At 37.0% G+C, this 144179-nt stretch overlaps 2 protein-coding genes, 1 non-coding gene and 2 pseudogenes across 3 annotated transcripts; 3 read left to right on the forward strand and 2 right to left on the reverse strand.

The window, feature by feature from the left end:
- Nucleotides 1-1627: 1627 nt before the first annotated feature.
- Yae1 (YAE1 maturation factor of ABCE1) lies at nt 1628-8598 on the forward strand. Its single transcript, XM_047561162.1, has 3 exons — nt 1628-1813; nt 3231-3352; nt 5055-8598. Exons 1-3 carry the CDS (start codon nt 1685-1687, stop codon nt 5482-5484), a joined length of 681 nt encoding a protein of 226 aa, XP_047417118.1. The 5' UTR covers nt 1628-1684; the 3' UTR covers nt 5485-8598.
- Nucleotides 8599-17213: 8615 nt separating this feature from the next.
- On the reverse strand, nt 17214-18035 carry LOC124991364 (putative monooxygenase p33MONOX; annotated as a pseudogene).
- A 29033-nt stretch (nt 18036-47068) lies between these two features.
- Nucleotides 47069-111634, forward strand: Rala (RAS like proto-oncogene A). Its single transcript, XM_047562029.1, has 5 exons — nt 47069-47202; nt 95124-95281; nt 97335-97543; nt 102766-102940; nt 109634-111634. Exons 2-5 carry the CDS (start codon nt 95168-95170, stop codon nt 109754-109756), a joined length of 621 nt encoding a protein of 206 aa, XP_047417985.1. The 5' UTR covers nt 47069-47202; nt 95124-95167; the 3' UTR covers nt 109757-111634.
- LOC124992001 (small nucleolar RNA SNORA70) lies at nt 71020-71158 on the forward strand. Its single transcript, XR_007110014.1, has one exon. It is a non-coding gene; the product is annotated as a small nucleolar RNA SNORA70 (small nucleolar RNA).
- A 5943-nt stretch (nt 111635-117577) lies between the features above and the next one.
- On the reverse strand, nt 117578-117783 carry LOC124992007 (uncharacterized; annotated as a pseudogene).
- Between the last annotated feature and the right edge of the window lie 26396 nt (nt 117784-144179).

Here is a 144179-nt window from a genome sequence, read left to right on the forward strand (position 1 = left end):
AATAGTAGTGATCATCAGATGCCCTGTATTTTCTACACTTTAAAAGGAAATATCTTAATATCCATTGTACCACCTCCAACTTTTCTATGGTAATTAATCTCTTCAAGTTTTCTACTTCACAGGTCAATATTTTAATTCAATTTTTTGGTTACTCTCCTAACAGTTATTTTTAGGAAGTCACTGACATTTCCTAGATTTTCAATTGTATTACTTGAGTTTTAATTAGCAACTTATAATATTTTAATATTCTTCTGCATCAGTGGTTACCTCCTTTCTAATTCCTATTTTGTACAATTTCGCTCTTTCTTTTTTAATCAGAGACATGGTATTTTCAAAGAACCAGCTTTTAGGTTTATTTATGCAAGTTTGTATTAATCCATTTCAATTGTTATCCTTATTGCTTCCTTTACTACAATTTTGTTTCTGATTAACATGCCTGTATCTTTATATGTTTTATATTAACATATACATATTTTATATTTGGTATATATCTATGTATTTATGTTTATGGGTTACAAAATTCTTTTTGAAGATTTATAATTGTGACCTTGAAGCCTGGGGTGTAATTCAGTGATGGAACATGTGCTTTGCATCCACAAGGTCCTGGGTTCAATTCCCAGCAAAAAACAAAAGTAAAATTGTAACCTGCACCAACCACCCACTTCCCCACACACTTTGTTACTTTGCTTAAAATTCTTTTTGTTCCATTTATCATTCGTGATCTTCAAACAACCTGCATGAGTTATTTACATATTGCTTATTGTTTATTCTGTTAATTAGACACTAAAACAACGTCCTGGGAATTTTTACCTGTATTGTTCACTGATGTATCTTAAAAGCCTTAAATGGTGCCTGGCACAAAGTAAGTGTTGAAGAAAATGTTTAGATGAATAAATGATTATTATCACATGACTCATTTTATTCACACAAAGGGCAAAGCAGACATACTACTGACACCCATTCATTCACCAACACCTGGTTCAACATCTTGTATATGAGAACCTGCTGGCGCTTGAGTGTACATTAACAAGCTCCTACCTCACCATGCCAACAGTCTACGTTTAGGATATATGAGCAGGAATGGAGGCAGGTTCGGATACTGCAAATCAATGAAAAATGTATTGGTTTTACGAAAGTACTCTTAATATTTCTTAATGACCTCAAATTGGCCGCCGAGGCAACTTTTTTAATTCAATTGTTTTGGTTACTCTCCTAACAGTTAAAAGATGCCGTGTCGTCAAATTCCTCCAACGTACCGAGGGGAATTCTAAAAGACAGTCTCTGGACGACAGGCGACCATCACCTTAAGCGCCCGGGATGGTTCCCCCAACCCGCGGGTCTGCAGAACCCAGGAACCCCCGTGGAGGCTGAGGTGGGAACATAAAGCGTTACACCGAGGGTCTGGGCTGCTTTCCTCGGAGATCAAGGTCGCACAGGCCCGGTGAGGGAGAAGGCGCCTCGCCTACAACAGGAGCACGTCGACGCTTGGCACCAACCGCAGGATGCCCCAAAACCCCAGGAAGGAAGAGAACCTGCAGCAGCCAAGGCACACGCGCGACGCCGGACGGTACCCACGCGCGCGCAGCCGCATCCGAGCCAGGCCCGCCCACTTCGCCCCGCCCCTCGGGCCGGAAGAACATGACGGCGCTTCCGTTGGTCTGCCGCCCCAGCGGTTGCCTCGGTGATGTCGTGGGTTCAAGCTGCGTCCTCCTCCCGGAGCCCTACAGACGAGGGGGACGTGTTTGACGAGGAAGCGGACGAGTCGCTCCTGGTGCAGCGGGAATGGCGGAATCACATGCAGAGACGAGTCAAAGTAAACTTGGGTAGAGGCCGTGGGCACTCGCTGGGGTCGCGGGTAGAGGGGAGGAGTGCGCGGAGTTGTGCAAAAGCTCTGTCCAGCGTTTTCCCAGCCTGGCCTGCTGTCCTTATGGCTTGACTGCCAGTCTGGCCCGCTTCCTGCTGGGATTTCCCAATGGGTTATTTGACAGCGTGTGTAACAACGCATTATCGCCTGACTCATTCTACTCACGCAAAGGGCAAAGCAGGAGTATGAGACCCATTCATTCACCAATATCTAGTTCAACATCTAGTATGTGTCTGAACCTGCTGATGATTGAGCGTGTATATTAACAAGTCCCTACCTTCACCACTCCAACAGCCTACAGTTAGGGTATTCAAGCAGGAATGGGAGGCAGGGAAAGTTACTGCGCATTCTTTGTGAACCTGAGGGCTGCATTGCAAGCTGTGGATCGACTAAAGCTTTATCCAGACTTTGAAGAATTTGCACGTTGATGAGGATCACAGGGAAAGAGGTGGGGGAGCAATGTACAGTGACTGTACTCATTATGGCTGTCACAGGACACAGTTTACAGGTGTTGCTTGAATGGGTGGGGAACCCAAAGTTAGGAGTGAATAAGGGATATTGAAAAGGTTGAGCGTAAGAATGTTGCCTAAGGGCAGTAGGAGAAAGCTAGTATGAAACACTGGTGGGTAGGTGAGGGAATATTAAAACTTGGTTTCTGTTTATTTGGTAAATGCAAAATATTCTTTCCTTGTCTCACTGTTCATTGAGAATAAGCTTAATTTTCAGGTGACGCACTCACAACTTAATTCTGGATAAGAACTAAATGGTAAGATGTGCATCCACATAATATTTTTGCCAACCTTATTATGCCCTTAGAACTGTAGTTAGGAATCTGCCCTAATTTAGTGTTTCAGTAATAGAATATTTATTTGGTCCAACAGCCATGTTGTCCATTTCAGAAATGCTTTATTTGAGACCAGGGCTAGTCCAGTAAATACTGAGTGCTGTGACACCCTTGGGAGACGCCAGACAAAATCTCTATCCACAGAGAATTTGCAGTCAAATTTAGTTATCAAGCAAAATTTCTAAAGCCAAACTTATCATCTTCCTGTTTCTAAAACAGTTTACTCTTTCACTACTTAACTGGCCTTCTTACCCACCTATACCATTCCAATCCCCATTACCAAAGGGCCAGACGTGTAATTTTCCATATTTCCTTTCTGTGAAGACATTGTTTAAAATTGTGTGAGAGTCAAGTGTTTAAAATTTGCTTCAGTCTGGACTTCAAAAGTGGGATGCCATAGTATGTCTAATGACACAGTAAAACCCTATTTCATCAATTTTCTAAATTAGTACTGTGCCTTTCTAGAAAATCCTACATATGTTTCACTTGTTGTTAGTTACAACTACAATGTTTTATTTTTAGGAAGGTTATAGAGATGGAATAGATGCTGGCAAAGCAGTTACTCTCCAACAGGGCTTCAATCAAGGTTATAAGGAAGGTGCAGAAGTCATTATAAATTATGGACAACTCAGAGGAACATTGAGGTAATTTTAAAAACTTAAGACGCTGAATTATTTTAATGTCACTACTACAGAATTTTTATGAAAGTAATATATAAAAAGTAAAAATAAAATATTTAAACTAAAGTGCTTTCCCTGGTGTTGAATGCACAAAATTAAATAACACTGCCTTCAAAAAGTAAAAATTAGCTGGACCAACTGGTGCACACCTGTAATCCCAGCAACTCAGGAGGCTGAGGCAGGAGGATCACAAGTTCAAGGTCAGCCTCAGAATTTAGAAGGTCCTAAACAAGAGCAAGACCCTGTCTCAAAATTTTTTTAATTTTTAAAAAGAGCTGGGGATGTAGTTCAGTGGTAGAGCGCTGCTGGGTTCATTCTCCAGCACCAAAAAAAAAAAATAAAAGCAAACAAAAAGTAAAAATCATTATTAGTTCATCACTTTAATATGTAAACCAGAAGTTATCTATTTTTACAAACAAATGGTAGGAAGATATATATTTTTTTGCCACCCAAACTACCACCAATCTCTAAAAGAAGTTCAGGTTTTGAATAAAGCTTTAATAGTTGCACATATGGCAGAGCACAGTATGATGGACCTCTCAACCAAAAGTACATTATGAAAAGTATAGTTAGTAAATGAAAAGTTATTTCATTTGTTTTTGTCCTGAGCACTGAGTACCTGTCAGGATTTCATAGCAATAATGGCATATAACAAAGCCAAATGATCAGATGACACATGGAGCTAAGAACATGAGAGGCTTGTCCTCTTTGATGCTTTATACCTTTTAAACTCAACTCTGTAGAGAAAAGCATAAAATACTTCAAAGTATTACTAATTTTATAACAGGATAGAAGATGAAAGAAAGATAGCAAAACAAAAAAAAAAAATATTCTCTTCATAGTTTTAGAAAATTCAACTGTGAAAGACCAGGATTTATAGTTTACTACAATAGGAAAATGATTACTTGTTCATCTTCACATCAAGTTAAATTAATCTTTTATAAGCTTAGAAAGCTTACTGCTGAATCTTTTATGTCTGTTGATTCCATCATTAAAACATTAGTTTTCAATTGGGGATGTAACTGAGCATTAGAGTGCTTAGCATGCTCAAGGCCCTGGGTTCAATCCTCAGCACCAAAACAAAAAACAAACAAAAAAAATTACTTTTCACAAAAACCATTGTTTTGTTTCTGAAATGTAAAAAAAAAACTAAATAAAACAGTATTGTCCATATTAGAAAAGTTATATATATGTATAAAATCTATTAAGACTAGAAGAATTCTTACCTTTTTCAAGGAAATTGTTTGTAGCTCCTTAGATTATTCTAATGGGTGATCAAGATTAAGAATCACTAGTTCAGAAACTGTTTGATGTCCTTAAAGGAGAAACTTGTTTTTCTGATCTTTCTCCAAATTGTGTCCCTCTGTAGGAGAAGTTACATAGTTATTAGAGAAAGTCTAAACTCGTGAAAAGTAAATATAGACTATGAAAGAGGGAGTATGAATTATAAACATGATTAAGTCTAATTTGTTTTAAAAAATAATGTCCTTATTTTTAAATCCTTTTTTACCATTATTACCTTCTGCTTTTGACTTGTATTATTATCATTAATACATTTTTGCATGGTGTTATTTGAAAGAGGTTTGTAGGACTTAGCATCAAACATTCTAAAAACCTGTCACTTTAATTTTTCTCTTATTTAACTCTTGTTTGTATTTTCATCCAGTGCTTTGCTCTCCTGGTGTCACCTTCATGATAATAGTTCAACTTTGATCAGCAAAATAAATAATCTTCTGGATGCAGTTGGCCAATGTGAAGAATATGTGCTCAAACATCTGAAATCAATCACTTCACAGCCCCGTGTTGTAGATTTATTGGACTCCATTGAGGATATGGACCTTTGTCATGTAGTTCCAGACGAGAAAAAGATTGATGGAACTGAAGATGAAAGACTCTGTGAAAATAATGCTGAGTTTAACAAAAACTGTGGCAAGAGTCCTAGTGGGATAGATTGTTCCTATTTAGAATGTTCTACAACACAAGAGCATTCATATTCTGAAAACCCAAACCTTGCTTGGATTTTAGAAGAGACAGCCAGTTTAGTTAAACAGTTGGGAATATCAATAGATGTTTTACAGCACCTCAAACAACTGTAAAAACTATCTTCCTTCTCTAAGGAATGTCTCAGAGCATTTTGTTTCCTAATAAGGTGACCAAAATTAATACCATTTCTGCACTGAACACTTCAGGTATTATCCTCCATGGAAATTTGCAATGACTTCAACATTAGCACTGTTATAAGCTTTTTTTGTGTCACAGGTAATTGTTTTGTAGTTTAAGATGTGCTCAGAAATTCATTGTCATCATTTTCAAATATCGAAATCGAACATTTTTAGATTCATTAGCAAAAACTAACAAATATTTTGTAAGAATCTAACACTATTATCTTCTTCCATCACCATCAGGTGGTTCAGGACCTCATCACCAGCTAATCAGACTTAAGTTACCAAAAGTAACCTAATGGCTAACATTATAGACACACAAAAATAAGTATATGTGTAGATCTATGGTTTTATATTGAAAGCAAAAAGACTAGTGTAAGAAACTGAAGCAGTCTTAATACTGTTGATTAAACATGCAAAATGTCAAAATTCACTTTAGTTACATATTGATTAAAAATAAGGACATTGAATTCCATAAAAATCCAGAAAATAACATTTCATGCTTAAGTCTGAAGAAAAGTACCTACTTAGTTTTTCCAAATAGTAAGATGTTATTAGTGTTGCTAACAATGTTTCAGATTATTTCTAAACTGTCATTTTGCTTAATATGCACATAAGAAACAACTGACTTTTGTATTACCTTCAAGTGAAATTTTTAGTCTTATCAGACAAAATTAGATTCAGGTTTTTGCTCCAGGATCTAAGCATGTACTAAACTTGGGAAAGAATTACTTCATCACTTTTTTCCACCTGAAACAAATTCATATGAGGTACCCAGCTTGAGAGGCACCCAGGTAATTGACCCTTGTTGGTAGCCTTAGCTGCTATTTCATTAGTATTTATATCTACCATATATGCTGAAAGACATACCACTATAATGAGAGAATCTGATAAAATGTCTTCTCAAGGGACAAAGAAAATGTACTATGATCTTAGAACCCTCCTCAAAGTTCACAAAACATTGAAATTTTGAGGTAACAAAATTTGAAATAAGAGTTCCATAAATTTTAGGTTTTACTAAAACCTGCTGAAGCTATCCAAGTGACATTTGGTACCAGTTAAAAAAAAAAGTGCTTATATCCAGATATGAACACCATTTTAGAGATTTACTAATTCATCTTGTTATATATATTTTTTCCATATTTTTGAATGCAATCAAAATCTCAAATCCACACAATATTAAAAGCAGTCTCAGGGCTGGGGATGTGGTTCAGTAGTAGAGCACTTCACTTGCCTGGCATGTGTGAGGCAATGGGTTCAATTCTCAGCACTAAATATAAATAAATGATTAAAAGGTCCACCAACATCTAAAAAAAAAATTTTTTAAGCAGTCTCACATCTTGCTTTTGCTCTGTCCTGCATATTACTTGTGAAGTATCCATATCAAATAATGTATCTCAAGGTCACCCTGAGTAAAGATTTTACGAATGTTGTTGAGATTTTATCTGGGCTTCCCCAAGGAGAGTCCCAAAAGATAATACCCTTGCCACCATTGATTACATAGAGCCTGCTTGTAGAGATACTTACAGAAAATGAAGTCAAAAAAATTAGCTGAGTTGATGATAAGCCTCTGCACTAGAACCAACAAGAGTGAAGGAAGTCTTGCTCGACTTTTTTTCATGTGCAACAAATGTATTTTTATTAATTTTTTTATGTTTTAATTAGTTGTACATGACAGTAGAATGCATTTAAACATTTTGATAGATCGCACATAAATGGAGTATAATTTCTCATTTTTCTGATTGTACATATTGTAGGATCACATAGGTCATGCAGTCATATATGTACATGATGTAATAATGTCTGTTGCTTGACTTTTGATTTTTTTTCTTTTGCCTTGGTTTATATGTTGTAGGCTTGCCAAGTCTTCCCATGAAAAGACTTTAGATGAATACAATACAATTGCTAAGGCATGATTGCCCCAGAACTGGCACAGCTAGAGGATCAAGGCCAAGGACATAGACATTAGGCTGAGTGATGTGTTTTTTTAGAAATTGCATCTAAAATAAGTTATATCTAAGTGTTGACATATCTCGGTATATTTTTTAACAAATCAAGGGGAGCTCAATTTTCTGACATTTCAATTGCTGGAACCGCTGAGGACATCACATTTTTTGTGATACATCAACAGGAAAGTAGGCAGCTGGATTCACCTACTTGCATCCTTATCTCATTTACAATCACTTCACTTCATGGGATACATTCTGAGAAATGTGTCATCAGGTGATTTTATTGTGTGAATATTTGAATGTGCTTCAACTAAGATGATTATAATGTCACTAGGTGATACAAGCTTATGGGACCAACATTGTTTCTCTGTGACCCATTGTTAGCCAAAATATTGCTAAGCTGCACAAGAATCTGTTGTCACCATTTATATCGTTTACTCCCCATTCATACTTCAACTTCAAACTGCTTTTTGCTAGGTCACACATCTGTTCTCAGTCCTGCCACTTGTCTCTTCATCACTGGCCATAATGAACCATACAATTCCTTCTGCTTGTCTTCTGCAGCAGTGCTTTTTCTTTTTGTCCTAGTTATTACCTATCATTTGCTAACTCTCCCCTTTTCTGTCTGTCCCTTAAATGTGAGGATTCCCCAGAGTTTCATTCTTGGACCTTTTTGTTTTTTTGTTTTCGTGCTCAAAGCAGAGAACCTCACTCCTCCCATGGTTTTCAATTATACTGATTATCCCGAAGCTAACATTTCAACCTCCATCCTCCCAAGCTCCAAAGGTAAATTTGCAACTGCTAATTTCTTATTCCTATTTCGGTGGCTTGGCATAAATAGCATTTCTAAATGGACCTGCTATACCCTTTCCCGCTCCTTTCCATCCCAATTTATTTTGTGTGCCTGCACATGTGTGAAACGAGATTGAACCCAGGGCTAGGCAAGTGCTCTACTACCGAGCTACATTCCTAGTCCTTTACCTTTTGTATTTTCAATCTATTAATGTCATCTCTGTTCACACAAAGATAGAAATATTTGTCTTCCTCTGCTTTTTCTTTGCCACCACCCCCTACTTGTCAATTGAGTATTTTATGTCTTCAGAACATATTTTGAATCTGACCTTTCATTTAAATCATCATATTTCAATTAAGTTTTTGCCTTATCACTGTTAATACTTTCAATTTAGCCCATTCCTGTCTTCCTTGTCACTCTTATCCTCCTGAAACAGGTTACTTCCCTGATTTAAAACCTCGATTTAGGACTGGGGCTGTAGCTCAGTGGTAACTCTTGCCTGGCGCATTTGAGGCACTGGGTTCGATCCTCAGCACTACATATAAATAAATAACATAAAAGTATTGTGTTCATCTACAACTAAAAATAAAAAATAAAACCTTGATTTATTTCCCTTTTTTCCTACCACGTTAATTATAAACATGAATTTCAGTTCTGAACCCAAGCAGCATTGTCAGTCTTATTTCTCATCCTGCCAGCTTCTGTACCACCATGCACTCTAACTTATTACACAATACTACAATTCTTTATGGACATAACTAGAGCTACTCCCAACCTCTGATTTTGCTCATTGCTGACTCTTCTGCTGAGAATACTTTATTCTCTAACCTTCTTTCCCAGAAAATGCCTATTTATCCTTCAATACTAGCTTAAATTTCACCTTCACCAGAGTTACTTTTCCCAGTGTTCCCTTGCCTCACTTTGAGTGTCTCCTAACTTCAGAATTCTCCAAGAAAAAGTAACATCAAAAGCACTGAGCATCATATCCTATAACAGATGCATAAGTAGTGTTCAATGAGGAGACAAATGAGTCTGCTAGCCAAAATGAAAATATAACAAGAAATATAATATTCCAAAATACATCATACATCATTTTGTTTTTAGAAGGCAAAGTGAACCTTTACGTTTGCCTTATTTTAAAAAAGAAATATGTATGTTGTTTCTCTTCATTTTTCATATTAATCATAAAAATCCATGTATCCAGATTGTGTTATTATACAGGCTAAATAGTAACATTAAGACAACAGCATTTATCAGTCATTAAAACTATACTACTGAGTTGGGCACAGTGGTGCATGCCTGTAATTCCAGCAAGTTGTGAGGCTGAGGCATGAAAATCATAAGTTTGAAGCCAGCTTCAACAACCTAGCAAAACTGTCTAAAAATTTTAAAAAGGCCTTGGAATGTAGCTCAGTGGTAGAGCACCCCTAGGTTCAATCCCCAGTACTGCAAAAGAAAATTATACTACAATTTAATGTTAAGACCTAAAACCCATAAAATTATATTTTAGTAAGTCTCATCTATTAAAGTACAAAAAGAACTACACAAAAAAACCTGGATGGAAATGGTTTAATAAATTATTAGTTTCTAGCAGGATGCCTTGTGCATAGTTTTAATGATACTAAGAAGGAGCTGAAGAAAGGAGAAAATAGGAAAAGTAATAACTAATAGTGCTTACTGTATACAGGCACTGTTCTAAAAACTTTACATATTGAATTTGTTTAATTCTCATAACAACCCTATGCCACAGAGCTATTATTATCCCATTCTATGATTGAAAAAACCAAGGCATGAAGAAGGCTGAACAATTTGTCCAATTCACAGCTATAAAATGACCCAGTTAAGATTTAAACAATGTAAGTCTGGCCCCAGGATTTGTGCCCAAAGAAAATGCTCACCAAATAGTAACAAAGTACCAGTGATGGTGTTTAATGGGGGAACTATGAACTATATTTTCCCCTTGCTATTTCTCCTTGATATTTCTACTTCATTTTTCAAGTCTTCCCCACTCTGAAAGTATTATTTTTATGAGAAAATATGAATAATAATGAATGAAAGTTTATCAGAAATTTGTTCCTCATCTAAAACAGGAAAAGTACAATTCCCTGCCTACTGGGGGGAGAGAATCTTGATCATTTAGAAAGTAGTATAGGAAGATATGTTTAATATATACAGAAACTAAATTCTTCCTGGACTCTTTAGACTTCATACCTTCTCACAGGAAAATAATCTGAGTCATTCATTTTGTGATAATGTGTCTTAACCATTCATATATTCCTACTTAAAAAAAAAAAAAAAAGTTAGCTCACTACTTATATATACTGCTACAGATTTGCCAAAAAAAAAATCAAGAGTCCTCAACATGAAAAACACTCCATTTTCTTGTCCCAATTAATAGTCTGATCTTTCCAGAAAGAAGGGCAGCAAAGCCCAAATCAGAACTACCTCCAGATTCAGTTCTAGAGAATTTGAATCCTGGTCCTTTCATGTGTTAATATGCAGTTCAGCTTTAGAGAGGCCCTGAACCTTTAGATCCCTGTGTCTTTCCCAAAAGCTGGTGAATTAGTTCAAGGCCGCTGGGTGGTGCTCATGCACCCTGATATGTTAGTACAGCATGTGTTTCTTTCCTTGGTAACTGCCCTTTAGACCTTAGACTTCACTTTTCAGAATTATGAGAAGCTAACAATTATCCTAGAATTATGCCAGAGAGATTGAATCACTTGTTAGATTGGGTAGGTGGGAAGGGTTTTCTGGGTATGTCAACAAACAAGAAATTAGGGTGCCACCTGTTTTTAATTCTAAGCTGAGAATTTTTCTAAATCAAAATAACCAATCATAAAGAAGTCAATTTGTAAGAACATTTTAAAAATCACCTTCTGTACTCCAAAACTCTGAGACCTGAAAGAACCAAGTACCCAAAGCATATAGAATTCAGTAAGAGACCATGTAAAATTATAATTTCACAGGCATGAGACATCTCTATTTTCCAGGTAAGACTATGCCTCAACTATTAGAAACAATTCTGATGCATCTCTTCATCTCTCACTGTCTAGCTCTCTCTTTTTCATTCCCACACAATACAACTTTTCAGGATTTACAGTAGAGGTATATAAAAAACTTTTTAACCCAATCAAATATATCACAATTCATTTTTTTAAGTGAAGAAATCTACAACCAGATAGGTTTTCCTCATAACAGATACAATTCATTCCAACTAATAATTAAGCTATTTCTAATGAATTACATAATCACCATTATCTATGACCATTCAGTATATGGTTCTAATATGGAATTTTTAAGCATAAAACATAAATATTTGCAAATCCCTTATAAATAATGAGAGTGTTTTGATAATGATAGTAGTCCTTGCCAATAAAGCAAAACTGGACTGATAAAATAAGGATATAATGTAAATACAACAAAATATTTTCTTTTTTATTGGAGACATTGCAAAACACCTTTCTCCCATAATCAGATCCTGATATAACCAGGGACTCTCTAACTTGTAATTATAAATTATACCATGAAACACCAAATTATTTGCTTATTAAAAACTAACCATAAATTTCTAATCTATCAACTATATTAGAAATTATTGCTATGGAGTTGATTATGGAAGGAAAACTCATTTGCATTCAAATCCCACGTGGAAACTAATCAAACACTTTCATTTGAAATCACTGTTCTACTATTCAAGATACCAAATGATATATTATCAGTCTGATTTTAATCTTCTCATAGGGCTTTATGAGGTTCCTATGATGTCTGAAATCTGGCAATTCATTATGACCAACACCATTTGTTAGCTTAGAGAGCATTTTTACTTCTGTCAGTGCTGGAACAAAGTTGTACCCTCTGTGAAAGGTAGTAGCAGCACTGAGATCAGAGATGTGATCCATTTTCACTAGGCTGCTCTGAGAGCCCTCTGCCTTTCCAGTGTGAACATTAACTCCTGACCTCATCGCAAGTTAATTTTATCCCCAAGGAAGTAACCAGGGGACAACTTGAGAAAGGCAGGCAGTAAGTTGTTGATGACAGATGGTGTTCAGTTGATGGAAAGGGTGACTAAAGAAGGTGACAAAGAAACTTACTAAGAAATCAGTGTAGCTTTTGAATTTTTAGAATGGAATATGTATCAAATCAAAGATATTTTAACCCATTTGCCTTGAAATCCCAGATTTAGAAATTTAATCTAAGAAATAAAAGAAACTTTCAGCACAAAGATAATCCACATTCTATGTAGAGTAAAATTAGAAACACACTAAATGATCAACAATTTAAAATTTGTTAATTATGCTAGCTTATATTTGACATACCCTTTATAAGTTATTATTATGAGAACTAGAGAAATAAGCAAAGTGTTTATTGTATGTATTTAACTGAAAGTCACTATTAAATGTTGAAATGTGTGGATACATTATATTTAAAATCATAAGCCAAAATAAATCTTTCTTCCTTTTAAGTTGATTATTTCCTGTGTTTTGTAATAGTAACAGAAAACTAACATACTCATGATAGAAAACTAACATACTTAATCAACTTTAAACCCCAATGGAAGAAAAAATGGGTATGGATATGCTAAAACTATTCATATTTTTGTTTAGCTAATTTTCTAACAGACTGTAAGATTGTACTTCAGCCAATACCAACCAACAGCGTGGTATCTGATTATGTTCTCAGTAGTGTAAACGAATTCGCTTTCTTAAAAGTACCTGGAACTACCTTCTCTTACCAAATAAAAATAAAACTCTTCACTGAATTTGTTACAATGTTGCTTCTGTTTTCAGAAAATTGGGACTATTATTAGCCCAGTTGAGTCATTTTTAGTAACAGGAGAAAACCAATATCCAACATACGTCACTGCTCCACAGTACAGCTATCCAATCAAATAATCAGGCAGAACCTCCGTAAATTCTATGAGAAGTGACTGACCCACTATAAACTTAAACAGATTTGAAAGAGAATGTGGTATTCATATTTGGGGTTTTTTTGTTGTTATTGTTGTCCACATTGATTTCACTGTAGAAACAACTTGGGTCATGTTTGCTATTGTTCTGTACAAGTTAATTTTTAAAAGCTTATAATAAATAAGAAAGCATATAAATCATCTATTTATCAGAGATATGAGCCTCTTAATTTCCAAATCTGTAAAATCTGTAAACGGAAGTAGTGGTAGTAATGTCATTATTTCTGTAAGGATTGCATGTAATAACATATAAAATGCTTGCTTGGTGTTAGGCACTTAGTAAACGCTTACTAAGGGAGACAAGTATCCTGTGGTGGCTAAAAATGGTAGTTCTAAAGCCAGATTGTCTGCTTGGAAGCACAGCTCCAATCACAAGTCAGTTCTCCTTCCTGTTCCATTTCTTCATCTCCTCAAATTGCTATCTCATAAGATGGTTAAAAGAAATAAATCTAATTAATTGATCATTTTGCTTGTGCTGGGATTCAAACCTTGTAGGTGCATACCTGCAATGTACTCTATCACTGAGCTCTATCCCATGCCACCACCCTCCCAATAAATGAATCTGAATATACAGAATGCTTAGGAAGGTGCCTGGAAAGTATTCAGTGCTCACTAAACATTGGCTATTATTGTCATATTTTCTCCTGAGCCTGCAATTTAGCAAGTGGGTTAACCATCTTTAGACAACTTTAACTATCATGAAATTGCCATGACTCAGACAGCCAAGCTTCCTACTGGCATAGCGAAAGGTAATTAGCATGATTTTTTTTTCTCCATTGTTATCTTAAAAGAAAAGGAGAAGGAAGGAAAAGAAGAAAATGTTTCCAACATTTGCAAATGTTAGCATAAAATTATACTTTAAGCCAGGCACAGTGGTGCATATCTGTATTCCCAGTGACTAGGGTTTGGATGTGGTTTGTCCTCCAGTTGTTCATGAGTTGGAGGCTTAGTCCCCACTGTGGTGGTGTTGAGATGGCAGGACCCTTAAAGAGGTAGAACCAATAGGTAGGTTACTGCAGTCGGTGGATTAAGGTAGTTCTCTTGAGACCCTGGAGTTAGTTCTTATAAGAGTCACCTGTTATAAGTGATCAGGCCTGGCCTCTCCCTACCACACGGCTTCCAGTCCTGCCACGTGATCTGTCCTTGCATGACTCCTGCCATCGTGCCACCCACCATGCTGTGATGCAGCTAAGGGGCCCTCACATAGAGCTGGCACTTCTTGGACTTTCAGCCTTCAAAATGTTAAGCTAAGTAAACTTTTCTTAACGAGTTACATAGTCTCAGATATTTCATTATAATAACAGAAAAAGCACAATTACACGAAGTATTAGTTTGTTAGGATCTCGTTAAGAGATACCACAGACTGGGTGACTTTTCACAGACATTTATTTGCTCACAGTTCTGGAGCCTAGCAGTTCAAGATCAAGGTGTTAGACTGGTTTGGTTCTCCTGCCGCCTCTCATCTTGACCTGCAAATGGCAACCTTTTCTGTGTACTCACATGATCTTCTCTGTGTACACATACACACATCCCTGGTGTCTCTTTATGTGCCCAAATTTCCTCTTCTTATAAGGATACCAGTCAGATTGGATTAGTGCCCATTCTAATGACCTCATTTTGTCATTTCTTTAAAGGTCCTAACTCAAAATACAGTCACATTCTGAGATTCTGAAGTACTGGGGGTAGGGATTCAACTTGAATTATGGGGAAACAAAATTCAGTTCAAAAAAGGTGAGAACGTGGAAGATTTAATTTTTTTTTTTTTTTTGGTGGTGGTGCTGGGGATTGAACTCAGAGCCTTGTATATGTTAGGCAAGTGCTCTACCACTGAGCTATACCCCCAGCCAAGATTTGCTTTTCTTAAGTAATATTTTCTACAATATTTAGTATTCTATGAGGAGCATAATTATTTTATAATCTGGAAAAGTAATAAATTAAGACAAAACAAAAATGGTATGTTTATATTTAAGATAGAGTTAGATTGTAGGCTTAGATAATTATAAATAGATTTTTCGTTTACACGAATTTCTCCTGGAGCATTTGAAAGTCACTCTGCTTTTAGAATTTACTTTAAAAATTATAAAATTTAGTTTTAGCTTAAAACACAGTCCTTTTTTATTATAAAATAAGTCATGTAGTTTCAGGAGTGATAGAAACTAATTTAACTTATAAATTAGTGAGTTATTTGTCTTTGAGAAAGTAGTAAGAATTTTTATTGTCAAAACAAAAAATCATAACAGAAGACACAAATTATTTGTTTTGACAATTTTAGACTCCAGGGCTTCTCTATGAGAAAGTCAGCTCCTTAAATAAACAAAATACTACCCAAAACAAAACCAGCAAGTATCTGAGACAGTGTTCAAGACAATGAACATGTACACGGTGAGGAGAAATAAAAATGCAGTCTATTTCTTCGCTGCAATAAAACATGTTGCATAAATGTATGAGGCTTGTTTTGGTGAAAAATGCTTTCATTATAGAAAAATTTTGAATTCTTCCACCTCCCTGCCGAAAAAGTTTCAGTGCCTAACCTGGAAAAAGAAATCAAAATAAGATGACACTGATTGACACTAATTTCACATGAACCTCAAGTCTATAATCTAACTGTACTTACCATCTTCTTTACAAGCCCTAGGTTCAATCCCCAGCACTGCAAAAAATAAAATAAGCTTAACATACATTTATCAATATCAAATCAGTAGACTTAACTTTCTCCCTTTGGGAAATTTCCAACCAATTTGGAGTCAAGCTAATCTTACTTTAAAGTACAAGAAAGGATATGCAAGGCTAGTGTCTGTTTTGTGACAAAAGAGAAGTATATATCCAATATATCAATTGGTACCAGGAGAGAGGATGAAATGACTGCAGGATAGTGGTTCCTTAAGTTGACAAAAAAAGAAGCAGACTCCAGCTTACTCCTAGAAAGAGGGGTCCCTGCCAAGTCTAAACATTAATGTAACCCCAAACCTCAAATAGGTCCCCCTAACTGACAAGGCTGCAGCATAGTGCTACCAGAGTCAAGAAGGCCAAGGTCACCCAAACTTATCAGTAGGCACTTCTATGCCATGATGAGTCAATGCTCACACTGATGATAGTAAAAAGAATCAAGAAACCTAGGTTTTGGGAAAGTATAAACATTATTTACCTAATAAGCAATGATCAAAATCTATGGTAAATGATACGAAAATGGATAATGAGTTTCCCCACACATCACCAATAAGATATTTTTTTCAGTCTGATTTTAAAGCAGCTCAAAATGGTTTCTTCCATACAAGCATAAGCTTTGTATCAATATTTCTTAGAATGAATTATGTCTCTAACTCTAGCCTCATTTTGAGAGTTCTTAAAAAATATATAATATGATATAAATTTTCTGTGAGAAGGTCAGTTCCTTATATAAATAAAATGCTCATAGGAATATAATATATTATTATGTCAGAGACAGGTAAAAGGGGAATGAAGAACAAGAAAACTTCCATTCGGAGTTCCTGGAATAAAAAGCACTCTAGAAATGTGTGGGTGTGAGCACATTCAAGTGGTGGGGGTATTATGGCTTGGATATGGGGTGTCCCCAAAAAGCTCCTTGGGTTAATGCAGGAATATTCATAGGTTAAATGATTGGATTGTGAGAGCTGTGACCTAATCAGTCTATCCTAGTTTGAATGCACTGACTGGGTGGTAACTATAGGCAGGTGGGGCATGGCTGGAAGAGGTGGGTCTTTGGAGGTGTGTCCTGGAAATGTGCTTCTTCCTGGTGGCCCCTTCCCCCAACTCCTTGCTTCCTGACCCCTCCATAAACTGAGCAGTTTCTCTCTGATGGGCCTTTCCTTCATGAAGTGCTGCCTCACCTTGGACCCAGAGCAATGGACTCCTCTGTCTATGGACTAAGACCTCTAAAACTATAAGTCCCAAATAAACTTTTTCTCCTCTGAGTTGTTCTTGTTGGGTATTTTGGTCACAACCATGAAAAAGCTAACTGAAACAAAAGGTTTAATATTAGGGTCCATGACAGTTCTTTCTTCCCTTCTATCTCTGGGACATCCATCTTGGGTGGCTTGAAGTTTGCTGAATCTTCAGTCATTCGGGTGACCAGTGCACAGATCAGTTCCATGGGAGAGGACTTCTGGGATCTTTTGAAGGCCTGGGTAACAAACTCCAGAATCAGACTTCTCAAAAGGTCATGGTCCAAAAAAACTCCTTTCTGATAAATTTCTGTCCTTATTTTCACTTCCAGAATCCATAGTGGTAGGATTTGTCCAAGAAAGGCTGTAGAGGAACAAGAAATAAACCAACTTCTAGGTCTTTGCTTAGAGGAACAGTGAGAGGTGCTGCTTGGGATAGATTGGGCTAATGTAGGCTGCTTCTCTTCTTTTGTTCTCTCTTTGCTCTGCAGTTTGCGGAATACTTTTGCCACTTACAGGTACTTGGTCTTCTCCATGGTGGGGTGTGTAGCCAGCATGTCTCAGCCCTGTCTGTTGCTCAAAATGCTGAATGTTCTCATAGGTCTGTTTGTTTTTTTAAAAATTTTTTTAGTTTTAGATGGACACAATATTTTTATTTATTTATCTTTATGTGGTGCTGAGGATCGAACCCAGTGCCTCACGCGTGCTAGGCAAGTACTCTACCATTGAGCCACAACCTCAGCCCCCTGGGTCTGTTTTGTGATCAGAGAATTCATAGTGATGTGAGTGGCTCTAGCCTTCACCACTGGGACCTTGTCCATACTGTCAGTGACCATTGACAGGATCATGGCAGGAGGGGTTACACTGGCCTCTCCCTCATCTGCCTACTATAGTATTTAAGAAACAGCCTGGTTTAAATTTTTGCCCATTATCACTTCCAAATTCCTAGGGTATACTGGTATAAACAAAGGTCTCAGTTTCCTACTACCTGGTTAGGTAATTATTAGACTTTGACATATAATAAACAGTATTAATAATATTGATATTATTATAGTCTACTCCCTCTTAAAATCTTAGCCTCCCAAATCACAGGGATTACATGATGGCACATGCCTGTAATCCCACTGCTCAGAGGCTAAGGCAGGAGGATTACAAATTCAAAGCCAGCCTCAGCAACTTAGTGAGGCCCTAAGTGACTTAGCAAAAATCTGTCTCAAAACAAAAAGTAAAAAGGGTTGTGGATGAGACTCAGTGGTTAAGCACCCCTGGGTTTAATTCCTAGTACAAAACAAACAAAAAAAAAAACAAAAAAACAAAAAAAATCCTTGTTAGTGATTTAGGTTATCTTGTGAACTTCGTCAGGAAGACAGAAATCTAATGTCTAATAAGAGAGTGTTTGCTAATTGAATAGATTTGAGAAAAAAGAATAATCAGGGCTAGAGATGTAGCTCAATGGTAGAACACTTGCCTAGTGTGTGCAATGCCCTGTGTTCAATTCCCAGTACTGTAAATTTTTTTTAAAAAGATCAAAGCATAAATATTTGTTGGTGTGTATCCAACATAGTCCTAATAAAAGAAGTTTTAATTGAATGCTCATTCACAGGGTCAGTTGTAACTCCTATTGCTTTAATTCAGTCCTTTACCAATTTTTGCCTGGCCTCTTGGCATAATCCTCCTAGCTTCCCTCCTTTACTTCCCACAGGTTCCCTGTGCTCCACAAGATTACCAGAAGTGTTGTGGAGGAGACCTGCCAGCAGAGCTGAAGTGGCTATGGGTGTCTATAGCCACAAGTTCTTGCAATTCCACAGGAAGACTTTCAAATGAGCCAGCAAACAATATAGACAGGAGTCAATTATTAAAGGGAGAAATGAGGATAACAAGATAGGCACCATAGAGATCGCCTCTGGAGAGAACGGTGTGGCTCTTAGAGTCTGGGGTTTTTGAGAATTTTTCTTCATCATTGCCTTAGTTTTGCATTTCCCTCCTTTGTAGAAACCTCATCAAATTTCCTCTGGGAGGGTCCTGATGACCTAGTAACAAGGTATGGGTGTGACTTATGCAGTTATAATTAACTACGGCTGGGGGAGGTTTGACATACCAGTTCCCATTTTCCTGATGTTTGTCTGTTTTTTTAAGGTTCCTTATGATTCCCAGTTCTGTGCCCTATGTCTTGTCATTGATGCATATATCTGATGTCCTCCCTATAAGTTACCACCCTTTATTGTCCTTCCCCCACCCACTTTCTCGTGGCTGACTAGTTATCTAACAGAAGAATCTTTCTAAAATTTAAGTTTGATCATACTATTCACTTACTTGTTTCTCCATGACTGTGAAATAACCAATACCAGCCGTCCTTTGCAATGTGATCTCCAATCAGCACAACCAAAGATCCTCGCACGAAAGTGATAGAGACACATGCTGTTTCCTAAATACTCTGTCCTTTTAAGTATCGGTTAACTTTTTATTGCTAGAGGAAGAAAAGTTTATTTTGGCTCACAGTTTCAGAGGTCCGTTCCACAGTCAGGTGACTCACAGCAGTTGACTGTAGCTCCATGGTATGAGGACATGGCAGAGGAAAACAGCAACCAGGAAGCAGAGAGTGCTCCACTCCCCAAGGACAAAATATAAACCCCGAAGTCACAACCCCAAAGACCTGCTTCCTCCAGCTACACCCTACCTACCACCCAGTTTATTCTTATCGGTGGATTAATCCACTGTTTGAGTTACACCTCTCATAATCTAATTTTCACCTCTGAAAATTATTTTTACCTGGAGAAGGGTGTCTTGAATGTCTGTGAGGATTTTGTCCATGGTAAAGTTGTTAGGTAGGAGTTCAGGGACTCCAAGATGGTGGAGGCAGGGTACAAGAAAAATTTTGCTGGAGGACAAGGAAGGGAGATGAGTTATCATATCCCTGTTTATGACAAGTCCCATTACCATGACTGCTCCCGCCACTGAGGACTCATGGTCAATGATAACTCCTTTCACAAGTTTGGTGTTCTAAAATGACCAATGTGGGTAAAGTGGATGGTATTTTAATTAGGTTTTCCAAAGTAACCAATGGGGGAAAACTGGACACTATTTTAATCAACTATTAGAAGGTAACCAATGGGAACAAATATGATAAGATCTTTAATCTGGTCCATACAGGGAAGAGAATGCCTCACAGTTCAGCATTTAAGACACTAATTTCCAGACATTTGGGGCCTTAACCTCTCTTACTTGGTCCAGTCCTCTCTACATTATGGAGTACTACTTCCACCTTCACGTTCAATAAATCTATATTTTGTTACTTCTGTGTATCTTGCTCAATTCTTTGTTTAGGACACCAAGGACCTAACTCCAACTAGACACCCTGACGATAACAAAAATATAAATGAATAAAGTGACATAATCATTCTGGCTTATTTAGGGCATTTTTTTTTTTTTTTTAATGGTACCAGGGGACTAAACTCAGGGGTATTCTACCACTAAGCTTACATCCCCAACCCTTTTATCATTTCAAGACAGGTTCTCCCTGAATTGCTGACTGTGGCCTGGAAATTGCAATTCTCCTGCCTCAGCCTCTTGAGTCACTGGGATTACAGGGTGTACCACTGTGCCCGATTAGTCTTTTTTTGTTTTTATGATTCAATCTGCCAGAACATGATTGCTCTGACTGAACAAAATAAATAATATTCCTGAACACAGAGTAAGGATCTATCATGCTTCCAAGAGAACCCATCAAGGCACAGACCTTATCAAGGTGTTCAGGTGACTGTTAGATTTTTCTCCTACCTCAAATTTACTTTATCCTAGCCCAAGAATCTTATCTCATTGGATCTGATGAATTTATAAATCAGTTTGGGATTGGTTGTTGAGGCATGAGTTTACATTTTTAAGTGATTGGCATTCTTCGATGTTTCTGTTTAGTTATTGCCTTAGCCATTTTTGTGGTAGTTTTCTTAGTTATCTATAATGTGTATTTGTTTCTATTTTTATTTTTATTTTGTTTCTGGTAATTCTTTTCCAGATTGGAAATTATTTTGATATCCCTGACTTATTATTTGGGATTTAATTGATTGTTTCTATGCCATTTTCTGCATTTAAGGATTTGTTTTCACTCATCATTCTTACACACTTTTCCCTAAAATTGTATTGAACTGTTTCTTAAAATATGAAGGTAGTAATTCTTTTTCTATTTAATTCACAGCTAGACAATAGCTCCAGGTCACAGCTTGGTAATATTTCATGCTTTATAAATATCCTATTCAACTTATGTGTACATAAATCAGATCCCTTATTTTTAATCTCCCAATTTTTAGTATGTATAATAATACACACCCAAACTGATTTTTGCTTTTATTAAAACTAATACAGTGCTTATATTAGTTTTAATAAAATAAAAACTAACATGTTCTATAAAATTTTATAAAAAGTAAATTGGGCTCTTTCAGATTTAGTGTGTGATTAGTAAATGGGTTTTGGGGTTTTTTTTTTTTTGGTTTTGTTTTTTTTAATGTGAAGATAAGACTTTTGTGTTTAAATCTGTATTTCTCTTAACTGCTGCTAATAAAAGGATAATTCATGTTGATCACTTTTCTGTTTTAAGCCTTTATATTTTCCATAATTAAAGGTAATTTACTTAAGTACCTGACATTACAAAATATACTCCTGTTTCCCATGAGGCCTATCAAGGTTAATTCCCAGGAATAGCAGCAGCAGTCACAACGGTACCAAAGCAGCTGCAAGCTGTCAGCCTTTAAGGAACTGCAGCCTTATTTCAGGAAGCAATGCTAGAAGCAGTAGACAGACATACGGTCACACATCACCACAGAGACCAAGACAATGACTCACCAAAAGTCCCTTTCGAAACCTGAGGATGTAGAAGAAAACACCTGACATCTGTCACTAATAAAATATGTATGTGTTGTACTTTACAGCATGTGATTGTAGAAGCAGAGAAATTCAGAACACAAAGGAATGTAATTTCAGTACAGACAGGTCCCATACAAGAAAATCATGTGTATATGAATCAATTATTATTGTATATATAATATAAATTTAAGTACTTGGTATATTAAGTAATTACTAAAGCACTACACTAGTCACTATATACCACAATAATCCAATTAAGATTCCCAACATAACTTGAACTTTGAATTATTTTAACAGTTTCAGAGTTGGCTTTGGAAGACACAAATTAAGAGAAAAATCATGAAGGATACTATTTGACACATAGTACTAAATAATTCTTTTTTGTGGTGTTAGTTCACTGTCAGTGAATTCTCTTAGTTTTCATTTCTCTTGAAGTACCTTTATTTCACTTTATTTTTGAAGGATTTTTGAACAGAATTTACTTTTTAAAGCAGTTTAGATTCATAGCAGAATTGAGCAGAAGGTACAAAAAGTTTCTATATACTTCTTGTCCCTAAATATGCATAGACTCCCTGGTTATCAACATCCCCAGATTGGCATATAAATTACTCTTGTTGAACCTGAACTGACACATCACCCAGAGTCCATGGTTTCACTAAGGTTCACTTCATGTTGTGTATTCTATGGGTTTGGACAAATATATAAGGACATGTAATCCACCATTATAGTATTGTAAGAGTAGTTTCACTGCCCTAAAAACATCCCCTTCGCCCCACTTAGTCATGCTTCCTTCTCCACCTAACTCCTGGCAACCATTAATCTATATACATTTCCCATGGTTTTTACCTTTTTCAGAATGTCATGTATTTGGAATCATACAGTATAGCATTTTAGATTGTCTACCTCTGCTTAGCAATATGCATTGACGTTTTCTTCCGTATCTTTTAATGGTTTGATAGCTCACTTCTTGTTAGCACTGAATAACATTCCATTGCTGTTGTACCACAGTTGTTTTGTCCATTCACCTACTGAAGGACAACAGAGATTTTCTCCAGTTTTTGGCAATTATGATGATCTATAAACATCTACATACATGTTCTTGTGTGGATATAAATTTTTAATTCCTCTGGGTAAATACCAAGAAGTACATTTGCTAGATCAGACAATGAGCTTGTTTAATTTTGTAAGAAACTGCCAAAAAGTCACTTCCATTTTCACTCCCACCATCAAAAAGCAAGAGTCCCTGTAGCTCACTAGGTGTGGTGGCACATGCCTGTAATCCCAGGATTCAGGAGGCTAAGGGAGGAGGATCACAGAATTCGAAGTCAGTCTCTGCAATCCATAGCAAGATCCTGTCTCAAAAAATTAAAAGGATTGGGACTATAATTCAGTGGTAGAGCACTCCTAGGTTCAATTCCCAGTACAAAAACAAAACCAGAAGAATGGTTCGGTGGCTTCCATATTTTCACTAGCATTTTGTGTCAGGGTTCTGGATTTTGGCCATTGTAATAATAGGTGTGCAGTGATGTCTCATTGTTTTAATTTGCATTTCCATGGGGATATTTTCCTCTCGATGTAGAAGCCTGCACACTTTAGATATGAAATAGATAAATTCTAAGGTTTATTTCCACCCCCTGATTTCTTTCAGCAACTTTCATTGCCTTCTGGCTTCTGGTAAAAAGTCAGGTGTTATATGTATCATCACTGCCCCATTTACAATGTAATGATTTTCTCCTTAAAGGTGTTATCTTTGATTTTGGTTTCCAGTAATTCAATTATGATATGCCTGTGTGTGGTTCTCTTTGTACTTATCCTACAAAGAATTTGCAAATATCTTATATATTTCATCAAGTTTGGAAACACTGGCCATTTTCTTCAAGTTTTCAGTCATACCATATTCATTTTCTCCATCTCTATTCATTCTCTCCATCCCTCTCTCTTTCTCCCTCCTTCCCCTTCTGTAATTTTAATTACACATGTTAGAACTCTCAATATTGTTTATGGAGTCACTTGGGGCTCTTCTCATTTTTCCCAGGTTTTACTCTGTCTTCCTTTTTTTCCAGATTGGATAATTTCTATTGATCTATCGTCAAGGATACTGATTATTTCTTCTGCTATCTCTAATCTGTAGTTAAGCCTACCAGAGATTTTTTTAAAAATATTAGATGTTTTGATATCCAGTTCTAGAACTTCTATTTGGTTATTTATAGTTTTTGTTTCTCTGCTGCAAATTCTATATGTTCATTCATTAAAATTATATTTCCTCTAACATTCTCGAGTACAGTTGTAACTGCCTTGGAATCCTTGTCTGCTTATTATAACACAGAAAGCACCCTGTACTTGGTCTTGTGACTTTTTTTTTTTGGGGGGGGGTGCTGGGGATCAAACCCAGGGCCTTGTGCTTACAAGGCAAGCACTCTACTGACTGAGCTATCTCCCCAGTCCCAGTCTTGTCTTGTGACTTCTTTTTCCTTTGAGCACTAGTCACATAATCCTGTTTCTTCTTACCTCTAGGAATTTGGGGTTTTACTCTAGTCATGGTAAATGAATGATATGTTATATAAATTCTGATCTTTCTTGTGTTCTTCTCAAGAATTTGATTTTTTTTAATAGTAGAACATTAACTTGGAAGAATTTAAACCCCAAACTCTATCTCGTCTGTTTCTATGGTGAACAGTAGCTGAAATGTGTAGTTGGGGTTTTGATTGTTTATTTGTTTTGGTTCTCTCCTTTGTGGAATATTCTTCACATTCTGGCTATGCTTGCCCCAGACTCTGACTCTGAATACTTAATCTACAAGATTACAAGTTTCTGGGTTTTAGGTATCCTGTCTGTTGCAGACTTAAGCCTGTCCCGGACAGTCTTAAAAAATGAAAAACTCACCCCATCTTTCCTTTCTTCCAGTGTTGACTTCCCTCCATTTTTAACCTGATTTGGTCACTTTCCAATGCCTCAATATCATTGTTTTTCATATTCCAGAGTCTACAAGGTTGCTTGTGGGAGACTGGACTAATGAACTTCACCACTAATGGAAACCAAACCTCATTTTTTTTCTTCAATTAGAAAAAAATCTGCTCCAAATCTGGACATCTGTATTTTATGTTTGCTTATTTATTTATGTCAACCCTGTTGTTCCCTATCAAAACATGCTTAATTTCATTTCCCTCTACCCCCTTCTTTTAGAGATAGAACTTTATTTAGGAGGGTTCCTATCTACCTTTCTGTTGATAAGAATCCACGAGACTACTTTTTTCTTTAGAACCTACATACCAATAAGTCCTTCACTTATCTTAACTTACCCTTAAATTTTATTCCTGTGAATAGGTAAGTAGAAATATTGTAGACCAGTGTTTTTTGGTTTTTTTTTCTTTTTTACTTTTTTAACATTGAGGACATTTCTGGGAATATTTCCAGGCCTTCCATTCTATTATTCTTTTTGTTGATGAAGATTTTATATAGGGTTTTTATGGAGGTTCATGTAGCAAGTTTCTGAATAAAGGGATTTGAATTCACATCCAGCAGCATAACTCCAGAGGAGAAAGGATAAGGATCCTGGGACACTTCCCAGAGAAAATGAAAAATACTGCCAAAGAACCCAACCCATGACGTCAGCTCAATTCAAAAAACCTCTATGTGGCAAACTATGCTGGCCTAGGGGAAAAGACTTTGAGATATACTGTAAATAACTTTTTATAAACAGCTTAAGATACACAGGTTGAGTTTGCCTAATCTAAAGTCCAAAACTTTTAGAGTGCTGACATGACACTACAAATGTCATGACTTTATGTGACAGATGGCAGTTACAACCCAAGTGTGCTAAAATATAGTATAAAATTACCTTTGAACTATGTGTGTTAGATGTATGTGAAACATAAATGAATTTTGTGTTGAGATTTGGGTTCGATTCCTATGATATCTCATTATATATATGCAAATATTCCAAAATCCAAAGCACTTCTGATCCCAAACATTTTGGACAAAGATTTCTCAACCTGTAATTTACATTTCATACTATAATCTTTTTAAAGAGTAAATCTGAGTGAATGAATGAAGAGTTCCTAAACAACCTTCTCAGTAACTACTCTATTACAGATGAAGAGGGAAATGGTGCCCTTGCCTTCAGCTCTCAAGTACAATTATTAGAGATACCATTGTGTCTATTCCAAGTTGTTGATGGTGGCGATGAACAGTTACATTGGTGAGTTTCAAGCCTGGAATGATTGAATTTAAAGATGAAAAGAACAGAGATTCAGCATTCAAGGAATTCATCTGAAAACTCTCTGTCCTCATCCTGAGATGACAAGAAATCAGACTTGCTTCTTTTGTTTGTTGATTGGTTGGTTTGTTTGTTTGTTTTTGTTTTTCTTGGTCAAGTCTATACACAGAGAATTTCTTTCTCTAATTCAACCAGCTAAGTCCCTGACCCAAACATTAACTTTCTCCATTGGCTGCATAATTTTCTTAATGTCTGGTTTTGATGGTTGTGCTAGAAAAGACAAAGGCAGTCACATGTGGCTCAATATTCCATCATCAAAATAATGATTCTTGCCTGGCCAGTGGTGCATACCTATAATCCCAGTGATTTGAGAGGCTGACGCAGGAAGATCACAAGTTAAAGGTCAGTCTCAGCAATTTAGCAAGACCCTGTCTCAAAGATAAAATAAAAGGGGGGCTGGGTATATAGCTCAGTGGTAAAATACCCTGTATTCATTCCCAGTACTGCTAAAAAAAAAAAAAAAAAAAAAAAAAAAAAAAAAAAAAAAAGAAAGAAAGAAAGAAAAAAAAAAAAGACCCTTCTTTTCAAGTTTGCAAAACAGATGCACTAGTCACTTGAAACATTTGGGAACTGACAAAATCAAATCTTACCAGATCTAGAAATCTGTAAGTCACTTTTAACAACAGTTATTCATTGTGTAGTGTCAATGTTTCCTTCTCCTGGATGACTTTCCTGACCCTGCTCACCTCACCAGCTGACTATCTTATTGCTCCCTGTGCATATTTGTATCATATATTATTCACCATGTTGTACTGAAATTTACCTACCTATCTTCCCCATCAGACAATCTCCTTCTTGAGGATATACTTCATCTCTCACTGAACTCTGTATCCTGACCCTTCAGTTAGTAACCTAGAGTAAAATACTCAATACATGTTTTCTAAACACATGTACCCAAGACACAACTAGTGTGGGGTCATTAGCATGTTAAGAGAACATGACTAAAGATATTTCAAGGGAAAGATTCTAGAAGCAAGTATGATTCTACATTACTGAAATTGACTTTTTAAAAAAATCTGTGCTTCCAGAATGGAGGAACTTTGGATTGTGTAGATGGAAATGGGAGTGAAGAGTGGGGGAAGGAAAGATAGTGGACTGAGACAGACGTCATAACCCTATGTACATGTATGATTGCACAAATGGTGCGACGCTACATCATGTACAACCATAGAAATGAAAAGTTGTACTCCATTTGTGTACAAAGATCAAAAAGTAGTCTGTAAAAATTTTAAAAATAATAATAATAATAAATCTGTGCTTCAAAGACAATTTGTACCTAGACTTTTAAAAGGCATTTCTGTAATAAGCCATGATACAGTGGCACTTGCCATCATTTAACAGAATGGAAATGCAAAGCTTGTCCCTAAAATGGAATCATTTTTTAACTATGACTTCTTCACAGTAAAAAGGATCATATTAAAGTCTTTAGAACTGTAAAAGACATTGTAAAATACATTTACTCTAAATACCCTTTCTGTAATTACTCTTGATGTACCAAATAATCAAATATATTAGTGTCTCTCTCAGAATCTTGTCATTTATTAAAACAGAAAGAGAAATTGGAATGTATAATTGGGAACATATTTAATTTACCATGAGGTTAATTTGGGAGAATTATCAAATCTAAGAACCAGCTTACCTAAGTTTAATATATCTCACTTTTCTTCACAAAAATAGCATTACTGAGTTATACTTTGTTTCAGGTCATAAGCAAAAACGTTGCTGAGTTTTCTTTTTTCTTTAGATCATGAGGGGATAAAATGTCTCTGATCACTCAGCAAACCCTTATCTATTGTCACCATACCAGTGGAAACCGGTGTCAGTGAAGATGCTGGGTTTTTGCTAGTAGTGGCAGGGCAGGATCAATAGATATGACCTGGAAAAACAGGATTGCAGAATTGTTTTGTTTTCCTGAAAATAACTTAACTCCATCTCTCCACATTTCAAAAGGTTTACCTCTAAAAGGTAAGATGCTTTCTGTTCTTCATCTTAGAATAGTAGGTCAACCATTTCCCAATTCACCAGTATAGAACCCTGTTCTGTGGAGTCAATTTCTGGTTACTAAGACGGTCCCTCTCAGGAAAGGAGCAGGAGGAGTAAGATGAGAAAAGTTTTTCTTTAGGACGAAAGGTTGATGGAAGAAACAAATGAACTTCTGAATGTTGGTGAGTAAAAAAAGAAAGTAACAGAGAAGGAAAAAAAATTAGATGATATTACTTTATGTCACTGTTCAAAGATAAAGTCATTTTTTTCTAGTCTTCCCACTATTAGAAGATTTATACTATAGGGGTTATTGAGCAGTGTGGTTCAGGGGAAGACCATCCTAGTTTTAAATCCTCACTCTGCCACTTGCTAGGCTTCCCAGTGCTTGAGTTTCCTCATCTGTAAACAGGGACAATGATAATACTTACTGTCCTTCTGTATTGTTGTAAGGATTAAATGAGATAATTTGCATGCTGATGTTTGCACAGTGTTCAACAAATATCTGTCACTATCATTGTTTTTAGTTATGCTGCCATAGTCTTTAATCATTTATAGTCCTCTTTTTATTTCATGTCCTTAGAAGTCAAAAGACTATAAACAAAAAGGCACAAATCCATGAAGTGATGTTTCTTGAAGGAAAATAACTGTTATTTATTATTGTATTCCCAGTGCCTAGTATAGTGCCTGGCGCACGGACAGTAAATATTTTTTGAAGAAATGTAAGGCCCAGCTGGCAGGCCAGGAGCGTGGACAGCCGGTGTCCTGCAGACAGAGTGGGCCGGTGGCTATGGGGCCGGGCGGTAGGCGATATCCTAGCCTGAATGCTGGGTCAGAGCAAAGAACTTTTCAGATAGGAAAAATTAAAAAGCTAAAGAACTTGTTAGCAGAGTGGAGAAGGCTAAGCAGAAATCGGCCCAGCAAGAGCTGAAGCAAAGAGCAGAGATCTATGCCCTCAACAGTCATGATGGATTTGGAGCAGCAGCAGTTTGATGAGTTCTGTAAACAGATGCAGCCACCAGGAGGGTGAGCCAGCCTGTGTGCAACTGTGGGACCCTGGAGGCTTTCTTTGTCTGTGAGCTTATTACCAGTGTTATGCGACTGTGGCCCACTTGGAGCCTTACAGAGGAGACAAGAAGACATTTATGCATAAATCTGAACTTTCTTCCTATGTGTAACTTCTGCTTCACTGGTTCCTCCACTATGAATTGGCTCTGACTTGCTGAAGAGACTTGTTTTCTTCTAAGACAATAGATTCTTTTTTTTAAATCTTTTTCTATTGTTTGAGAAAAATCAGTGTTTCTTGTGAAACTGTGTAGGTCCTCAAAAAATGCAAATAAAATACTAATGAAATGTTAAAACAAAAATAAATGTAAGAACCATTATTACAAAACATAATTTTAATTGAGTCTTATGGGTTGAGTTTTGTCCCCCAAAACTCATATATTGAAGTCCTAACTCCAGTCCTTCAGAATGTGTATTTGAGAATATGGTTCTTGATATAATTAAGACAAGGTCAAATACTGGACTAGGGTGGACAATTTCTATTGTTTAAGTGAATCTTCTCAGAAACTTTGAATTTTTCCTGATGCTACAGAACTCTACAACATGGAAATAACCTCATTTCATCATCAGTTTCTATTCATGAGATGACTTTTAAAAATAAAATCTCCAGAACTGCTGGACACAGTGGTGCATGCCTGTAAGGCTGAGGCAGGACGAATTCAAGTTTGAGGCCAGTCTGGGCAACTTAGTGAGATTTTGTCTCAAAATATAAAATAAAAAGAGCTGGGAATGTAGTTTAGTGGTAGAGCACCCCTGGGCTCTATCCCCAAAATAAAAATAAGTAAATAAGTAAAATAAAATAAGAATCTCAGAAACTTATTGTCTAGTCCTGTAGATATATTAGGTATCAAGGAAGTCAAGCAGTTCACTGCTTTTGCTTCAGTAGTCTATTGGCTGAATTGGACTGGAATATAGTACTTTTCTGGCAGTAGCAGACTGGTGGTTTTGCAAGGATGAACTCCCTGTGTTTGGTTAATGCTGAGTTTAATAAAGCATCTCTAACCAGATGTTCTTTTATGTCTTTCTGTGCTGTCTCTTTGAATCTCTCTAATTTGTTCCTTAAAAGGATTGAAGTGACAAATATGATCCCAGGACAATTACTACTCCACAAAAATCCTTGTTAATTATCCTCGTGTGGCCCAGTTTTTAAAATGAACCTGCTATTTTAATCCATTCATTTTTTTCACTCATTCATTTACTATTTACTGCCTTCAACATGCAACCACTTGATGGGGGTATTCTTTACTGTTATGCCCCTCAAAGTTAAAATATTCATAAAAATACTTGAAACTTATCTAATTTCAGATCAAAGTCAGATCTATATATAATGCTCCACACAAGTGCCTATTTTCAAGTGAGATTTAATACACAAAAGAATCAGTTAAGTCAAGGAAATTGGAATATTCTTTATTGTTTATTGTTACATTTATAATCACTTGTCCTTGAGAATGAAGAAGAAATACTACCATAATCAGAAGTTTTGTGAACTGGTATTAGTAAACCTTTCACAATCTTTGTAATAGTATTAAAGATGGCTACTGAACTTTGAGTAAAATTAAATAATGGGAACTGTTTTATTGCTCTTCTCAATCTGCTTACCGTCTCTACTAACTTAGCAATAAAGCCAGAAAGTTAGCCTGCTCCCAGCCTAGAACTGAGCAGTATGATGCTGTTTCCCAAAAAACTTAGATAACTTGTTAGAATTGTGCCTAATCAAAAAACAATTTCATGTTACATTTGGTTTTGTTTGGTCTGAATAATACCTGCTTATATAAAATAATATCAACTAAGGCCTCTGTTTTAGAAGGATTCAAACCATCAAAAAATTGCAGGCATCTGAATATTATGCAACTAACTTGTCATATGAGTTTGCTAGGGTTGCCATAACAGTTGTATGTCCACAGGTTCTGCATCTCAGATTCAACTTCAGGTTGAAAATATATGGGAAAGAATTACAAGTGTACTGAATATATACAGGCTTTTTTTCCTCATTATTCTTCCCTAAACAATACCGTATGACAACTATTTGCACAGTACTTACAATGTATTATCATAAGCAATCTAGAGATTACTTAAACTATATAAGAAGATATGCACAGGTTATATGCACATCCTACACCATACTGTGTAAGGAATTTAAGCATCAATGGATGTAGGTACTCATAGGGGTTTTAGAACCAATCATTGTGGATACAGAAGGATGACTGCACTCTCCATGTAGCGTCCTTTCATTTGCAGAGTTTTACACAAGGGAAAGAAAGGAGACTGAAATTTCCAAGTTTCTGCCAATTCTTCTATTCCCCCAAAAGTAAGACCCAAAGTGGATGGTTCTTAATTTAGCAGAGCATGTATGAGTTTTGATATGCAAAAATAAACCAGACACTCTACACAAGTAGAAAACTAAATTGATTTGAAAATAAAGCCAGGTGTGGTGGTACATGAGTATAATCCCAGCAATTTGGGAAGCTGAGACAAAAGGATCACAAGTTTGAGGCCAGCCTCAGCAACTCAGTGAGGCCCTAAACAACTTAGCAAGATCCTGCCTCAAAATATAAGAAATAAAATAAAATAAAAAGGACTGGGGAGGTAGCTCAGTGGTAAAATCCCTGGGTTCAATCTTCAGTACCCACCCCAAAGAATATATAAAAGTCCATTTTAAGATGTTTCACTGGAGTAATATGAACTCTATTCCCTTTGCCTAAAATTTAATAGAGGCATGTGCACACACAAATATCCTCTCACAAAACTTTTTATGTCTAATGTGAATAGATTTTTTTGAGAAAAAGTCACATTCCATGGCTGGATCAGAACAGTGCACAAGAGTTAAGTATGAAAAAGATTGATTTGGAGAAAGTCAGCCTGATGAAATTAAAAGAAACAATGAATTTTCCACCAACTGTAAGATGAGTATTAACTCAATTTTTGAAAGGTTCGAGGGTAAAATTTATCAGAATGACTTTGACTGCAAGTAACAGAAAAAAACCCTGATTCAACTTGACTTAAATAATAAAGAGTGCATTATATCATATGACAGAAGCTATAGAGGAAGAGCAGGAAATATGAAAGAAGGGTTGATTGGTATGAAGGATTTGGTTCTTTCAATATATTCACTCTGATATTTCCAGCTGATAGCAAAATGGCTGTAGTAGTGCCTGGCAACACATCCATATATAATATCCTGAGGCAGGAGAAAGCCTTTTCTTGGGATCATTGTATAAATGAGGAAATCTTGCCAAGTAGCAACTCCAGCTGACCTTCCTACATTTCTTTTCTCTTTTTTGGTGGTGGGTGCTGGGGGATCAAACTCAGGACCTTGTGCATACTACACAAGCAACCTTCCTATATTTCTAATTGGCCAGAACTCTATCATATATAATAATAATAATATATCATTAAACCAATATCCTAACAGGGAAGGTTGTTCCCATTCTGGATCCTTAATTACTTTAGACCAAACAGGATTCGTGCCTATTGTGTTCACCAGAGTCACAAGGGGGATGAGCAGATACCTAACAGAATCAGTTTCTCAGTATATACTATGACCATCACTGGCGTGTGAGTGTCAAAGAAAACACTGTATTGTAGATTATCATATTAATATATGACAGATATATATATTATCCATATATAATAGGTATGTTTGGAAATCATTTATGTAAAATACTTGGATTATACAGCTTGTAGCATATTAAGGCTGATTTGATTATTATAGTGATTTCAGTAGTTCTCTCAACAAAAGTATTGTGTGTGAATCAAAAAAAGTGACTGATTTTTTTTTTATTGTAAACAAAAGGGATACATGTTGTTTCTCTGTTTGTACATGGCGTAAAGGCATACCATTTGTGTAATGTAATGACTGATTTTATGTGTCAACTTGACTAGGTTGTGGACTTCCCAGATACTTGGTCATAAATTCTAGGTATGCCTGTGAGAGTGTTTTGGAATGACATTAACATTTGAAACAGGACACTGAAAAAACCAGGTTGCCCTCCCCAATGTGGGTGACCCTCCTTAAAGGAAGACCTAAATAAAATATAAATGCTAAATTTCCTCAAGTAAGAAGAAACCCCTCATGCCTGACTTGTTAAGCTGGGGCATTGGTCTTTTCCTGCTTTTAGTTTCATACTAAAACTGACAAATCTTAGTCCTGAAACTGCTGGCTTTCTGACTTGAACTTATACCATCTGCTGTCCTGGTTCTCATGTTTTGAGCTCAGGCTATGCATATGAGCTCTACGGGTTTCCAGCTTGCTGCCTGCAGACTTTGGGACATCTCAGCCTCCATTATCACACGAGCCAATTCCCACCTGGATCCCCATCATACACACACACACACCCTCCGTTGTTGATGCTATTTCTCTGGAGAACCCAGATTAATGCATGAGCTAAGAACTCCTCCCAAATCAAGTTCTTTCTCCAGTTCTTATAGGTGAATATGTAAGTCGTTTAAATTATTCTTCTCACTTGCTGTTGAATTTTGTGGATAATTAGAATTCTAGTTCTACTTCAATTTTCATTGATTCACTCATGATCACTGAGTTCTTTCTACTGGAAAACGGGAAAAGATAGGCTAAAATTCTTGTCTACATTCAGGGTTCATGTTAAAACAATTTTCAAGAAATTCTCTGATCTAGACCACCTTAAAAATCTCCTATTACTTTAATGTCTCATTATTATTTTAACATACTGCTCTCACACTTTTTGCCTTTGGGAGTTTTTGTTTTTGTTTGTCTGTCTTTTTTGTTGTTGTCATTGTTGTTGTTTTTTGTACCAGGGATTGAACCCAGGAGCACTTAACCACTGAGCCACATCCCCAGCCCTTTTTATTTTATTTTTTTAAATTTTGAGACAGGGTCTGTCTAAGTTGTTCAGGGCCTCACTAAATTGCTGAGGCTGACTTTGAACTTGGGCTCCTCCTGCCTCAGCCTCCTGATCCACTGGGATCACAGGCATACACCACCATGCCCAGCTCCTTTGGGAGTTCTGGCTTTATTTTTGTGTATGTGTCCAATAGAGATTAAAAAAGAGATATTTGGGATTTACACTTCAAATTTCATTTAATAAATTTTTAGCAAAGAAAGAATGCTAATGTATTAAACACACACTTGTAATCAAGTTTTTGGTTTAACATTGGGAAACCTCATGCAAATACAAAAGGAATAGAGAATTCTAATCTCATTCTCTTTGACAATGATTAGTCCCTGGCTCCCCGCAAGAATAAAAGGAAAAAGTGAAACTTATTCCATGCTGCATAAACCTACTCCACCCTGGTGACTTTTGCTGATCACAGAAGTGGAACCAGGCGGATGGCAGGCTATAGAAAACATCCCATTTGTGCATACACATGAGGATAGGGCCTAGTACTTTCTACCTAGGTTTAGGGGCAAATTAGAAGATCCCAGACATAATACCGTAATAGCAAAACAGCACTAAAACACAAAATCCAAGGGAACATTATAGTCATAAGAAGTCATTTGTAACTGTTTAACAATTTACAATCCAAAAATCAACAACTTGTATGATTGCAGAATATAATTCTTTTTTGTAATTTGCATTGAATTTAAGAAAAATACACTTTCTCGTTTCAGGATTATTTGCATAAATTTGCCTTCTGTCATAATTTTAAGTTCGAATCCTTCAAAAGATAAGTGGTAAACTTTTTATTCTTTTCTGAAATGTTTTTTTACAGTACAAATCAGCTTTGATGTTTTGCTTTCTATCAATAATTACATGGCATATCCAAGTTCTTGTCAGTCTTCTAAGAAAATGTTAAGAATTACCAACATTATAGGCTATCGTCTCTTCAAAAGTTGTTACATCTACTACTAAAAATTATTGTGTTTACTTAATGCTATAATTTTCCCCCTTTTTAGAATTGTCTGGTTCCTCTTCTTAGTTTGTTGTGGTAGACAGAATAATGCCCCTCCAAGGATGCTTATATACTAATCCTTGGAATGTGTTAGGTTACATAGCAAAGGAGAATTAAGGTTGCAGAAGGAAGTAAGGTAGATAATTGACTGATTTTAAAATAGGGAAGTGTCATGGATTACACAGATGGGCCTAACAAAATCACGAGAATTTTTAAAAGTAGAATATGGAATTGTAAGTGAGAACCAGAGAAATGCCAACATATATGAACTTGACCTGGTACTGCTAGCAAGGTGAAGGAAAGGGGCCATGAGTCAAGAAAGTCAGGCAGTTTCTAGGATCTTAGCTCAGGAAGATATATGTTGAACTTCTGATCTGAAGAAGAGTAAAATAATAATTTTTGTTGTTTTAAACCATTAAATTTGTGGCAACTTGTCATAGAAGTGATACATAACAAATGCATATGTTTTGTTTGGCTTTTGGCCCTTCCTCTGCACTGATTCCATTTCTATTGAAATCTTTAATAACCTTCAGGTAAAATCCAAAGATCCTAGCAGATAATCGCCCTCCCTTGATTTCTTTAGTTCTGTCAGCAAAATTAATTTAACTAAGAGAACTACTGAATAACACTAAAATCAATAGAGGTGCCATTGTCATGTGTGTATAAAAATTGGCTTAGAAACAAAGTTCTATTTACTTCTAATTCTAAAATCTTTCAATAGTCAATAATTTCTTGAATGCCTGTAAAATATTTAGCACAGCACCCCAGAGAAATTAAAAAACTGAGATGTTACATCATGGCAGAATCCTTGGGAATATTTATAAGTCACCTGTGTTGAGCAAATGACCACTCACTGATAAAAAGTAGAAAGTGAGAGACAGGAAGCAAAAAGTAGTTAGAGTGGGAGATAAGTTTAATGGATGATTTTTAGAATATAAAAAAAGAGAAGGATAGAAAACAAAGAAAGGAAGAGAAATTAGTAAAATAAGAACCCTCAGAAGACTGGTATCCTGACCATAAGAACCACCCAAGAAATATTTACAGAATGACTTTTGCACTATGATTTCTTGTCAGTGGAAAGTCAGGGAACAGGCTAACGCTATTTAGCAAATTCTTTACATATGATTAGGGTCTAATTAAAATTTTACATTTTCTGGAATTTCATTCTACATTACATAGTTTTATTAATTATATACTAATTCTCAGTTACTTCTGATAAGGCATCAACCAAGTCTTCTGAAAGCATTCAGATTTAGGGTATAAATTGCTTTTAACGATTCTTTTACTCATTATATAAAAGACTACATAGGCTTGTAACTGAAGAAATTATAATATACTTAATTTAAAATAACCAAGGTTCATTCTGCATCTTACTTGTTTGTCAGAAATACTGAGGCAAGATTCATTTTATACCAAAGTCAGGCCTGTCTTATAAACATAATGATTTGTCATATTTAAAAAATTCTTCTTATCACCATAGAATATGTAGACAATAGTCCAACATATCAGGTAACTTTCAAAAAGGTTATCATTACCTTGTCTACTCACCTTCTTCTTTATTTATTTACTTATTTATTTTTTGTGGTGCTGGGATTTGAATCCAGGGCCTTGTGCTTGCAAGGCAAGCTCTCTACCAACTGAGCCATAACCCCAGCCCTCCTTCTCCCACTTTAATGCAAACCACAGGATAAGACCTTTTCTGTAGACCTAGAGAATACCAGGATGGAAATCAGGAGGACTGAACCCCCAGGAAAAAGGAGACTTGAAAAACAGCTGAATAGAAAATTACATACAAAAATAGATAATTATATATAAAAATTATGTATACAAATGAAATATATATATATAAATGAAACAAGACAAATATGCAAAGTCAGACAAGGAAATGCAATCATTCTTTCCTTTTTGACACTATAGTAAATAACATTTATACCATCATAATGATATGAACACTTAATATTGGTTTATCAAAAAATGATGGGGAAGCCAGGTGTGGTGGCACTCACCCGTAATCCCAGAAGCTCGAGAGGCTGAGACAGGAGGATCACGAGGTCAAAGCCAGCCTCAGCAAAAGTGAGGCTCTAAGCAACTCAGTGAGACCCTGTCTCTAAATAAAATACAAAATAGGGCTGGGGATGTGGCTCAGAGGCCAAATGGCCCTGAGTTCAATTCCTGATACAAAAAAATAAATAAATAAATAAATAAAATTAAAAAGGGCTAGGATATAGCTCAGTGGTAGAACACCCCTGGGTACAATCCCCAGTACAAAAAAAAAAAAAAAATTTATGAGGAAAGTCAGATGCCAAATATTCATCTACAAAACTGTCTATTAAAATAAGAAATCAACAGATAATCTCTAAAGAAATGATAGTGTTAGCCCATTATTGAGAAAGATGAAGATAAATAGTAGAAGACCCAGATATAAAAAGCTAGCTGGGCACAGTGTCATATACCTATAATCCCACTGATTAGGTATGCGGCTAAAGAAGGATCACAAGTTCAAGGCCAGTCTTGGCAACTTAGCAAGACCATCTCAAAATAAATAATAAAAAGGGCTAGGGATATGATTCAATGGAAGAATGATCCCGGGTCCTGGGTTCAATCCCCAGCATGAGAGAAAAAAAAAAAAAAAAAAAAGCTAAAAATACTTGCCTTGGAGAAAGGGACTTTCAATATTATTTGATTTTTTAACTTACATATTTGTGCTATCAGTTTGAAAATTATTTATTGCAGTAGTCTGAATAACACCCCCACCTGAAGATGTTCATGTCCTAATAACAAACCCGTGAACATTATTTCACAAGGCAAAGGGATCAGGCAGATGTGATTAATGATCTTGAGAGAGGAAACTTTCCTGGATCATCTGGTAAACCCAATGCAATCATAACAGTCCTTATAAAAGGGAAATAAGAGGTTGAGAATTAGGAAGGAGATAGGATGACAAAAGCAATGTTAAGACTGATGATCACTGGCTTTGAAGATAGAAGGTCAGGTAAGGAATGTATGCAGCTTCTGGAAACTGGAAGAGGAAAATAGATTCTCCCCTAGAGGGAACACAGTCCTTCCAATCTGTTTTATACTTCTGACCTCCAGAGATGTAAAACAATATATTTGTTTTTATGTTGAGCCACTAAATTTGTGCTAATTTGTTACAATAGCAGTAAGAAACTAATACATTTATTTAGAAGATAAAAACACTAGCGGAAAGAATGTTAGATAAGAAAAAGTAAAACACACTGACATGAATTGTAGAAACTTACCATCTGTGACAGAGTAATTCAAAATGAAGGAATTACATAATCTGAATTAGAAAGTGATGATAATTTTAATATACTTATATGCTTGATAACTTATATGGTGATTACTTATTATGCAAGTAATAAGTAATTAGGACAAGGTTAGGTAACAAAACTAGTTACAAGTCAATGCATAGCCACATTCTAATATTATCTGTCACATGTACTTTTCATTATTCTTACCTCCCTTTTTTTTCTTTTTTATTCTTCTGTGTTATCTTTTTACTGTCACTGATAACTCTATTGGGGCAGCTACCTGGCTCCCAGAGCAGTGAGCCTATCCTATCCTGGAATGGATCAGTTGTGGTTTCCCAGGGAAACAAAACCAAATATATATATATATATATATATATATATATATATATATATATATGACACTGCAATCTTTTTTTTGGTACCAAGGATTGTACTCAGGGGCACTTAACCACTGAGCCACATCCCCAGGCCTTTTATGTATTTTTTATTTAAAGACAGGGTCTCGCTGAGTTGCTTAGGGCCTCGCTAAATTGCTGGTTGCTGAGGCTGGCTTTGAACTCCTGATTCTCCTATCTTAGCCTCTCAAGCTCCTGGGATTACAGGCATGAGCCACCATACCTGGCTGACACTGCGAACTCGAAGTAGAATTTCTTTTTCTCCAGGAAACCTGTTTTTGCTCACAATGTCTCCAGTTGATTAGACAGGTCCATCCACACTATTAAGGGTAATTTCCTTTTTTTTTTTTTCTCCCATTGGTGCATTTTAATTATACAGAATAGTAAGTTTCATTATGGTATACTGGTACATGTAAATACCATGTACTTTGATCATATCCACTCCTTTACCTTCTCTTACACTCCCATCCTCCCTCCTCCATCCATTCCTCTTCTCTAATTCTCTCCCTGCTTATTTTCATGTCTCTTTCCCCCTAGATTCCACATGAGAAAACATGTGATACCTGTTATGGTGATTACTTATACTTGCATAATAAGTAATCACCATATAAGTTATCAAGCATATAAGTATATTAAAATTATCATCACTTTGATCATATCATATCAACACTATGATCTCCAGTTCCATTTGTTTTCCTGCAAATGACATGCTTTTGTCCTTTTTATGGCTGAATAACACACCATTTGTGTGTGTGAGTTGGTGTGTGTGTGTGTGTGTGTGTGTGTGTGTGTATCCATTGTCCTTATTTATTTATCAAGGCACCTAGGCTGAGGTAATCTCTTAAAGTCAACTAATTGTGTTAGTCAAATCTGCAAAATCCCTTCACAGAAACATCTAGATTAGGGTCTGTTACATTTGGATGTGAGGTGTCCCCCAAAAGCTCACATAAGACAATGTGAGAGGGTTCAGAGGGGAAAGGATTGGGTTGTGAGAGCCTTAATCCAGTGAATTAATCACTGAGTGGAAATTGAAGGCAGGTAGGGTGTGGCTGGAGGAGGCGGGACACCGGGAGCATGGCTTTGGGGTTCACGTGCATATTTGTATTTGGCAAACGGAATCTCTTACAGTGCTTCCTGATCACCATGTGGGTTGCTTCCCTCTGCCACTCTTCCACCATGATGTCCTGACTCACCTTCAGCCCAACAAATGGAGACTGCTATCTATGGGCTGAGACCCTGAAACCATGAGCCTCAAATAAACTTTTCTTCCCCTAAAATTGTTCTGGTTAGGTGTTTTAGTCACAGGGGCAAAAAAGCTGACTAAAACAGGATTTGATTAAATAACTGGCTATATAGTTTAGCCAAAGAGACACATAAAATTAACCATGAAGTTTTCCATTTTTGATGGGTACATGGCAGGTCTCATATTTGTGCTCTGTCTCGTGGCTTAGATAGCTAGTACAGAGGGAACATATGACTCATGAAAAACACTGAAGAGTCAGGACTCAGGATCTTCTAAGGGTATGAGGGTGTGGGGTGGGTGGAAACATTTAGCCTTTTCTGGCATGGTGGAAATCATCAGGTGTAAGAATTGGTAGGTATCAGCGGTCACATGGACAGCCAGTCATTCTGAAAGGGGAAACTGAAAGAATAAAAAGAAAAAGATTCATAAAGAGTCCCAGTTGTGGGGGCTGGGGAGATAGCTCAGTTGGTAGAGTGCTTGCCTTGTAAGCACAAGGCCCTGGGTTCGATTCCCCAGCACCAAAAAAAAAAAAAAAAAAAGAGTCCCAGTTGCAATTATCAATGGGAACCAGATGCACTCCTGAATTGTCAGAGGTTTAATTATTTCAATTTTATGATCTACTTTATCGTTTCTTTTTTCTTCCCTACAGTAACTAGGGATTGAACTCAGACCTTTTTGAGACAGGCTCTTGCTAAATTGCCTATGCACCTTGAACCTGTGATCCTCTCACCTGGGCCTCCTGAGTTGCAGGGATTACAGGTATGTGGACCACACCCACCCTCATTATTATTCGTTTGTTTTGCAGTGCTGGGGATAAAACCTAAAGCTTTATGCATGCTAGGGAAGTGCTCTACCACTAAGCTACATCCACAGCCCCCTCCCTCATCATTCTCTTTTTTAAATGAAATGTTTCCCTTATCATTCCTTAAACTTAATTAAGCTGGATTTATGTCATATGAAACCCAAATAGTCTTGGTTAACATAGGAAAAAGAAACATTTGTGCTACAAATGTTCACATTTCCCTTTCCATCTGGGCATGTGGTTTGGTTACCCACTTTGAATAAGCATAACATGTGACTTGCTTTGTCAACAAATTATGAGTGGAAGCATGTCACTTTAAGATACATCATAAGATTTGTCAGATTCTGTGTGTGTCTACAGTGATTGGTGCCTCCAACAGCTGCCTCCTAATTATGTAAACTGTACATTTAGCATAGCAAGCAATAAGCTTTTATGGTGTTAAGTCGCTGAAATTTTAAAGTTTTTTGTCACTGCAGTATAAGCCAGCTTATCTTAATTAAGAAAGAAAAGCTTATCTTCATAATATTTTCCCATGGTTCATTCATCTAAAAACCAATACTGAACCAACATAAGGAGAATAACAGTACACAAAACAGATGCAGTTCTTGCCTCCCTGGTGAATAAAGGAGGACAATTCCAGGCTATCCTGAGATTGATAGAAGTGTTAAAGTAATGTAAGTAGAGGAGTTAAAAGATAATATCTGCTTTCTGGACCACAATGGTTGCACTATTAAGATTGTTTTTAGAGAAGGAAAAGACAACCCATTGAGTCTAACTTGCAGTAATAATAGTAAGGAAGTCTTATAGCTTGGATTAAGGAAGTGGTAGTAGAAATGGAATGGGATGGATGATTTTAAGCTATAATGAGGAAAATTTAACAGAGTATGATAATTGAGTGGATACTGCAAAAATAAAGGGAAAATTCAAAGAAAACATATTTTGACTTTGGACATTTGGATTTCATCAGTTCAGACATGTTGAGTATGATCTTAACACCTATAAAACACAAGAAATTTTAGGTAGGGAATTGAATATGGGAGTTTCAAATTTAGGAGTTACTCATGACTAAAAGTCATTAACACATAGAAAATAAAGCCATGGGTATATAAGACCAAGGACATAGTTGTGATCATCAAGAAATGTATAAATTAGACTACAGTGATAAGGATTCCTTGGAATTGCAATATTTAAACAAAGAAACATCAAAGGATAATAAAAGAAAATAAACAGTGAAGTATGGTATTACAGAAAACAAGAGGAGAGATTGTTTTAAAAAAGAAGGAACAATCAGCAGCTTCAAACACTTTTGAAACATTAAGAACTAAGAGGCATCTTATAATAGGGATGATGCTGGTGACTTTATCAAGTGTAGTTTCACAGCATTGTTGGGGTAAAAGCCTGATTATAAAAGGTTGAAAAGTAAAGTAGAATTGAGAAAGTAGAGATAGCAAGCACAGAAAATTCTCTCAAAAAGTTTCCTTTACAAGAAAGAATGAAGATGTGAGCAGAAGCTAGGGGGAGGATATGCATAAGACATTTTAAACATTTAAAATTCTTACTAAACTTATGAGAATGCTAATAGCCAGAAACCAGTGACGAGTGAGAAGTTGATACAACAGAAAGAGCATAATTGATATAGCAAGAATCTCAAAAGGAGGAGTCAAGATCCAAAACAGAGATTGAATAATGAACTATCATAAAAAGAATAAGGGATGAAAATGGGTATGGTTGAAATATTAAGTTTGATTACAACAAACATACACTATCTCATTTTTCAGTTTTTATAATAAAATGGAGTATAAGTCTAAAAAAGACAAATAATAGAATTTATTCAAGTGTCCTACTTATTAGTATTAATACTATTTTCTCTGACTCTCAAGATTCAAACCATCTGGATTTATGGGACCTACCTCGTCATTCTTTTGAAAGATGGTTGATAAAATGTCTGTAATACAGTAAATATTCAATAAATAGAAACCTAATTCTCCTTTCTTCCTTCCCTTCTCAATTGTCCCACCAACTTAAAGTATAAAACAAAACCTGAATGTGCAGAAAATCCATACATGCCCCTAAAATTGTCTAAGGTGATTTATAGGTTTTTTTAAAAACTCAACTAAACATCACAATATACTTTTTATTCATTCCTAAAATATTTTTTGAATATGTAGTCTGACACTATGAGGCATACAAGGATGTGCCTGTCTTCAGGCTGGTAACCACAGCCATAAACATAAGAATTATAAGATTAAAAATATTGTTTGACTGGATATTAGAGATTATACAAGTAATCAACAATAATGAACCAGAAATGCCCATATTATAAATATGTTCTGGCAGAACTGTTATATCCAGCTGATGATCATGGTAAAAGTATAATAGAAAAGAGGTAATAATAGCTGAGTGAGAGTATGAACAGTTGTGAAAACAAAACTAAATAACACAAATTTTAAGGCATCATGGGTTTTACAGATAAGTGTTCAAAACTCTAATAATAAAACATGTACTACAACTTGTTTTTTCACCAGTGGTGACAAATTGCTATTAACCAACTACTTTGGCGCTCTTATCTGGCCCAAATAGATCTATGAGGCTATTGTTGTTACTAGATTTACAGGTACAGGTAATGTACCTTCATATAATATTTTTATAAAGTGGTATATGGTAATCATGTATATAAAAATATGCACATTATATAGCCATGAATATATTTAAGTGTATGTATATAAATAATCTTTCAAAAAAGAAATACTGCAGTCACCAATCTAATGCAAAAAAAAAAATGTCATCTACTTTTGGGATGGACAATGGACATTTCAAAGGACTATATATTTCACTATGTGTTTCTGATCGACCAATGATGCAAATTATGAAAGGTTCACAGGAATGCTCATCTTAATGTTTCAAACAAACATGTACCTGCATTTCAATTTTATTTTATAGAAGCATAACAGTTAAATGACTGTTACAGACTAATCGATATCTCTGAAACGTGATTCTGACGAAACCATATCTCCCTTGTTTTCCTCAAAAGCATATATTAGCTGTGAACAGCAGTGAATACAGCAACTGTGGTTACTAAAAATTTCCACATTTTGCTTTGGTGAACATACTATATTTGTTACTAAAGTTTGATCACAGATAATAAAAAGTAAATTGACAAGTCAAGAATTCTAAGCCTATATTAAAACAGGATTTATTATGTTGAGTTGCCCAGGTAGCAAATTTAGGAATGTTCATGAGTTCTACTGGTTATTTGTGCCAATTATTAATATGTACTTCTATTTCTGCTCTTTCATTTAAGTACCTCAAAGAACTCTTATAGCATTAATTTGTTATTTAGTATAATATCTCTGAGAGGCAGACTGGTAGAAAGTTGTTATTATCTTTATAGTCAGAGAAACTAGGACATAGAAAGGTTAAGCGATTTTGCTGGGGTCATAAGGTGAACATCTAATAAAAAAGGGACTCAAGTTAATTGTTTTCATTTTTCATTCAGTATAATACCCATTATATAGTTGTTTAATACACCTAAATGTATTTCTCTTTTAGGAAAATTGAGAATAATTTTTTAAAATAATCTAAGTACTACAGGTAACTGAATAGATTTCTCACTTTGTTTGAAAATATTGCTTTACAGGAATATAGAGTTAAAAACTAATAATCAGTCTTCGTTTGCTGCTGTAGCTATTATTTATAGGGCCTTTGTTATTTGTAGCTTTCTGAAGCCTCTACTCAAAATGAACTATTTTATTTCTGACTACATTATGCTAGCTTAGCATAGCTATGAACAACTAAGAAGTAGTTGAGATAGACTAACAAATTTGAGGTTGTCTTTCATGGTGTTCCTATTGCTCACTCTTGAAGTCATCCTCCTAGTTCTCTGTTCAGCAGATTTTGGTGCAGTCCTCAATCCTTCATCTGTGGCTAGTTTAAAATATTGTCATTTGTTAGATTAAATTTTATTTATTTACTTAAATACTTGGAATGAATATATGGTCCTGCCATGCTATGGAAGCACTCTAACACTGAGCTACATCCCCAGCCCTTTTATTTTTTTTGAAGATGGGATCTTGCTAAATTGCCCAGGTTGGCTTCCAACTTACAATCCTCCTGCCCCAGTTTCCCAAGGAGCTGGGATTACAGGGCTGTGCCATTGTGCCCAATTAAATTTAAAATGCTTTTATTAAAACATCAATACAGACGTATTTCACCTTATGAGTTTATGATGGTATATGAGTTAGCACTGTCACGTTCAGTTTCTGGTACACCTGACCTTTTATGGTCCTTAGGCCACTAGGCATAGATTATTGGTCTAAGCATTGGATGCACATGAATCACCACATGGGGATGTTTTTTTAAAAATACAGTATTTCAGAAACTTTCCCAGGTAAAGGAAGGAAAAAGGGGGGAAGTGGTTTTGAAACTGTTCAATGAAGTGAGACTGCAGTCTGCTTGAATATGGTAATAAACCTGTAGTGTTTCTAGCTTCAACCCACCTCCTCCCCAGAGCTCTAGACCATATAGCAGCTGCCACCCTTATTTCAAACTCACAAAGTTAAAAACTGAACTCATTTTTCATTTTATGCAAAAAAGAAGCCCCCCAACCCATCCTTATCTAATTTGGTGAAATACACCTTTATCCTGGCCTTCCATCAGATCAAAACAAGGCGACGTCATTGCCACTTCATTCTCAACCTCTAGCTGCCCACAGCAATCAATTATCAGTTGATCTCTCCTAAATATTTTAGGATTCCATCTCCATTGGATGCTGAACGCCACTCACACAAGTCCTTAACCTTTCTTTTCTGGTCTAGAGACTCTGTTCACCCTACACCAATAAACGAATAGCTTAAATTGTAAATCTGTCCAGGGTCATTCCTCTTGCATTGCATCACAAGGACATGGAAAAGGGTTCATGATTTGGTTTGTCTGCTTCTGAAGCCTCATCTTTTTCAGCGACCCACGCTTGCACATTGAGACTTATAACTCATCCTTGTCAATTATTTGACCCTGTGTTGCATGTCTTTTGTTCAGATTTGCCATCTCCTCTATTTGTATGCTGGGAAAGTGCCTATTTAACTTTAAAAGCTTAACGTAGAGTCAGAGGTTCTTTCCTCTGTATACCTTGATATACCAAGTTCTGAATACCATAATTTGCTTTCATGTCTGTCTGCCCACTTGACTGGGCATTCCTTGAATGGGTAATGCTAAGCATGTAGTTATTATTCAAATTGGAGCGGGGAGAGAAAGGATAAGAGAACAAATAATGTCAAGAGATAAGAATCTGTGGCAGCTAACAGATGTTGGGCTAAACATCTACTTCGAACCCGTGGATGGACTTAAATAAAGCAACCGATTTGGTGAAACTCCTAACTTAAGATACTAAGTCTCTGTCGTGGAGCCACAGGATTATCTCACAGACTACCAACACCACACCTAAAGTGTCGAAGGGGACCCGAACCCAGTTTGAAAGGAATCACACGGATCCTTCGTGGAGGCCAGTTCTCTGGAGTCAGCAGTTAAATATGAAGCCCAGGGCAGCCACCGAGATCCTCCTGCCACGGCGGACAACTGACCCACCTCCTAGGAGTCGGCCTGCGATAAGGAAAGTCACTGGATTCACTCTGGAAAATCCCGGCCACAGAACACAGTAGCCTGTACCCTCACAGGCCTGGGGAGAAGGGGCTGCCACTTAGAAGCAAGATGGCGGCCTCCCTCTCCCCTACTCTCCCCAAGAACCTCTTCCTGGTCCCCAGAAGAGAGACAAGGATGTCGCGGCGCCGACGCCGAGATCCGGGAACTCCACGAAGCCCGCGGCCACTCCCGGACCCCCGGGAGGTGACTTCACCTCGTCGGGCGCAGAGATCCGAGGGTGGAGCCGCCCCAGACAGCCGGACCTCCCTTAGCACGCAGAGGGCGGAGGCAAGCTAGCCGGCGCCCTCCAAGCCATTGTTCTCCGGCCCTGACCAGCGACTACCCTCCTCTGCGCCCGCGGACAGGAAGTCTCTCCCCCGCCGGCTCCGCCCCGCTCCCCAGCGCCCCGGAAGTGATCTGCGGCTGCTGCTGCAGAGCGGCCAGGAGGAGGGTGGATCTCCCCAGAGCGGAGTGCCGGAGTCCTCCTCCTCCACCAGCCGCCCAGGCTCTGCCGCCGCTCGTCTGACTCTTCTTTCTGCGGCTCCCTGCGCGGAGCCTTCCAGATAAGAAGGGCCGAGTATCCTCCGGCCAGAGTTAGCGCAGCAGCGGCTTCGGGAACTGGCAGGGCGGCGGACCGGCTCGCGGTGCAGGTGAGCGATGCCCGCCCGGGCCGCCCCGGGTGGGGCTGGGGCCGCGGTGGCGACGGCGGGGGTGTGTCCGGGCGGCAGAGGGCTGAGGCCCAGGCGCAGAGTTCCGCTGCCGAGATTGCTCATCCTGTGTTATGCTCTGGGACTAGTGCGGGGCGAGCCCCGACTGGAATCCTGGGCGCCGCGTTCGCGGATGTGCTGTCGAGTGCGCCCGGAGACCAGGCGGCTGTGGCGAGGTCCCCTGCGCCGGGAAGCCGCTCGGAGTTGGCCTCTTAGGAAGGTCACCCCGCATCTCTGGCCCGCGGCTGAGGTCTCCGCCCGGGCGGTGCCCGCGACCTGAGGGGACTCATCGCCGCCGCCGCAGTCCCTGCTCCTTTCTCCACCTCTGTTCTTCCCTTTCTTTCCACTCTTTGCCCGTACTAGAGCAGTTGCTTTTTAAGCATCTCGGCCAGGGTTTTGTGCCAGTTGAAGGAATGGTTTTTTAGGCTGAAGTCGTTAGACGCTCCCCTGTGAACGGAATAACTGGCCTCGGGCTCTTGCACAGGTTTAGCCTATATTAGGATAACCTAGCCTCTAAACGAGGAACAGAATGTAGGTATTTTGGGGGGATGCTTCTTATGTGATTTGTTCCTGGAAGATTTCCAGACGTGGAAGATGAGATTTGTATGCTTTCGCCTAGGTATGTGTGTGTGTAAGTGGGCGGGGGTGACAGCACTCAGAGGTGGCAGTGTTGTTTCAAGGTTTAGGGGGAATTAGGGAGTTAACTGGCCTTTTCTCGGAAACCTGAATGTCCAGACTTGTGAGAGCTCATCCGAGTGTCATTGAAGCAGTGTGAGAATTCCGGTGCCACGCCCTACCTGTCAAGTTGAAAAGCACCTAATTTACAAATAGTTTAATGTGTGTCTGGAAAAACCTTTCTAAAACATACGTCATAAGTTATTCCTTTCCTGGAAGTAAATTACAACTTAATGTTCCAAAAATTGGATAACAGATTTCATTAGTAAACTCTTCACAGTGAAAGGCATTCCTTTTAACTTTTGTTTTTTAATGAATTTAAATGTATCTTATTAACTTGTTTTTGTCTCTCAATAAGGTATTATGAAATGACTCTTGTGACTCTTAAAACGTTGTTTTTAGACCTTGAATTTTTCAGGGCAGGAGCCATGTCTTACTCATCACTGTGTTTCCAAGCAGTGTGCCTAGAACACAGAAGATTTTCACACATTTCTTCACTGAGTGATTGAATGCCTAGGTGATCTGACAGTCACCCTCCAGATGTCATTTATTTCGTTGGACTAGGATTTTTTGTTTTGTTTTGTTCATTTCAGGTTCTTGTCACATACAGACTTTACTTTGTCGTTGTTTTTCATCAAAGAACAATTCAGAAAGAATTCTTTACCTTCCAATACTCAGTCTTCCCCTGAAAGGTTAAAGTTATATTTGGGGGATTATGATTAGGCAATATAACTTGTATTCTAGTAGTGTTAAGTGTTTACTTCTTGGGCCTATCCACGTCAGCAGAAAGAGATTTCCTGGCAATAGGCTGTAAATTTATCTTTGGAGGCAATACCCATACCCTACCTTAATCAAAGAGAGGAAATTGGGAGTTAATACAGTTTGGAAATTGTGATGCATCACTGAATTGCTTTTAGTACCTCATTCTTCCCATGGATATGTGAAATCCTCTGACATCCTGATATGACCTTGATATGATTTACCAATAGCCATTTTCACATTTCTGTTCTGAGATCCAGATGCTGTTCTCTAGTATCTGCTGAGTGTGCAGTCATCTGTATCATTTATTTTGAAGCAGTGCTTCATTACAGCACTTTTTTTTGCATGGCTTTCAGGGGAAAAGAACCACACTAATTATAGGAAAGAATCTTGTCTATCATTTATGAGGGAAGTTTTTGTTTTTGTTTTTCCTTGCAGATGGATTATTTTTACTTTAAGGTGATCCAAATAGGATCAAGGTGCCAATGTCTTTTCCTCTCCAAGTATCTGGTGATGGTCTTGCACTGGTTTTCCAAGCTTAGCTTCTACAGAACATGAATGAATATACCAGAGTCACTTCTTATATGTGGGCCTATCAGTGTAATTATGCACTTGTATTCTTTTGTAAATGAGTGACAAGAACAATCACTTTTGAAATACTAGAATAAAAAACTGTGAATGTTAGTGAGGGAAAAGATTGTGATTTTAAAGGGATAGAGACAAGTAATGATTTTTATCATTTTATAAAACATTTTAATTCTCAGAATATAGAGAAAGGAGCCTGCAATTTCTTATCTCAGCAGCATTACTACTGTATACTGTATAGAGTTTAGATTTCCCTTAATTCAACAACCCTCTTGATAATAACAGTTCTGTCTCCAATATACCTATAAATACAGTGTTATTGTGCCCACACATACAGTTTGTGTGCCATGATGAAAAATATCTGGGCATTGTTCTTATTGGAATTCTGATAGAGTATTAGGAACTCAGCTCTGGTTTTTAATTACTATTTACAGTCCTTGTTTGAGGGGAGTACCGTAAACCTATTTGTTGTGACCTGTCCTTGACATCATATTGTTTTCTAGTTTTTTCTTCCACTAATGGGACAGTAGCAAAAATTTTATATATATAAAAGGAGCAGAGGTGTGCTAAGTCTGTTTCTACCACTTGAGACCATAAATTATTTTCTCTTTGGCATTGGTATGGAAGCTTACAAGTTTTAAAACTTTTTTAAGGGTCTAATTGCTATTCAGTGCTAGTAGAATTCTCTTCACTTTTTTCAAGCCTGGGTACTTTTTTAAAAATGAATTTTCAAATGGACTTAATTTGAAGAATGTGATCATTTTTTGGTTTTAAAAAAGAAGACAAAGCTCTAAGTAAAAAACAGCTCATACATTACCTAGCTCACATAAGTAACAGCTATTTTTTTTTCTTAGACACCTTTTTCTACCTTTATTGCATTCAAAACAATTTGGTTTCCATACATATATTTATATAAAATGAAATTAAAACTGAATTTTTAAAAGCTGTGTGAGTGAAATTTAGAACAATGTTGCGACTTCAATTTAATTATACATGAAAGCAAAGCTTATTTCCTCAAAATCAAGAGAATAGTCTGTACAAATCAAGAAAAGTAAGCTTCTATAAAATATTATGATACTCTCTCAAAGGCTTTCACAACTAATATCCTGTATTAGGTGCAGTAGACAAAATATTTGTCACACATAATCTCCAAGTCTGGGATCCAATTTCAATTGCTGAACTCAATTTTGAAACTAAGGATCAGTGTTTGACAATGTCATTTTGGATAGTAAAACTCAACAAGAGTATGCAATGACTGACTCTCAGATGCATTCTGAAGATGGGGCAAAGATTACCATTTCCGCAAAGATTGTTATTGTGGTCATCTAAGCCACAGAATCTTTTTATGCAGTCCATTAGCTAGTCCATTAACCACCATTGAAAATGGTGGTTGCCACACTGACTTGCCAATGGTTTAATATAGCTACCCTGTCTAGATTTAGTCTAGATTACTGCAGCTGCCTTTTAGCCTGTGGTTGACTACACTCTAATCTTTTTTTTTTTTTTTTTTGCACTTGTTTAGAATAAACATGGCACTTCCCTGCTTAAAATTCTTTTGTGGATTCTTTTTGCCCATTAATACAATGCAAATTCCTTTTATCCTCAATCATGTATACAAAACCTTCCAGTTGTACTCCTCACCTAACTAGCTCTCTAACTTCCTTTCTTTCATGATACTCAGTTCTAGCAATACTGAGCTCCAGGAGAGTTAGTGTTTACTTATTCTCTCATTTCCTCTCCCTGGAATCCTTTCCTTCCCCCAATCTATTATATTCCTACTGGTTCTTCAGACTCCATTTAGGTTACACGTCTCCAAAATTTGTATCTTGATCAGGTTCTTTTCTCTGGACCCCATCCCTCAAACAAACAAAACAAAACAAAAAACAGCTTGGAGACTGGGCTTGTTGCTTCTCTTGTGTGTTGGCATGACATCTGTTCCAGTACTTACTACACTAAGGAGAGTACCTTCATTAGTATACTGTAAATTTTATTGACCTCAGTTCATAGTAACCTCATAACTACACAAACACGACTTCTTTTCTTCTGTCTTAAAGACCTTCATAGTCCTTTATCAGAAATTCCAACTTGTGTGCACATGCCTGTAATCCCAGTGATTTAGGAGGTTTAGGCAGGAGGATTGCAAGTTCAAGACCAACCTAGGCAATTTAGCAAGGCCTTAAGCAACTTGGCAAGACCCTGTCTCAAAATAAAAAGGACTAGGGTTGTAGCTCAGTGGTAGAGTGCCCCTGGGTTCAATCCCTAAAATGGGGGGCAGGTGGCAAAAGAAAAGAAACACCTAACAGTTCAATTTATTGAATGGTTAGATCCAAGTAACTTAATAAGTATTTGCCTAATAGTAACTGTTTGAGAAAATAATATACATAAACCTAAATAACTTTCATTATAGGAATCACATAGTAGTCCATTGTATATATCATGATTTTTTTTTTTCCAACCAGTGTGGTACTTGGACATTTAAGTAATTTCCAATATTTTGTTAAATTATAATGATTTTAGGATTAAAAGTTTTTTAATCCTAAAATCTTTGTATTGTTGGAAGTAAATCTTCAAGATAAATGCATATGTAGATTTGTTGATATTGCCAGATACTTCTCCCTGTGGGATTGTACTACTTTGCATTCCCACCAGTAGTGTATGAGTGCCTGTTCCCCAGCGCCTCACCAAAAAAGTATACTGTCATCTTTTGAATTTTTGCCAGTCTAGTGGGTAAGAAATGTTATCTCAGTGCAGTTTTTATTAGTATTTCTCTTATTACAAGTGAATTAAGCATTTTTTTTATAAGTTTAAGGATCATTTTAATATTTCTTAGTATTAATTGTGTATGTTATTTGCCTACCTTCTGTATGATATTTTGATAGTTTGGACGTTTTTTTCTCCCTCTCAACTTTTCAGAGTTCTTTGTATTAAAGAATTGTTTCAGTCATCTTTTTCACCACTGTGATAAAAAGACTTGAGAACAGTTTTAGAGGGGGAAAAGTTTATTTGGTGTTCCTGGTTTCAGTGGTTTCAGTCCTAGACAGCTGACTAGTTGCTCTGGGCCCAAGGTGAGGCAGGACTGAGGAAAGCAGCTCAGAACATGATAATCAGGAAGCAAAGAGACTACTCTCTTTTAACAGAGATAAAATATAAACCCCAAAGGCACACCCCCAATGACACACCACTGCTAGCTACACCCTGCCTGCCTACAGTCACCACCAGGTAATCCCTATCAGGCTGTAAATACACTGATTAGGTTAAAAGCTCTCATAACCTGATCATTTCCTCTCTACACTTTATTGCATTGTCTCACACGTGAGCTTTTGGGGGACACCTCACATTTAAACCATAACAAGAATATTAGGTATTTAACTTTGGTATATGTTGTAAATGTTTTGCCCAGTCATCTTTGGTATCGCTTGTGCTGTTTTATATCACATAAATGTGTGTTTTACTTAGTCAAATATGTTAACCTTAAATTTACTACATCTGGAGTTCTAGTCATAGTTAGAAAATCTTTTTCTAACCTCAGGTTATAGAGCAGTTCACACATGCTTTTTTCTAATACTCATGAAGCTTCATTTTTCACATTTAGTTCCATTTGGTATATATTTCTATGTGTGGTGGATCTAATGTGTCATTTTCCAACAGGCTGTCAGTTCCATTAATTACTAAAAAGTAATCTTTACCCCATTTGTCACATATTGTATGTAGTTGGGTGTATTTTATTCTGTTGAATTGTCTGACCATCCATGTACCAATATCATATTGTTTTCATCATAGCAGTGTTGTAGAATGTTTTAGTACATAGAAGCTTAGTAGTTTTATTGTAGTATGTTACCTGGTATGGGCATTCCCCCTTTATGGTACCTCCTCTTCAGTGTTTTCCTGACTCCTCTTATATATTTTATTTTTCCATATGACTTTTAGATTCAAGTTGTCTTAACTCTATTTAAAAAAAAAAAACTCATTGCTCTTTTTATTGGGATTGCATCAAAAACTTAAAATTTAACTTAGAATTAACATCTAGATAGTGTTGAGACATCTTAACCTAGAACAAGCCTTGTCTTTATTTTCTTAAGTCTACTTTTGTGTCTTTGAGGAATGACTTATAGTTTTCTTCATATAAGTTTGAAACATTTCTTTTTTCCTTTCCTCAGTACTGGGGATTGAATCCAGGGGCATTCTATCATTGAGCCACATCCCAATCCTTTTTATTAATTGCCAAGGCCATCCTTGAACTTGCCTCTTGCCTCAGGCTCCCTAGTAGCTGGGATTACAGGCATGTGCCAACATGCTCTATTGATTATGTCTTAAGTTAATTCCTAAGTATTTTATTGTGTGTTGTTGTTTTAAAGTTTTCTTATCAATTAAATCTTTTAGATGGTTATGCATATATATAAATACTGATTTTTATATGTTTTGCTGCTACCTTACCAAATATTTAAGTTACTTTTATCATTGCTTCTCTTAGGCTTTCCAGATATTCTATCATGTCATCTGTAAATAGAGGGGATTTTTTTCCCCCTTCCTTTTCAATGGTTATACCTCTGTTTATCTTATCTAATTATATTGACTGATATTTCCAGGATTGTATTAAGTAGTAGTGTAACAGTGTCTTTAATAGAGATGCTAATTGCTTCATTGCAAATCCAATTCTTTGTGGAATATACATATGCATACATTTGTATCTAGATATTAATTTTAGCTATGGATATGTCTTTCACAGATTACAGTCCTTCATTCACTGTCTTTCTCTCTTTTTTTCTTTTTTGCAGAACTGGGAATTGAACCCAGGGAAATTCTACCACTGAGCTATACCCAGTCCTTTTCATTTTTATTCTGAGACAGGGTCTCACTAAGTTGCCCAAGCTAGCCTCCAATTTGTGATTCTCCTGCCTCCGCCTCCCACTGGTAAAGCAAGGTAAAGACTGTTCTGTGGTTTCATAGTTCATATCACAGTCCTGAGTTTTCTTCCTGCTTCTTCTGGACTTTGTTGTCATTTCTGGCCAGATAGTCATGAATGCCACAAAGTTATGTCCTTTTCCCTTTTAGGCTACAGCTTTGAAAATGTGGAGGTTCTCTTCTAGGCTCTCTGTGCTTTGCAGGTGAATTAGGCTCACTTGTAATGGTTCTGTGTTGGGTTCTTGGGTCTCTTGGGCATATGGCAAAGCAGGTTTGCTGTTAGATGAATTTATCCAGAGGAGATGGCTTAAAATAAAATACATGGCTATGGGGTGGTTATGGACAAGATTGTAGAACCTAAATCATCAAGCTTTAAGGCAGTTCTTCCAAGCACAAGGCCCTGGGTTCAATCCCCAGCACCACCAAAAAAAAAAAAAAAAGAGTGGTATGAGAATAAGGTGAGATGATGAATAGTAAAAACCTTCACAAAATTAAAGGCAGTTCTTTCTCCAAAATTTGTGTATGCAGACTCATTCCTCTGGCTGGAATGCTGTGTTACTGTGAAATCAGGTGTTGACTTAAGAACCTGCACACATGTCATCTACCTGGCAGTGGTGGACACACACCAGTGCTCCAGCCTGGAGAATGTTTTAATTTCATTGCCATCAAATTTATCCAGAAAGTTCAAGTTACATATTTTCTGAAGATTCTTAAAATTTCAAGATTATGTGGGTCTGTGGATGAACTCTCAGTCCATAACCTGCTGTCATTCTGAATCTTTCCTCTCCCAGGAGTGCTGGGTGGTATGACTTTTATTAATTTTTTGACCTTATGTTATAGAACTCCTCCCTAGAACTTCAACAATGCCGCCGATGACCTATTGTCCATCTTTCTGCCACAGGCATGCTAGCAGTTGGTGTAGTTATAATTTCTTCTTCCCCTGAGGTGCATAAGCTCTCACTCAGCTGAGTACCTTTGGTCTATGGGCAGCACTCTCTCCCCTGTCATTCCTGTGACCCCAAGTAGCCTTTTTCTCTTTGAGACTTGCTGTCTCACTGGCATGATATTTATTCTTGGGGTGGGTGTTTAGGGACTTTCTACCTTAGAGATATGACAATCTGGTCCTCTGGTACATGTTGCCATTCCAGTGGCAGGACTTGGTTTTTTTTTTGTTGTTTTTTTTGTGGTGCTGGGGATCGAACCCAGGGCCTTGTGCATGCAAGGCAAGCACTCTACCGACAGCTATCTCCCCAGCCCTCCAGTGGCAGAACTTGGAGAGTGATGTTTTGTTTCCTCTTTTTTGTCTTATTTCCTTCTTCTCACCCTTGCATTTTTAGTCTGAGGAAATCTGACTCCCCTCATCTTTTTGCCTGAGTCATGTAGTCTGTGAAAGAAAGTCTCCATCCTGAGGACTTAGGTTTCTGAGACACCATCCCCTTTCACTTAATGCTTGGTTAATTGGTAACTGCCCTTTTAGTCTCCAAAGTCTCCTTATTTTTCCTGTCTACATATTACAGCTCTTATTATTCTCTCTTCCTGTTACTTCATTTATTCTTATTTGCTGCTTGTAGGTTTTAGTAGTTTTTTTTGCTAAGAATAAAATAAAACTCAATCATTTGCTCTGCTTATATCTCCCTATCCTTTGCTTTGGCTCATTTCGTAAAATCCAGTCTTGTCATTGTTTTAAAGCTTATATTTATCTGGTAACAACTGTTCAAACTTTTGTTCAGTCATTGGTTTTTTTTTTTTTTTTTTTTTTTTTTTTTTTTTTGTATTTTGTTTTCCATAAATTGTCTCTTTTTTTTTTTTTTGTTCTTTTTTTTTCCAGTGAAGGGGCTAATTTTTTAAATAACATTTATTGAGATATAATTCACATACTATAAAATTCACCCTTTAAAATTGGTTTTTGGTATAGTCACAAGTTGTACAGCCATTACCTCTATCTAATCCTGAACACTTCATTACTCCCTCCAGAAGAAAGCCATGCTCACTAGTCATCACTCCAGATTTTTCCTACCCCAACCAACTACTAAATTGACTTCCTATCAGATTTGCATATTCTAGACATTTTAGGATTTCATAAATAGAGTCATACAATATGTGGACTTTTCTGTCTGGCTGTTTTGATTCAGCATAATGTTTTTAAGGATTAACAATGTTGTAGCATGTGTGAATACTCTATATATTTATTTACTTGGTACCAGGGATTGAACTCAGTGGCACTTAACCACCAAGCCACATGCCCAGCCCCTTGTTTTTTAGTGTCTCACTAAATTGCTAAATTGCCCAGGTTGGCTTTGAACTTGCAGTCCTCTTTCCTTAGCCTCTGCCACCATGCCTGGCTTCAGTACTCCATTTTTTTTTTTTTTTTTTTTTTTTTTATGACTGAATTATGTTCCATTGTATGGATATGCCATATTTTGTTTACCCATTCATCCATCTCTGGACATTTGGGTGTTTCTTCCTTTTTACTTATATTGAATAATGTTGCCATGAACATTGATGTATGTGATTTTTCATGGACATGTTTTTATTTCTCTTGGATGTACATCTAGGAGTAGAATTTCTGGGTCATATGATAACTCTGTTTCACATTTGGAGAACCTGCCAAAGCAACTGTACCATTTGATGAAGATACAGAAGAACCAGCAGTGATCTGTGTTCCTATTTTTTTCACATCTTACCAACACTTCAATTGTCCATCCTTTTTATTATAGTGATGCTAGTGGGTATGATTTCTGTCTTCTGTCATCTTCTGAGTTACTTGTCTTGGCTGTCCTGTGTATACAAAATAGTTTATATTTAGCATATTGTATCTTTTTCTTCTTAGGTAATTTAGTTTGAGATCTAGTGCCAAGAACACTTTCTTTATTACAGAAACTAGTGCCAAGAACACTTTCTTTATTACAGAAACTATAAATGTGACTTCATTTCAACTTCTAGGTAAACTTTGCTTTGGTTAATTAACAAGATTTGTTTTCTCTTGGTATGTTTAATGGGTTCAAACTGCTAAACTTAATGTTGTTGTAAGTACATTGTTAGAAACAAGTAATAAGACAAAATGTCTAAGAGTAATGAAGGAGAATTATTTATAATGAACACTAACGATGTCTTTAAGTGAATTGTTAGCATAATGTTGACTACAAAATTGAGGAGCACCAGTTATAACCAGAATAACCAAAAATGATGTAAGTTTCATTGAACCATGTACAACCTAGTACAGAGTATGACTAGATTTTTTTTTTTTTTAATGGAAACTTAGCACTTTTGTATACATCATCTCATTTGATCTTTTTATAGACCAAGAGGTATAGGTGAGATGGGTGTTCTTGATGGGAAAATTTATTGACCTTCATTCAACAGTCTTATTTTGGTCATACCTACAACTTTAAGATTTCCTGAACCAATTAATAACTGTGTTGCTTTGATTTAAATGACATTTTACAAAGTATTTGTTCACAAGAACATTTCCATAAAGTTTTAACTTATTTAATCTCTACATAATTTATTTTATACTTTCAGTTCTCATTTGTTCTGTTAGTTTCTCTATGTTAACATAATCATAAATTGAAGTTGACTATTTATACATCAACTATGTGTCCCTTTTTGTAATGCAGAAAACTGCATTAGTGATTTCTTTTATATTTGGTTACAGTTTAAAATGGGAATGATATTTTCCTCCAGCTTTTTATTTTGAAGCATTTCAAACCTACAGAAGAGCAGTGCATTAGATGCCGACAAGCCCTACACCCATATTCACCAGTCATCAATTATCATTTTGCCACTTTTACTTTTTCTCTCTAAGGATAGAAGCTTTTATTTTTTGGGCTATTTGAAAGTTGGGGAAACTTTATCTCTGTGTTCTTCAGCTTACATCTTCTGAGAATAAAGACATTGTCCTGCATAACCATACCATTATTGTAACACTTTAGAAAATTGGTAATAATTTCATCATATTTTCTAGTATCTAATCCCAAATTCAGGTTTCCCGGTTGTCTCCTAGTTTGTTTGCTTATTAGTTGTGCTGGGGATCTACCCCAAGACTTTGCACATACTAGGCAAGCACTCTACCACTGCCATGCCTGCAGTTAAAAACATTTAATAAAATGTTTCTAATAGCTATCCCCTGAACCACTTTCAGTATTCACTGAAGGATTTCTATTTGCTTATTGTTTCCTCTTTAGTCTAATGAACTTTTTTTTCCTTCTTTATCTTTTGTGGTGTGTGTTTGTGTTGTAGGGTTTGAACCAAGGACCTTATACATGCTAAGCTGGCACTCTTTACCACAGAGCCATATCCTGATCTCACAGTAAACTTTTTTGAGATATAAATTATACATAAAATTTTCCCATTTCAGGTTTACAGTGATTTTTAGTAACTACTGAATTAATTGTGTAACCATTACCATAAGCTAGTTTTAAAACATTCTCCCCCTTTATCTGCTCCCTTCTTTATTTTTACTGGCAGATTCTTCCTGTGGTCAGGGAACTTGGTCATCTTCATCTCCAGATTCTGTTCTTCCCAAACTCATTAGAGAGAGTCAGTCTTCTTCACTAACCTACCAGAAAAACCCAAGGAATATTGTACTCAGGGCAACCTTGGTCTCTTGCCTTGCTTTTCAGTGAGATGGAGCATACGGGTTTAGTCCTGTTGGAGTAAGGCGTGGATAGTTCCTCTAGAGAAAGAGATGCTAGGCAGACACATCATGTCTGCTTCTTTAGGGTATTCATCATTTTTTCCCAATGAGAATGAGCCAAAAGTAACAAATAGAAGGTTGTATCTGGAATAATTTTTAAAAATCATGTTTGCTGCCTATTAATTTTAACTTTAAATCAGACTTGACTAGTAGCACTGTTTTCTTATCTAAAAAACACATGTGGTACTTGATTTCAGGTAAAACATACCACATACCCTTTACTACCTCCCAAGGAGGTAAGGGTGCCTACATTAAGAACAATAACAACTTGATAATTGTGACTGACCCCTATGCCCACTTTTCATTGGCATTCTTTTATGTAATTGTCTTTAACTTTTGAGTGGGGTTTATATCCAACTGTCTTGGAGTTCCTACATTCCTACAGATTGCTGAAATCAATTTTTTATAATTAGTTTGCTTCCCCTCTTCATTTACTTAACTTGGATTCCCAAGCTCTGTCAGTGTCCATATGTTATATGATTCATCTCTGAAGTGATGTTTTAAAAAGTAAGAATAGTTCCCAGTTCCTTTTCATTACACTGGGTGTGTGATGTGTACAGCAATGGTGATGGTGCTATTGATGTAGTTATAATTTTTTCTGCTTAAAAAGGAATAAAATTTTTTTTCATCTGTTTCTTATCTGAGCCCTTAATGGGTATAAATAATTGGTGTTTATTCATGTAGCTGATCATGAATTTAAATTTGATCATGAGTTTAAATCTTGCATTTCTTCCATATAGTATCCTTCAGAATTTATTTTCAGCATGAAAATTAGTACAGAAATGAAAATTTCTGGTCTTGGATTGTCTGAATAACACATCATCTTTCAGAGATGGTACAGATCTTAAAAGATCATCTAGTATATTCTTTCACCAAAGAGCTACAGAACACTTCTACCCATTTTACTTCTTCATTGGTGTAGACCCCTAAAACTAAAGACAGTGCATATCATATAGGACAAACTCCAGTGAAAAATAGCTCAAAGCAATGGCTCAGAACTCTGGCTTATATAGCATCTTCAACAAAGAAGAATAAATTTGTGGAGAAATGATAAGACAAAAGAAAGGGTTTTAAGCTTCCAAATGCAGGAATCTGTGAGAATATAAATGTATGGGAGGAAACTAATGGAGTAAGACTAGTTTGCAGATTCCCCTGGTGGAGACCAGCGTTGTCTCCAGTAAAGGAGAATTTATGTCTTGTCTTCAGAATTCAGAATGAGGGGGTTTGTTCCTTGGTTTGCTACCTCTCAGTTGCCTTCAGCTCAGAAATAATTTTATGTCAGAACATATTTGGGATGAGAAATTCCCATTTTCTTCACACCCTTCCTATAAATCTCAAAGCTATCCAGCATTAGCCATTCTTTCGTGGTGCTAGTGATTGAAACCAGGGCCTTGCATGTGCTAGACAAGCACTTAACCACTGAGCTACATCCCCAACCCTCTCCATTCCAAATACTTGTAATGATGGTATGGAAATCTTCATTTTTGGGTACTTACATTTAAAAATCTGTCCTTGTTTTGAACTAAGATGTATTATCTTGTAACTTCTTCCTTGTTTTGCTATCTGGAACAGCACTTAGTATACAAACATATTTTGGGCACAAGTTAAACGGTACATATGGTGACAGAATTGTGAACAATTGTATAATGTATACCTTTATTCAAATAATGGAAGCTAGCAGTCATAAAACTCTCCTGCTGGCTTCCCAAGTGGTACACAAGTTCAGGTCACACATCCTTTATTTCTTTAATTTTAACCATCCTAATCATAACCTTCTAAAAACAATGCAGTAACATTCACTTATTTGGAGTTCAGGTTTTATAGCTTAAATATGAACCACACATGAAAAGGAAGGAGGAATTTACTGAAATTCGTAGAGTCCTTCTGTGAACAATCTGTGCTGTAAATAATTTCAGATTCATAGTTTCCATTTAATTATCTCCCACAACTCTGTGAAGAAGAAGATAAGGAAACTTAAGACTGCACCATTAAGAATTAGGAAGTGAAGTCTAAAAAACCAAAAATCTGAAAACCAAGGACACTTTTAGAGCATCCAAATTAGAAATAGCAAGGTGCAGCCTGGGGATGTAATTCAGTGATAGAGCTCTTGCCTAGCATGCCGAGTCTTGGGTTTAGTCCCCAGTACCCAAATAAAAGAAAGAAATGCTACTAAAGGCTGCCATGCATCTGATGCTCAGGAGAATATTTGACCTTCATCCAGAACCTACTTAACTCGTACTTTGTACTTTCTAAGAGTGTAAGTCTCATGTAGTTGACTTCCAGACATTGGGTGGGGTGGAAGGTGGGTGGGATGCTGCTGAGGGCAGGCAGATAGGCTGTAGTGAACAGTGAGGAACAACTTAAGAAAAGGAAGCAAGAGGCGGAAAGACTATAAAATGCCAATTGAAGAATTCAGAGTTCCATTCTAGGGTTCTTAATCCAAGGAAAATTGCCTTGAATACATAATAGCCTCTAAGAAGAGGATTACAGTTGATCATAATGATTTTGAATCATCAAGAATTTTTTAAAAGAATTATTCTGTTAAATTGATGATTTGTGTGACAGATAAAATTCCGAACTCATAAACTTTGTTGAATACAACTCAGTGTGCTATTTCACAGTAAGGTGACTGTGGATAACAGTAATGTACTATACATTTCCAAAAGTTCAAAGGAGGGATTTTGAAAGTTTTTAGCATAACGAAATGATAAATATGTTTTCGCCTACTTTAAACATTCTGCAGTGTACATGCATATCAAAACATAATGTGGTACCCCATCTATAGGTACATTTTTTATATTTCTGTGTATCTGTTAAAAAAGTAATACAACTTGAAAATTAAAACACTACCTGAGTATTGCTTCTGGCCACTAAATTGTCTCCCATTAACTGTGGTCGTGTTGGAAAATTCTCATGGTTATCGGTTTTTAATGAGTGTATATTAAGAGGATACTTGGTAAACATTAGGTATTCATGACTATTAGAGAGGTAATGAATCATTTATTATTACCTTGCTTAAATTAGAACCTTGGAAAACCAAGATTTTCCCATCTTAGATGTGTTTAGGTTTATCCTAGTTTGACTTCTCTGTAATAGCATGTTTTGGTCCATTTCTGTTGTTACCAGTTTTTAAGTATTTAGTGAATGCTGTTACCCTCAGTAAAAGAAATTACTTTTTCATATAAAAATGTTCGTGTGTACTCATTAAACAATCTGGTTAGCAGTTGCTTTCTTTTGGATTCAGAATGAAAAGAATAAGATTGTATTACTCCAGAAATTTTCTTTCATCTCATTTCTTCCAAAACCCACTGTTCATTTAGTGCAGTTTTGCCATAAATGGTCAAATAGAGTATTGCCCTTTATTTTTATGGTTGTAAACTAATTTTATTAATATTTAAATCAATGATGCAGATACTGACAATTTGTTTTTTAGCCAGAAAAGATTAGTTAAAATATACAGTCCAGAAAACTTATACTACCTTTTTCATTGTTTAAAACCTAGAAGTAATCATTATCAGAGCATCATTGTTGTTGAGATTATAAAATAGTAAGCTTATCTGTGCTTTTAGTGAGATTTTAGTAACTTCATATTAAAAATTTTTTTGGTGGGGGCAAAATAGAACACATGTATTCATATCACAGATTTGTGCAGTGTATAGGAAACCCAGATCCAGCTTGTAAATTACTTTTTGCTATTTCTGTACATCAGTGGATTAAGAAGTATCATGCAAACTTTGCATTGATTTTCTTAGATCTTAAAAGTGAAAAGTGCTTTTGGTTTAAAACATTGGGGTTATAATTATAACATCATTTGAGTTCAGAACTCATTTTTGTGTACTCATTTGTTTTTCAACTCAATGTCAGTATAAAAGACTGTTATTTACATTAAAACGATTGGGCCAGTGGTGAAATTTTCCAGTTTCACTGGATTTTGAACTTAATTATTAACAATACAAAACAAAAAAGAACATATTTTGATGAGTCTTAAAGAACTGATCTCAAGTAAAATGAAAATTAGCAAGTCAAATTTCATTAAGACACAAAACAAGCCTACTTTTTAATTAGACTGAACATGTGCAATTTTAATAAAAATCTGGAAAATTTCACCCCTGGCCCAGTCAGGCAGTTTCCTTTTTGTGGCTTATTTTTGTTATAATAGCCCATAAACCTGTACTGCAAATTTGTGTCACAGTGTGAGAAGTAAGGGCCCAGGAATTCAGAAAGGATGTTACCTTTTAAGTCAGTTATATGGAAGTTGTCATTAATAGTTGTTTTCTTTATTCTCAAACCGAGATGAATTGACAGTTGTGGCCTTGTAAATTAAATGAGAAAGGGAAGAGTGATAGTAATTGAGGTTTGTTTTTGTTTTGTTTTGTTCAGACATTATAGTTTGTTCTTTAATATTTGAAGCTACTAGATGTCCATTTATTATCAGTCATGCATAAGTTTTGAATAGGAGCATTGAGCCTTGTGTTAGAAACAGTATGTTGTGGTGACATGAGAATAGATCTTGTTTAATTAAATGTCTGTTAAATGAATAAACACCTAATATATGCCAGGCACTTATCCTAAACTTAAGGAACAGTTAAAGCTTTCCAAAAGTGACCACAAGGAGAATGAGTAGGAATTTGGTAATGAGATGTATCACGTTTAGTGGACACTGAGTGTTCAGGACTGAGAATACATGATATGAATTTAGAGTGAATATATTGTACTCCTAAGGAATTCAGAGAGGAAAGGAAAAAGAGCTTGATAGGAGAGGCTTCAGAGGGCTGTGGGCAGACTTTATCTCAAGACTATTGGGGAATCACTGAAAAAATTTTAAGAAGCTTTTTGATCTGATCTGCCTTTAGACAGTCTTTTGACTGTTCTCTGCAATAGTGCTGCCTGAAATAATCTCTGGTGAAGTATTATTTAAATTTTCATTACTTGGAAGACTGATGCTTTTGTAAAATATAACAAAAATGAGTTTCATAAGGACAGAACATTACAAAGACACAAAACAAGCCTACTTTTTAATTAAATTGAACGCATAAAAATTACTGTCAAGTTCCTCTAAAAGTTTCTAAGTCTCGGTGTTTTCTTAAATTTGTTTTCTTCTAATCATGAACTAGTTCATTTTGAGTATCTCTGCTGCAGAGGCATAATCTCTTCATGGTCATGAATGCCATTAATACTTAACTGCAGAACCTCCATGGGTATATTTACTTTTTGGTCTTACCCATGTATTGCTGTGCAGTTACGTGATGTCCATTATAAACCATGAAGTATAAATTAGAAAATAATGAGAGGCCTACATTATGTATAATATAATGTACCAATAAAAATAAATACATAAATAATATTTAAATAATTGTAAAACTTAATGTTTTATTTTTAGTGGTATAAAAACAGTGCATTAGCACTAAAACGTTGTTTTTTGAAAATAATGTAACTGAAAGTGCTTTTTATTACAACTTTTTGAAATTTTTATTTTATTCTAATTAGTTGTACATGACACTAGTATACATTTATACATTTTGATAGATCATAATAGAGTGTAATCTCTCATTTTTTTGATTATACAACTTTTGAAACTCCTGCTTCCTTCATACAGCATAATTATCTAGACCCTCTTTCATGTGCTGAATATACAGCAGAGCGTACAAAATCTCTGCTTACATGGAGTCTTCTTCATTCTAATGAAAGGTAACACTTTATGATACAGTAATTAAAAGGCCTCATTTTAGGTTCTGTCTGTTTATATTTGTTTTACTGGTCATCATAGTTGAAGGGATGCCACATAAAATATATAAAGATAGAATGGGAGAATTATGTTGTTAGCGGTTTCCTTAACAATGATCATCCTCAGTTTTCAATTTTGTCAAATAGTTAAGCACAGATTTTTATGAAATTTGGCTTGCTAAGTTTCATTTTACTTGAGGTCCATCAGTTCTTTTAAGACTTATCAAAATATGTTCTTTTTTGTTTTGTATTGTTAATAAATATATATTCAAAATCCAGTGAAACTGGAAAATTTAGACAAATTAGAAGTCAATTTTCAATTTGGTGTTTGGGTAAGGTTATCTTTTAAAGGGGATATATTTTACAAATTTACATTTACAACAGAAAAAGCCTTCCAACTCCTCCTTTATCCATGTACTTATACCAAACTGTCTTAATTCCTATAACTTTATAAGAAGTCTTGGTAACCAATAGAGCAAGGATCAGCAGATAGTTTCTTAAAAGTCAAATAGTAAATTTTTTAAATTATTTTAGTGATGGGATTGAACTTGAGGCCTCATTCATGCTAGGCAAACACTCTATCACTGAGCTACTTCCTCAGCATCCAGATAGTAAATATTTTAGGCTTTACAGTTTGTTTCATCTTTGTTCCAACTACTCATGTCTGCTATTGTTCTAAGAAGTACTATTGTATTAGGAAGTAGCTTTAGAAAATGTGCATGCAAATGAGACCAACTGTGTCCCAATAAAAACTTTATTTACAAAAACTATCCTAGTTTGTCAGCCCCGGCATACTTTGATGCTATTCTTCAAGATTGTTTAACCTTACTAAATTGCAAAATCAGCTTGGCAGTTTCCACCAACCCCCTGCTAGAGTTTTTATTGGGTTCTGTTGAATCTGTATATAAATTTGGGGAGCAGTGATGTTTTTATAGTAGTGAGTGTTCTAATACATAAATATGACCTAAAGAATTATTTAGGTCTTTTAAGTTTCTTAGAAGTTTCATAATTTTCTATGCAAAGTTCTTTGTGGTAGTCATGCTTCAAGTTGCTCACCAAAGATTTGCTTTGCAATGTTCATACCCTTGTATGGTTCATTTCACAATGAATGGGACTGACCTGTGGAATCAGAAGGGTATTGGGTAAATGTGTAATTTTCAAGGCTATGTCATAAGAGCCATTGCAACTTCTGTCTTGCTCTAATGGATCATTCAATCTGGAGGAAGTCCACTGTCACATTATGAAGACATTTATGCAGCCTAGTGTAGAGGCTCACATGGTAAGGAAATGAAGTCTACCAATAGCCACATGAGTGAAACATCTTGGAAGCAGATTCTCCTGGATTAACATCATTCCTAGAATGACCCAGTCTGGTATGGTGGTGTCCTCAATTGGGTCAGGGGTATTAAGAAAGAATTGGAAATAGTAGGAGAAGAATTTGTAGGATTTGGAGTTAACCGCACATGAAAAGTTAGGGAGGAGGCATCAAGAGTAACTAAAGTTTCTGGTATGGGTATCTGATCCTGAGTGAATGGTGATACCACCCACTGAGATGGGGAACATGGGAGGAAGAACAGGTTGTCTTAATCATTTTGAATTGGAGTTATATATGAATATCCAAACAGATAAGAGCAGTAGCAATTGGAAACAGATGGACTGTACTCTGATGACTGTTAATATTGAATTTGAGGGCAAGATGCATAATCCTTTGTGCAGTCTTTTTTTATTTTTTTCATTTGTCTGATGCTTGCTTTATGTCATTTTGATAAATAAATACCATAAAATATTAGAATACCATAGGCATTTGTTCACAAATTTTAGCATTCTTTCCTTTAAATATAAGTAGGAATGTCTTCATTTGTATAACTGTTTCCTCTTTACTTATGAGCAGATTTTTTGTAGTAGGAAATCTGTATGGCTTTCACCTTTATGAAATTCAGAATTCAATAAATTCAGAGTTTACTCTGAATTCAGGGACTATCCTATGTTATAAGTCAGCTATAAAAACAATTTCTGGAAATATATTAAAGGCAGTGTTCAGTTAGTTAGATCTAATCAAAAGGTTCCTTAGGTATCTGTAGCTATTCCAGTATATTTGTGAGTTCTGCAAATAAAAGCTGAGGTGTTGTTTTACATTGGAAATAATGTAGGTTTAATGTTCCTGTATTTGAATTTCAACTTAGACATTTATTAGCTGTGTGACTTTGGGTATGTTTATAATGGACTATTGATGTTCCCCCAAAATCCACATGATAAAATTCTAACTTCCAGGGTATTAGGAGGTAATAGATCATGAGGACTTTGCCCCCATGGGATTGGTTCCCTTATTAAAGAGGCCACAGAGGGATCCCTCAATCCTTCCACCATATGGGGTTGTAGTGAGAAGACAGCCATCCTCATTAAGAAGACAGACATCAGTTCTGCCGGCCCTGTGATTTTGGATTTGCTAACCTCCAGAACTGTGAGAAATTTCTGTTGCTTTATAAGCCTCCCAGGCTATGGTATTTTATTCTAGCAGCCAGATGGGCAAAGGCAATGTTATATAACTTTGTGGGGAAGGGGCTCATTTACATGGTCTGTTACAAAAATAAAAAGACTGAAATTGCTACCTACTTTTCCTTGTTAGTGTTGAAACTGAGAGATGTTTTCAAGTATCTAGCATAAAGCCTTGAACATTTTAAGTCCTTAAATAGATTTTTTTTTTTACCTACTTATCAGTGTATGACACTTGCAAAAGGTCAGACTTACCAATACACCCTTATAGATGATGCGATAGCATAAGCCTTGAAATCATGTGTAAAATTTTGGATTTTCGTAGATTTTTAAGGTACCAAGGATTGTGTTTAGTCCTTACATTTTATGGGTCAGAAAACCATGATCTTTAGAGGTTGTAAGTACCAAAACCCCAGTATCTTTAGAGGCAAGTCTGCAATATTACACAGGCCTGTTACCTCATATTCTAGCCCTCTTTCGCTCTTGTGTACAATGAGAGGCTTTGATTATGTTTAAAAATTCTTTGAAAATAAGAAATGAGTTAATATATAAAATTTGTTTGCTAATAAGTTTTTAATGAACTTAGTAATTTTTTTTCCTATTTGCACAGTTAACTTAGCCTTTCAACAATATTTCTTAAGGACTTATGTGTCAGGAACTATCCAAGGTTATGGAGATAGAATAGCAAACTACAAAATCCTTGCCCACTTGGATCTTATGTTCATTTGCAGCAGTATCCTAAAAGACATGAGGGAATGAACCATGTATTTTTCTCTCAGTAGAAGGAATGACAAAAAGAATTTAGGGCCTTACAGACCATTGTAGGGCTTTAATTGGGGTAATAAAGGAAGTCTTCTCAGAGGTGGATATACTTTGAGGGTAAAACTGTCGAATTTACCAGCAGATAAGATGTAGACTGTGAAAGAAGAAGTAAGAATACAAAAAGATAGCCTCTTCAACAAATGGTTCTGGGAAAACTCGAAATCATATGTAATAAAATGAAATTACCCCTCTCACCCTGCACAAAACTCAACTCAAAGTGGATCAAAGAGGTAGATACTAGAACAGAAACCCTGGACCTACTAGAAGAAAAAGTAGGACCAAATCTTCATCGTGTCAGCTTAGGAACTGACTTCCTTAACAAGACTCTTAAAGTGCAAGAAGTAAAATCAGGAATCAAAAATGGGATGGATTCAAACTAAAAGCTTCTTCTCAGCAAGAAAACGATCAGGAACATGAAAAGAGAGTCTACAGAATGGGAGAAAATCTTTACCACATGCACCTCAGCTAATACAGTAATCTCCAGAATATATAAAGAACTCAAAAAACTTAACACCAAAGCCACAAATAACATAGGCAATAATGGACAAAGAAACTGAATAGGAACTTCACAGAGAAGAAATACAGTCAATCAACAAATATATGAACAAATGTTCAACATTTCTAGCAATTAGAGAAATGCAAATCAAAACTACTTAAAGATTTCATCTCACTCTAGTCAGATGACAATCATCAAGAATACAAGCACAATAAATGTTGGGGAGGATGTGGGGAAAAGGGTACATTCATACATTGCTGGTAGAACTGAAAATTTTTGCAGCCACTCTGGAAAGCAGTATGGAAATCCCTCAGAAAACTTGGAATGGAACCACCATTTGACCCAGCTATCTCACTGCTCAGTTTATACCCAAAGGACGAAATCAGAAATACTACAGTGACATAGCCTCATCACTGTTTATAGTAGCTCAATTCACAATAGCCAAACTATGGAACCAACCTAGATGCCCTTCAACAGATAAATGGATAAAGAAATGTGGTGCATGTGCACAATGGAATATTACTTAGTCTTAAAGAAGAATGAAATTATGGCATTAGCAGGTAAATGGATGGAGTTGGAGAATATCATGCTAAGCAAAATAAGCCAATCCCAAAAAACCAAAGGCCAAATGTTTTCTCTGATATGTGAATGCTAATTCACAATAAGGGGGTGCTAGGGACGAATAGAGGTACTTTGGATTAGGCAGAGGGTGAATAGAGGTACTTTGGATTAGGCCGAGGGTCATGAAGGGAGGGAAGGGGTATGGGAGTAGGAAGGATAATAGAATGAATTGGACATTATTACCCTGTGTACCTAAATGATGACATGACCGGTGTGATTCTACATCATGTACAACCAGAAGAATGAGAAGTTATATTCCATTTATGTATGATGTGGTCAAAATGCATTCTACTGTCATGTATAACTAATTAGAACAAAAAAAAAAGAAAAAGAATGATCCTAAGGGTTTTAACCTAAGCTACTTGAAGAATTTGGTTGCCATTTACTAATAAAGGGAAAGATACAAGAGAGGCAGGTTGAAGTAGGTAAAACCAAGAGTTGAGTTTGGACAGTTTGGAGTGTGGACAATTAAGTTAGCCAGTTTGAGACATTAAGTAAGCAGTCGAACATGAATGTAGTATTTAGGGGAGAGATAGAATTTGAAAGTATAAATTTGGGTGTCGTTTTCCTGTAGATGGTATACTGAATACTGTGATTTGAATATCACTCCAGAAATTCATATTGGAATTTAATCCCCAATGCAACAGTAGTAAGGAGTGGAGAAACTAGCTAGGTCCCCTTTTGTTCTTCTGCCATGCAAGGACAGAGTTTATCCCCTCCAGAGGATGCAATAACAAGGTACCATCTTTTTTTCCCCCCATTATTCCTTTCTTTTCTTTTCTTTTTCTTTGTTTTCTTTTTTGATGTGGTACTGGAAATTGAACCCAAGGCTGCCCTACCATTGAACTATATCCCTAGCACCCCCTGTTTTTTTGATTATTGAGAAAGGGTCTCCCTAAGTTGCCTAGGCTAGCCTTGAACTTGTGATCCTCCTACCATAGCCTTCTGAGTACCTGGGATTACACTGTGCACCACCATGTGCTGCTGCCAGGTATCATCTTAAATGGAGTAGTCCTCACTAAACATCAACCTGTGGCATCTTGATCTTGGACTTCCAGTCTCTAGGACCGTAAGAAATAGATATCTATTTTTTATGAATTACTCAGTCTCAGTATTTTATTATAGCAGCACAAACAGTCTAGGAACTGAGTAAGATCATGAAGGGAATGAATGTATATAAAAAGAGGTCCAAGCTAAACAGCTCCTCCAACATTTAGAGTGAGGTGAAATAAAAAAGGAGCAGCCATAGAGATTTGTGGAAAACCAGGTACTTATGATATCCTAGAATTCAGACAAAGAAAATGTTTAAAGAAAGAGGGAATGATTATCTGGGGCTACTGCTATCATAAGTAAAGCATTGTGAAAATTGAAAATTGGCCCTTGGAGTTGGCAGTGTGGTACACTGGTGACCTTAAGATCTGATAAGAGTAGGCTTCAGAGAGATGAGAGGAGTACAATTGGGGTCCTTAAGTTGACATGGAAGTAGAATTGGCAGCTTTTATGTTGTTTTGGTTTGTTTTTGAGGGGGAGAAAAAAAAGTGTTTGGACTCCATAAAGAGGGATAAATTGAAGGGAGAATTTCTGGAGCAGTGTCTTCTTAAGTTGACTAGAGGGAATGGGGTCTATTGTATGAGTGGAAGCTTTGGGAATACTAGGATCTTGGTTAGTTTCATTTATAGAAGGGATCTGGCACCACATCCAGCCTACTGCCAGTTTTTAGAGTAAAGTTTTTGTTTTTTTTCTGGAACACAGCACACTCATTTAGGTATTGTCTATGACTCCTTTTGAACTACAGCAGCAGAGTTGAGTAGGTGCTATAAAGAAGTCTAAATTATTTACTAGGAAGAGTTTGCTGATCCTGGATTTATAGTATCTGAAGAAGATAGGAGAGTCTGGGTTATAACTCAGTGGTAGAATGCTTGCCGTGCATGCACTGTGCCCCAGGTTCAATCCCTAGTACCATAAAAACAAAATGAATAAAAACAATCTGCAGCTAATTAAGTGGACTAGGTTCCTTACTTGTGGTGGCCCAGTGTGCAATGACTGCAGATAGCAAATTCCTCAGTAGTATATGCATGCAGCCTGTCGCTTGTATGGGTTGCCCTTGAGGGACCTTGGAGACAGCACTTTCAGTGGATGTTCATATTTCTGATCTCATAATGTCCCCAATCTAGACTCCAGACAAGTATGTGGGGTGCCTTTGGGAAACCCAAGGGCACAGTGGCCAGGATTCACATTGGCCAAGTCATCAGGGTCCATCTGCACCAGCTACAGAACAAGGAACATGTGATTGAGGCCCTATGCAAGTTTCCCAGCTGTGAGAAGATTCACTTCTCAAAGAAGTGGGGCTTTACCAAGTTTAGTACTGATGAATTTGAATACTTGGTGACTGAGAAGCGACTCATTCCTGCTTGCTATGGGGTCAAATATATAGCCCCAATCATGGTCCCTGGACAAGTGGCAGGCCCTGCACTCATGAGGGCTTCCACTGTGCTCTCCACATCAATAAATCTTGTATCCAAATAAGTAAATAAAAACAAGATAGGATGAAAGAAGTGGAAGTCAAATCTAGGAAACTGAATATTTTGAAGAAGGTATTCAAATAACTGTTCTGGTTTTGATCAAACCATGTAGGAATTAAAACTTTGAATTTAGAGCAAAGTAACTTGCAGCCTAGGTGATTTTTCCTAAAGTTGGTTCTTGTAAAAGTCCTTAATTTCCAAAACTGCAAACTAACTGTATAGTTATCTATTGCTGTGTTTATACATTACCCCAATCTTAGCTGCCTAAAACAGCAAACGTTTCTCTCATAGTTTCTGTGGGTCAGAAATCTGCAGGCAGCTTAGCTACGTGGTTTTGACTCAGTATCTTATGAGGCTATTATCAAGGTGTCAGCTGGGGCTAGACAGTCTGCTTCCTAGCTCACTCACTTTTGGCAGGAAGCTTTGTTCTTGGCACATGAGCCTCTCCACATAACCACTCATGACATGGTTTCCCCCAAGTAAAGTAATAAGAAAGAACGCCCGGGACAGAAGTCTCTTTCTAGGGGGCTAGGGAGATAGCTCTGTCGGTAGAGTGCTTGCTGGGTTCGATCCCCAGCACCCAAAAAAAAAAAAAAAGAAGTCTCTTTCTTTTATGACCTAATCCTGGAAATGACATGCCTTCACTTCTGCTGTATTAATTTGGTTACATAGACCAGCTCTGGTACAACATAGGAGGTACCTAGGTATGGATGTAATTACTGGGATGTAGGGGATGTAGGGATTGTTGGGAGCCCTCTTGGAGGGGCTGACTCCCACTCTGACCCACTTGAGTGTCCATAAAATTCTGTACTACTTTGTGTACTTCCAGCTGTGTCATTGACCAGTATTTCCATAATTGCCCAGGATAGCTATTTGTGACAATTTGGTTATATTACAACCACACAAGCTGTTTAAATATATTTTCTTGTTTAAAATTTTGTTTTGTTTTTCCTGATTGCAAAAATAACATTAATTTTAGAAAACTGGAATACAGATCAGTAAAAAGTCCTGGAAATTAAATATTTTGTGTATTTCCCTGGTCAGGTTAGTTACTCTTACTAAAATGTTATTTTGCTATCAGGTTTTTTCCTATTGTACGAGTTCACATCTGTTAAAAACAAAGTTCATACATAAATGTTGTTTGTAAGCAGCTTTTGCATTTTCCTAAACATTTAGCAATGGCATTCAGTACTCAATATTCTTTTTAAGTGACTCTTGTATTATTCTATTGTATGGCTATCCATAACTTAGCACTTTTTTGTGATTATGAATAATGTTACAATAAATATCTATCATTATTCTCTGTGCACAACCATGATTCGGAAAGCCAGTTTGCCCTTCTAAATATAATTTCTTACTAATAATTTACAGGTGTGTTTGGCAAAAAGAACTGAATTTAAGATTTATAACATATTAGTTTAAAATAGGAACATGGTAGTGCTCCTGGATTAGGGTTCATTGACTTTTATCAGATTCTCAAGAAAGACTGGGATATTCATATTCTCAGTTAAGTTACAAAATCAGTGTTGTCACCGAAACATGTTCTATAAATCTGTTTTCCTGGACATATGAACGTAGCAATTCTAATATCCATTACACGAGATAAGAAGCAAGAAAAGTTTTGCAGAGATTTGTCACTTGCTATATAGTGATTTATTAAATGACTGTCTTACCAGAAGGTCAAATTTCATTGTAGTCAAACCTTATATAAATCAATATGGTTGTATTAATTTGTTATAAAAATTACATGAAATGTTACTTCAACTCAGAATTATCTCAATTTCATTTTATTTGGTGGGGATTTGAACAGTAATCTCATAAAAGCTAATTTAGCTTCTAAATCCAGTGTTTAATTTGTCCTTAATGCATTACATTGTAATATCAAGCAATATAGCGTAGTCTTATCAGATGTGAGAACAGTCTGACTTGTTTGCTTTGCTGGCCCTGCCTTCACTGTTTCATCTCTTTAATCAGGAATATTGAATAGGGTTTCTGTTCCTTTGAAAGAGGGGAGGGATAACTCAGAATTTTACCAGTAATAATGAACTGTTTTTCAAAAGTCATTTTGTAGAGTGTTCTTTTCAAATGTGTATGTATGTTCTAGTTATTTGCTGATACTGTACTAGATGTTTGGATTACAGAACTGAGAAAGATAATTCTCTGTTGTAGGGAAGCTCTTAATAATTAATATAGTAAGAAGCAATGATAGAATTATGACTGGAATGCTGGGAAACCACCAAAGAACTACTCCCACCTGGAAAACAGAGTAAATGCTGCACAAAAAAGGTTTTATTTAAACAACTTTCCTTACCTTGATGGACATATTCATCTCACCCAATTAGGCAAAAATGCTTTAATTAAAAACATTTTGGTTGAGTTGTCCACCAATATAAATATTCTTGATCCATTCAAGAATATAATTGCTTCTTTTTTACCATTGAATACTATATCAAATATGCATTAAGTTGATCATATTAGAAATAGCTAAAATATGTATATAAAATAAGAAGGAACTCAGTTTCCAACCCCCTTTGTTTCTCTTCTTGAATTCTTTGATGAGAGCTTACAGCTCATTCCATTTTTTACAGTAATAAGTAATCAGAAAGATCCTGCTAGTGAGCCAAAATCTGCCTATATTTGTCTTTTCCACAGTAGTTCTAGCTTTAAATTCTAAAATTATCTTCCAGTCTGTGGCTTATCCTTTCATTTTCATAAACTGCATTTTAAAGAACTGAAGTTTTAATTTTTGATCAAATCCATTTTCTCCATTTGATCTATGGATTTTCCTTTAGTCTTGATCCAAGAAATCATTATCTAACTGAAAGTCTCGTGCCTCATCCTATGCTTTCTTCTCAAAGTTTTGTGATTTAGGTTTTACATTCAGTTGGGTTTTGTTTGTTTTGTTTTTATTTTCATTTTGTTGTTGTTGTTGTTTGGTTTTTAATGCTGTACTGGGGATCAAACCCAGGAGCATTCTGCTACTGAGCTACATCCCCAGTCCTTTTATTTTTTATTTTGAAGATAGACCTCACTAAGTTACTAAGACTGGCCTTGAACTTGAAATCTTCCTGCCTCAGCCTCCCAAATTGCTGGGATTACAGGCATGCAACTCCACTCCTGGCAGTTTTTACATTTAGAATAGTCCATTTTCAGTTACTTTTCATATGCTATGAAGTATGGATCTAAGTTCATTTTTTTCATGTGTGGATGTTTAATTGTGTCAGCATCATTGCTGAAAAGTTTACCCTTTCTTTACTGCATTGCCTTTGGGCCATTGTCAACAGATATTGAAAACTGTAAATAACCTAAATGTCCACTAATGAGTGAATGAATAACAAATTATAGAATTTCTTATACCATGGCTGCTACTCAGCAGTAAAGAAAATGAACTATTAATATAAGAAAAATGATGATTCTCAGAGTTATGCTGGGAGAAAGAAATCAGATAAAACAGTACATATTTCCACATTAATATGTACAGTTTTTATATATCAGTTTAAAAATTAAATTTGCCAGTCACAGTGGCATATATCTGTAATCCCAGTGATTTGAGAGACTGAGAGCAAGAGGATTGCAAATTGAAGGCCAGCCTTGGCAACTTAGAAAGACCCTGTCTCAAAATTGAGACAGGGCATAAAAAGGGCAGGGCATGTAATGCAATAGTTCAGGACCCCAGGTTCATCCTGAATACCAAGGAAGGAAAGAAAAAGTGTTTAAAGTTCTAAAGAAATCAGTGTAAGAGAAGCAGTGTATATTGCATAATTTCATTTTTATATAGCTCTAGAAAATTCTGACTATAATTATAGAAAGCAGATCAGTTTATGGGAAGAAGAGATGAAGGGGAAGGGAGGAGTTACAATGGTACTTTTAAATATGTGCAATATATTATATGTTGTACTTCAGTAAAGGTGTTAAAAATAAAATTCTTAACATTTACATAGAATAGCATAGTTAAGCAAACTTCATAGACAAGATTTTCTTTTTCATTTTCTAATCTATTCTTCATACTGTTTAGCTTATTATTCGTATTTTAAAAATGATATGTAGATATGAAAATAGAGTTTCAAAAATATTGTAATCCATGTAAATTCATTTCAAGTGTTTGTTTATTCACATCACCTCTTGCCAATCCCTAGAGGGTCTGTTAATCTTCCTTGGTACCATTGTTCAGCTGCTACATGTCCATTTTGCTTGTTATCATTTACCCATATGTACCCAGATTGTTTACAAATTACATTAGTAGAAATTGCACAATGTACCAGGATCAAAATATAAAAGTTTTAAGGGGTAAGGAGTGAAAAGGGAAATGAGCAGAGTCAGATCACGTGGGAAATAGTACTAAGGAATTGAGACTAACATGAGGAATTTTTAGCAAGGTATTCAAACTAATTTCACTTTTATTGTGATATGTTGAGCTTACATAAAAATGCAGGCAATATTATATAAGGAACTTGGTAGTAACTTTGATATTTAAATCTTTACTCTGGCTGTCTTACATGTATTATCATGCTCTATTCATTATAGTTGCATCCTGTCATCTGAAATGTAACTAAGCAAGGTCAAAACATTTCTTGGGTTTATGAGAGTGGAAACTATAGGTGTAAGAATTTATTCTACTGAAATTTAACAAATACAGATGTCATCTGTTCATGTTTGTGATTTTCAAATTGAAATCTTATAAATAGCATATAACAACTTTAATCTTTTATTTTTCTTTCTTTCAATCTTTAGTCAAGCTCACTAATTTGGGATTAGTTATATGGCTACTACTGATTAGTGACAGCAGCAAGAACCCAGAAAAGGGGGAAAAAGTGCTTTATAAATTGCAACTAATTATCTGGCAACTGGTGTCTAGTTGTGAGTCTACTGAAACATGTATGTATCTTCATAAAGCACCTGTCACTGTGCAACCAAGACCATATGTTTGACTGAGTACAGTGGCACTTGCCTGTAATCCTAGCTACTCAGGAGGCTGAGGCAGGAGGATCTCAAGTTCAAAGCCAACCTCAGCAACTTAGTGAGGCCCTAAGCAATGTAGTGAGACCCTGTCTCAAAATTTAAAAAGGGCTTGGAATGTAGTTTATGTGTTTGAACACCTGACACAACATGAACTGCTAGGTCATTTTGTGACCAGTCCTGCAGGAAGTTAAATTCAGGCTCATTTACTTAAACTCAGTTCTCTAGTGTGACATATTGGTGAATATGGAAGAGAGTATCAGTTCCACTATAAGTAAAACAAATATGTTCAGTCTGACCCTTGAATCTCATCATCCTGGACCAGTTCCAATTTTAACTCTACCACAACTCTGTAGAACTTCTTTTAAGTGTTTCTTCTGAGCCTTTATTTCCTCGTATGAAAATGAATGACTTTGATTTTTTTTTTTTTTACTTCCTTTTGTGGTTTTTCAGTTTCATTTTATTTACTTGGCTTAAAAAAAAATCTCATAGTGAAACATCTTGGTAAAAATGAAAGCAACTTGTTAAAATTGTATATTGTAAAATTGGAAGAAGTATTTAAGCATACTGAAGGATATTGAGGAGGGCTCCATGGAAAACGTACTTTCTGTGGGAATTGGACCTTCTAAAACCACTGTTTGGCTGTCGAACTGCCCTCTGTGTAGTTAAAGCCGTAAGCCTTAAATAATAATAAGGCAATTCAGCTTTACTTCCAGCCACTAGTTTGAATTTAGATGCACACGTTTACTATTTGAAATTCAAATATGTGATTGATTTCTAGTGATAAAATTTTATTAAAAGACAGGAGGTTTATTTGGGCCTGAGCCTGCTGCCCAACCTGTGTGATACTGGATCATTCCTGATGAGCCTAAACTATCCCAAATAAATTCCTTTAAGAGAAGGTCCCCCCCTCAATATCTATTTGTCTTTCTTTCTCCCCCTCCTCTCACTCTCTCCCCATCTCTCTCTCTGAATTAGAGCAATAGGACATGGATTCTAGTCCATATTCATCCTGTTAGAAAACAACTAAAGAAGATTGTCCCTTCTTTGACCACATAGATAATTGCTAAATGTGGATGGAACTTGTCTAAAATTAATGTTCTCTGGTCCCTTCTGCCACCATCAATCCACCTATAACCCTAGACATAACAGTGATTTGCACTGTGGCATCCATAACTGCATCTCTTCTTTCTCAACTACCACTCTGTCCCTCTCACCTCCCCATACAAAGTCTAGGTATATTTTTGCCCACCTCTTGCCTGGTGTTTTAATTACTTTGTGTGTGTGTGTGTGTGTGTGTGTGTGTGTGTGTGTGTGTGTACTGTAATTTAACCCAAGGGTGCTTTACCACTGAGTCACATCCCCAGTTGTTTTTACTTTTATTTTGAGACAGGGTCACACTAAGCTGCTTAGGGCCTCTCTAACTTGTTGAAGCTAGCCTTGATCCTGCTGCCTTAGCCTCCTAAACTGCTGTGATTACAGTCATGCTCCACCCACACCCAACTTGTGACTCCATAAATTAACTATTTTTTTTTTTATTTTAACATGATCAAGTCACAAATTGAGATTTATTAGCACTCAATCTTAGGATGAAGACTGTAGGTGCTATAAGATCTTCTCATGGAATTTGAATCTTTTTTTGTTTTCCTAGCTTTTAACTTCACCTATTCTTTTATATAACTTAAATTTAGGATTTCACACATTCCAATACACTTTTGCCTTTTCATAAAACACTGGTAAGCAGTTCATTGTTACCTTACCTTAAGGACTCTCAGTGCAGCATACCTCCAGGATTCATCATTTTAAGGTGACCAAGAGAAGATGAAGGAAATTTTTTGAACAGCAGATGTCTTCTTTCACTCATGGTAATAAGATCTGCTCTTATTAACCAGTGTTTCAGATTTTCTGGGGGAATGAGCTCTGAATAAGCTCAAAATTATGAACAGAATTTTTTTTAGTTTATTGGCAACTAAAGAAAAGAGTTCTAAACATATAAAAAAGACTCCTGATCTTTCTTCTATATTTATCATGTCTAATTTGCAGTTCTTAAAAATTAAGTTGCTGGCTTTAGTGACATATATACTTTTTTTCCCCCTGCTGCTGGAGATCAAACCTAGAGCCTCACACATTGCAAGCAAGTGCTCTACCACTGAGCTTCACCCCGCCCCCCAGACCTGTAGTTTTTTTTAAAATACAAAGAAGTTTAGTGTGGCTTCTGTCCAAAAAATATTTTTCAGACTTGTGAAGGATTTCATTAGAAATATACACATGCATACACTTTACAAAGTGCAGTGGCTAGCGTTTAACTCAAGAATTTTATTATGAAGGAATACTGAATTTCATCTCATGCCTTTTCCTTTTTTCTTGCATTGATCAGGTGGATTTTCTCACTAGGCCTCTCATGAGATTGTATTTTAATATCACGTGCATGCACACATGCTTGTTCTCTCTCATTAGTATGGGGGAATCAAACTAGGGCCTCTTACATGCTAGGCAAATGCTCTATTCCTGATCTACCTTACTAACCCTTTTTATTATAAAGATAGCATCTTGCTAAGTTCCAAGATTGGCCTTAAACTTGTAATCCCCCTGCCTCAGCCTCTCAAATCACTGTAATTACAGATGTGTGCACTTTCCCAGCCACATAATTCTTAATAGTAAACTCGTATTTTATTTCTGGAATAAAAGATACTAAACTGTAATGGATGATGATGATGATGATGATGGTGGTGGTGGTGATTATGGTGGTGGCACTGGGGATTGAACTCAGGGATGCTGAGCTACATCCCCAGTCCATTTTATTTTGAGATAAGTTCTTTCCAGGTTCCTGAGGCTAGCCTTAAATTCATGATCCTCCTGCCTCAGACTCCTGAGTCACTGGGATTGCAGGTGTAGGCCACCATGCCTGTCTGGATTATTTTTTACTGAGAATAAGGTTTAGGTGTTGGTATTTTATGAATTTTCTGTATTCACAAATAAGATTTCATAGTTTTTTGGTGAGATTATTGCTATTTTGGCACCACTTTGTTTATTTAAGGTACTGTAGATTAATCCCAGGGGTGCTGTACCACTGAACTATAACCCCAGCCCCCCTCCTTTTTTTGAGACAAGATCTCACTACATTGGCAAGTGGTCCTTGAACTTGTGATCTAACTGTCTCAGCCTCCCAGTTAGCTGGGTTTACAGGTGTGTGCTACCATGCCTGGCAGTATCAGTGACTTTATAAAATGATTTGGATAGACTTTGTCTGCTCTCCATGAGAATTTTCTTTTTTGTTTTTTAGAAGAAATTTCCTCTAAAACTATCTGAGCCACAAGCCTTGTACAGTTTTAATTCTCTCCTGCTTCTTCTATAGCCATAGTAAAGATGAGGTGGTAATCACTTAAGAACTGAATTTTTGTCTGTCAGACTTCACATCAATAATGTGACTTTGAGCATGTTTTTAAAGTTTTCTCTGGCTCAGTTTTCTCACCTATTAAATGTGGAAAAGAAAAAAAAATGTGGAAAAGAGATATAAAGTTGTTTTGAGGGAATTCTGAGATAATTAAGTAGTTGAAAAGATGTCTGACATGGACATTCTCCCTCAAGGATACCGTCTTATCTAGGTATTGTGGTTTAAAATCATTCTCTTTTCTATCTTTTGCTTTCCTTGGAATTTCCATCCAGTCCCACGGTGTGGTTGGTTGAATGCTCTGTACAAATAGGCCTAGAAGAAGATAAAAATTCAAAAATATTAATACGGGGTGATAAGGCCAGAGAGGTAATGAGGTAACATTTCCCCTCTTTACTTTCTAAGCTGTGTATGTTGAACATATGTTACTTCTAAAATCATGAAAAAGTGTTGAGCTCAAGTTCCACAGGTGCCTGTACCTGTTGGGGAGTGATCAACACCAGTGATAGGATTTGGAGTACAGCCACCTTTAAGATAACCCTTGAAAATGAGCCTGGGATAAACAACTGGTAATACTCAGTATTCATTAAACATAATTTGAGGTAAAATGTTTATTATATTCATTGTCAGGGGATTTTTAAATATAAAAAGCGACATTTACAATATCTTTGGTAACAGTAAGCATCTTTTATGCTATATACCAAGGAGTTAACCTCGCCGAATGGGTGTATGTTGCTGTGTGTATCAAGTCAAGTTTAAATTACTACTTTATATTCTACCCCTTCCTTTTCCTTCCTCTCCTTCCTCCCTCATTTTCCTCCCTGTTATTCCTTAAAAAGAATTTGACTATTCAACAACAGTTCCACAAGGTAGCATTTCATCAGGTAATATTTTAAAAGATTTAGTAAAGATTAATTGGCACAAAGGGAATCTTTCAATCATCAGTTTTAAATTCCTGTTAGTAAAAATAATTCCAGTGGGTAATTTTCAAGGTCTTGATTGATCAGCATGTCTTCATATAAATGAATGTTAGCCAGCCTGTTCCAGTGCTGTGAAAAAAAAAAAAAAAAAAAAAAAAAAAAAAAATTTTGAGAGGAAAAAATCATTCAGCCCTTCCTAATAGCAATGAATAATACTGGCTCTCCTTTCTTCTCTATCACATTGTACGCATTCCCATGCCTTTTATGCCAGATAGTGCCTAATCTAGTGAAACTTTTTATGATTTTTTGGTTATCCATATCAGGAAACTAACTTATTTTTTTAAAGGTGGTACCAAATAGTAATATTCTTTAAAGCCCAGGCTAATTTTAATTGGATGTCTTGAGATTTTTTCATAGTTGCTAAATTTGAAATATTTGGGGGTTTCAAATCCACTCAGATCAGGATTTTAACTCAAATTTGTAAATGAAAGCCAGTAGACTAAATTCAGGCGTCTGTCTCCTTTCATCCCCAACTCCCTGTGAAAATGATGGAAAAAATTTACAGACAAAAATTTGTAAAACCTTAACAGCACTGAGGATGGGAACAGATGGAGTGACCGTCAGCAAAGCAGACTACAGATTCTAGAAGATGCTGTTAAGAGATGAAGCAGGGTGGAGGAAACCCCAGCTCAGCATACCCATGAGTGAGGGCTGCTAGTGGACTCTGTTCTTCTCTTGGTGACCTGAAGAAACCTTAATGATGAATTTGTAGGAACAGAGAGCCAAAGAGGTAATAGGGCATGATATTAATTAAAGGGGTATATGTGAAAAGCCAACTGAATATCCTACCACACAGGTAACGCATATAATGATGGTAACATTAGTTCCCATGCTAATTTTGGAAATCAACTTCCAAAAAACGTTTTTTGAACTTTCAGCCTGGGAAAACTGAGATCTAATGAAAATATTAGCAACTCGATAAACTTGCCATGTTTTGATAGTTAGAGAAGAATCCAACCTGTCAGATCTGTTCTTTGTCCATTGACCATAATAGTGAAGCATGTCCATTAAATGCCATATGAACATGTGTATTCTCTTCGTGATCTGTTTATGGGAAGCAGATCTACTCAATCAGAGAAGAAACTGCTCAGTGAACTAGGAGAACCAGAAAAAAGGAAACAGACTGGTGACATGAAATTACATAAAATATGGTACATATATGGACTAATAATTCACAAAATATAAAAATGTTCACCCTCTTTAAGTAATCCAAAATGTAATTGGAAATAACGGTGAGATCATCTTCCCTATATATGATTAACAGATTTAACAAGAATACCCATTGCTAGTAAGAATGTTGTGAACAATTGTGCATGCTAGGGTACCATACTTTGAAAGAGTAGTTGAACAATATGTGTGATAAACCTTAATCCATTTATTCATTTTTCCATTTCTTAGAATCTATTTCATTAGATGTAGAAATAGGTGGTCATTCATTATAATACTGAGGAATTTGAAACAGCTCTGATGTTTTGTATTATAGAACTTGGTAAGTAAACTGCTCTAAATCTGCAGAATGATATATTACATAACTGTTAAAAAATATAGTTATAACTGAGTATGGTGGCACATGCCTGAAGTTCCAGCTACTCAGAACACTGAGGCAAGAGAATCATTTGAGCCCATGATTCTGGACAACATAACAAAACCTGTCTCAAAAAAAAAAAAAAAAAACTACAGTTTTGAAGTCAGTAAAACAACAGAAAAGTTTAACCTAAGTAGAAAGGAATGCAGAAAGACAAAATTGTGTATTGCAGTTAATACACCACCAATATGCCTTGTTTCCATTGCTGCACTTGATTCTAAGATTCATAAAGTTAGGGATCCTTATATCTAAATAACAACCCCACCCCATTCCCTCTCAATGCCCAGTACAATACCTGGCTCTATGTTGAGGGGCATAAGAAAATAATGACAAAAAAAAAAAAAAAATCCGAGGGCAAATTAGGAGATCAGAGAATCTACTATGCAAAGAGAGAACTAGCATGCATTAAAAAGCAAAATTTAGGGCTAGGGAGATAGCTCAGTCGGTAGAGTGCTTGCCTTGCGAGCACGAGGCCCTGGGTTTGATCCCCAGCACCGCAAAAAAAAAAAAAAAATTAATAGATACCTTTATAAATCAGAGACCTTACTTAGATTGTTCTTTTAAAATATTTTACTTGCTAATAACTGTTGACTAATCAACCTTTTATTAATATTTTTTCAATGTGTGGTTATATGTGAATTTTAGTTAACCAAATAACCTACTCTTCCCCTCCCTCCCTGCCCCCTGCCCCAGGTGCTGGGGATTGAACCCAGGACCTTGACTATCCTACTTATTTCAAGCTAGATAATTTAGGCATGGTTGGTCCAGTTATTGTATTCTGATTGAATTGTTTTAATTAGCAAATTAGATAAGTTCATAATTTATCAATAAGAGAAACAGATGGACTATGTATGCACTTAATTTATAGCTCATGCACAGAACCTAAATTATACTTTTTAAAATTAGATATTTACACTTCCAGACTTGAATATTACTTTTTTCACCTTGTGGCTGTTAAATTTAGTAAATAAAAAAGTGTATTTAATTTTCAAATATGTAATACATTTACATGATTCAAAATTCAATATATATGTATAGTCTTTACAGTTAATTATAAAACTACATCATCTTATTTTGAAAGCACAGTTTAAGGATAAATGTTAAAATAGCTGTAAGTAAATACCAGTTTATTGGTCTTTTACTCTGTCTTTGAGGTTCTAGTCTATTACTTTTCAGCATTGCTGAAAACATTCAGAGTGATGTGGTGGCAAAACCGCTGGGGCTGGTGTAATAAATCTGCTTACACTTAAGAAATACTTATATTCTTCTTTTAAAATATTTTGATATTTTCAATTAGTATCTGAGCCCAGCAGTACATGCCTATAGCCCCGGCTACTTGGGAGGCTGGGGCAAGAGGATCTGATGTTCAAATTACCATCCAGGGGCTGGGGCTGTAGCTCAGTGGTAGAGCACTTGGCTCCTACGTGAGAATCACTGGGTTCAATCCTCAGCACCACATAAAATAAATAACTAAAAAAATATTTTTTTAAAAAAACTACCACCCTGGGCAACTAGCAAGGCCATCTCAAAATAAAAGGGATTGGGGGTGTAGTTCAGTGATAGAGCATCCCTGGGTTCAATCCCCAGTACCTCAGAAAATAAATAAATAAAGATCAGTGCTGATTTTCATCATTTCCATCATTTTGTTGCACTAGCTCTTCTCTTACTGCCCCCCATCCGCCCACTCCCATCCCCAGAAAACTGCTTGGTTTCTCTTCTTACTCTTTTTCACTCAAGCCAGAATGTTGGTTATTTGGCTTGAATTCTCTCTTCCCTTCACCACTTGTATGTAATCTATCCCCTAGTTTGATTGATTCTTTTCTTTTTTTCTTTCTTTATATCCTTGGAACCCATCCATCCTTCCTCCATAGTCCATAGTTGTCATCACTCTTTAGTCCCCACCTGTTTCTGCCTTCTAAATAATAGCCTCTCTCTTAAAAACTCCTGGTGTTCTCCATTGCCCTAAGGATAAAATTCTAAATATCTAGCTTATAAAGTTCATTTCTGGATCTTTTACCTTATGTAGCATTACTTCTCACCATCACTCCCAGGTTCTCTTGGTTTGCTAATGCTTTGCCTTTCAAGTCTCATTTTAGCCAAAATTTCTCATGTGTTCTAGAAATTTTTCATTCATTTAAACCATGGTAAGATCTTTACCTTTGTGCTACTGCTGATAACTTTGTACTGACTGGGGGTAGTGTTGCATATAAAGGTAAGATATTCTAAAAAGATACCAGAATGTTTTAAGTTATCCCTTATTAAATACTTTGTATTAGGTATTTTATGTGTGCTATTTTATTTATCTTAACTGTGTTACAGAGAGGCTGTGTACTTTGAAGCTTCCTGATTTTAAAGATCCATGCTTTGGTAGGCAAGGTGGTAAACCTCAAAGCTCAGGTGGCTAAGTCAGAAGGATCTCAAGTTCAAGGCTTGAGGCTGGCCTCAGCAACTTAACAAGATCCTATCTCAGAATAAAAAGGGACTGGGGATGTAACGGAGTGGTAGAACCCTCCAGATTCAATTCCCCCCCAAAAAAAAATTTTTGTGCTTTGATATCTGACATCTTGTTTGAGAAGCGATAATTTTACAGATAATGCAAAGTGTGAAGCCATCTTAAAGCAGTTTTTAACTTGCATGTCCTTAAAACAATATTTCTCCCCTTAGTTGAGTCTGTTATTATTTTATGTTCTCCTTATTCGGATTAATTTAAAAATATTAAGTTATTGCATTTCAAAAGTGAAACAGTGCCTCAGAAACTTTGACTACTTGTTCCTGCCGAACTTGATTGCATATTTTAAATGAAGGAAGAACTGCTAAAGGTATAGGATGCCAGTTACTACTAAATATTATTTTGTCTGGACTTCCTTCCATCTTCCCTTTTTAATAATTAATGACTAAATGATAAAACTTTATTTATAGTCATAATATAGTAGCTTTTTTGTCCCTTAAAACTTGTCAGATTTTGGGGACAACCAAAAGCATGAAACATTAAAAAAAAAAAATCAGTTAGACATCATCAAAGTTAAAGGCTTCTACTCTTCAGAAATCAGGATAAGAAAATGAAAATATAAACTGGGAGAAAATAATTTCAAAATACATTTCTGATAAAGGATTTGACTCCAGAATATATAAAGAACTCACTAAAAAGACAGAAACAATTTTTCCTTAAAAACCACAATGACATACCAGTGTGAAAAAATGCTAAATGTCTGAGATGATAGACATGCCAATTATACTGACCTGATCATTATATATTGTATCCACGTATTGAAAGATCACACTAGTGTCCATTTACTGTGTGTCAATTACAAATTAAAACACATGCTAAGGATACTAAATACTGAATGAATCAATCAACAAGATGAGAGTGCTGACAGTACTTGTTAGCTGCTACCTCTGGTTGATAATGCAGTACTGAGATAGAACTAATAAAAAAGCTAGAGAATAAGTGCTTGTTGGATTTAATTCATACAATCTTAGAGCCAGAGAGGACCTTAGAGATGATGTGCCATCAGTTATTGCTCTTTCTTCTGGGAATACATGGGTTTTTTTTTGCATCTTCTTATTAAAGCATATATATCAGCAGGTCCTTATTTAGTTTTTTTCCTGTAACTCCTTGAGGACAAAGACATTGTAATGACCCACCTTCCCCACCTCCTCTGATGCTTGGGATATTGTAGGCACTCAAATGCTTGCTAAATGAATGAGTGAAAGTGAGTTTAAACTTCTTTTATCCAATATGGTAGCCACTAATCAGTAGCTATTTAAATTAATTAGAATTAAATAAAATTTAAAATTCAGTTCCTTAGTCACACCAGCCACATTTCAAGCATTCATTTACCACATGGAACTGGTAACTTCCATATTGGACAGAACAGAGAATATTACCATCATTCTAGAGTTTTATTGCACAGGACTGGTCTAGACTGTTTCCCCTATTTTGCAGCTCAAAATGAGCTCAGAGAAGTCACTTGCTCAAAATCAAACAATCAGAAGCAGAACTGGGATTAAAAACAGGAACTCCTTAATCAGTATTCATCTTTGTGAAGTCATAGCTCTGATTCATTTCAGAATTCCAGTTATATATAAGCTTAACGTATAACTCCATTGGTATTAAAGAAAAATAGGCTAGAGAATAGTCTTACATGACTGATTGATTCCCACCTGGTCACTTGATTCATTCTTTTAATATGTGGATTCTATTTGTTTACATTTTTATTTAGAAATTTTGCACTACATTCACATGATTAGTCAGTCAGTCCACTTCCTTTGTTAGGATTTTGCATTAATGTTAAGCTAGCTCTCTAAAAGGAACTTGGAAATTTTCTCTATGCCTGAGAACATTAAATAGTATTAATGCCATCTGTTCTTTAAACTGCTGGGAAAATATACCTATATTTTATCTAGGCCTGGTTATAAACTGAAATCACTCTAAATCCTAAATCCTTTCAGAATAGAATTGTGTATCTTGTCTTTTTTTTTTTTTTTTTTTTTTTTGGTTGAGTGTATTCTGACTCTTCTAAACTGCTCATTTTATACAAATGCCTTTTAATTTTTTGATTGGATATTCTTAATGCAGATAGGAAGCGTCATGTGTGAGTTGTTTACATGAAATACTTTGCCTCTACCTACTTGTGATTGGTAATGATTTTACTAGAAAATGAATTTTAGTGATCATAAGCCTTTAATCTGTTTACATCAGAGAAGAGGGAAATGCCTTTAAATCAGTCACAGTTTTTACCAACCAGTATTTTAGACTAAAGCCTAATGATGAGCTTCTTTATTACAGAAGTCTGAAGATAATAATGAACTCTAGAAATATAAAGAACATTGAGGTTTTTGTTTTGGTAGACAGAAACTATTTGAGATCTTGGTAGTTTTCTTTAGTTAAATGTTAGAAAACTAGATTGGTTCCTAGAAATTTTCTTAAAGTTTCAAATAGATACCTTAGAGTTTATATTGGAGACTTGTGGTCCAAAGCTCCTTGACCCACTTCCTGTGTGTGGTAGGCTGAATAATGGTTCCACAAACTTTCCATGTCCTAATCACTGAAACCATGAATGCTATCCTATGTGGCATATTTTGCAGATGGGAAATAATTTTGACACAGGGAGTTTATTCAGGATTATATGGATGGGCCCTAACTATATCTCAAGTGTCCTTATAAGGGTACTTTTGACTACACTAGAGGAAACTGCAATATGGCTACAGGTACATGAGTTGTAGTGGTACAGCCAGAGGCCAAGGAAGGAATGCTGTGGTATCTAGAAGTAAAAGAGGCGAGTAACAGATTCTCCCTGGGACCCTTCAGGAGAAATCAGCCTGCTGACCCTTAATTGATTCACTTTGGACTTCTGGAACTATAAGAGAATCAATTTCAGTTTTTTGATCCATTAAGTTTGTGGTTATTTGTTAAAATGGGAAGAGGAAACTAGTACAATGTGGCATTTGTTAATAACTAAATAGATGAGAACAGAGACTGTAGGCCTATGGGAATCAACTCCATATCCTCAGCACCTAAAAGAGTGTCTTATAAAAGGTCGGCACTCAGTGTATTTGGAGGGGTTAGGGACAGGGTTAGGTGGAGAAGAAGAAGGAAAGAAGAAAGGAAACAACTCAGGGAGCATATAATTACAGTGAATCTTATGGAGCATGGTATAGGTGTCTAGCTTCTGGATAGAGCAGAGAAAAACAGTAGGGTTGAAGTCTTGAGGCCCACCCATAACCAAGTAGATTTCTGTAGTATTATTTGAAGGTACCAGTTTAAAAGATTGAACAGTAGGAAGTAGAAAATAATTGAGAAACCAATTAAGTCAAACAATTTGAAACTCTAAGGATCCCTGTCTCATTTGAAGAAGAAAAATTCAAATGCATGCACACATGTATGCCATATTTAATTAAAACTCAGATTCATTCCTACCATTCAGAATTTATATAAGGCATCAAGAAATAGTTCAGTATACTCGTGTCAAGTGAATGCAAGAAACAGCCTTGTATTATTTATTTTATGACTAATTTTAATTTTATTTAAAAAACAAATTGTATGTTTACATGATGTAAAAAAGTCAAAATGTACAAGATGATATACAGTGAGAAGTTTCTCTCACACCTCTACTAGTTACAGTTTCTATTCTCCTAGACATCCTATTACTACTTTTTATATCCTTTCAATTATATAAAAAAGCATATCCTAAATATTCCTTTTTGGTTTTGCCTTTGGCAGTACATAGCATATAAGATACATTTTTCTACTTCTTGTTTTGTTTTTCACTTAATGTTTGGGCTCCTTCTATATCAATTCATAAAGCTTCCTCGTTTTTTATGGTTATGTATTATTCCATGTATCAGATTTATACTTCCCACAAACTTGATTGAATGTGCCTATTTCTTTACACCACAGATATACAAGCACTTTATGTAAAGGGCCAATAGTATTTTAGGCTTCTAGGCCACATAATTCTCTGTTGGTATTCTTCTAGGTTTTATTTATAACCCTTAAAAACATAAAAATCATTGTTTTATTGTTGTTTGTTTTTGTGGTACTAAGGATTGAACCCAAAAGCTTTCTGCCACTGAGTTAAATCCCCAGCCCATTTTATTTTATTTTGAGACAGGTCTTGCAAAGTTGCCAAGACTGGCTTCTTACTTGTCATCCTCCTGCCTTAGCCTCCCCAGGGGCTGGGATTATTGGTGTGTACCATCATAGCCTAACATAAAATCTATTCTTAACTCACGGGCCGAATAGAAACAAGCCAAAAGAGCTACGGTTTGCTTAACTTTGCAAACATTTTTATCAATGCAATGGGTAAAACAATGCTGTCCCCATATAGTTTTGTTTGTATTCCTCTTATCTTGTGAGGTTGAAAGTATTTAGAGCTGTTCATATTTCCTTTCCTGAGGCTCTTTGTATGTTTTGCCCAATTTCCGTCAGTTGTTGATCTTATTTATAGTAACTCTTATATAGGGAAATTATCTTTTTTCTATGAAATGGGTGAAAAAAATCCCTAATGAATTTGTTTACTTGGTTTATAGATGACTTTGTCATGTAGAAATTTCATTTGAGTTTTAAAATTTATCAAACATTTTAGGACTTGGGTTTTACATAATATTTTAGGCCACCTCTAGTCTAAGCTTATAAGATAGATCTTTTGTGATTTTTGTCCCCCCCCCCGTGCCTTTGTTATCTTTTAATTCTTTGATTTACTTAGTCTTTATGTTGTTTGAGAATAGTTCCAACTTTATTTTTTCCAGATGACTCACTCATTGTCCTGACACCATTTATTGAATTATTTTCCATCCTTCTCCTCTCCATTTAAAATATTGCCTTTGTTACTCATTGTACTATAGTATATATTTAGATCTATTTCTGTATATTCTGTTTCATTGGTCTAAAATAAGCTTGCTTTAGAAGTCTCAATCCTTCACTAAATTATCTGTATGATCATATTTCGTTGAAGAAATCCAGATGTACTATAATAAATCCCCAAATTCATATGCCACCTGCCCCAATATATACTTGTTCTTTGCTTGATCTCACTTCCATTACAAAGGAAGAAATGTCCCTATAAGAAATGTTCCTATAAGGCTCTGGATCTCCACTCGCTGGTCAGCTCAGGAACTTAGCTCACCCTCTCTTCTGCACCATTAAATTCTGCCCCTTTTTAGGTGATTACCATACAAATATTAAAAATATTAAAAAGAGGACTGGAGTTGTGGCTCAGTAGTAGAGCACTTGCCTGGCATGTGTGAGGCCTTGGGTTCGATACTCAACACCACATATAAATAAATTTTAAAAATCCATTGACACTAAAAAAAGTTTAAAAAAAAAATTAAAACTAACCAAACAACAGACTTTGTTCCTGATAATACTAGCTCTGACCCCATTTCTTCATTCCTCTTAAGAGTAAAAATCCATTTCTATACCTAGTCTTCAACCCATTCCATTCTTGCATTATTGGTTAGATAGCACTTCCTAAGGTCACCAGCAGTCTCCATTTCGCCAAAACTAGTAACCAGTTAGTTCTTTGTTCTGTCTCTCTTGTCACTGTATCGCATCTCAGCCTCAGCAAGATTGAGTTAACCAACTTTGATAACTAGGATCACTCTATTTCCTCCTTCTGAACCAACCTGTCAAGTTGTCTCAGTGCCCTTTCCTCTGCTGCCTCATATTTATCTCCTCCTTATCCTTAAGAGAGTTTGTTCAGTTTTGTGAATTTAAATACTGGACTGTAAACTGATATTCAAAGTTTTGTCTCTGTTTCTAGCCTCATCCCAGAAGTCTGGACCAAAATATCCAAATTCCTAGTCAACAACTCTAATTAGATATCTACTACATAAGCATATCTTTTGATCTCTTCCTTAGACCTGTTTCTGGCTAGCCTTTCTCCATCTTAGGTAGCGTACCACCACACATTCAGATATCTGGGGCAAAAGTTTAGAAGTAATTCTTGCCATTGCCCCCCACAGCCCCCCATCCAGTCATCTAGCAAATCCTGTCAATTGTTTCTCCATCCTGGCCTGGTCTTTAGCAAGACAACTTTAGTGGCCTGAATTTCTTATCTGTTATATGAAGTTAAAATAGCACATGCCTCATAGAATTGTTAATATATGGAGTGTGGTACTCAATTAAGTTGGCATGTACAGAGTGCTCAGAACAATGCCTAACACTTAGTGTGAGTGGTCAGTTAATGTTTATTTTTGTTATCCCCCAAATAGGTAGTATTAGGTACTATACCAGTACTAGTTGTAGTGGTAAAACTAGTATTTTTATCATTTCCGCTAATGCCACTGTATCCCAAATCTCTGTCCTCTCTTGCATGGACTCCTGGGAAAGCCTCATGAACTTTCTTTTCTTCTCTTTTGCGTGTGTGTGTGTGTGTGTGTGTGTGCGTGTGTGCGTGCGTGCGTGTGTGTGTGTGTGTGTGTGTACTGGGTACTGAACACAGAGCTTCAGTCTTGCTAGGCAAGTGCTCTATCACTAAGCTACATCCCCAACCCTTTTATTTTTTATTTTGACCTCAGGTCTTGCTAAGTTGCCCAGACTGGACTCAAACTTGTGAACCTCCTGTACATTGATATCTCAGCATTTTGGGCAGCGGGGGGGGGAGGAAATGGGGGCATGTTGGGGGCGGTATTCTATCACTGAGCTACATCCCTAGTCCTTTTCATTTTTTATTTTGAGGTAGTCTTTCTAAGTTGCTAAAACCTGCCTCAAACTTGATCCACCTGCCTCTCCTTCCCAAACTCCACTTCTACCCTCTATTCTATACACACCAACCAGGGTAATCTTTTTAAAATCATAAATGATATTATGGTACTGTTCTGCTCACAGACCTTCCATGAACTTCCCTTTGCAATTATAATAAAATCTAAACATCTCCCCATGACCTTTAAATTTTTTGTGATTTAACCTTTGTTCACCATTTAGTCCTACCTCATTTTGCTCTCCTATCACTCATCGGGCTTCTACTCTGGCCTTCTGATCCCTAGAACATGCCAGCCCTCTCCCATCTTAGGGTCCTTGTGCTTATTATTCCCTATGTCTTAATGCTGTGCCCTCAGAACTGACTGGTTCCTTTATGACATTCAGAACTCAGCTCTCAAACGTCACCTCTTCAGTAGAGTCATCCTGGACCATCTGGTTGAAGTAACCCATATCCCAACTCTTTATTCCATTGTCCCCTTATTTTTTTTTTTTTTTCATTGCACTTAGGACTAATAGAATTTTCTTATTTCTGTATGTGTCTTTAAGTTTTGGTAGAAAGGGCATTGGCAATTTACTATTTAAAACAACATCTAGTGTTTTAGTTTGAATCTTCAACATCCCAAAAGGCTATGTGTTGAAGGTTTAATGGCCAGCTTGTGGCTCTATTGGGAGGTGATAGAGCCTTTAGCAGGTACAATCTAATGGAAGGAAGCTAGGTGATTAGGAGCATGCTCATGAAAGGTATATTGGACCCAGCCTCTCCTCTACCTCTATTTGCCTCCCAGCCACCATGAGGTGAGCACCATTGCTGTACTATGCTGTTTCCACCATGATGTTCCGCCTCACCACAGGCTCAAAGCAATATGACCAAGTAACCATGGCCTTAAACCTCTGAAACCATGAACCAGAATAAACCTTTACACCTTTTAAGTGAATTTTCTCAAGTATTTTGTCACAGCAACAGAAAATTAACCTGCCAGGATTAAGCAGCTTAAGTTGTGTAGTACCAAGTTTATTTAATGGGAGCAAGGAGTATTTCCTTGAGAACTGCTTTCCCTGAATGGTCTCTTAGAAGTCTGCAATGTGCCACTCATAGTTTTTAGGAAAAAAACACATTGGAAAAATATCCTTGGAAATCTCTACCTTTGTCTATTTCTGAATCACAGACTATATTTTAAATTGTTCTGGAAGGAAAAATGTTTTAACCCATTTGGTGTAACTGCTTATTCTCTCTTTCTCAACCCATTTGATGTAACTGCTTAATTCTCTCTCTCTCTCTCTCTCTCTCACACACACACACACACAAACACACACCTTAGAGTATTAATTGATTTGGTAACACCCTGAGCACATGTGTTACTTCCTGTTTTAAAAATAAAAGTTACATAGCCATAAAATGATGGTAGTTACCACCAAGAAGGGATCATAATAGTGAAAAGAAATCATTTCCTCATTTATTTAGAGATGCCAGCAATAGCATACTCCATAAACTGGTTTGAACTTCATATCTTCCAGTTTTTTGGTTAGTTATCTGTAGTACTTTCATTATTACTATTTTAAGTAGTGATGATCTTTCAGAATCTGATGACCATGTTCCCAGTACCCAGATGAAAGAAGGGCTTAGTCTAAAAAGTATAGATTGTTTTTTACCATGCCCTTCATAGTTGAAGCTGCTTCTGCTCAGATGTTTATGATGTAATAATAATAACTGGACCAAAAATTGCATGTATGGTGTGAGCTTAGTTTTGCTGAATATAGTGAAGGCAGTCTCAAAGGAAATGTGTTAACATGCTCATGCTGGTAAATGAATAGTAGGGTTGTATTTTGCTTGAATGCTTTTCAGTAATGGGCAAGTACTCCACCACTGAACTACATCCCCAGCTGCTTTTCTGTATTGGGCACAAATAGGTTTATGGGTATGACTTCTGGGTAAGACTTAAAGTAAGGCCTGGCTCTTTGATTCCCTATACAACTGGTATGTTACGCACAGATCCATGGCCTTAGCTTGTCATAGGATCTCAGGTAGCAGTAGCTGCTTTACATCAATTGGGTCTGAAGCATTCCTCAAGGTTAAGTCTTACTATCTGCATTTGTAGTCATTCATTGAACAAACATGCACTGAAGGGCTAATTTCACCAAGCCGTGTTTGTTATATTAAGCATAAGTTAAACCAAATAGACATGGCCCCACACTGGTATACTCTAGCAGAGAAGGCCCATATCAAACAACTACACAATCAATTTCAATTTGTGATAAGGGTTATAAAAGAAAAGTTAGCAGATGTTATCTGAGAATACAGGGCGGGGAAAACCTTATTTGTACTGAGAGTTACAGGTAAGGCTGAAACCTAAAACCAGAAGTTAGCCACATCAAATAAAATGTGCCAGACAGAGGAAGAGTACATAGCAAAGGCCAAGAGGCAGAGGAGAGAATTTAAGGAACAGAAGGAGACTAGCATATGTTTGAGGTAGCTGAGTAGAGAAAGATTGACCCAGATAGGGAAGTAAGCAGGACTGGGCATGGTTCTGTGAGTTGCAATTAAGAAAGCTATATCTGTAACCAAAACAAATCAGAAAGATGCTTAGGAGGAAGGTATAATCCCCTCTATTTTCTAATAACAAAAAAGTCTCTCTACTCGGGCCTCCTGTATGTACACTGAGAGTGCTTATTGTAACCCCACAGCCTTTTTTCCCCTAATGTCCGATACCATGGCCAAAGGTAACTGAGTAATCATTACTACCATATCACTACAGCTTCTATAGAAATCTGGTCTTCTCTACACTGAACACCTAAATGTATTAAACAAATGCATATTCTGAGGAAAGTGAGGGCACATTAAGCCCAAGTATTTAATTTAGATTGACTATCCACCCCAGGAAACATATATGTTTTAGTAATATAGTACTTTTGTTATGCAGTGTTGGATTCCATGTGTAGTTCTGTTACCAAGTTGTTGGGATGTGGTCTTTCTTGTAACATGACAAGCCTTTCTGTGAGTTCCTTAACATAAAGCTTGGCAGTCTCTTTTTGATCATTTATTTCTTCCTGAAATTACAAGGATCATTTTTTTTTTTTTTTTTTGCCAGTATGGATCAATATGAAACGGTGATTCTTTAACCTGTTTTCATAATTTCTGTGAATATATTCCAGTGTAGCTAATACCCCATTATTGTCAGCATGCGATTGCACTGGGAACTCCACATTTGGTCACAGCTCATTATGGAAACTATTATAAGAGAAATACCCTTGAGTCATATGCTTGTTTCATTGCCATGGCATTCTCTGATAAGTGGTTCTTTCCCTAAGTAAGCACACTTCATTTGCCATCTGTTTATAATCACTGCAGAATGAAAACTAGTATCACGAACCCTAGGGACATCATATCTCTTTTCCTACACTGGAATTCTGAAGAAGAATGTACTGAGCGTTACTTGTCCTTTCATTCTTCTTAGATCCTTCTTAATCCTCCAGTGAAAACTCGACAACACAACACACGATGGCTGCAAATAAGCCCAAAGGTCAGAATTCTTTGGCCTTACACAAAGTCATCATGGTGGGCAGTGGTGGTGTGGGCAAGTCTGCTTTGACTCTGCAGTTCATGTATGATGAGGTAAGCCCTAACTTCATAATGAGTATCAAAGTCTGGCTTTGAGAGAATATTCTCTACCTTAGTTTTGGTGCTATTTTGTATAGATTCCTTAAATCCTTAAAAGCTACTCATAATATATTTTTCTATTTTTAAGTTCAGAGCCAACATCTATATGTAACTTGATTTTACAAGTCAAGAACTCAAGATCCTTAAAAACCTCAGACTTTAAAAACAAAGCAACACTGAAATCACATCTTTTTTTTTTTTGTAATCTAATTTTACCTTTTTTTAATTTTTGTCCTTTAATGGAGACTCCCACCTTGAATTAATAGGACTGGTAGATGCAGACTTACTGAGACTTGAGGTTAACATACATAAAATGTTCTTCTGACCTCAGTGGAAAAGTCAGTTCTTTATTGTAGATTTATTGCAGCACCACATACCTTTAACCAGATAAAGACCATGTCACTAAAGTTTGTAATTATTAGACAGGCTTCTAATTTGTGTGCATGTATTTATATCAGATTTTATTATCCTTGAGTTAAGGTTTCAGCCTATATAAAAATAATGTATTCTTTTCCTAGAGGACTTCTATCAAGTCTTCATGATGTAATAGTTAATAATCTGATTTAAGGATTTATCCTCAGCACTTCCTCTCAATAGAAGCTGGGTTTTATGGTGGCAATGTATTCTTTTTTACTTAATCCTCATAACAATCTTGCATGGTAAGTAATAGCATCCCCATTATACAAAGGAGAAAACAACCTCAAACAGGTTATCCACTTTGCCCAAAGAAGGGCAAGGGTTACAAGTGTTATACCTGGTATCTTCTACAAAATGAAATCCTGCAAATTTTAACACCCCAAGTCTTTTTTTAATTGCCTGTACATTCGCATTTCTTTCACACACACCCCATTCCCTGAAATTCATTCATTTTCCTGCTCGTTGGTGACTCTGAAAAACAGTTTAGGGAAGAGGAGGATTAAAGTGGTATTTTAAATGAAATTACTGACTGATTTGTTCAGTTCCATTTTTCATACTATTCATTTGATAGTCTTTCCTCAAACTAATCCTTTTATCAGTCCCTTTCTTGATTACTGTTTTGACTTCCTTACTGGAAAGCCAAAAGTAAGAATATCCACATGCCTAACTTTTGATGATGGTTAATCACAGTGTTAGCGTATAAATATGATAGAAGGTTGAATAACTTTTGCAGTTACAAAACACTGTCCATTTTCAAAATAATTGTTTATGAGTGTCTACCAGTCTAGATACTATTCTAGACTTTGAAGGAACAGTGGTGAATAGCATATCCAAAGTATTTGCTCGCAAGGGTTAAATTTTAGTGGTGGGATATAGAAATTAAGCAAATAAATAAGAAAGTATCAGATGATAAAAATATTTATAGGAACTAGTAAAAAATTCACAAAATTCTGTGTATACATGTATGTACATACTAACAGTGATGTCAAAGAATTCATTAAGATATATGAAAGAAATTTATGGAGTGGATGACAAGAGTAGGAATGTAAAGTTTCTTAATTGTATTATTTGAAAAGTCAAATTTGGGAAGAACTCAGTTCAAGATTTGACCTCCTGTAGAGTAATATAAGTCACTTTATTCATTTCATTTTGAAGAAAGAAAAGACTTGTACTTTCAATGCTTACCTAAATATTGACCTATAAGTTATTTCCACAGTTCTGGAACAGAAACTTATATTTAGTATCTCATAGAAATGTGTTCCTAAAAATTTGATAAAATATATGTGTAATAGTTTTTGCATATATAGTGTTTTTTGTTGTTTTGTTTTGTTTTTGGTACTAGGGATTTAACCCAGGGTCACTTAACCACTGAACCACGTCCCCAGCCCCTTTTTTTATATTAGACACAGGGTCTTGCTGAGTTGCTTAGGTATAGTATTTTTTAAGAAAACAAAAGGCATTATTTTCAAGCTGTAAGCAGCCTTAGCAGTAATAATAGTTCAGTCCCATTTCTTATAATTATTTCAAAATAAGAAGTTTTGAAAAGCAAAAGTAGTAATTAAAAAATAGATGTGTTTTTCATCTTTTCTAGTTTGTGGAGGACTATGAACCTACCAAAGCAGACAGCTATAGGAAGAAGGTGGTGCTGGATGGTGAGGAAGTACAGATTGATATCTTAGACACAGCTGGACAGGAGGACTATGCTGCAATTAGAGACAACTACTTCCGGAGTGGGGAGGGGTTCCTCTGTGTCTTCTCTATTACAGAAATGGAATCCTTTGCAGCCACAGCTGACTTCAGGTATGTTTGAGAATGATATTGTTCATAACATAATGCACAAAGTTCTTTTCTAGAAACAAGGGGATGATTGATGAGAGCTTCTTGCTCGTTAGTCTTTTACTATGTCTCTATTTGTGTTTATTCTCACTTTGATATTAGTATATGACTCTGTCCACTGTGTATGTGCACAGAATATTCAGGGAACTTTACATACTCTTACAGCCATCATATTGCTAGCCTGTTAGAGCTTGAGTTTATGGCTTCTTCAAGTATCCAGAGAGTTCCTTTATGCATTCCTGAAATATTTTTCTTTAAAGTACTACTACTGTGCTGATAGTTAATAATTGGATCACATAATGAGCTCTTCCAGATTTTAAATCTTTTTGTGTTAGTCATTGATTTCTGAGCACCTGTGTAGCACTCAGTAGGCATGTTGCCATTCTCCTCACAATTCAGGTGCCCAGAATTTTTAAAATAGAAATAATATATCATTATAGACTGGCACAGTAGATTGTGTTCTACAATGTCTTATTTACTTTTGGTTAGCCAAAATCCATTTGATTTGGGGGGATAGTTTTGGTGAATGGGAACAAGGTTCCTCTATATATCTAAGAGAAATGTGGTATAAATAAGGTTGAGTATTCTTGCAAATGCTATTTGCATAATCAAACATGCTCTTTAATTCCATATTTTTATTTCTGTGTTACATATCAGCTTTGGTTAAGGGGGACACAAAAGAAGGATGTAATGTATCCTCTCATTTCAAAATTTATACAACCTAGTTGAATATATAAAGCAAGAGCAAGTTCAGGACTATGTAAGGAAACACTGGCAGTGAACACTACAAGGATCCAGGAGGGCAAAGGAACTGGGAAGCATCACAAGGTAGATTGAGCCTGAAAGAGAGGATTCTACAGATGACAAAAGAAGGCATTTCAATGGCCATACAAAAAACTGGACCAGTGTTTATACAGAGCATTCCGTTTTATGTCCACTTGAAAGTCTCAAGAACTTAAAAGGATTCTAAGATAACTTTTTTTGTAAAAAGGCATGCCATTGAGAAACTAAAATACAGATGTATGTAAAATTAAGTTTGTTAGTTTTCTATAAGGAAGGAATTTCATATATGATAGAATACAAAGGGTGGTAAATCTAATAACTTGCAAACCTGGGAGACATGTCGGAAGTTATATAAATGTCAGTGCTTATTCATTCATTCAACAAATATATGAGAGCTGAATTTGTAGCAGGTCCTGTTCTAGGTAATGGAATAAATTTTGTCACCATAGTTACTAAAGCTAATGTGGTATTTCAAGGGAATAAGGTATTTTTATGGCAAGAGAGAATCTTGGGCTATTACTGTTAAGAAAATAAGAATGATTTGTTACTCTTCTTGTGTACCTCCAATGTGGTGCCCTTCCCATAAATAAAAATGACCCCAGTGACTCACCAGCAATGGGGATAGGCATTTTTGAGAATGGTTACAGTAGGCACTCCACATGGTACCCCACTCTTTTACTGAGCTTGATTATGTTTTCCTTGATAAGGTTAAAAACTCTTGAAAGCAGGATCCATTTCTTACCCATTTCTATCTCTAGAACCCATTGTTTGCACAGTTAAGGTCATATAACAACACTGTACACATTTAATAAATATTTGATTTGATTTGAAAACTCTTAGCATTTTGGTGCTCTCTTTCCTTACATCAGAAGTAAAGAAGTTTGACCAGACTGTAAAAGAACATTCCTATTTTAAAATTCTCTAATAGCCTCTAAAACTATATTTAAAAGGAGCATAACATTACAGAAAATGTGTACAAAGGATATAGACACCCAGAAAAGTAACTAATAAAACTATTAGCTCTAAAGAATATTGTCTTCTCACCTCTGATCAGTATATCCAGATTTTTCATGGTCATGTTTCTGATACCGTCAGTCATACCATAATTTCAGTTATTGGTATTCTTGCAGCATCTGACTAAAAGTAGCTTAGTAGGTATTTATTAACAGAGTAATGGGTATATGTATACACATGACCACAAGTGCTGGAGTCACAAACATCTGAATTAGACTCACCTTCTGGTTGTTATTAAGACTGAGTGGAAAGTCAGTTGTTATCTTAGTTCAGGCTGCAGATCTTGAAGGAAAGTGGTTAAGAAAGTATAGCACTTTTGTCATTACCAACCCTGGAAAAAGGTTCTGGTTGGCCAAAAACCTCTTCACAAATACATCGTAAATGTAATAGCCATTGCTTTTTTGCAAGGTGTCATTTGAGTGGCAGGAAACAGCACTGTGTAACTATAACTGTACAGTTTAGTACATAATACCCAGATACTGGTCTTTTTAACATTTTTATTTTTTAAAAGAATTTTTAAGGTAAATACAAATCAGTGAAAGATGGATGTGACTTTCTGTGTGGTCCATAGGCCATACATAATAGAAAAATAGAGAATTCAGGTCCAGAGAACTTGCTACAAGCATTGAGTCTGTTAGAATATTTGCTACCTATCAGTAACCAGGGAAATGAAGTAATAGCAGTAACACTACCTAATATTCACACAGCACTTACCGTGGGCCACTGTTCTAATCACTTATGTAAATCAGTTCACTAATCAAACAACCCTAAGAGGTAGATATTACTGTTTCAAAAATTCTAAGCTATACATTTCTCAAAAATCAGGACTATGACCTGGCCTCTTAGCATTATAATTGGCAGTTTTCTTGAGAGTATACAAAATAATGCTTACTATTAGTAAATTCTTAAATTTGACTTTTTGAAAGTATTGTCCACATTTTTAAATGAAGAAACTGAAATACAGGGAGGTTAAGCCACTTGTCCCACCCACGTCATAGCAGAGAATTAAAGTCCAGGAGGTCTGCTTCCATAGTTCTGAGTTTGTCAGTGATGCTATATTGGCACTCATTAAGCTAATGACAATTCTTTTATAAAACCACCTTTCATATTTTTCAATAGAATACGTCATGTTTTCTATTTCAATATGGCATTTTCTCTACTACTTTTTCTTTTTTAATGTATCAAGATTTTATATAGGGCATTATTTTTAAATCATTTAAACTATCTATGACAGTATGTTGTCATATTACTCATTGTTTTGTTACTATTAAATATAACCCTCAACTGAAACAATATAAACTTTTTTTTTTTTTTTCAGAAAGATTTGATCTGATCACTGTATGTAATAATGGCACTTCCCTTCTCCAGTTCATAATTGCAGCAGGCAGTAAAGTGTCATATAACATGGAGAACCTCACCATAATGCCAGACCTCTCAGTGTTTACTGTGTATCAGAGATGGGGTCTCTCATGATGAAGTAGTCTGGGGAACTAAGTCTTCTTGTCAGGGTTTGTTTCTTTCATTATCCTGTTATGAGAACCCCTGTAGTATCTAACATAGAAGTTGGAAGTTTTCTCTGCAGTTAAATTTCTCAGGTTCAAATTCTTGATCTACTCAATTGTGACTCTAAGCAAGTTAACATTATTTTTGTGTGCCTTAGTATCTTTATCTGTAGGATAAAAATAACAACAATAGTACTAACTTCATAGGTTTGGGTAAGAAGTAAATGAGAGAATGAATACAAACCACCTAAAGTACTTCTTTGCCTGTAGTGAACACTTGGTAAAATATTGTTGGTAATGGAGGCAGTGATGGTATTCAGGAAATGTTGTTTAAGAATACAAAATAAGCCAATCCGAAGATAAGCCATGATTTTTAAATTTTTTATTTTATTTTATTTTATTTTATTTTATTTTAGGTACCTGGGATTGAACCCAAGGGCACTTAAACCACTGAACCACAGCCGTTTTTATGTTTTATCTTGAGACAGTATCTCACTGTGTTGCTTAAGGCCTCACTAAGTTGCTGAGGCCAGCTTTGAATTTGTAATCCTTCTTCCTCAGCCTCTGAAGCCACTGGGATTACGGGCATGTGCCACCACACCTGGCCCATGTTGATTTTTATCGTGACTCAAGAATCACCATATGATCCTTGGCGAAATCAAGTGTACTTTGCTCATCTGCCATTCACATAGTTCATTTTCTCAGTTTTAACCTACACTACTTATTTTCATTAGTTTCAGCACCTTAATAATTTCAGAGACAAAGATAGCAAGATAAGTAAATTTAAGTCTTACATATTTCCTTTCATTTGTTGATTTTAAAAGTGAATTGAATATCTTCCTCCAGTAGATAATCATAACAACAGTTAACATATATTGAATATTTACTACATTCCATGCAGTTATAAGCACTTTACATTTATTCCTCATAGCAACCATAGAAGAAAGGTATTGTTGATCCCATTTTATAGAAGAGGAAACTGAGACCAATAAGTACTTTGCTCAGAGTCACATGACTGTGAAGAGCAGAACTTGCAAATACTTGCAAATTACTGATATTTCACAGTATGTAACTTACCTCTAAATGCAAAATTTGTGCTCAGGAACTGCTTCCTATAATTTCTGGCATGTGTGAGATTTTAAAATGCTTTTGTGGGACCTTTGATATGACGTGATGAAAATAGCACTCTCTACCTCTGTGATCTTCCTCCCAAAAGCCCATAACTTCATTTTAATTGTGAGAAAAACATTGCCCAAATCCCTGCTGAGAGACGTTGTATAAATTACCTAATCAGCACTCCTCAAAATTATCAAGGTCATCAAAAACAAGAAAACTCTGAGAACCATCACAGCCAAGTGAAGTCTCGGAGACTAAATGTCATGTGGTATTCTGGATGGTCTCCTAGAACAGAAAAAGAATATTAGGTTCAAACTAAGAATATCCAATAAAGTTTGAACTTAAATAATAATGTATCATTTTTGGTGCCTTCATTATGGTATTTGTACACATGTACCCACACTAATGAACAATGTAACAGTTGTGGAAACTCTCCATGCTGTCTTCACAGCTCTTCTGTAAATCTTACAACCTTCCAAAATAAAAAGTTTATTTTAAAAAAACATAAAAGCTTTTGGGGAAAGTTGTACTTGATTCTTTTCATTTTGTACCTCTGCTGCCATGTTCATATTCCCTACTGTGGTTTATTTTTCCACCATACTGAAATGAATGTATACCTCAGAAAATTGATGATAGAATAAGGAAGAAGTATTTATTCTATGATGTAATAGATAAGCTTGTTGCTTATTGAAATATAAAAATGCTAATTGCAGATGACTAGTTGCTATTTTTTTTACCAAGTAGAAATATTTCTCATTTTCTCTTATCTAGGGAGCAGATTTTAAGAGTAAAAGAAGATGAGAATGTTCCATTTCTACTGGTGGGTAACAAATCAGATTTAGAAGATAAAAGGCAGGTTTCTGTAGAAGAGGCAAAAAACAGAGCCGACCAGTGGAATGTCAACTATGTGGAAACATCTGCTAAAACACGAGCTAATGTTGACAAGGTAAAATGTGACTCTCTTTATTACTACATCATGTTAAAAATAGGCTGATTTGATTTAACTCAGCTCCATTTTGTCTAGAATGTTATGAGATTTAAATAGAGATTTAATACATGTTGATATTTGTCATAGCTGCATTTTTAAGTATAATGTGTTAGGAATTTCTTACATGACCTTGTCTTTAGCTTCCCAAGAGACATTAAGACATGAAGTACTTTAGCCGAAAGTACTTTTTTCTTTTTTGGTAGACTGATGTCATTCCTGAACTGACTCTCTGCCTATTTTTCTTATTCTGATGGGGCTGCCTAGTTGAAAAGGAGTTTTAGAAGTCCCAAGATGGTAGTACCAAATTTCCTCCTCCTGACCTGATGCCTGCCCAGCCCCATTTGAGTTCTCAAAACCAAAGGTGCCTCCCAAGATGACATAATCTCCAAGATATAAGAATTTTAAATCTTTATTACTGTTACTACATTCTCCGCCCTCAGCCTTTTTTACCCCTGAGTGGAAAGGGAAATTCTGTTTCCTTCTTACTTATCTTTCCACTTTGTGCAGAGTGGCCCTTCCTGGGAACCAGGTGTGGAACCTGTGCCAGGTCTCTAGGAACCTCCCCAAGTGCATTTCATTCTGCTGCCTCCAGTGATGAGGAAGACTATGTTCTGGGTGGAGGCAGCACAGTTGCTTGAAGGCCTCCAGGTGGGACCTTTCTTCACCCCACCAAATATCTACACTCCATAGTAGTGGCTTTTAACCTCCAGTGTGCAAATTAATTGCCTATAAAACTTAATAAACACACATCATTGGTTCTTACCCCTAAAGATTTTACTTCACTGGGTCTGGGATGGAACATGATCAGAGCCCTGACAGGACAGTAAGAAGATCCATAGTTCAGTGGGAAAATGATCTAAGAACAAGAACAGGCATGTTGCAGAAAGAAAACACAAATGGCTTTTAAACTTGAAAAAGAAGTTAAGTCTCACTTATAAAAAGGGAAGTACATTTTTAAAATGTAATGGCATGTCCTTTTTTTAGCCTGACACATTGGAAAAAAGCAAAGAAGTTGATAATACATTCTTGGCAAGAGTATAGAAAAACAGGAAACTCATATGTTGGTGGAAGGACAATGTGGTGATTATCTGTCAAAATTATGACCCAACAATTCAAGTTCTATAATTGTATTTTACAGGAAGAAAAATCATCTACTCACTTATAAATGTATGTTCAACCATAAACATTGAGGCATTTATAGAAACAAAAACACTGGAACTATCCAAATGTCCAGTAACAGACTGGTTTAAATTATGATGTGTTCATATAGTGGAATTCTACCCAACCATTAAAAAAGAAATAGGTATAGAACTAAATGTGCTGACAGGAAATGATCTGCAGTATGAAGTGGGTGAGAAAAGCAAAGTGCAGAACAATGTCTGTAGTTTGTTGCTATCTGTATTTTAAATGCACACTGAAGGGCTGTGGGGTGTAACTCAGTGCTTAATGTGCACACGGCCCTGGTTCAAGCCCCAGCACATCAATCAATATATAAATGAAAAGTAAATAAATGTACACTCATCTGTCTGTATATATCATAAGGATATGTAAGGATGTGGTACCTGTAGTTATCACCAGAGAAATAAATTACAGGTATATGCTCATTTCATTCTAAATACTCCTCTGGATTTCTTTATTTGCCATAGGCATATTTTACCTTTTCAAAAGAGAAAAAATAAAGGGATGAGATTGTTTTAATTACCGTGGCTACAGAACAAAATAAACTTCCTAGATACAAGAATAGATTCTGCTCAGATTCTGTGCCTTAAGAATTTAGAGAGGGCACGTTTGGAGATTGCTCATATGTGCTCCACAATGTTTGATGCCTTAGCTAAAAAGCTTCATGTCTGTAAGTATCTGAATTTAGTTCTGAAGACTTGTTCACACCTGTCTGGTTCAACCAGTTGATGCTGGCTTTTGTCCAGGAATGCCTCAGCTCCTATCCACATAGGCTTCCCCGTCTGACCTTTTCCTTGTGTGTTAACTTGGGCTTTCTCACAGCACAGTGGCAGAGTTCCAAAGGCAAATGTCACAAGAGAATAAGAACCAGACAGAAACTACACTGCCTTTTATTACCTAGTCTTTGAAGTTGTGCAGCACTATTTCATCCTGAATCTGTCAGTCAAGGTAGTCACAAAATACCACCTAGGGTCAGGAGAAAAGTTCAGCATAGACTGCCTCTTGATGGAGAGTGGCAAGAGTCTGACAATACATATAGAAAATACTAATGTGACAGTTTCAGAAAAGATAATCTATCAACTAGTGGTCACCTCCAACACAAAATTACATTAAATGATGCTGCATGTAAACTGAGGTACAAATTCATACTGAAAACTCTTAATTTCATATGCTGCTATTCCCTGAAAGTGACTACCTCAATGGCTAAATAAAAGTAACCTCTAGCTATTAATCAGTTTCTAAAATTAGTTTATACTTGTGTGTTTTGCTGAGGAAATAATGTAATAGTTAGAAGAACTAATACTTATTAGTACTTTTAAGAACTGGGCACTGTGGCAGTCACTGACCATGTAATCCTAAATGTTTATGAGTAAAGGTGGATACTCTCCTCATGTTCACTTTTTAGATGAGAAATCTGAGGTACAGAGAGATACATAACTAGAATAAGGTCACATCTTTCCTTATTCTTTTACTTAAAATAACAGTTGGAATAGGTATGATATCTTCCATTTGGGATGTCATGCACTTCTAGAAACCTGATTGTGAATTTTCAAGAATGAGAAGTGTTAATGTTGCCTTATGTTGATTCATTGTGAAGCATGATATGTTGTCACAGACAATAAATACTGGCTTTTCTCAAGATCACTGGACTCATTCTTTATCCTTATCTGGATTCCAAATGAACTACTGAATGAAAACTCAAAGAGGCAGATTTTCATTCTACTCTGAAATGTTGTAACAAACTAAGCTGTTGAATCTGGGGCATGGGCTGCCACAGAGTGATCACCAGAGGCTAGAAGACCATTCTGGGCAAACTACTATGCACTCATTGGCTCCATTCAGTGGCCTTTCTAGGAACCTCTAGCTTTAGTTCTTAATATCTAACTCTGAGGTTGCTCTTGATTTTAAGAAACATCTTGGCAGAATGGAAAGAAGTTGAGCAAGTAAGTAGATGTCAATAGAGGAAGTATGATTTATTATGTCAAGAGAGTCAATTTTACATTGAAAGAATTTTAGGAGATGTGTGCTTTATTTTTTCAAAAATATTACTGTGGATTTCTTTATTATATATGTAATGAATGAATACATGCTAATTATATAAAGAAAAATAACAGAAATAAAGTGAATTGCTTTTTACCCATATGCCACTCTTCTTCCCTCCCTGTAGTAACCAGTGCTAACACAGCTGTACCTTTCCAGTTGTTAAAGGCAGGCATATCTACATCTAAGGGAAAGTTAACATTTGCTTGTTTTCCCTATATGTTAGTAGGATTTGCATGTGTGTTTCTGTAATTTGAATTTTAAACTTTAGACAGATAGATACCACTCTTACCATTAATCTATATAAAGAAGTATACCCACAATCTTTTTAAAATCTACAAAGTATTCTGTAGTTAGGCTTTCCCATAGTTCAGCCATTTTCCTATTAATGGCCTTGTGTTGTTCACAGTTTTTCTGTTACAAACAATACTTCAGTAAACTTTCTGTGTGTGCACACATCAATGCAAGAGAAAACAAAAGGGTGAGCTGGGAGCAGTGGTACACACCTATAGTTGCAGGTACTGGAGAATTGCAAGTTCAAGGCCAGCCTGGGCAAGACTCAGTCGCAAAATAAAAAATAAAAAGGACTGGGAATCTTACTCAGTGATATAGTGCCCCTGAATTTAATCCCCAGTACCACCAAGAAGAAAAGAAAAGTCAAGTATACATTTTAAATTGTAGTGACAAGTTACCCTTCAGAATGGCTGCCTTTACATCCCACCAGCAGTGTGTGAAGAAATCTTTTCCCACACAGCCTTGCCAGCCCAAATTAAAACAATCTTTAAAAAAAATCACCATTAAAATATTTTAATTTTTAATTGTTTCCTGATTGCTACATTTTCTGCTTTTTTTTTGGACAGGGAGGTAGGGGTATTCTGGGAGTGAACTGAGAGACTCGCACGTGCTAAGCATGTGATGTAGTCACTGCCTGTGTATGTTCTGTGGATTATCTGAAATTCTTTTCTTCTTCTGCCCATTTATCAAATAACTTGTTTATCTCTTGGATTCCTGAGTCCATTTTATATTAAGGACATTAAACCTTTGTCCATTTACATCTGTTGTAAATATTGCCTCCTAATCTGTACCTCATTTTTTTATTGGGCTTATTTTGTCTTTTGGCATGGACAAATATTAAAGATTATGTTGTCAATTTGTTGCTGTTTTCCTTTGTGATTTCTGAGCTGAACTCTTTATTTTACTTGGAGCATCTGCCATTCTAAACTTTAAAAAAACTCAGTTTTTTACTTTATTTCTGTATTGGTTTTTATAAGAGATACCTAACTCATTTGAAAATGTAATATTATCTGTTCCTGTGAATTTGGGGCTACTAACTACTTAAAATGAAGAAACTAATGAAGGCAAAGAAGTTAAACAAGAGCCTGTATATTTGTTTTGTCTGGTTTTATCTTGATTTATGTGAGAAGTGATTTCTTACAGTCTCTAGAATTAGAAAGGCCAAATTTTGTACTTACTGTGTTTCCCTAAAATAGGAAAAGAGAAAGAGGAAGACAGAAAGAAAAGAAGGTAGAGGGAGGAAAAAAGGGAGAGAAATAATATGAGAGTATCTGTCATAAGTTGGAAGAAACCCTAGGTCTAAGGGGTTGTCATTTGTCTGGTTCATCAAAACTAGTTCTTTATTCCTTTCCCTAGTTACTCATTTCTTTCAGTTGGTATTTAAAGCAGAGCTTCCTTCAGCTATAACTCATTAAATGCAGACTTTAAATTTTTCCTACTGTTTTTTAGGTGAATTGACCTTGGTGGTTTCTGATAATTTTTGTGGTGCTGGGGATCCAACCCAGGGCCTCATGCAGTGAGGCAAGTACTCTACCACTGAGTTCCAGCTCCAGCCCCCTATTCATTGGGGTTTTATTTTCATTTTTATCCTTAGTACCTATTATAAGATTAATATTTCATATACTTTGTTTTAAAGACCCTTGAAATAATCCTTTCCTCCACATAATTGTGTCACCAACTTGGAATATAGTCAGTCTTATTTCATTAATTTTCAGTGTTTAGGCATTGCTTTTTGTGTGTTAATTGCATTTGTTGAATGTGTAAAACATGTTTCCAAGAAGTTGCATAACATAACAAGGTGTATGCAGAGGTACTTCACTAATCCCTCCACCTTTATCCTTTCCTCTTGAAAATAAAATTGTTAGTGTTTTGTTTTCATTTCATTGTTTCTTTTTGTAAAAGAAAGAAAATACATGTGAATTCCTGTTCTGCACACACACAAAACATGTAGCTGTCTATATACTATTCTGCACCTTGGATTTTTCAGTTAAACTTTTCCATTAAAGAATTAAAGGCACAAATTGGGTCTGTAGCTCTGTGGTAGAACACTTGCCTTGGAGTGTAAGACACTGGGTTTAATCCTCAGCACCACATAAAAATAAATTAAGATATTTTGTCCATCTACAACTAAAAAATATTTTAAAAAAATAAAAGAGTTAAAGGCATGTTAGGAAAAGCATGTTGGTCATTACATACACATATTTACGTACAACATCATTATCTTCTTATTTCTTGTTTTTAGTCTTGTTAAATTTTATTCTATAATAGCTGAATTTTTAAAAAATTAGAGTGCAAAATTGTGAACTATATAGATTATTCATTCATTATCATATTATATATAGTGTGAATTCATGTCCTTCCAGGCCCCTCTCTGTTAAGAGAACAGGTACATTTGTAATTGAAACTTAACTTTTGAATTGTTTTACTAGGAACTTTAAGCTATCATTGCTAAAGTCATTATTTTTCGATTCCTATACATTAGACACAAATTCATAAATTCTCAAAAAATGGTATCAATATGATAAAGAATTTACGAGCTGGAGTTATGGCTCAGTGGTAGAGCACTTCCCTGGCATGTGCGAGGCCCTGGGTTCAATCTTCAGCACCACATATAAATAAACAAATAAAAGAAAAGAAAAAAAAAAATAATAAAGAATTTCTTTTCTTCATCTCCTTTTCTGAATAGTTCTAAAAAATAGGGCTGAAGAAAATGAGATACTAAATATGATTAGTATTAAGTATGAATTTTATTATACAAATAAATCACTATTAAATGTGGATTAATAGAATACACTTATTAATCATAAAGTACTCAGATATACTCCATTTTCTCTTTTTTCAAAAAGTGTGATTCAGAAAATGGTCTAGTTTTCCCATTTTCTCAAGATACTAGGAGAATCAGACTTCAGTTTTCAGACTTTTAGTTTCTTCTCCAAGAAGAACTCTTAAGGGTTGGGGGTGTGACTCAGTGGTAGAGCACTTGCCTAGCACAGGCAACACTCTGACTTGATGTCTGTCACTGCCCACTCCCCCCCGAGAAAGCTCTTAAATGTTTATTCTTCTGTTATTCTCAAGGTTTAACTGCTGTGATTTAAGTTCATATTACTTATTTATTTTACTTTATTTTCTCCTATCTAGGTATTTTTTGATTTAATGAGGGAAATTCGAGCCAGAAAGATGGAAGACAGCAAAGAAAAGAACGGAAAAAAGAAGAGGAAAAGTTTAGCCAAGAGAATCAGAGAAAGATGCTGCATTTTATAATCAAAGCCCAAACTCCTTTCTTATCTTGACCATACTAATAAACATAATTTATAAGCATTGCCATTGAAGGCTCAATTGACTGAAATTACTTTAACATTTTGGAAATTGTTATGTATCACTAAAAGCATGAATTGGAACTGCACTGAAAGTCAAATTCACTTAAAAAGAAATTAACGTGGCTTCACCATGAAGCAAAGTTCAACTTACTTCATAATTGCCTACATTTATCACAGTCCTGAATGTAGCGTGTGAGCTTGTGTTTCTCGGGCAGTCTTTCTTGAACTGTTAAAAGAGGTGAAATGGGGGTGGGGAATGGGAGGAAAGACCACTTTCTCTGGTGTTTATTATAAAGTTTAAATTTTATATCATTTTAAAATGTCTTGGTCTTTACTGCCTTGAAAAATGACAATTGTGAACGTGATAGTTAAACTGTACCACTTTTTTAACCATTGTTATGCAAAATATAGAAGAAAAAGTTATTGGCATGGTTGTTGCTTATAGTTAAACTGAGATTAATTTATGGATTTGCATTAATTACCTGGTGATTAACTTTGAAAAGTGGTGTAAACTTGGAAAATTTTGAATATGCCTTAATTTCGAAAATGTAAAATGCCCAGTTACATCACCCTGGGTGTGTTCTCACTGCTACTGTGGGCCCACTCACTGCCCCAGGAGTCCTGGTGAGAGAAGATCTTACCTTTCTTAGATGAAGTGCAGCTTTTGTATAGAAGATTCTTGAGAAATTACTATCTGCTAGGAGTCTGTCCAAATTAAAAATGTGTGCCATACTCTGGTTCTTGAAAATAAAGTTCCAGAGCTCCTTGATTGCTTTTAAATAAACTATGACGTAGTAAATGAAGGGCCAGCATGTTCTTGTAATACTTTTAGACTACAAGGATTCAGCACTAGTGATGTTTGAATGAACCTTTTTTTTTTCTCTTAAGATGCTGGTTCCTGGAAATCACTTTCTACAAGCCGTGAGCATATAAGTGTTAAGCTTTTAATCTCCTGGGAGCAGGGCACAGGAAAAAAGTTAACAGTGCTATGCAAATTGCACTAGAATACGTCGGGAAATATTCATGCTTGCCACCTGTCCTCTTCTAAATTTGTATTCATGAGGTTACAGTTTGGCTTTATGGAAGTTATTAGTATTTGTGGTCTGTTTATGTTCATAGTGAAGAACACTGTAACTACATTTTTCTAAAGTTAACATCAAGCAATCAAACACAGGTATAGTGCAAAAAAACGTTTGGCACAGACCAAACATTAGACTGGATCACCATTGTGTGGCGTTCCCGTTGGAAGAATTCTAGCATGTTGTTTGGGAACATAATTTCAATGGGAAGTTTACCACTATCAAATTTTTCTTATCATCTTTAGAATGTGGCTAAGACCGTTGATTCAACAAATTTTATCTTTCTGTTGCTCAGTCCTAATTTTTAACAGGTCAAAGATGTATTCAGGCATTCCAGGGAACAGGTGTGTTTGTAAAATTATCAAAATAGACTTTTTAGGAACTTGACTCTTTAGATATTACATCCTGCTTGTCATGTTAAATATTTGTCCTTAAGGGTTTGAGATGTACATCTTTCATTTCATATTTCTCATGAGCTATGCCATGTGCAGAATTAAACTTACAATGTCACGCTGGCCGGCAGGCCCAGCAGTCTCCATGTGTACTCATTGCAGTCTTATTGAACCAGGGGTCCTAACCACTAACATCGTGACTTTGCTTTGAGACCTTTCCTCTCCTGGGTACTGAGGTGCTATGAAGCCAACTGACAAAGATGCATCACGTGTCTTCGGCTGATGCCACTACCCGAATCGTTTATTTGCAATTTGAGCCATTTAAAGACCAATAAACTTCCTTTTTTAAGATGTTTGTGGTGTTACTTGATGTTTACAATATGACAGTTTATTGACGGGCATCTTAAGCAGAGATTTAGAAACAATCTTTTTAGCCATCAGTTTGGGGACTTCTTTGTGTAACGATAGATTTCCTAAATTACAGTGTCATCATTACTCATTTTTAAATCAAGGCTTAAATGGAGACGCCCATGTGCACAATTACATGGAAGATACTCTATGTTGCCAAGAAAATCCCAAATGTGTGCATTGCTTTTGGAATGCTACTAAACTCTAGAATGAATAGGTGCCAGATATTATATTCATTTTCTAATTAGAATGGCCCCCAGAGATTATTTAACTTCCAAAATGTGCCAGGAATGACTACCCTGTTAACTATTTCACCAAGCCACTTTTTCACATTTAATGTCTGTTGGAAAATTATAGGCTATCAAATAGCCTTCAATTCAGAAACAGTGTCTCAATATTAAACACAAAGTCAAGTTGTAATTGGCATAATTCAGATTTCACTGTGCAGACCCATTCTTAACACCAACATGGGATATGATATTAAATACTATGCACCCAACAAAGTTAGACTAAGTTCTCATCTCAGACTGAATTAGAATATCATGTCTCAAGATTTTATGACAAGAATAGAAAACAAAATTTGGCAACCTTATATTAGTACCTTAAGTGTAAACTATCAAAACCTTTACTAAAATTGCTGTAGAGGTTCCAGAATAATCCTTTTTATTTAACCCACTAATAGTCTTTCTTTGCAAATTACTTTCAAAGTTAAGTGTCATGGGTCAATAAATGGTTTTTGTGCCTTTAGTAAATTTTTATGGACTGCCTACTTTGGGTATTGTTGGGAATATGTAAGTGAAAGGCAAACGTGTTAGGGACCATTGCAGAAATTCACTCTGAAGAAAGTAACAACACACCTCATGCACAAGGAGAGGAAGTGAAGTTAAAAGCAAGCCTGGCGCACACCTGTAATTCCACCAACTCCAAGGCTGAAGCAGAAGGATCACAAGTTTGAGGTCAGCCTGAGCAACTAAGACCCTATCTCAAAAATAAAGAGGACTGGGGGTGGGGGGCTCAGTGGTAGAACACTCCTGGGGTCAAACCCTGGTATCAAAGGGAAAAAAATTAATCAAAAGATCAGAAATTGATTAGTTCTTACTCTGGCTAGGCCCCTCTAGCACATCCTACATGTCAGGTTCTGTATCTATGTTTAAATGTAACAATCTAATGAAATGAGTTCCTTCATTAACCCATATTTTTGCACAAAGAGACAGAAAATTTGAATAGCTATCCAAGGCCACAAAGCTGACAATTATTAACTGGGATTGGGCATAAGCAATCAGGTTCCTGATACCATGCTCTTAATCACTGAACAGAGGAGGAAAAGGGAGAAGCAGAGTGGAGCTCGGACTATAGTTTTTCATTAAGTACTAAGGTGGGAAGTGACTGGGGATTTCTTATTCCTTCAAGGATTGTCTGCAGAAAGCTTTGCAGATGTTGCTGTGTAAACAGAAAAGAGGCCTCTTCTGGTTGCTAAGATAAGCGTTGGGAGGGAAAACCTTGTGCAGAACTCAGCTGTGGAGTCAGGCCTTACTGTGCTTTTTTCCATAACATCAGTAAAAAGGCAGCTTGCCTTTGGCAGCCTCGAGCTTTCGTCCCATGTTTATTTAACTGCAAAATAATTTCCCAGTTCTTTGCTCTAACAGCTCTGCATGCAGCTGTTGTAGGGGACTGCCTGCAGATACGCGGCAAAGGGGTGGGGTGCGTTCTCAATCAGTACCCAGACACTGCTTCTAGGAATGAGGTGGGGGGCATTTAAAATTGCTTAAAAGAGGCCGTACACCATGATAACTTGGATGGCTAATCCTATAGAAGGACAAGATTGCTTTTATCAGAAGTGCCAAGGAAAACAAAACAGCTAGCTTGCTTAGATACTTGCAAGCATCAAGCAGTTAGAAAATACTCCTAAGGGCAGTGTTTGAAACAGCCAAGAAAAAAGAATGGAGGCTTGTTGAACTGGAAGGTAAAGGAGCTAGTGTGAGAGCTAACTTCCAGGACTCGCAGACAGGCCTGCAGCAGATGTGCAGTGGAATTTCAGGTTGCACCCCGACGGTTGCAGCATCATGTGGCAATTCTTGCTTATGGACTGATCTTCAAAAAGGATGCAAGACTTGATGAAAGGATTAAGACAATTTGCCTCGGATCCTAAGAATTGTCCTAGAAAGGCCCTTAATAGCCATTCCCTCAGTTCACAGTTCAGAAGAAAGAATGAACGTGCACAGGATCCCATGAGTAATATAAGATCCAGAATTAAAATGTAGGTCTTGGGGCTGGGGAGATAGCTCAGTTGGTAAAGTGCTTGCAAGGCAAGCACAGGACCCTGGGTTCGATCCCCAGCACCACCAAAAGAAAAAAAAAAAATGTAGGTCTTACATACATGAATGCATCACAGTGAATCTCACATTGTGTACATCCACAAGACTGGGATCCTAATTAGAATAAGATATATTCTATGCTTGTATAAATATATCAAATTGTATAAATATATCAAATTAGTTTCTACCATCATGTATAACCAGAAAGAACAACAACAAAAATGCAGGTCTTCTGTCTTCTAATTCCAATTCTTCCCATTTATCTTTCCAAGTTCTGGGTCCAGGCCAAGGGTGCTTTAAATGGTGATAGCACAGCGGAGTCTGAGGATTCCCAGAGCCTGAGGAGCTGAAATTCAAATTCCGCCTCCATCCCTTCTCATTGGCCTGGAGGACTTTCCGCGAATGTCAGCTTCCTGATTGTAAAACAGGCATTCAGTGACTAAGTCCTAGAATTATTGTGAGGATTATACAAATAATAAGTCATTTTTTACTACAGGGCATATATTTTTTTAATCAACCAGAGACTCCGGTTGCCCCAATTCTGGACTCACTAAATCTCAGCACTGAAAAAAACTCTTGAGTGAAAGATCATGGGACCGGGAAAATGAATGTAGAGACTAGTTCTCCTTTGCAGTATTGGGGATAGAAACCAGGGTCTCACACATGCTAGGCAAGCACTCTACCACTGAGCTAGATCCCCAGTCCTTCTTAATTTTTTATTTGAGACAGGATATTGCTAAGTTGGGCAGGTCGATCTTGAACTTGCAATCTGGCCTCAGCCTCCCAAGCAACTGGGATTATAGGTATTTGCCAGAACACTGGGCTCTTTGTGCTCTTTCTTCCTTACCCTGGTACCATTCATCAAAATCAGGAATTCTTGCCAGTGAGATAGGGAGTGTGGAGTATGAAGACCCTGGAAAAAAGGACAAGTCAGAGGTAGAGTCACAGGAAGGTAAAGTTGAGCTCAAGTACAGAATTGAATAATGGTTACCAGAGCCTGGGAAGCAGGGTGGGGTGGACAGAGGATGTTAATGAGTACAGAGGTGCAGCTGGCTAGGAAGAATGACTTACAGTGTTCCTCAGCATGGTAGGCTAACTACGGTCACAATATTTCAACATAGCTAATAGGATTATAAATGTTAACACAAAGAAATTATAACCATCTGAGATGACAGGCCAGTTATCCTGATCTAATCACTATATATCATATTCATATATTAATAAGTATCACACTGTACCCCCATAAAATGTATAATCACTATGTGTCAATTTTCAAAATCCTTTTTTAAAAAGCAAGAAGAGAAATTTTAAAATAGATGTACCTTGACACTTACAATAAATGTCTTCTGAAAGCAAAAGAGAGAAAGAGTCACCAGTTCCTATCTCAGCCTCCCTGGAGGCCCAGAGCATTGAGGAGAGGCAAACTTGAGGAATAACATGGGGCTATTACCTCTCTGGCTTTCGATAGGAAAGTTCCTGCTGGAGGATGACTGCAGAATACCTCCACTCATTGACAGACTGGCGCCAGCCAATCATTCACCATTCTCACCCTTGGTTTGCAGGGAACAATGCTATAGTTAAGCATTGCTTAAGAATTTCATCCAAGAAGTTTTTTAGAACAATCTGAAGTACCAGCTCCAATAGCTTGAAGGTTCACCTAGCTTTATAGTTTGAGTCATAAATGCCCCCCACAAAGATCCATGTAGTAAAGGTCTGGTTGCCAGCATGGTGCTATTGGGAATCACAGGGCCTTGAGGAGGTGGGGTACTTGTGGGAGGAAGTTAGGTCATTGGAGGTATGCATTGAAGGGAACTGTGGAACACCAGTCCCTCCCTCCTCTCTTTCACTTCCCAGCCATGAGGTAAGTGGTTTTTCTCTGCCACATGCTGCCCCCATGATGTGCTGCCATGAGCCCAAAGTAACAGGGCCAACTGATCATGGACTGAAACCTCTAAGACTTTGAGCTAAAATAAACCTTTCCTCTTTTTAAGTTGTTTATCTTGGGGATTTATTATAGTAACAGAAAACTGACTAACACAACTAGTGAACTCCATGGCATAGGATGTGAGTGAGGCTGCATCTTTGGAATTATAAGGTGGTTCACTGATTCAAACCACCAAAGTAGAGCAGCCTGCCTTCACCTTGACTCTCCATTCTTTAGATCAGCTTGCATCACAAGAAACAACCTTCTTAAATGGGCCAGTAAATAGCATGGGTAAAGTGGGCACATATGCCTATATGTACATGATAGTTTGCCTCTTTCTTAACCTGCCACAAACATATAGCATTTCTGAAATCCCAAAAGGAAAGTACTATATATCTCAGGGAAGTGATGGTAAATGAAAATGATCATTCACAATGAAATTAACTGACTTACGAAACCGAAGTCAGAGTTATATTCATCCTGAGACACAGTTAACATCTAAAAGCTTGTATCAACACAGAATTTTTAAAACATGGAAAAAGAGAAACAAGAAAATGATATAAAACAGCAGTAACCTCTTGTGAAAATGCAGCCGGTAGCATATCCAGGTTCCCCCTGCCCCACTGTGTCACACAGAGACTGAAACACCCTTTCAAAATAATCAGTGATTTCCTTGTAAGGTTGCTCCTCTACTGGGAGATGCTGCAGCTGTCACTGTCCGGGGTAAAAGGTTCATAACCATTTTCAGGGGAGCAGGCAAGTCCTCAGTGCAAGAGGACTTTGGAAGGCCAGCCTGTGACTGTCAGGGCAACTACACAGAACACTCTAGAAAGGAAACCCCTGCACTTGGGAGCAAGTTCCTTCTGTTCCATGACAGACCGTTTGCTCATTCACTTCTGCATTCCTTCACTCATTCATCAGCTCATCAAATGATGTTTTTGAAGACCAGGGAAGTACAGACCTTCTCCACGTCTTTACCACCTCCATTCTAATCCAAGTTGAACGATCTCCCCCGAGTTCCTGCCAGAGCCTCCCAGGTTTTCACACCATGCCCACTCTTGCTCCTCTGTCCTTTCCCAACCCCATCCCTCCTGGATACAGCAGCCAGAGCAGACTGCAGGTCTGATCATGGCTTCCCTTTGCTTAAACTATTTCTATTACTTCCCATTCTTCCTAGGATAAACACAGGACTCCAAAAATGTGTGATAGGCCCCCAGAGATGTTCACGTCCTAATCCCCAGAATTTGTTGACATGTTTTTATCTTACATGGCAAAGGAAACTTCCCAGATGTGTTTAAGGATCTTGAGGTGAGGAGATAATCTTGGGTTATCCTAGTGGGTCCAATGTAATCACAAAGGTGCTTGGAAAGAGGGAAGTAGAGGATCAGGGTGAGAGAGTCAGAGGAAGAGGACAATGTAAGCAGAGAGCTGGGTGACAAAGTGCCATGAGCCAAGGAAAGCAGGAAAGAGCAAAGATTCTCCCCTAGCATCTCCAGAAGGAACACAGTTCTGCCAACACCTTGGTTTTGACTCCATAAAACCCATTTTAGGCTTCTGACTTCCAGATCTATAATAAAATTGTGTGTGTGTGTGTATGTGTGTGTGTGTGTGTGTGTGTGTGTGTGTGTGTGTGATTATACTTCTTCAAGGGGTTGCTCCATTCCTGGACATACTGTGATACCAGGCAAATGCGTGGAGTAGAGGGAGCAAACTCTTATTCCACACCCCTACTCCAAAGATCCACTTAATATACTATCTGCAGAGAGAGAACAAATCTGATATTAAACCAATAAGATCAGATACTACACTTGATTTTTTTTCAACATTACTGTCTTAATAATATGAAATACAAGTATGAAACCTTTTACTACATGGAGATGAGATAATCTATTTGACTACACTTGATCTTGATGAAAAAGGTCAAGAAGCAATGAAATACTGTTGTTTTTAAGATACTGAATTTGTGGTAATTTGTTACAGCACAAGACACCAATGATCAGGGCGTACTGGGTCCTGCCTGAGCTGGGCCTGCAAGCTCTCCCCATCTTATGCTGGGCTCCCTCCCACTGCGCTTTGTATCTCAGCCACACCATTTCCCTGTAACTTTTCCCGATTCAGGTTTTTGTATATGCTAGTCTTGCTGCCAGGAAAGCTCCTCTTCATTCCTCTTTGGCTAGTATAGCAAATGCCTTTGGTTTTCTAACCCCCATTTATTCCCCTACCACCTCCTCTTCCTTTCAGGCAGAGACAAATTTTGTTCAGGAACCCACTCTTTTTTCTCTGTGGAGACAGGTCCAAGACTCTACCTAGTTCCAGGGAAATGACTCATTCTTGATTGGCCTAAGTTAACAGGATTGCCATTGATAGAATTGGGTGTCATGTGCTTCTGGCCAACAAGACTTGGGGAAATGCCTACTTCATGATTTCAGGGAAAGGTTTTCTGCCAAAAAAAAACAGATGTGCAGGAGGTAGTGCCTCCTCTTCTGTTGACCATTGTTGGCTCTGCACATAACATCTGACAGTGTGAATACCAGCTCACAACACAAGCTGACACACTGACCACAGCAGGAAAATGAGACCTTGTTATTTTTTGTGGTGCTAGGAATCAAAGCAAGGGACTTGCATATGCCATTCAAGCACTGACCACTGAACAACACCCCCAGGCCTGAATCTGGGTTCTGGATGATATTATTGAACCACTGAGTTCTTTCTGGACATCTTACATGTAAGGATGCATTTTCCTTATTATCTGAACTAGTTGAGTTAGTGTTTCTGTTACTTGAAGCCAAAAGCATCCTGACAAATGAGGTTCATACCTTCTTGTCTTTCAGACTGAAGCCTCTTATCCTTCCAACTGGTCATAATTTTCTGAGGGAGGCCTCCTGGGAGCACCCTGCCTAATTCAGTCCCTATTAACTCTGCGCATCCTCCTGCACAACACTTAACAGCAATTGTATGTTTATTGGCACAATTATTTTATTAATATTTGAGGATTCCTCTGATCTGTAGATTCAATAAGTTAGCAGCCATGTCTGTTTTGACTCTTCATTGTCTCCCCAGGATGGCCCAGGGCCAGGGCAAACAAGCTCATTGAGGCTCACAGTGTTTGCTGGAGCGAAGAGGGTTGGTGCAGAGACAGAACGGTGAATGGGAACAGTGCATAGTCCACAAGAAATCTTCATATCAAAAGGATGAGCAATAAATTCTGTGACCATTGGAAAGCAACAGGGAAATAGCATCAGGGTGTGAAAAACTCCTATAAGAAGAAAGAAGTGGGGATTAACTAAGTCATTAACTTTCTATATTTTTTTGGTAGTACTGGGGATTGAACCTAGAGGCACTTTATCACTGAGCTATATCCCCAGCCCTTTTTATTTTGAGACAGGCGTCATTAAGTTGCTAAGGCTGGCCTTAAACTTGCAACCGTCTCCCCAACCCTGGGATTGTAGGTATACGCCACCACACCAGGCTTTCATTAACTTTCATAGTGCAATGTGACTAACTTTCTATATGAATTTTTTTTTCTTTTCTTTCTTTTTTTTCTTTTCCTTTTTTTGCAGAGCTAGAGCTCAAATCCAGGTCCTGTGCATGCTAAGCAAGTGCTCTACTACTGAGCGCTCTATCATGGGAAAAGTTAATCAGTCATAAGAGTAGAAAGAAAAGTATAACAAACACTCCATAGATCTTTCAACCGGTTTCAGGAATGTCAACATTTTGCTACACTTTTTCATAATTTTCCCTAACCACGCCTTTTTTCCTGAAGCATTTTAAAGTATCCCCAAGAAATTCTACAATTTTCTCCATAAAAACTTCCATTCTTTGTTTTATTTGTTTCTGGATATTTTAAAACAAATCATGGGGAGTGGGCACTATAGCACATGTCGGTAATCCTAGCAAAGCAGGAGAATGACAAGTTTGAGGTCAGCCTCAGCAATTTAGCAAGACCCTGTCTCAAAATAAAAAATAAAAAAAAAAAAGGACTGGGATGTAGCTCAGTGAGACAACGCCCCTAGTTTCAATCACCTGTATATATATAAATACCTATATATATATATAAATAGGTAGATACGTTGGTAGTGTATCTCCGTGGTACAGCATTTGCCCAGCATACACAAAGCCCTACGTTAGATCCCCAGCATGACACACACATACATACAACCCCATATTTCACCTTCATCTGCATTTCAGTACCCACTCTCAACAAACAGGTCAAGATGACTTTTGTACATACGCATAATATTGTCTCAGTTAACAAAATTAACAATAATTCTTAATGTTATCTAATACCCAGTCTAGCTCCAAACTTCTGTTATTTCTTCCTCGAAAAGTTCTTCCTACAGTTGGTTTGTTTGAATCAGCATCCAAATGTGGTTCACACAATGCTTGAATTACATGCCAAAGTCTTTTATAAATGTCTATTTTGGAATAATTTTAGACTGACAGAAAATTGTACAGATTGTACAGAAAGCTCCTGCATATCCCACCCCCAACTTCCCCTAATGGCAACATATCCAGGGTACATTTGTCAACAACCAAGATTGATTCTCAATTACTTAAGTTACAGAGTTTATTAAATTACCACTTTTTCCACATTTCTGTTTCAGGGTTCAATGCAGGATCCACCTTGAATTTGGCCCTCACGTCTCCTTGGTCTTCTCTGGTCTGTGATGGTTCCTGATAGGGATGAACTGAAAGCACACCTTCCAGCCCTGGAAGGTAGAAGGCTCTCAGAGGTCCTTTTCTAAACTGCACTTTTGTTCAAGACCTACACATTCTCCCTCTTTGCAGTTGGTAGACAGGTCAGATACAGAAGAGTAACTTCTTTTTAAAACGATTGTTTTTTGAAGCACTAGAGATCAAACCTGGCACAAGCTAGGCAAGTGTTCTGCCATAGAGCTAAACCCCAGCCATTTTTATTTTTATCTTGAGACAAGATCTAACTAAGTTGCACAAGCAGGGTTCAAACTTGCTATTCTCCTGCCTCAATCTAACAAATAGCTGAGATATGAATGTACATTACCATGGTTTCTTCTTTTTTTTTTTTTTTAAACCAGGGATTGAACCCAGGGGTGCTTAACCACTAAGCCACATCCCCAGTCCTTTTTATATTTTATATTTGAGACAGGCTCTTGCTAAATTGCTTAAGCCCTCCTGAAATTGCTGAGGTTGGCTTTGAACTCAAGGTCGTCCTGCCTCAGCCTCCCAAGACACTGGGATTACAGGCATGCTCAATAAGTGGGTCTTACATTCAAAAATGTTATGGTCGGTGGCCAAGGTGTAGAGAAACACATCTAGAAGAGCAAGTTGTTCAGGACCTATTAAAATATAAAAATAGGCTTGGAGGTATAGTTTAGTGTTAGAGCCCTTGCCTAACTTGTCTAAAGACCTGGGGAAAGCACACGCCTTCACACTTGCAGAATTCCATTTTTCAATACCTTCTCTGTAGAAATAATTGCACATGTTTCCAGATTCCAGTACAAGGTGATACACTGCAGCCCTGGTTACATAGAGAAACACTGGAAATTACCAAAATGTCTAAGGGTGCATTACTACACAGCAGTATAAAGGAATGGACTAGAAGTATTTAACATGGAGAGAGCTCTAAAATATTATTGAGCCAAAAAATAAATGCATCTTGCACAATAGCACAAACAGTATGATAACTTTTGTGTAAGACCCATAAAAACAACACCAAATGCATACACACACACACACATACACCTTGAACAGTTTTTTTTTGTTTTGTTTTGTTTTAAGATCTAGACAGATAAACCTTAAATGCATCATAATGGCTACATGGAATGATGATGGAAAAGGCAAGAATTTGAGAGTTTATTTTTCTTTTTTTCAGTACCAGGAATTGAACCCAGAGGTGCTTTACTATTAAACTACATCCCCAGCCCTTTTTATCTTTTATTTTTGAGTCAGGGACTTGCTAAGTTACTGAGGTTGGCCTCAAACTTGTGATACTCCTGCTTCAGCCTCCTGAATAGCTGGTATTATAGGTCAGTGTGCCTGGTGAGGGTTAAAGTCATCTGTCTTACTTACCATTTTTAAATGGAGGATGCATTCATGTACTACTTATATAATTTTTTAAAATTTTAAAGTACTATTCATATATATTTTAAAATTTTAAAGTATAACCATATATCTGACAAAGACTCTGTATTTATCTAGACCATTCATAGAACTCTCAAAACTCAACATTTAAAAAAAATACAACTAGAGGCCACTGCTGCCGAGGTCCCTGCCTCTGCCCTCACCGGGCCCAGCTGCCACCTACACTACTACTGCAAATGTTGCTGCCACCAACACCACTGCTGCGGCCCAGAGGTCACCTGGAGGTCTTCTCTCTGGGTAACACTGCCCCTGTAGCCACAGATGCTGCAGCTGCTGCCATGTCCCACTACAACTGCCAGTGACCTGCTGCCCACTGCCACAGAACCCCGCCACTACTGCTGTCACCACCGCCCAGAGGTCCACTGACAGGGAGGCTCCAGGCTTGGTTGCAGGTGTCTGCATCCATCTGGGATGCCAGCCAGGGCCTAGGGGGCCAGGGGGCCACCCTGGGGCAGAGCCGCCTCTGTCTGGGGACTCTAATAAGGACCTGGAGACAAGTGGGGTGTTTACAGGTTTGCCTCATGGGATCTTCCTGCTGGGAGTGCTAGTGGCTGCCATCTTGCTGCTGCTTCTCAAGGTCAGTCCTTTATGTGAGTGTACCCCTGGTGGGCTCTCTGCAAATTGGAGCAGGGTTGAGATCTTGGGACTGCAACATGGCCGAGTCTGGGGTTTCTGAAGCCCAGATCTGGGGCATAGCGACTGGGTCTTTGAGGGGCAATATGGGTCTAGCAATCCCATGAGAAGTCAGAAATAGGGTGGAGAAACTTTTGATCACTGACAGAGACAGTTCAATTTTCCAAGATTAATTTTATTTTATTATATTTTCTTTTTTCTATAACATCTCTACCATATTTGGAGCAAGGTATTTTTTTATGCATCAGATTATGGAGGATGGTGATATATGAATGGTGTTTTGCACTCTTCCTGTGGATTTCTACTCCCAGTTTCTCTCTTCTTTCCTCATGAACATCACGTCCCACACTACTTCTGTTCTCTCATTGTCCACCATTTGAAATTGTAAACCCTTTTAGCAATTGTTCTGTTTATATTATAGACTGTGATTGAATTCATCATTTCTGTTTATTTTGAGAAAGCAGTAGATGCCTTGGTGAGAGCTATTAGGTTTAAGGCCATATATTGTTTACACTGGGTGCTGTTGATATTGGTCTCCCCCTTAAAGGTGAGGTACTGGAAACCTTCAGGGACAATATAAGTCTACAGGATAGAAACTATACTGCCTCATATCCACACTGTTAGATGGGAAAACTCACAAACAACATGAAACAACAAGGGAATAAAATGTCCCAAACAAACCAAGATGCTCCAATAACAGAAACCACTGACAACACAGTAGAAGAAATGTCCAAGAAATAGTTTAGAATGTACATAGTTAAACTGATCTGTGAAGTAAAAGATAGTTTAAAGAGTGAAATCAAAGACAAAATACAGGAAGTGAAAGATCACTTCAATAAAGAATTAGAGATTCTAAAAAAAAAAAAGCAGAAATCCTCCAAATGAAGAAAATCAATAAACCAAATTATAAATTCAGTAGAAAGCATCACCAACAGACAAGTCCACTTGGAAGACAAAACCTCAGTCAATGAAGACAAAATATATAATCTTGAAAATAAAGTTGACTATGCAGAGAAGAGGGTATGAACCCATGAACAGGGCTGGGGTTTTGGCTCAGTGATAGAGAGCTTGCCTAGCATGTGTGAGGCAGTGGGTTCAATCCTCAGCACCACATAAAAATTAATAAATAAAATAAAGGTATTGTGTCAATCTACAACTAAATATACTTTTTAAAAAAAGAATCCATGAACAGAGCTTCCAAGAATTATGGGATAACATGATAAGGCCAAACTTAAGAGTTATCTGGATAGATGAAGAAACAGAGGTACAAACCAAAGGAATGCACAATCTTTTCAATGACATAATGTCAGAAAATTTCCCAAACATAAAGAATGAAATGAAAAATCAAATACAAGAGGCTTATAGGACTCCAAATGTACAAAACTACAGCAGACCATATCAAGACATATTATAATGAGAATGATTAAGACACAGAATAAGAATAAAATCTTAAAGGCAAAAGAAAAAAAAAATTCATATAAGGGGAAACCAATTCAGAACTCAATTGATGTCTCAACCCAGAGTATCAAAGTTAGGAGGTCCTAGAATAATATATTTCAAGTTCTGAAAGAAATTAGATGCCAACCAAGAATCTTATATCCAGCAAAATTGTTTCAGATTTGAAAATGAAATAAAAACCTCCCATGATCAACACAAATTAAAAGAATTCACAACTAGAAAGCCTGCATTACAAAACATTCTCAACAAAATATTCCATGAGGATGAAGTTAAAAAAAAAAAAAAAAAGTAAAAACTAGCAAAGGGAGGAAAAAACACTGAAGGAATAGTCAATCAAAGGAGGAGAAACTAAGTCAAATTAAATACCAGAAATGAATCAAAATGACAGGGAATACAAATCATATCTCAATAACAATCTTTAATGTTAACGACCTAAACTCATCAATCAAAAGACAGACTGAGAGATCCAAGATGGTGGACTAGAGGGAAACTGCGTTCCTTGTCACTCCGTAACTCAGGATTCAAGCAGAGGATATCTGTTTCTCAGAGAGGCAGTCTTTGCTGCTTATCGATCCCTTGCTGTTTACCCCATTTGTACACTGTGATCACCTGCAGTCTGCCAGTATATCGACTGCTTTTTGAGTGCAGATTACTCACTGACTGGTGCCTATCATCCGCCATTTGCCTGCCTCTTGCCTGCCCATCACCTGCCTTTCACCTACCCATCACCCACCACCTGAGGTCCACCTGCCCATCTTCTGCAGGTAGCCAGCAGACCGACCACAGACAGCTATGGATCACCAGCTGCCTGCTGTTGCCAGGAAGTCCACTGTCACAGAACCTGCAGGTTTGGTTACATGTGGCTGCCACCATTTTGTCCCACCACACAGCTGGGACCCCAGACTGACTGAACCCCATCTCCAGGACCCCTCAACCAGACCGGCCACACACCACCTCCAGGACCCCTGCCTGACCATGCCCACACCCCGAGCTGCAGCTCCCCATTTGCCAACACAATTGGAAGCCAGAGTGGCCATCTTGGATAATCCTGGAAGCTGTATCTCCCATTTTTGGTGGGGCAAATCCCATCCTGAGACATCTGCTGGAGACTGGAAGCTCATTGGCAGGTATCTTTCATGCATCAGGCTACTGAAGACTGGGAGGTTTGAATAGTATGACTGTTATAGTGCAGGTTTTTTTCTTTCTTTCTTTCTTTCTTTTTTCTTTTTTTTTTTTTTTTTTTCTCTTTGAAAAAGACATAGACTGGCAGATTGGATTAAAAAACAAGACACATCAATATTCTGTCTCTAAGAGACTCATCTCATAGGCAAAGACATCCACAGACTAAAGGTGAAAAGATGGGAAAAGACACTTCACTCATAAGGGTTGTGCAAACAAGCAGGGGTTTCCATCCTCATTTCAGATAAAGTGAACTTCAAGCCAAAGTTAATCAAAATGGACAAAGAAGAACATTTCATACTACTTAAGGGAATTATATACCAGCAAGCCATAACAATTGTAAATATTTATGCCCCAAACAATGGAGCACCTATGTACATCAAACAAACACTTTTCCATTTAAAGAATCAAATAGACCACCACACAATAACCCTGGGTGACTTTAACACAGCTCTCTCACTACTGGACAGATCTTCCAAACAAAAACTAAATAAAGAAACTATAGAACTAAATAATAGGAATATGTAGAAAATTTCATCCATCAATAAGTGAATATACTTTCTTCTCAGCAGCACATGGATCCTTCTTTAAAATAGACCACATCTTATGCCACAAACCAACAATTAGTAAATACAAAAAAACAGAGATAATAACCTACATTCTATCAGATCATAATGGGATAAAATTATAAATCAATGATAAAATAAAAATAGAAGCTACTCTAACACATGGAGACTAAATAATACACTATTTAATGATGAATGAATAATAGAAGAAATCAAGGATGAAATAAAAAAATACTTAGAGGTAAATGAGAATACAGATACAACATATCAAAATCTCTGGGACACTATGAAGGCAATACTAAGAGGAAAGAAAGTTCATTGCATTGAGCTCATTTATTAAAAGAATTAAAAACCAACAAACAAATGACCTAATATTACATTTTGAAGTCCGTGAAAAAGAAGAACAAATTAACTCCAGAAACAGAAGACAGAAAATAATTAAAATCAGAACTGAAATCAATGAAACTGAAAAAAGAAACAATTAAAAATTTGACAAAATTTGGTTCTTTGAAAAAATAAATAAAATAGATAAAACCCTAGCCATACTAATGAAGAGAAAAAAAAGAGAAAACTCAAATTACTAAAATATGTGATTAAAAAGGACACTACTGAAATACATAATATAATTAGAAACTGTTTGGAAAATTTATACTCCAAAAAAAGAAAATATCGAAGACATCAACAAATTTCTAGAGACATATGACTACCCAAACTGAAGCAGAAGGTCATACAAGATTTAAACAGATCAATTTCAAGTAATGAAATAAATAGAAAATGCCATCAAAAGCCTACCAATCAAGGAAAGCCCAGTACCAAATGGATTCTAGCAAAGTTTTACAAGACCTTCAAAGAAGAAAGAACACCAATACTCCTCAGAGTATTACATGAAACAAAAGGAGGGAACCCTTCCAAACTCATTCTTTGAGGCTAATATCACCCTGATACCAAAACCAGACAAAGACACATCAAAGAAAGACAACTTCAGATCAATATCCCTGATGAACATAGATGCATAAATTCTCAGTAAAATTCTGACAGATCACATACAAAAACATATTAAAAAGGAAGTACAAGTTCATTGAAATGAGGTAGGAAAATGCACAGCACTCTTCCAACACATGATCATTCAATGAATGCCAGGCATTTAGGTCACTGTTCATTTTTAATATTTTCATTATTGTTAAGTTGTTTTATTAATCATGTAAAAAATAAAATTAAAAAAAGGAAGTACACCATGATCAAGTGGGGTTCATCCCAGGAATGCAAGGTTGGTTCAATATATGGAAATCAATAAACATGATTCATCATATCAATAGACTTAAAAACAAAAATCATATGATCATCTCAATAGATGTAGAAAAAGCATTTGACAAAATACAGCACTCCTTCATGCTTGAAACACTAGAAAAACTAGGGATAGTAGGAATATACCTCAACATTGTAAAAGCTCTATATGCTAAGCCCATGACCAACATCATTCTAAATGGAGAAAAGTTGAAAGCATTCCTCTAAAAACTGGAACAGAAAAGGGTACCCTCTTTTACCACTTTTATTCAACATTGTCCTTGAAATTCTAGCCAGATCAATTAGAAGAAAGAAATTAGGTAAAGAAGAACTCAAACTATCACTATTTGTCAATGACATGATTCTATATTTAGAAGATCCAAAAAAATCCACTTCTAGAATAAATGAATTCAGCAAAGCAGGAAGATATAAAATCAATACCCATAAATCAAATGCATTCCTATACATCAGCAATGAATACATGGAAAGAGAAATTAGGAAAGCTACCTGATTCACAATAGCCACCCCCCAAAAAATTAAAATACTTGGGAATCAATTTAACAAAAGAGGTGAAAGACCTCTACAGTGAAAACTACAGAACACTAAAGATAAAAATTGAAGAAGACCTTAGAAGATGGAAAGACCTCCCATCCTCCTGGGTAGGCAGAATTAATATTGTCAAAATGACCATACTACCAAAAACATAATACAGATTTAAGGCAATTCCTATTAAAATCCCAATAACATTCTTCATAGAACTAGAAAAAGCAGTCATGAAATTCATTTGGAAAAATAAGAGACCCAGATTAGCCAAAGCAATCCTTAGCAAGAAAAGTGAAGCAGGAGGCATCACAATACAAAACCTCAAACTATACTACAGAGCTCTTGTAACAAAACAACATGGAATTGACACCAAAACAGACACATAGACCAATGGTACAGAATAGAAGACACAGACACAAACCTACATGAATACAATTATCTAATACTAGACAAAGGTGCCAAAAATATTCACTGGAGAAAATACAGCCTATTCAGTAAATGGTGCTGGGAAAGTTGGAAATCCACGTGTAACAAAATGAAATTAAACCCCTACCTCTCACCCTGCATGAAACTCAAAGTGAATCAAAGACTTAGGCACTAGAACAGAGATCCTGGGCCTAATAGAAGAAAAAGTAGGCCTAAAACTTCACCATATTGAAGCCAGAATTAAGGACAGGTAGTTAGTGTAGAAATAGGGGATCGGGTCAAATCAAGGAAATGAAGCCATGAAGCCATCTGCCTCTGGAAGTTGGAGGTTGTTCCTGGAAGAATGGAATGTCAAGGATCTCCAGAGCCCGTTGATTACCAAATTTACCTGCCTTTATCAAGGACTGCAAGCATGGAGCTGCTAATTAATGCCCACTGGGGACTTATCTGCCTGAATCACCTTGGCCCTCCCCCTGCCCATGGCTTCTCACTTAATGCAAAACCAGGCCTAGTCAGGTAGGCAGGAAGGAGAGATAAGGGGGCAGAGAACTGGAAAACAAAAGAGACTTTAACCTATAAAAGATGTAGGGTGCGCTCACTTCTTGGGACTTTAGAACATCAGCCATGGCCCCCTTCTTCCTGCCGGGAGAAGTCTGTATTATTATCTTTAAATAAAACCTGCTTAATATTTGCTTTGGCATGCTTCTCTAGTGTTCAATCTTCAACATTAGAAGGAGCAGAACTCGTCACCATTAAACTGCGGTATCAATATCGGCCTAGGATCTGACTTCCTTAATGAGACCCCTAAAGTGCAAGAAGTTAAATCAAGAATCAATAAATGGGATGGATTCAAACTAAAAAGTTTCTTCTCAGCAATGGAAACAATCAAGTAAAGAGAGAAATTACAGAATGGGAGAAAATCTTTACCACATGCACTCAAGATAGAACATTAACCTCCAGGATATACAAAGAACTCAAAAAACTTAACACCAAAAACACAAATAACCCAATCAATAAATAGGCTAAGGAATTGAACAGACACATCACAGAAGAAGAAATATGACCTGACAACAAATATATGAAAAAATGTTGCATATCTCTAGTAATTAGAGAAATGCAAATGAAAACTACTCTAAGATTTCATCTCACTCCAGTCAGAATGGCAATTATCAAGAATACAAGCAACAACTTAAAAGTTGGCAAGGATGTAGGGGAAAAGGTACACTCTCATACATTGTAGGTGGGACTGAAAATTGGTGCATCCTTTATGGAAAGCGGTATGGAGAATCATCAGAAAACCTGGAATGGAACCACAATTTGATCCATCTATCCCACTCCACAGTTTATACCCAAGGACTTAAAATTAGCATACTACAGTGACACAGCCACATCAATGTTTATAGCAGTTCAATTCACCATAGCCAAACTATGGAACCAACCTAGATGCCCTTCAACAGATGAATGGATAAAGAAAATGTGGTTTATATATATATATACACACACATTATACACATGATGGACAATTACTCAGCCGTAAAGAAAAATGAAATTATGGCATTTGCAGGTAAATGGATGGAGTTGGAGAATATCATGCTAAGCAAAATAATCTAATCCCCAAAAAACAAAGACTTAATGTTTTCTCTAAAATGGGGATGCTAATTCACAATAAGGGTGGTGGGAGGTTAGGGAAGAAGAGAGTTACTTTAGGTAGAGGGGAGTAATGGGAGGGGAGGGGATATGGGGGTAGAAAGAATAGTAGAATGAAACAGACATTATTACCTTATGTACATACATGACCGCATGACTGATGTGATTCTACAACATGAATAATCAGAAAAAGGAGAAATTGTATCCCATTTATATGTGATATATCAAAGTGCATAAATGCATTCTACTGCCATGTATAACTAATTAGAACAAATTTAAAATTTTTTAAAAATACAACTAGAAGGGACTGGGGTTCTGGCTCAGTGGTAGAGCGCTTGCCTGGCATGTGTGAGGCACTGGGTTTGATTCCCAGCACTAAATGTAAATAAACAAATAAAATAAAGGTCCATTTACAACTAAAAAATACTTTTAAAAATACAACTAGAAAATGGACCGAAGACATAAACAGATATAGAAATATTTGTTCATATTCAGCGGATATTTAGATGGCAAATAAGCACATGAAAAGGTATTCAACATCATTAAACATTAGCAAAATGCAAATTAAAGTCATGAGATATTACTATATACCTATCACAACTAAAATGAAAAATTTTGATAATACCAAATGCTGACAAGGATGTAATATTACAGACTCTCTGAAAAATAGTTTGACAACTTCTTAGAAAACTAAATGCCCATGACTCAACAATTACACTCTTAAAATGAATGAAATAAAAATGTATGCTCACACAAAAACTTGCACATAAATGTTAAAAGCAGCTTTATTAAAAATAACACAATGCTAGAAACCACCAAATGTCGGGCTGGGTTTAACAGGTAAAGTTCTCACAAACTGTAGTATAACCATAAAATGGAATACTACACAGCAACAAAAAGGAAGGATTTTAATGGACCTTATATTTATTTTCTGTGTCTGCTGAAATAAATTGCCACTTCTCTAGTAGTCTAAGATAGCAGTTCTGGAGGTCAGAAATCTAAAATGGGTTTCATTGGGCTAAAATCAGTGTCAGTTGTCCTTCTAAAGGCTCTAGAGGACATTCTGTTTCCTTGCCTTTCCCAGCTTCTTTAGGCTGCCAGAATTGCTTGAATCATAAATAACTCCTTCTCCTCCTTGTTCTTTTTCTTCTTCTCTCCTGCCCCCAGCCTCTGCTCTCCCCATTATCCCATTATCCTTTCATCCTGCAGGATAATCTCACTATTTTACAGTCAGCAAGTCAGTTGATTATAGTTCTCTTTACCATATAGCCTACATTTTCAGTGGTTCCAGCTATTAGAACAGAAAGAACTTTAGGGAGATATTATTCTGTCTACCACACGCCTCAAGTCACTTTCAAAAGGTCAAGTGCAATGGCATATGCCTATAATCCCAGAAACTCAGGAGGCTGAGGCAGGAGGATTGCAAGTTTGAGGTCAGTTTCACCAACTTAGCAAGATCCTAAACAACTTAGCAAGACCCTCTCTCAAAAAAAAAAAAAAAAAAAAAGTTAAAGAGGTGTAACTCAGTAGTAGGGCACCCCCGGGTTCAATCCCCAGCACTACCCAAAAAAAAAAAAAAAAAAAAGTGGGCTCCTTTCTGAAGCCATACATTAAAACTAACTCAGTGAAAATTCAGTATAAAACTGTCAGAAGAAAATATGATATTACCATCATAAATATATTTACATGCATATATCATAAATATATTTGCATATATTTATGACATTGCATAAAGAAAAGCCTTCTAAGAGATGACATGAAAAGCACAACAAATGAAAAAACTCTTATAAGTAAAAGGGACACCAAAATTAAAAACTTCGATACTACCAAGAATACCACAAAGAAAGCATAAAGACAACCCATGAAATAGCAGAAAATACTGGCAAATCACGTACAGTATCTGATAAGGGATTGTATCTAGAATCAATTTTTAAAGTCCTCTTATGACTGAACTGTAAAAAGGCAAAACCATTTCTAAACCGGGAGAGGATCTGAACAGGCATTTCTCCAAAGAAGATGTACGGACGGACAGTAACACATAAGAAGACGCTCGACATTCTTCATCATTAGGAAAATCACCAATTAAAATCACGAGATCCTCCACACCAGCTAAGAGAACTTTAGCAAAAAGACAGATGATGACAAGTACTGGTAAGGACCTCAAGAATTTGGAACCCTTATACACTAAGAGTGGAAATGTAATGGTACAGCTGCTTTGGAAAGCAGAGGGGCATTTTCTGAAGAAAGTTAAGATATATAGAGAGTTATCATTTATGCAGTAATTCCATTCTGGATTATATATCTGAGAGAATTAAAACTTGCGTCCAACACAAAATCTTATAGGCAAATGTTCACAACAACATTATTCAGAGGCGAAACAATCCGCATGTCCATTAACTGATTAATAGATGAACAAAATGTGGTCCATCCATGCAAGTATTAGTACTCAGCAATAGAAAGGAATCGGTCCATGGTTCAGCATGATCAAACCTTGAAAACATACGCTTATGTGAAAATAGCCAGTCACAAAAGACCCCGCATGGCATGACTCCATTTATATGAAACATCCAGAACAGGCACATCTACAGAACTAGAAAGTAGATTAGTTATTGTCTAGAGCCAGGAGTTTGGGAGAAATGGGTCTAAGTTTTCTTTTGAGGTGATGAAATTTCTAAAACAGATTATAGTGATAGTTGCACAACTCTCTTAATATGTTAAAAAAGCGACTGAATTAGTCACTGTTTGGGAGGGTTCTGGTGTTCGAATGCAGGCCTCACGCATGCTAAGCACATGTTCTACCACTAAGCTTACATCCTAACCCTGAATTTTATACTCGTAATGGACGAATTGTATGGTAAGTGAATTATACATATAAAATGCTGTTATATTTACAGATTGCAAACTGGATGACTCTATATAACCTTCTCTATTTTTTCTTTGTTCTTTTTAGATGTACCTGACAGTAGAGTGGACCTTCTCTATGTAGAGATGGAGAAAAGATGATTAGTTTCCAGGGAAGAAGAGGGAAATGATGTGGATGGGAATATAAAGAGGTATCAGGAGCTGATTGCAGTGAGGAAGTAGTTCAGTATCTTAATTGTGGTGGTGGTTACCCAAATTTCTACATGGGATAAAATTGCATCAAGGAACATACATACACACGAATAATTGCAGTTTAAAAATTTTAGCTGTAGATGGACACAATACCCTTATTTTATTTATTTATTTTATGTGGTGCTGATGATCAAACCCAGTGCCTCTCACATACGAGGCAAGTGTTCTACCACTGAGCTATAACCACAGCCCCACAAATGAATGCGGTTTTGATGTTTTTTTTTTTAAAGTGGTGAAGTAAAACTTGAAGTATAGAACAGTAATATGCCATTGTCAATTTCCTGGTTTTGATACTGTACTGCACCCAAATAAAATGTCACTATTCAGGGAAAGGGGCTCTACTAATTTTGCAATTTCTTGCAAGCCTATCATTATTTCCAAATAAAAAACTTAAAATAGAATTAGAATTGCTCAAAATTGAAATTCTGTCTCCCTAAAATGGTGATTTCTCTTTTTACTGGAATTTAAAATAGAGGCTGGGTGACTCTGTATCTGGGATGCTAAATATAGATGTGAGAGTGTATGTGTGTGTGTGTGCATGTGTGTGTGTGTCCACATACGGGTATATATGTGATTAGAAGGCTGACAATTAGAAAGGCTTTTTAGGGCAAAACCCAGGATCCACTGCCATTCGAACTGGCCAAGCCCTCGTATTTTTAATACCTGCAGGTCATCTGAAATGTAGTCTTCCAGTCCTTGGGGTTCCAGGTGACCCAAAGCTTTTTTATTTCCTAAGGCTGACTTGATAAGACTTGATAAGTTAGTTCAGCTGCTTTCTGGACAAATCTTTGCCCTATCCCCAGCCCCAGTCCCTGGACACACACAGTGAGGCTGGGGTAGGGGAAAGACTCTTTCCAGACACATCTCTGATAAGAAACAGAGCAGCTTCCAGCCCCATTTTGAAACAAGAGACTGAGCCCTACTCAGTTTTGAATCCCCTGGGCTAGTGCCATGCTTCACACAGGGGAAATGGTATTGAATGAGGATCTCTTAAAGATCCTTCTGAATCCCAACAGTCTCTACTCTGGCTGTAGGTTAGAGTTGTTTTTTGTCTTTTGTTTTCATTTGGTCACTCCAGTTGCACACCAGATCAGTTAAATGTTTTTTTTTTTTTTTCCCTTGCTTTCCTATCCTTAGTGTATTCTCAGTGTCATTCTTATATCATTGTTACATCTCAGGGGTGCCATACAATATCAAAACCAGGACACTGACAGTGGCATATTACTGTTCTGAACTACAGGTTTTATTTCACTACTTGAACTTTAGCAGAACCTGGATTTTTGCCTTTACATTTGGCTCAATAATGAGCTTCGATGGGATGTACCTTTTTATGTTTTATTTTGAGATAGGGTTTCACTAAGTTGCTGGAATTTGAGTCCTCCTGCCTCAGTCTTCCGAATCCCTGGGATTACAGATGTGCACCACCCTGTTCGGCTCTGAGGAATATTTCTTAAGATAATCCTACTAGTTAGGCTAGTAGCTGTCATTCATGAGGATTCAGTTACACAAGCTATCAGTTGGATATCCAGTTCTGGGCTCATCTTAGCGTCTACAAAACTATTTTATCTATCTTAATTAAATTACATGCACACAGTAAACAGAAACCACACACAAAAAAGGGGGAGATATAATGTGCAACAACAACAAAAAAAAAGGATATAATGTGCACCAAAAAGGAAGCCTACTTCTCTTCCCCAGTTCCCCAGAGACCACCATTTAAGATAGCTTTTTGTATTTCCTCCTAGAAACCATTCCTGATGTGTTGGTAAATGGTTCTGGTGGGAGTGAAATAAATTTAAGAAATACCACAAATTTAATATACCTCACAGTGCATATTAGCATATTAAAAGCTCTGAATGTTTCCTCAAGTTATTTGAATATAGAACTCTTCTTTGAAGGGAAAGTCTTAAATACTTTCAAATATTGGCATTTTCTGATACTGCATCTGTGTGAATGCCCATGTGGCAGGATCATATTTGATAAAGTATCCAATGTGTCCTAAAAATCCCCAGTCATTTCTGGTCCTTTATAATCTTTTCCCTACTTGGGCTTCATCTACAACATTCTAGACTCATAGTCCAAGGAAATGGGGGAATAGAAGTACAAAAAAAAAAATTTAAAAAAGGTCCGTTCTGGATTTCTGGTTTTCAAACTACATCTTTGAGATAACAGAATGAGAGACAATGTTTTTGAGTCTCAAAAGTAAAAATAAAATCCTCAAGGGACTCAGTGTAGGCAGTTATGGCAAGATTAATAAATTTGGATGAATGTAAAAGAATAGTTTTGGAGGTTTTTTCCCCTGCCCCGGGAGAGATTAAGACTCTGAATTTAAGAAAAGGAAGAAAAAGTCAGAAGAGAAGTTAGAGATTAGGCACTAGCAAGTGTCCCTGAGAAGAGGAATGCATGACAGAATCCCCAAATTAGTCTGAAGACCTAAAAGCAAACAGACCTATGTTTAATTACCCTTGGTAACTCCAAGGAGAAACCCAACCTCATTGAGAAGCCCTGAGTCTGCGATAGCAATGAAGTGTGTATGAGAACTGGGTTCTGCTGCAAGGGATAGAAATTCCATAACTTACACAGTTTAGAAATTTATACATTTAGAAATTTATTTTGATTTGAATTAAAATTCTGAGACATTTTTTTAAAGCATCCTATGTGTTTCCCCCAGATGTCTGTGATATTAGATCCCAATTTTTTTCCCACCTATTCTGTGGTTCATCATAGCTTAAGGAAATAAAGCATATAGATAACAGCAGTGATTTTTTTCTTATTATATAAAATTTAATGATCTGTAATAAAAGTGCCATTTGTATTTTTCTTCAAGGAGTAAATATTTGCTTTTTAAATTAACTTGATTTTTCTTGGTTTTCATTTCATACAATAGAAAGTAAAATATGACACTGAAAAAAAGAAGTGAAAGTACAGTTGGGTTGTCCGGGGTTGGAAAGGTGATTCAGAATATCAAAACCCATAACAACAGGGCACAGTGGCACATGCCTACAATCCCAGTAGCTTGGGAGGCTGAGTCAGGAGGATCACAAGTTCAAAGTCAATCTTGGTAACTTTGTGAGGTTCTAAGCAAAACAGTGAGGCTCTGTCTGAAAACAATTTTTTTTTAAGGACTGGGGATGTGGCACACTGATTAAGCACCCCTGGGTTCAGTCTTGGGTACAAAAAAAAAAAAAAAAACAATCCTCATCATATCTGGGTGAGGTGGCAACCTGCCTATAACCCCAGCTACTTGGAGAAATTGAAGCAGGAGGATGGTGGTAAAGTCAAGTTCAGCCTGGGCAATTTAGTGAGATTCTGTCTCAGCAAACGTTATTACCCTATATACATGTAGGATTACATGACTGCTGTGACTCTGCACCATGTTCAGCCAAAGGAGACAGAAGTTATGCTCCATTTGTGTACAATGTGTCAAAATGCATTCTACTATCATGTATAACTATTTAGAACAAAGTTGTTGTTGTTGTTGTTGTTGTTGTTTTAATTTTAAATCAGAAAGAAAAGATTCTGTCTCAGAATTTAAAGAAAGAAGAAAAAAAGGACTGGGAATGAAGCTTGGTGGTAGAGCACCCCTAGGTTCAAGCCCCAGTACCAAAATGGGGAAAAAAACCAACATCGAGATCTAAGATGGCTACATGCAAGATCTGGGCAGAAGGATGGAGGAGGGGCAAAGAAAGAACAAAGCTGGGTTTTTTTTGGAAGCTCCTACATATTTCGATCATATTTGTTTGACCAGTAGTTAGTCACCTGGTGATGTCTGAATTGTGTCCCTCAAAAGACATATTGAAGTTCTAATCCTGGTGCCTGTGAATATGACCTTATTTGGAAAGAGGTCTTTGCAGATATGATGAAGCTGAGGTCACTAGGGTAGGCTCTGATTCAAAGCAACTCATGTCCTTATAAAAAAAAGGAAAAGAGACCTACAGGGAAAAGACAGCCACGTGATGCTGGAAGCAGAGGCTGGAGGGATGCACCTAGAAGTCAAAGAGTGCTAAGGATTGCTGAAAACACCAGAAGTTAGAAGAGGCCAGGGAGGATTCCTCACTTCAGAGGAAACATGACCCTAATGGCACTTTTTTCTTTTCTCTTTGTGTGTATGGAGTGAGGGCAGGGGGGCAGGTTGAACCCAGGGCCTTGCACGTGCTAGGTAAGCACTCTGTCACTAAGTTACATCTACGGTCCGTCATTTCCCCACCCCCTTTTTAAATTTTGAAGCAGGGTCTCACTGAGCTGCCCAGGCTGGCCTCGAACTTTCCATCCTTCTGCCTCAGCCTCCTGAACAACTGGGATGACAGGCAGGTGCCATTGCACCCAACCCTGATGACACTTTGGTTTTGAGTTTCTAACATCCCCAACTGTGAGACAATACATTTTTGTTGTTTTAACTTATTTGATTTGGGGCACTTCATTAAAGAAGACTTAGGAATCCGAAGTAGAGAAGAAAGAGATCACAAAATACAATCATTATTTTAGGTAGCTGTATGGGAGATTCAACTTTAATAGAGAAAGTGGGGAGCAGAAGGGAACCATGGGTGTCTGCCCCAGGTGTTAAGGCTTAAGGACGTCTCACCAAGTCCCCAAGAACTCAACATACTGGCCTGAGGGAGCTGCAAATGGTCAAGGGCAGTATAGACAGGGCTGAAGAAACAGTGGGTCTGGACAGGACTGTGTCAGGACAAGTGGATGAGAGGAAGCTGTTAAGATTTTTTTTGAGTGGGATGATACATGATGGAAGATGTATTCTAAGACTATCTTACCCATTTCGCACTACAACACTTAGCATGGGGTCTAAGAGGCGGCAGAGACCAGATTCTGAAGGACTTAGAAAAGGAAACTAGGAGTCCTCTGAGAGTGAAAATGACCTGCAATGAGATGTCCTTCATTTACCATTGGAGAGGACCTTGAGTCAAGGTCATGCCTAGAGGAAAGGGCACCTGCAGATGGTTCTAATCTTCCTTCAGTCCATGTATTAAATAACTGAGCTGAACACAGCCTTTGTGCTGGGTCCCTAGGTTGTCCATTTCTTCACTGTGGACTGAGACCTCTTAGCTCAAAAGCCTGCCAAGGTCAAATTCAAATTTTCACACATTTAATTATTTTTAAAATCGCTGAAATGCAGACTTTTGGAGAGCCTGTCTCCTTTGCATATCCTGTAAAACCTCATCATCTATTTGCTAGCAATAGATAAGACAGAGACTTTTAATTATAAGACCCCCAAGTTTCTATGACCCTTTGGAGACTCCCACCTTGCTGCTGAGGGACATCACCTAGATCTGTCAAGTCCCTCTCTGAGTCCTCCCTTCTCCAGTTGTTCCCTCACCCTTCTTCCCTTTGATATGATGGCTTCCGTACCATAAGCCTCCAGATGGTCTCATGCTGTGAGGTCAAGCAACCCTGACCAAGTACTACCCAATAAGCTTATATGCCTGCAGGGATCCTGCTTGACATGACTACCACCATCTTGTCCACCAGGTAACCCTGGCATGCATCCCAAGCCCTATAGGACAAAGTCATCAAGACAGTCAGCAGAGCATTTTGTGCCAGACATTGAAGCTCCAACTGTTTTTTTTTTTTTAACTGACTTTGGACATGTTCATAGTTTTTAAAAAAAGTTAGGTACATTCCAGTTGACCACAGCCCACCTTTGTCCAACTTTGCACATAAACCCTTTCTTCATGCCTTGAACGTGGGAATGCTCCTGTTTGGCTGCCATAAGTCCCCATAAATGGTACTTCATGTAATTCTGGATTTGTCTGCCTCTTTTTTCAGCCTCATGGCACCTCTTGCCTGTGGTAGCCATTTCTCATACACAGGGACTGCGTTTTTCTGAAATAGTGTCCTTTCATGATCATAACTTTTGTTTTATTAATTAAATTTATTTAACTGCTACATAAAACATATACATCCTAATGGAGTACCATGTGATGTCTTGATATGTGTGTACATTTGTATAATGTTTAAATCAGGCTGGAGCGGGAGTGGAGGTTCACCAGATGGACAGGGGGGAGTTGGGGAAGGGAGAAGGGATGGGAATGGAAAAGACAGTAAAGACAGTAGAATGAATGAGACATAATACATAACCAGTGTAACTCCACATCATATACAACCACAAAAATGGAAATTATACTCCATGTTTATATGATATGTCAAAATACATTCCACTGTCAATGTATAACTATAAAGAACAAAATTAAATTAAATTAAAATTAAAATTTTAAAAAATCAGACTAAACATAACTATCTCCTCAGTTCTCATTACTTTAAGGTGAAAACATAAAAAGTCCTCTCTTCTAACTTTTTGCAATGCATAGGACATTATTGTTATTTATAACAATAATGCAAAAGTACACCAGGACTTCTTGCTCCTATCTAACTATAACTTGGTACACATCAATCAACCTTTCCCCATCCCACCCCACCCCCAGCGTCCCCAGCCTCCAGTAACTACTGTTCTACTTTCAACTTCTACGTAATGATGGCCATACATCTTTCCCTGATCAGTCCCCAAATACTCAGACCCTGACACCATGTCCCTGTCCCATGCCCCACTTACTTCTTGGGAATAACAGCTCAGGACAGGGATGAGGGCTCAAAAAAAGCTGTGTTCTTCGTGGTTGGATCCTTGAAGCTGAAACCAAAAGGGTAGAGAACATACACAGAGGACGGGTGGGATGGACGCTGGGCAGGGATCTGGAGAAGTAGTCCCAAGGCCTCAGCCCTTAGCCCTGGGGAGGCACAGGTCTGGGGTTATTGTCAGTGTACCAATAACAAAGGACACCCTCAGCGGGGCTCTGTGATGTGTACCTGTAATCCCAGCTACTTGAGAGGCTGAGGCAGGAGGATCACTGGTGGCCAGGAATTACAGACCAGTCCGGGCAACGGCAGCAAAGCATGTAAGATGAATGTATTCTTTTCTATCAAAGTTAAACCTGTAGTTTGAGTTGCCCAAAAAATATATGTTTAGTGTAACCTAAAACTTAAAATTTCATAATGTGTGGTTAGGTAAAAATTTATTTTATTTTATTTTTATTTGTGCATTATAATTGTACAAAATAGTTGGATTTGTCATGCCACATTCATACATGCACATAACAATTTGATCAAATTCATTCCATTTTAATAATTTTTAAGTGTATCATTCAGCAGCATGAAGTACCTTTACAATATGGAACTATTGTTACTATTTCTGGAATTTGTTTTCTTTCTTTTTTTTTTTTTTTGCAGTGCTAGGGATTGAACCCAGGGCCTTGTGCTTGTGAGGCAAGCACTTTACCAACTGAGCTATATCAGTAGCCCCGTGGAACTTTTTTTTAATCACTCCAAACAGGAACTCTGGACTGTTAAACAATAACTTTCCATCTCCTGGTGTTTCTATCCTCAGCTTGTGTAAGAGTCAAAACCTGAGTTGGAGCTTTGGCTTTACCCCTCACTAGCTCTGGGGCCTTGAGCAGTTTACCTGATCTTTTTTTTTTTTTATTAAAATATTTTTTTATTTTTACAGACACATTTTGATTCATTATACAAAAATGGGGTACAGCTTTACATTTCTATGGTTGTACACAATGCATATTCACGCCATTCATGTAATCATACATATATATAGGGTAATACTGTCTGTTTCATTCTACTGTTTTTCCATTCCCATCCCCTCCCACCCCTTTTTCCTCTACACCATCCAAAGTTCCTTCATTCTTCTCTTCCCCCCACCAACCCCCATTGTTATATATTGTCATGCACTTATCAGAGAAAATATTCAGCCTTTGGTTTTTTGGGCTTGGCCTATTTCACTTAGTATGATATTTTCCAACTTCATCCATTTACCAGCAAATGTCATAATTTATCTTCTTTATGGCTGAGTAATATTCCATTGTGTATATAAACCACAGTTTCTTTATCCATTCGTCAATTGAAGGGTTTCTAGGTTGGTTCCACAATCTACTATTGTGAATTGAGCTGCTATGAACATTGATGTGGCTGCACCACTGTAGTATGCTGATTTGAAGTCCTTTGGGTATAAACCAAGGAGTGGGATAGCTGGGTCAAATGGTGGGTCCATTCCAAGCTTTCAGAGGAATCTCCATACTGCTTTCCAGAGTGGCTGTACCAATTTGCAACTCCACCAGCAATGTATGAGTGTGCCTTTTTCCCCACATCCTCACCAACACTTCTCATTGCTTGTGTCCTTGATAATAGCCATTCAAATTGGAGTTAGATGAAATCTTAGGGTGGTTTTAATTTGCATTTCTCTAATTACCAGGGATGATGAGCACTTTTTCATATATTTGTTGATCACCTGTGTATCTTCTTCTGTGAAGTGTCTGCCCATTTCCTTAGCCCATTTATTGATTGGGTTCTTTGTATTTGGGGTGTAAAGTTTTTTAAGTTCTTTATAAACTTTGGAGATGAGTACTCTGTCTGAAGTGTGTGTGGAAAAGATTTTCTCCCACTCTGTAGGCTCTCTTTTCACATTATTGTTTCCTGTGCTGAGAAAAAACTTTTTAGTTTGAATCTATCCCATTTATTGATTCTTGCTTTTAGTTCTTACGCTATGGGGGTCTCGTTAAGGAAGTGTTGTCCTAAGCCAACATGATGGAGATTCGGGCCTACTTTTTCTTCTATTTGGTGAAGGGCCTCAGGTCTAATTCCTAGATCCTTGATCCATTTTGAGTTGAGTTTTGTACAGGGTGAGAGATAGGCGGTTACTTTCATTTTACTGCATATGGATTTCCAGTTTTCTCAACACCACTGTTGAAGAGGCTATCTTTTCTCCATTGTAAATTTTTGGCACCTTTGTCTAGTATGAGATTACTGTACTTATGTGGGTATGTCTCTGTGTCTTCCATCCTGTGCCATTGATCTACCTGTCTATTTTGGTGCCAGTACCAAGCCATTTTTGTTACTATAGCCCTATAGTAGAGTTTAAGGTCTGGTATAGGGATACCTCCTGCTGTAAACATTTTAAGTTACAAAACCACAGGGTTAAAAGTGTAGCCATTTTGAGCTCCCCAACCTGTATCCACTGTAAATATAGCCTTTCCCTTTGCCCTCCCCAATTAAAAAATTAGCCAGTTGCACTGATTGTAACCCGGAGCTCATCCTATCAGAGCAAGGTGCAGTACTGCATTAGGGATAAAAACAGGTGGACTGCCAGCCCAAGTGTGCTTGCTTGCCAGTCTTCGGTAGCACACCCTGAAGTAAATTGTATCTTGCTAAGACACTTCCAAATACTTGTCTGATTCATCAAGGCATCCTGGTATTTCTAACAGACACCCCCCCGGCCTGTTTTAAAAAAAAGGGGTGGGGAGGAGAAAGAGAGAAAAGACACACTCTAGGGTCATGATCTGTTCACTTCATTTGGCACAAATGATCACTTTCAGAGCACAGGATGGAGTCCTAGAATTCAGGTTCTACCTCATCCTGAAATGTAATTTCCTTAAAGGCAGGAACTTTATTGTCTTGCTCATTACTATATTCCCAGTCCTTGGAATACAGCCTGGCTCATAGTTGGCTCTAATACACACTCAGAGAGGAAAGGGAGGGATGCCTTCCTTCCAGGAACCCTCCCCAAACTGGTTGAGCCAGGCAGGTTTGATGACCATCTAAAAGGCCCCAGCCTTCTGAGCCAAAAGATCCTTGACAAAAGATCTCCCTCTTCTCTCTTAAATGCCAGTGATTAGAGGCTGCTTGTAGGCATATCCAGCCTGGCTCTTGTAGCTCCAGATTCACATTTTTCACTATCTGGTGGCCATCTCCTGCAAGACTAAGTGAAGACTCAGAGGTAGGCATTCAGGCTTCCTGCAGATTGGTTCCAGCCAAACCCCAAAGTGATTCTGCCCACCCCCAAGACACTGCAGTAAACTGAGTTGACTTCTCTGTTTTCCAGGGTGACACTTCCTTCGCTCACCCTCCCCAGTTAGGAAAAGCCCTCACCACCCTTACCTCCCATCCCATCGCTGGCTGAACCACACTCAGCCTTTCCCCTCAGAATAAAAAGACAACAGCCAGATTCTTCCTCAAGCCTTTTCTGAAATGCGGGATCCCTTTCCACCCTGCTCCTCCCAAGAGCCTGAGGTCCTAGAATAAAAGACGGTGGTGCTAGCGCTGAAACTGAATTCGGGAGAAGCAGGGGAGGAGAGAGGTGCTTTTGTGGGGAACGTTAGTGGCTGGGGGGCACCCCAGGAGGCGAGGAAGCTGTGCCTCCGACTCCTGCTCTTCTTTCTCACCCCGCACCCCGCTTCCAGTCGCCCGAGGCTCCAGGCGGTGCGCTAGACTCTACTTACACTTCGAACTCCGCCCAGCTACCGTTGACGTCACAGGAATCCCGCTCTCTCATTGGTGGCTATTTCTTACCCACCGTCTTGAGTGGGAAGGAAGAGGGAGGGAGCGCTGAGGTCCCTGGAGATCCGGGAGGTTTCCTTGACTGCAAGCTGACTGCGCAGAGCCGCCCACGTGGGCCTCCCCGGCCTGCTGCAGGAGAAGGGATCCCCAGGGCCGACGCGGCCGCCCGGCAGAGCCCGAAGGCCGGAAGCCGGAGTCCTGGACCCTCCCTGCCGTGTTTACTCACCGCAGCTGCGCGGGGCCGAGGCGTCGCCAGGCCGCCGGCAGCTTCTCTGCGGACCTGGAGGCAGGCGGCCTGGAGCATCAGACCTCAGACTGTTCTCTTGCTCGCACTGGGCATCAGTTTTTCGTTTTTGTTCTCTCTGTCTCTCTCTGTCTCTCTCTGTCTCTCTCTGTCTCTGTCTCTGTCTCTCTCTCTCTCTCTCTCTCTCTCTCACTCTCACTCACACACACACACACACACCCCTTCGGTACTGGGGATTGAACCCAGGGTCTTTCTATCACTGAGTTGCATCACCATCCCTTTTCGGTTTTTTGTTGTTTTTGTCTGTTTTTTTTTTTTTTTTTTTTTTCTTTTCTTTCTATTTTTCTTTTTGAGACAGGATCCGGCTGAGTTGCTCAGGCTGGCTTCAAACTTTGGGATCCAATCGCCTTGCCTCAGCCTCTCAGGTAGCTGGGATGACAGGAACCAATGTTGCCACTGCCAACAGTGGTTCTTAATTTTGACTTCATACTGGAATCATCTTGGAATTTTAAAGAACACTGATGAAGAACTACCCGCAGGTGTTCTGAGACAGTTGGTCCATGTGTGGTCCAGTCAATGAATTTTTTTAAAGGCCTCTCAAGTGACTGCAGTGGCAGCTAAAATTGAGAATCACTGTTAGGGCTGGAGGGACACATCCTGAGTGTCTCTGGCAGGTGACTGGTTG

Source organism: Sciurus carolinensis, chromosome 8 (genome assembly GCF_902686445.1).
Source record: "Sciurus carolinensis chromosome 8, mSciCar1.2, whole genome shotgun sequence".
NCBI lineage: Eukaryota > Metazoa > Chordata > Mammalia > Rodentia > Sciuridae > Sciurus > Sciurus carolinensis.

What these genes read in the sequence shown, in the direction of transcription:
- Yae1 (XM_047561162.1), top strand. Translation starts at nt 1,685, where the DNA reads ATGTCGTGGGTTCAAGCTGCGTCCTCCTCCCGGAGCCCTACAGACGAG. An exon ending in ACATGCAGAGACGAGTCAAA is followed by an intron (nt 1,814 to 3,230) that starts GTAAACTTGGGT and finishes TTTTATTTTTAG; the next exon opens with GAAGGTTATAGAGATGGAAT. An exon ending in CAACTCAGAGGAACATTGAG is followed by an intron (nt 3,353 to 5,054) that starts GTAATTTTAAAA and finishes ATTTTCATCCAG; the next exon opens with TGCTTTGCTCTCCTGGTGTC.
- Rala (XM_047562029.1), top strand. Translation starts at nt 95,168, where the DNA reads ATGGCTGCAAATAAGCCCAAAGGTCAGAATTCTTTGGCCTTACACAAA. An exon ending in TGCAGTTCATGTATGATGAG is followed by an intron (nt 95,282 to 97,334) that starts GTAAGCCCTAAC and finishes CATCTTTTCTAG; the next exon opens with TTTGTGGAGGACTATGAACC. An exon ending in CACGAGCTAATGTTGACAAG is followed by an intron (nt 102,941 to 109,633) that starts GTAAAATGTGAC and finishes TCTCCTATCTAG; the next exon opens with GTATTTTTTGATTTAATGAG.